We start from the raw sequence: 115,547 nt of genomic DNA, 5'->3' as shown, positions 1-115,547 counted from the left end.
TACCTGGCAAACCTATTAAAATGTATCACTGTAGTTTCAAACCCCTTTCCGTAGTTTAGTACAGTATACATATATTTAAATTACATTTTAAAAGCTGGATGTTGCAGGATGCAGCACAATTAAATTGCAGGCAATCAATGTGACAAGCCTCTTAAAATGTACCACTGTGTTTTTAGCTTCTACTCTGAATTAAACACATTTCAGTAATTTGGTACAACAACATATATATATATATATATATATATATATATATATATATATATATTACATTTTCAAAGCTGGATGCTGCAGAATGCAGCGCAATTAAACTTATTTCATTGAACCGTGATTTTACAACGTAATTAATGGCAGGCGATTACTCTTGTCTACATACAAATAAACCAATACAACGGAGTATCGAAATACCAAAAAAGACGTAAGGAAGTCTAATGTAAAAAGTAACTTCGTTACATTCAGTGGCGTAGCTATAAAACATTCGAGGGTGGATTAAACATCCAGGAGGATTAAAAAGAGCCCTACTTAGCATAGTAGTTAAAGAATTATCTTCAGGGTCTCCAAACACAAAATCAACAATTAAGTTGAGTTTTTTAATTGCATCTTTTGTATTAAAATGTAAACCAATAAAATTGTTTTCGTAACATTATATTTGGTTCATTGCATTTTCCAACTGCCTTAATCAAATAAATATAATTTGTAGGTTACATTACTATTAGTTAGAAATTATTCGATAATTGCCATGTACTATAGATCAGATCAGCATTATAATCGCGTACGCCAGACGACACATGACACTTATCACACTATTCACACAAATGTTAAACTACATTAGAGGCAATGGCCACTACTGCGCAGATACCAGTTAAGGTAAGTCCAATCACTTTATGACCAGTTTTAATTAAACCACTATTTATTGTTTAGTAGTAAAATTTAAATTGAATTAAATTTAAAACAAGTAATAGTAGCTCAAAACTATGCCACGGAAAATTCTGTCAAATTTATCGAATTTATGTTTTAGGAAGAAGAGTGTAACAGAAGGCAACCAGGTAATACCAATATTACTAAACAAAGGAGTTATGTTTCCACGAAAAAGAAAAAAAAATCCTCGCAGAGAAGCCTCACAGAGGAGAAAAAGTTGGAGATTTGCCTAGACTTAAGCCTTCTGAGTGACAATGGCAGACTTCAATAAATTATATAAATTTGTGTAATTGTATCATAAATCTGTACAGTAATATAATATAATTAGGACAATTTTGTATTTATTAATGATGCCACGTGCTATGTTAGGTATTTAAGTCAGGTAGTTGTCATTGATTTTGTCATATTTCTATAATTATGTTTTTGGTTGAGTAATTATTAATTTATTTACTACCAATTAAGGACTGCACATTATAATATGTTGCAATATGTTGCTTTTGTCCTATTAATTTGAATATATTCCAATATCACAAAAAGATAACTGGATATGGTTATAATTTATATTTATGGCATTTTATGTAGCCTACTGAATTAGCTTTAGACTTTGAAAATTATATAATGTGTTTTTTATTCAAATTTGTTTTATTAAAGCTTAGTTTAAATGGGAAGATTTATCGTATTTGAATTTATTTGTTAATTTCATTTGCTTGAGTGTTGTTTTCTTTTGTTTTTCTAAGAAAGTTGGAGCCTCTACACAGGCAGTTCCTTGCCTTTTGAGGTCCTATTTTGTTTTCTTGAATTTTGTTTATTGATGTACCCTAGCTGTATTAAAATAAAAAAAAGACATGTTCATATTTCTTTAACAAAAAGTAACATTGTTTTATTTTTATTCTCATGTCAATTGTGTCTACAACTAAGGAGCAATGTTTGTGTTTGTGCTTAAGGTATAAATGATGTTTATATAATTTTACTATTGTACATATTTTCAAGAAAATAAATAATTTTTCTATTCTATTCTAGATTATGACATTTTATTCGTTGTGCACCATCTCACATTTTGTAAAGTATCTTTGGAGTTATAAAGAAAGTTCAATATTAATATAATTAATTCGATATAATTTCTATGTTTTGCAGATATGTTCGGATATAAAACGACTCATTAATTAGTAAGATAATAGAAATCAGAACCGTTCCGAACTGAGGTCGCTATCAGCCGCATGTACAGGGTTTGTCAGGAATGTTCGGGATTTATCGGTACTGCTCGGCTCTGCCCCCACTCTTTCTCACCACCTGGCATGATCGCCCCATTGAACACACACGGGAGGAGCTCGTTATTTCCCTCTGCCTCTGAGTCAGTGAGTCTGAAGCAGCGACCAAAGAATACATAGACTGGCAATCCCTATTCGTAACACATTGTGAGAGTTGAAGCCGATCCCCGCCCCATTATAGGTCCCTTCAGCGGAACCTATGTCCGCTGGCAGCACAAAATTTAATTCGCCGCGTTTCATTAACATCGTTAGTATATATAGTTAGAGTTGAGAAATTCTGAAATTTTGTACTATTAAACATTACAATGTGACCAAGGCCATGGTACAAAACAAAAGTGGATAGTTTTTTTATTGGTTTGATAGAAAAATATAAAAACAAGTAGGCCTAAAATAAGTTGACATTAAAATTTTGTACATGAAAAAGTTAGTCGCCTACTACGTTTTTTATTTATTGGTCAGGTGAGTTTTGTCAGCGGGAAAGTTTGAGATATAAACCAAATTGTATGAAAATAATTTTTATAATTTTTTGAGATGATCCGTTTGTTCAGAATCGAGGTGGGAATTAACCGTAATTTATAGCGCAGCGCCCGCTGCACAATACGGAGTTACATTAAGAGTTACATCCAATGAACTAGAACCTCGGTATTAAATTTGTATTAAAACGTCCCGTAGATAAATTTTAAGATTTATCCACTCTCCAAAATAGGTAGTACCTAATATTAATAATACGGATTTATAATTAAATAATAATAACCATGGTAAGTTAATAATAATAACGATGTAGTCAAATAATTTAAAAACACTTTATTGAGAACTATTTACTACTGTAGGGAAACAGTTGTAAATAGTACTTTACTTTACACTACTGATTCATGATAACAAAATTCTTTATTTAAACAGCTACAATGCCACATAATAACGTTATATCTTTGCCAATTTAACGTGTATACTAGTTTGATATAGCAAACGCATAATTCTTTTACATTATATAATATTTACATAGAAGTCTGCTTTAAATGAATGGTGAAAATTAAAACCTTTTTTAAAATATTACTATAAAACTAATATTATTACATAAAATCCTTAACTCTGTAGATAAATCTATTCGACACTTGTGTAAGGTCTCTATACACACAAGGCAATCATATCACAGACCACATGATCGACATCACACACCTGTACGATGGTCTGAGCGGTCACAGCGGATTTCTCGCTTAAGCAATAATTCTCCAAACAATAGTTCAGTTCTGTTTTAAATTTTGCGGAGTGCAGTGTTTCATTGAGTGTGCTACTGTAGTTGTCAAGTGTAACATTGGTTGGTGCTGTTTAGGTATTATGAGGCAAATAAACCTAAAAGAGTTAGGTTTGGTTGAAAAAGCAGGAAGTTTATAAGAAGCCACTATTTTTAAAAATTGTTTTAATTATTTTTTCTGCATTAGGTTTTTAGGTTATACACTAAAGTTAATCTTTTTTACAACAAGCCGTTCTCAAATTAAAAATTTATAAGTAAACAAATGGAGGCTATTTTGTTTACTAAGTTTGTTCACTAAGTTGTTTACTAAAGTTTGAATAGACTGTTTTGGTTTGTCTCTGGTTGAGGAATCTGAAATAGTTGGTAAAAAATTTAGAAATAACTGTATATTTCGTCATTACCATTTCGTTTGCAACTAAATAGTATGCAACCTGAACATTTCATGTGGTAACAGGTTTTAGCTTTTTATGGCTTAGGTGCTCACACGTTTAGGATTACCAAATGTAGTAGACATGGAGAAGCGATATGGTTGTCATTAGTTGTAGGAGAGCGGCACTATGGCGATAGCCCATGGACGGTGTAATTTCAAGTCTGTCTTTGTTCCAATCAAGTAATAAGACAGCATGGAATAAAATAACTGCTTAAAAAGTAAGGAATGAAACAAATTGAAAATAGTTTATGACGTGCTTGGTCGTAGCCCATCTTTACCACCTTCACCTCTGACCAAAGTATTTGACTTATATGCCAGACCTCTTTTCACGCGATTTATCCTCTTCTTGAGTACGGATTCCTGATTATTTCTATTCTGGAGTTACCTCCTGTACCTCAAACCTACAGCTCTTTTCCTTTCCTTCATCCTGGATCTGTTCCAAATTCCTCTTGAATCCATCACCAGATCTTCCTCATCATCAGATCTCAGAGATTCCTTCAACCTTTATCAAACTCTTGGCATTCCATCAGCAATTAGATAACTGTCTCTAATTCTCCACATTCACATCTATCTTCCACGACCAAATTAAATCGTCTCAGGTTCTCTTTGTAATTTCCATATTCTGTCATGTACTACGCGAGGTAATGGTCAAATACCCATTTCTATTCCAGCCTCTTACTTATGTTCGGCATGTTGCAGAATGTCCACTTCCTTTATACCGGTTTATTTAACTTTCTTTGCAAAGTATCCAGTACTTTTTCTCTGCTTTTTTCTCTGAATGAGGGTAGATCCCTTTCTGCCTTCTTGTCTTCCTAGATCTTCATTTTCTCCTCAATAAGCAAGTTGATTAGTACCTCTCCAGTGACAACTTTAACAATGTCATGAGATATGGTGTAATATTCTTTCGTTACTTTCAGTAGACTCTTTCTTTGAACGATCACCTGTTTTCTCCTTGCTTCCTGGCTTCTCCAAATCTCATATTCGTACAGTACCTTTGGTTCAACACATAGTCTACACAACGTTATTAGGTGTTTTTCACTCATACCTCATTTCGCATTTGATTCTCCAGCCAGTCTTAGACAAATTATTTGATCTTCTCAGCCATTTTCTCTTTGTTCCTAAAATCACTTTGAGGTACTTCATCTTTTTTTAATCGAATCATTGTACCGTCGACATTAAGAGTCGGAGGTCTAAGAGCCTTTCCTTTCGACATTGTGGTTACGGCCTTCGTCTCCGAAAATGTCAGTTATAATCTTTTTCCGCATTCAATTACCCTCAAAACTGCTAACTTTCTTCACTCCGCTATTCTGTTGATTCCCCTTTAATTAACAGCTGTCTATCATAGGCGTACGCTATCATCGCTTATTTCTGTTCTCAACAAGCTTTCCATTTTTTTTAGAAGTGAGCCTAGCACTAATCCTTGCGGCTCATATTCATTCGGCTTTCCTATTCCCTTTCCAATTCAAGTTCTCTTACTCTGAAGTAATATTTGACCAGTTGTTACACATTTGGAAAGTTTTCAATTCTTCAGCATCTCAAACTTCCTGGCCATCAGGCGCTGTGTGAAATACTCCCGAGATATCCACTGACACTGGTATCACATACTTCATATGAATCCCTTCCCCTTCTCTCCTACTATTCATGCGTGCAACCGCTTTTCCTCTTTCCTCACTGAACAAAAACGGTATATCGCACAGCAACTCTTCTCCTCCGATCTATCTTTTCAGCCTGACTATCATATGCTTATCTCATATATTTCCTAGCACCGGGAACAACGTCACTGGCCTGTACGTTTTCACCTAACTTGGGCCTTTTTCTTTCTTCTCAATGAAAATTTTTGCTAGATACTCTTTTCTTCTACACTCTAGGATAACTTTCTTCCATCAACACCTTGTTGCACAATTGCAAGAGATATTCTCTTAATCTTCCAAACATCATCCTTATGATTCCTATATGCACTTCGTTGAACCACTTTAGGTCTTTGGCACCCATCCGTATTTTTATGAGCATGGAATTTTGCACCTGTTTTTTTTTCAATAAATAGAAATGTTTTACATTAAGTTATTATATAATAAAATATCGGGATCCTAAAATGTATTTTTATGAAAAAAAAATTATGGTTGCCTGTAAAGTCGGTTTTACGGGCGAAGATTTTACGTGACAACGTCTTTTTCTCGGTAGAATATTTATTGATATGAATATTATTAAATTGCACAATAGGAACAAGGAATTGAATGAAAATAAGAATTGCAGAAATTTTAACTATAGAAATATATTTTGTTTACTAAAACATTGTACATAATTTGAAAGTAATTAAAATTTGTTATTGTAAATGGTAAAGTTGAATAAAACATTTACTAAAATTGGAATTTGAAATTCTTGGTAAACACAGTTAAATTCTAACTCCGCGCGTGGTGATTGGTCGGTTTAGTTCGTTTGTTTGGTCGCACTGTTATGACAGGTTAGAGGTTATAATTTGTTATTTTAAATGTTTGACTAGCAATACGCGCTGTTTCTTCTCAATCGACTGAATTACGATTGATTGCAGAGTGATTTAAACTAATAATTTACTTAACACTATCAACATTTGTCAATAGTATGACATAACCTATAAACTCAGTTTCTCAACTTTTGTGTCAATCTAACAATTAATCAATCAATCATAGTTTACGATAATGAAATATCAGTGTACAATTATTTACCTTTATTGTTGTAGTTGTTGTAAATGACGAATCTAAGCACTCCACATTTTCACGAATAAACATATTATCTGCTTTATCCCGTGCGGAGGACCCACAGTTATCTGCTTTATCCCGTGCGTGCGGCGGACCCACTGGACGGGCATCGTAACGTTGCCGGGCGTTACACTTTTTCATGAGTGACTCCGAGCCGCAACCTAATTTAAGACGTTGTCACGTCAAAATGTACCTTATAAAAATATCGAAAACCTATATTCACAATAATCTTTTGATACTGTGATAATATGTTGTAATATCGGAAATTAAAAATATTTTATATTATAAAATTTCGATTTTACTGATATCGATAACATCGCAACTTCCTATCATCCTTGGCAGGCAGCACAAACCAGTTCCAGAACGTTCACAAAACGTTCCGGTTGGCTTTGACATTGACAGTTGGAGTTGGTTAATTTGTTTAAACAGCACAAGTGATAGGATGTTGGAGACAAATAATCTTATTGTATAAATCTTTTCTATTGGCGAAGTTATTTCTCCTTCTTTATTGTTGAGTTCGTAGGAATTGTGATTTGATTTAAATAAAGTCGTTTTTAGGGCCTAAACAGTTTTGCTAAAGAAGACAGAAATACATTAAGTAGTTCTAACCTATTATAAGAGTATTGGCAAAATTCTAGGCTTATGTATTATCGCTGATAATATTAGTGTTGAAGTCAGTTTTATTGAACAAATTAGAAATATTTGTTGGTATACTTTTCAATTGTGTGCTTTTAATGGTAAGTATTGTTGATATGATAGATTAAATTTAGGCTATTCTTTCATTTTTAGGTCTCTTAGTACGTCTACTTTGGGAACAATATGTTCAAATATCCAGAGGGTTAATATTTAATTTAGCCACTTCACAATATTTAATGTTTTTCAAGTGGCAAATGCTTAAAACTAAATTTAAAAAAGGTAGAAAACAATTAAATTTTGTAATGGCAGAACATTTCACGGTAATTATCATATTAACGGCGGGAGCGGTAAAATACGAGTTTCGCGTTATTAACTTATTGGAATCGTCCTATAGAAAAAAATATAAGGTTTTGATGGGGTAGAAATGAGAAATAACGAAGTTCTAGAACATAAAAAATGGAACAACTGTTCACACACGCGGAGCAATATTTCTATGTTGTACATCCACGTTTCTATGTTGTTGGGCATCACGTGACCTTTTGTGACCATGATTCAACCTCATGATGACGACATCAGATTCGTCGGCATCTTTGTAAACGTAAATGAAAAATGATACTGAAATGAGCAGAATTTTGATCCAAATAAACAATGTTTTTCTTAATTTCGAGCCACAAATTAATTAGTTGTTATTGAAATGAGACGAGTGCCTCCGGCCATCAGCGCGGGCTTCGGCATCACCAACAAAAGAAAAACAGGTACTTTGGGATTATACCGACCACACCCAGACATGAATCGTTATTTCACATTTCGTTTCTACTGATTACTAGATTAGCGTAGAACAATATTTCGTCAATATAAAACAGGAATTGTCTTATCGCAAACACCTCCCCATCCTCAGACAGAGGTCAAAGTCGAGCGTCTAGTAGATAACGTGATTGCAGAGTCTCGCCGCCCGTTTCCGTTCAGCTGGTGCATCGCTTTGTTGTACTTCCGTGTTTTTACCTCTACATTTCTCCAAACACAAAAATTCAACAAAAACAAACATTTACCAAACTAAACTTTTTATTAAAAAAACACTCAAAACTTGTTTTTATTCTTGATCACATTCCGCCACCCAAAATGCGAGTGCCTCCGGCCATCAGCGCGGGCTTCGACAGCACCTTCGGTGCTGCCCCGCGCTGATGTCGACGAAAGAAAAACATCCCTCGAGATAGTACCTATCAGTAAAATATCAAATTCTAGAGGGGCTAATCAGAAATATAAATTGAATTGTAATGGAAAGGCAATGATGTACCGTGCAAATCACGTGATGCCGCGCGGCCTGCCGTAATCAGGATTCTCGAGAAAGATAAGATAACAGCGACAACAATACCGATCACAATACCTGGAAATGCTTGTAAGTTTGTAATTTTGTAATTGAAGAGTTGTTTTTTCGTTCTATCATGTTTGTTTCTATAAATTTCTATTTTTGTGTTCTTCATACTGGTGTGGTCGGTATAATCCCAAAGTACCGAAAAACATCCCTCGAGATAGTACCTATCAGTAAAATATCAAATTCTAGAGGGGTTGATCAGAAATATAAATTGAAATGTAATGCAAAGGCAATTATGTAAAGTGAAAAAAAACTTAATAAATCATGAAATACTCTAATATAAATATATAAATGGATATTAACAGAGAACACTTACCATTAGTGTGTTGGGGGATATAGCTGAGCAGCAGCAACGAAAAAGTGGTGGAGCCTGGTATGTGGGTGAGGATATTTTGCATTGAAAAGGAATTCTGCCTGGTATCCGACAAAATGGTCACTCCGGATACCATATTGTGGGATGTTGGCCCTGACTTCTCTCCAGTGTCTCTCAATGGTGTTCGTATGTGCACCGGTGTCAGGGTCAACAAAATTAATTGAATGGTTCATGGATAGGTGCCTAAATTCCTTGTCACTGAGACAGTTTGTTGTAGGCCCTCCAACAGTCACTAACAATTGTCATACCTGGCAGAACCCATTGTTTAATTAAGAGCGTCCCTATCGCGTTGTTCAACAGGAACAAGGAAGGAATTTCTGCTTTGCCTTTCGATTCCCCCAAAAACCCACTGTCCCTGAATTCTTCTGCAGTGATTGTACTTTCTCCTTCCAAATTTAGCCTAAGTTTAATCAATTTCAACGACTGTCAGAGGACCACCAATTTTCTTTAAGGTTGGTTGAAATGTGATGAAAATACACTTCACGGCAGAAAGAATACCAGTCCACCACACAATTTGCAGAAACGCCAAACTCCAAGGAAATATAGTGTTGTCTCAGTGGCTTTAGGTGCAGCACGTGGTCACCAAACCAAAATATATCTCTAAGTCTAAGCGTGTTCGGTATTTATTTACAATACCGTGACCATGGAAAATGGACTTTTTTTCATGGGTTGGGCATTTATAGCCTAGTTTTATTATCACAGGTGCATATAAACTGGGGGGAAAGAATATTATTGTATTATATTGATGCCTTTCGGGCATTATTGCGTTAAGGAGCAGGGGCATCACGTGATCTGGGATTCGACTTTTGCAAGCTCGAGTTAATGTTTTTTCTAAAAGAGCAAGCAGTGCGCAGCGGGCAGGCATCGTTGACAGGATTAACGTACTAGTCACTATCATTTCAGTAACTTATCACTTACCTTAATGTTCAGGTGGGTACAGTTTTGCAGCCGCAACCCAGAAATGGTGGATCCGCTCATTGAGGTTTGGGTATAGGAGGTTAAGAATATAGACACGGAGGAACAAAATAGTTCAAAATGGCGTCCCTTCTTTATTTAAGAGAGCCGTGGAGTAATACCAAACTGTCAAATAAGGAGGTTAAGAATAGATACGGAGGAACAAAATAGTTCAAAATGGCGTCCCTTCTTTATTTGAGAGAGCCGCGGAGTAATACCAAACTGTCAAATATGGATAGTGTTGCCAGAGGTACTGTCAAAAACGGAGTTTTCAGAGAATTTCAAAAAATCGTAACTCCTTTGATTTTTGTTGCCGACGATTTTTTTTTTCACTATTATTTTCAGGAAAAATTGTAGTTTTCAGGAAAAAAATGAACATACCTTTCCATGGTCACGATATTGTAAATTGATACCGTGTGTTCTTTCAAAAAATGAACCTGCCCGAGCCAATTAAAAAAAAATTGTAACATTTAAAACTTTTTTTTACTACTTACTCAAATTTTTTTATCGCAATAATACAACAAAGTCTCCCGGTTTAAAAACAATTATATTATTAAAAATTCCATGTTCTATTAAAAAGGAAATAATCTCGTTTCGGTTAAAACGTAAACTCTTCACATGCTCTACAAAACACTCCCGACACACACAATTCACTATGGTTGGTCGAACTAGTGGATGGTTGATTCATAATTGTAACGCACTCACTCAATCCAACCTACTGAACACGATATCTTGTGAAGCACTGACTCATGCCCCGGAGAACTCATATAGCAGATACGCAATCAGGCAGCTATCAGTCCCGGCCGCAGATAATATCAAGTAAACAGATAGTAAAAGATTATCCAGACACAGCACACAAATAGAACATTAAAACATTAGAAACTTAACTACTTATGAATATACCCCCTAAAATCATGTTATTTGTCATTTGCACCCCCTAATACTATATGTATTTTTTGTTCAAGAGGGTGAGCAGAATACGTTGATAACGTCAGATTCGTGATTTGCCAGCTCGGCCTTTAATCTTATAATTTCTCATTTCACAAAAACAATATCGTAACAGAAAGTAGTAGTTGAAAGACTGTCAGTAATGTATCTGGCCATTAGCATGAAGCAACACCTGCTGTTCTGTGCTGGTGATAAAGGAAAAACATCCTTCAAGATAGTACCCATCAGAAAAATTTAATGTTCCATAAGGCTGATGTCTAATGGTTGAGAACTAAAAATATTACAAACTCACCTAAACAAATTATGCTATGGCTACCTAGCAGTGCAATGGCCGCTAACCACTAATGTAGAAGTACACAAAGAATTAATATTCATATTTCAAAGTAAAGTAAAAAAATACATGTTTTCTGCCCATTGTGATACAATAATGTATTCTTTAAAGTCCACTCAGGACATAAGTGGCCTACACTTGTTATTTGGTTGTTATTATCGAATGTTCAGTTGTTTTGGTACTTATGCACTATACTGACCCCACCTATGTTTTTACAAATTGGGCACAGTTAGGAGGAAAAAAACATGTGTAGCATGAATATGAATGTATTTACAACAATTAACAGAGAGAAACAATGGTTACTGTGTATTGGCTTCTTCCAAAAAGGCCACGAGTCTACTAGCAATGCATCAAATCTATCGCCTCCAGTCTCCGCTACAGCCGACCGCCACATGTATTCCGCCAAGTAGGTATCCAGATGATGCAGAGCAGTTCCCATTTGGACCTTATTGCCTCACTTCGCACTACCCCACACTCTTTCTACACGCTGCGCATTGGCCCCAGTTTCAGGATCTACGAAGTTGTAGCTGTGGTTGACCGAAAAATGTTAAAATCCCGCACTTTCCTGTTCACTGGTTTTGTATCCTTTCCAGCAGTTGGATATAATCGTACTACCTCATTCAATATACACCAGAATAGCAGCCATAAGTGTAGCTGCACAACGGTTCGGTACCTTAACCAAAAATCTAGTATTAGTTTCCCTGCAGAGTCCGCCAAACATCCATTGTCCAGGCAGAAAACAACCAACATTATTCTTATGTCTGGTAAACAAGCTCTCGTCTATTTCAACTATTTTATTGGTACCACCAATTTTCCCAACATTATTTTTATAACAGATTTAACACCTACCTCTCTCATGTAGTTGTTCCGGTCCACTGTTGTGTGAATAGACATTCCAAACTGTAGACCACACCACTTAACTGAATTTAGTTCCTCGCACTAACAATACATAAAATGGGAATGTTGTTACAAAAGGTAACCTACTGTGTTCAAACCACGTACTGACATGAAACCCCACTTTCTTCTTGCACGGTCTGACATTGCATTTCCAAAAAGGGTAATGTCCAACTTCATAACATGTCCTACTTCGCATAATTTTGTCACGGGCAGCAGATTCGAAAATATCCACGGCTTCTTCTTTTGTAGACGGCACGTCCCAAATCAGCATAGTGACTGCAATGGAATGACTGTACTGTCACTGCGGGATATGTGCTGGTGGCTTATCAGGAGGCAAGGACAGGTGCGCCACGCACCGGACAGTGGCTCACGCGCCTGGTCTGCATGTACACTACCTAGTCTCCTGACCTAGGTTAGGTTAGGTTACGTTATGACAGTAATTTAACATAACATAACATAACCTTACTCTACCCGATTTGTAAAAAGATAGTTGGGGTCCTTATAGTGCATAAGTACCGTTATTTTTATCAAATGAAGAATTTTATATTACTTGAATAAACAGACTTTATTTGACTTAACTGAAAATTACATTATAATGAGAATCGGTTCGTGTTTTCTGCCTTCCAAAAGTAAGTGATGTCGGCAAGAAGGAGGCCACTCTGTACCTATCTACTATTTGAGAAGTAGGTAAATATATACATATTATAAGTATAAAAAGTTAACGGGTGCTCACGTGGTCTGAGCTTGAATTTAGACATAATGTTGAGGGATGTTTTTCTTTTTTCATTAGAAGTGTGGAGTCGTGCCATAGGCACCACCGAACCCCGCACAGATGGCCAAGGCCATTTCCAATCGGTACTTTCCCTACCTCAGATCAAGTACCAGGGCATCTAACTTTCCTGACCTAAGGTCACTTTCCCGATTGTTAATCTTTACTGACGTCAAATCACGTCATAGAACGTCTGACTTTTCTGATCTTAGATCACGTTCAACTTTATCGACGTTACATTATGTTGGTTGATTTGGCACATGATGTAAGGTCGAGAAAATACCAATCGGAAATGCTATCACCCCGCACTTCTAGTGAATAAAGAAAAACAACCCTGGAGACAATACCTATATTCAAGATTAGGTTAGATTTCCTGACTTAAGGTCACTTTCCCGATCATAACAATCAACTAATGACTCTACTTTAATTATTGAACGAGTTAATATACTATCCAACTTTAATATTATATAATAATCATATCAATAAGAATTATAATATATTAACAACAAAAGTAGTACAATTTTTAATCAACATAAACTTAGAAAATCATTAAACTAACTTTTGCTAGAAGTTTATTTTTGACAATGGAAGGATTGTGAAGGAAACAGGTTTTTTCCGGACATTTGCCATTGTTCAATGATACAAAAAACCAGTAACACTACGTTACGAGATCTGCAATCTGATCTCTTCTTCAGGTAAATAACTAACCCAACACATAATTACAAACTAGGTTAAAATAAACAAATCATACCAGAGCATTGTGACATGCCTAAGTCAGGAATCACAACCACCATGTTGTGTGCCAACTTCACTAACTCTAAAACATGCACTTAGTAAAAAAGATGAACTTCTTATAACCATACTGAGACTCCGCATTGGTTTATTACAAATATCATCTAATCTGTTTGATACTTTGGTTTTCTTTTCAGTTAATTTTTTAGAATTAGCAGCCAAAGCGGCCTAATCTCGACTGGTGATTGACTGATTGGTTGGTCTGCCAATTTAATATATGTTGCCTCTATTAATTTCCTTTAAAAAAAATGTAGTTCTCGATGTATTATGTTGGCTTCATCCCAATTCATATGATGGTCTTTGGACCAACAATGGTGTGCAATCATGTTTCCTTCACAACTTTTGCTAGTCCTAGATAAACATTACAGTATTTAAAGCTTGCAGGATAGCAGTGAGTAACTGTTTTTGTGAAATGGAGGAAAGGATTCTCCCAGACAGGTGCACTTTCCTGCAGTATAAGAAATCACAATGATGGTCTACTAGAAAATATGCCTCCATTCCTCAAAGTTTTCTTGACTGTTTGCCAATTTCTTTCAACTGTTTATCTCACACACTTTTGTCATATTCATTTTTATTTACAAATTCTTCAAAAAATAGATAGCAAAAATTACTATAATTAGTAGAAATTTAAATCAAATGTTGGGTACTTTATTTAGTATTATCTGGAGGCCCACTATTTTTCAAAAAGTTTCTCTTACATGAGACCTAAAAAACTACAGTATCAGATAAAACAGACATGTAATTATAATGATCAGTTCTTGTTTTCTGCTACCCAAAAGAAAGTGATATTGTCGACAAGGAGGCCACTCACTATCTACTACTTGTTTTTTATACTTATAATACGTACATATATTTACCTACTTGGAGAATAACAAACTAACGAGGGGTAGGTTTAATAGGAGGGATACTAAGGTTGTCAACATTAACATGATAATTTGAGCTGAAAGAATAGATCTACCATCAGCATTTTAAGTTACTTTGTTTTTCAGTACTTTTTTCTGTTTTTCATTGGACACAGTTTCTACTTCCATAATGAAGATTATCATAATTTTTCCTTTCTTATTTCACTTCTGATTGCTATTGTGCAAGTTCTTTGGGCATCTCGAGGCTGTTTTTTCTCATTGGTTAGATTTGATTTTGTAGTCTTTGTTGTTCTCCTTTGTGGGAGGACACTTTAATAAGCGACTCAGTCATAAGTTTTTCTCAGTTTGCATGTTAAAAAGTGCTTACTTTGGTACAATCTTAGTTAGATTGTGCTGCACTAGTTGGGTCTCCACACTATAATACAGGGTTAGCCAGTGAAATGGGAAGATTGGAGATGACCTTGACAGTTAGAATGTGAGTGGTGTGGGTAATAGTGGTCGGCTCCTTTCTACCTATGTGTCCCGCCATTTAGTTGAGATGGATTGTTGGACGGGTGAACATCGCGGCTACGCGGTTAAAGCGTATTATACGAATGGTGTGAGTTTGGTGAAAACGCGACGTGCTTTTTGACGCCATTTCAACATACCGCGCAACAGGCCTGTTCCTTCGGATAACGCAATCCGTTCGTGGATAAACAACCTTGAACAAACTGGATCAACATCTAAAAAATGAGGTGGGAGTTCAAACCCCTCAAAATATTGCTACTGTTCAGCAGGCAATGCTTAGAAGTCCATGCCGATCTGCCGAACAACATGCTCTACGCCTTGAAATAAGTAACGCTTCGGTGAGAAGGATTCTTCATCAAGATTTAAATTTTCACCCCTAAAAAATACAGATCGTGCAATATCTCAAACCAACTGACCATCAGAAACGATTACAATTTTGTGAAGAAATGGCCAGAAGACTTAAAGAAAATGTTGACCAAGTAAGCAACTTGTGGATGAGCGATGAGGCGCATTTCCACCTCTCTGGTTTTGTTAATAAACAAAACTTCAGATAATGGTCGGAGAAAAACCCTGGCACACTTCATAAAACGCCTCTTCATGCTGGAAAAGTGATGGTTTGGTGCACAATGTCAGCAAGAGGAATCATCTAGGCCCATTTTTCTTTGAGGATATCAATGGAAGTGCTGTAACTGTTAACTTTGTGCGTTACGTTGCAATGATCCAGATCTTTCTTACGCCACAACTTTCCCATTTTCCAGTGAATGAACACACAATGTTCCAACAAGATGGGGCAACAAGCCACACTGCAAGAGGTGCCATGAATGCTTTGTTTCCAGGTGGCGTCATTTCCCGAAACGGGGATATCCCTTGGCCCCCTCGCTCTCCAGATTTGCAGTCTGTGACTTTTTTCTATGGGATTACTTAAAAACAAGAGTTTTTCAGAACGATCCACCTAGAACTATCTCTGCCCTAAAAAAATGAATTCGGGACGAAATCAAAGGAATACCAGTCAATATGCTGTAAAATGTCATGAGAAACTTCCAGGCCCGGCTGCAGCAGTGCATAGATTCCAATGGAGGACATGGCAAGTGTTATATTCGAAAAATAATTTTTTCACTTATTGTACAGTAAATGGCTACCTTTTTTCTTTATATTTATAACCAGTAAATAATAAAATTAATTTTCTTAAACAATTATTTACTTATTTAAATCTTCCCGTTTCACTGGCTAACCCTGTATATATATATTCAACATAGAAAAAATTCAAAAAAGATTTTTACGATATTTATTTTTCAACCAAATGGGGTTTATTCAGATCTTATTTCTTATAAGCAGTTACTCAGCATGTTCAGTTTTTGTAGTCTTCAGTTGAGACGTAATTTGTTATTGCTAACTCATTTTTTTAAACTTGTTAGAAATGAAGTTAAGGATCCGTCTTCTCTACAGCAAATTTGTTTTCATGTACCTGGAATTAAAATTAGAATCCACCATCTGTTTGCTATACCTTTTTCTAGAACTAATAAATTAGCCAACTCTCCTATTGTCTCAATGATGCGGCTTTACAATTCAATGGCTCAACATTTAAATATTTTAAACAATAGTTTAAGTGAGTTCAGAAGGGTATGTTTAACTGTGCTTGATTTATAAATATTTATACGCATAATTATATAAACCATAGTTTGGCATTAATTATATACCGTAGTTTCTCATTCTATTTAATAAGTGATTGTAATATTGCTAGTTGATTTTTTATTAATCTTTATGTATACTATTTGTATATGTTGATTTGAGTTTAATAGTTTTTGTTATGAATGCTTTTTCTGCTTACAAGTGGTAGTTTTTGTTTAGTTTGTAGTACTGCTCTGTTGTAATTAGCAGGTTTTTTTACCTGTAACAGTGCATGTAAAATATATATATATATATATATATATATATATATACTTTTTTCTACCAACAACTACGCTATGTAATCATAACATGTTTATTCAACTCAATGCTTGTTGTCAATTACTCAGCAAAAAATAGTTCAAAGTCACATATCATAAGAGAGAAAAACAGGTTATAATGAAATTTCACAGCAAACAAAATAAAAACAGACAATGATGTTGAATCACTCGAGGTAGTACCCATCACTAAAAGATCAAATTCCAGAGGGTTTGACTATGAATGTCTTCAGCCATTACTGCGTGCTAGGCAATGCAACTTGAAAAAAGAAACAAATATTGTAAATTCACCTTAGAATCATAACTTCCTATTATCTTGCAAGAAATCTAGTCCCACTTTTAATGCTCTACAGCTTCATTATTTATCATTTTCATCCCTTTAAACCTTATATTGTTATGATGAGGAGGATGATTGCAATAGGTCCAAATTAATAATGTGAATCTTATTACCAGTGTAAATACGAACGAAGTTGACAATAATGCAAAGAAAATTAATCAAACCTTCTACAAACAAATAAATAATGTAATAAAGTAAACTTTAATGTAATGATTGAGCAAAATTTCTTAATTTTTTATGTTCGTCTCCTCTAATTTAAGATTTTCTACTGACTTCTTATGGGCCATCCCCCTGACATGACAAAAAATGGTAGTTACTTCAAAAAGTAATTTATAAGTGCAGTAATGGTGTACCAAGTTTTATTCATTCAGGAATTATCAAGCCTGTGCGGAACAAGGGCCGCATTATGAAAGTAATGCACATCTTCTAAAAAAATATATGTATTCATCCAATCACTACAAATGGTTAAATTCTTCAAAATAGTCTCCTCTTGCATCATTACACCTGTTGAGAGATGATTGTGCCATGCCTGGAAAGCACCCTGGAACTCCTCAAGTGGAATGCCTCTCAGGACCCTTGTAATATGAGCTTGGATGTTCTCTACCAACTCCCAATGCTTTCCCTTCGGCTCTCTTTTCACTCGGGGGAACAAAAAATATACATACGGAGTTAAGTCAGTGCTGTAAGGAGCACCACAGGGTCTTGTTCTGGGTCAAGTAGTGGTAATGACAAAGGCAGTGTGGCTGGGGCATTGTCGTGGTGGAGCTTGAAAAAGTTTTTAAATTCAGGCCTGATGTGCGCGTCCTGGTGTCTCTTGGAGCACGTCCAGGCAAAAAAAAAAAGCTTGAAGCATTTGGTAAGGTTCCATTGCATTCTTCCCAAGCTGCACACAAAACTTGATTGCGTACCACTGTTCCAGCGAGCACTCTATCACACGTTGACACAATCGAAAAAGATTGTGTAAAGACACGTCCTACCACTCCTATTGCTTGGAGCGAACTGAGAATGGGCCTATTTGGAAGAGCAGAACCCCCACTACTTGATCTGACCGTTCCGAGTGCTCTGCGATAAATAGTCGCATCACAATAAAGTCATGTGCATTACTGTCATAATGCACCCTCTGTGTGTGTGTGTGTGTGTACATAAAATATAAGCTTTGTACATATATACATTCCTGAAACATTGTGATTAATTTGTTATGATATTTACATTAACAACTGACCTTTTTGTTTTGTATATATATATATACTATGTTCTATTACAGATGACATCATGGGAGGAAAGGCAAAGAAACACCTTATTAGATGGACGTAGAGCATTGGAACAAACTTCTGAAAGTCTTGCACGCTCTGAGAGAACGGCTTTGGAGACAGAAGCTATAGGAGTGGAAGTGGTATCGAACCTTGGAACCCAGCGAGAAACACTGCAACGAGCCAGAAACAGACTTGAAGATATTGACCAGGGACTGAGCACAACCAACTCGATTTTGAACACCATGACACGACGCGTTTTCACAAACAAGCTTCTTCTAGTCCTCATAATCCTTTGTGAATGTGGTATCCTGGCATCTCTAATCTTCATCAGATTTATCAAACACTAAAGAGTACACATTTCCATAATATTTACTTGTTAATAATATTTAAAGCAATAATATTACTTAAAAAAAAAAACGAGTATTTTAGCAATTCCATACCAAAGATTTAAACAATATTGGAAGATGACTAAGACGTCATTACAATTTTGATTTGGTTCATTTACAACTGCTACTATTGAAAAACTTATTCTTGTTCCTTGTTCTAATAAAATATGTCAGACGAGTTCGGTTTTGATATTTTAGTAAAAGTAGTGGCACAAATTTGCCAGATGGTGGGTTTTGAAAGAGTGACCAACTCTTCTATTTTCATGTTAACAGATATCATTAGAGATTTTGTTCTTCGCATAGGATATCTTTGTAAAAGGTATGCAGAGCATTGTGGGCGTTCCCATGTAAATTTGGGTGACCTCTCTCTTGCTTTTTATGATTTGGGTATCTCTCCATTGGAACTCCTACAATTTCTGGAACTAGTCAATCTCCCACCTCAGTGTATTAGAGTGCCAAGATACCCAGTCATTCTTAGTAACCGGTATTTTCTTGAAAACAGCTTGAGAAACATAAAAGTAAATGATCAGGTAACTGGAAAACCAAAAGAAGGTTTGAAAATAAGAATATCACTAAGTAAAATAAAAGAAGCTACTAAAATATTGAAAAATAAGAAAAAGAAGAAAAAAAGAATGCGGAGAAAGAGAGGAGTATCTCTGTAAAACATTTTAACCTTTACAAGAATGTGAAGTCCTTTATTGGGTACCTGAACAAAGACAAATTTGGATGTTTAAGTATATTGATATAATGTTTTCAAAGTTACAATGAGAGTATATTCTGTATATTTTTATGTTAAAGTGATTTGTCCATTTTTGTTTAGGAATACTTATTTCAGCAAATTTAATTCAGTTTATCCAGCTTCAGTAACTACATTCCATTTTTTATTGTTTATTTTTGACTCTGAAGCTATATTTAATCATTAAGTATTCTAACATGTTAAATAGGATTTTTTTATTTAATAGCATTACTTTGAGTTAAATTGTTTAACAAATAAAAAACATGTATGTGATATTGTATAATTACTTTGTCGTTGATGTGTTAAAATTCATCTCGTATTGTAGTATTATTAATAATACATGTCTGTTGTGATATAATAAATTATATTTTGTGAAGACTTATTTTTATTCTCTCATGTTGTTCTTTTTTGTTATTAACACAGTAGAAATCAAAAGTGTAATAATTATGAATGAAAAATTGTATGGTAAATGTTTATACAATAAAAACAAATACAGTATTATAATATAAATTAATATAATATAAACTTAAAAATTGGGCTATTTTAAATTGTACACATGAAATAAATAATAAAATATAAGTGATGGAACATTAAAAAATTTAAAGGTTTGTATTACAAAATTAACTTTGCAGTAAAAACAGCAATATGACTAATACAACACTAATAAAAAATGTGGTATTGTGTTGAAAAACTAGTTGGGTAACACATATTATTGTACTAATACAATCAAAGGTAATACCCAATCCTTTTTAGTCTGGGTGTTGCTAAGTGACTAGGATTTGCAAGATAATTTTATAGTATATGAATATTCATCTATTATCGTTAGTAAACTTTCATTAGAAACATTATATAACTAAGTAAACTATATTTGTTTTTTTGATCATATAATAGTTTGGTTATTTTAACACATATGTGACAGAAATGGCCAAGTACAAAATAATTGAATCGGAAAAATTGAGGGTTCTGTGGGGTAGTGGAAGCGCACTCTCCTGGCAAGTGAGAGATCCAGGTTCGGGTCCCGGTAGAGCAAGTACTTTTTGTGATTCAATGTATATATAAGTAGGTATATATTTGGCGGTTATATGCCACTTTAATGGACATAGTGAATGAAAATACTATATAAAACTATTAAAAAACTCAGTCAAACATTTAAACACTGTTTTTAAAATACAAAATTCATTGAGAGCCATGGACAAATTTTAATAAAAAAAAGTAAAAGTAAAGATGCCTTATTTTACCTGGCGAAGTTAGGGCCAAACAAGCCCTCTCTAATACTTAACCTGGGGACCAACAGCTTAAAGGTGACTTCCGAACCACCACCTAATGGCCCAGCAGGTGGGCTGATTGCAAGGACAGGATCACTAAAAAATTCTGTATTCTATGAATTTAATCAATTATTATTAATATTTCGAAATAACCAATAACATTTCTGAATTCCTTGTAAAATTACAATGCAAATTCATATATCATAGTCTACTATAAGTGGAAATATAAGGAAGATCTTGAATGTTTTAATAATGTATAAAGTTTGAATGTTTAATTTACTTTTCATCTCATTATTTACTTATAACAAACCTATTTTTTGTTCCAGATCATCATTTCATTCAGAATATATAAACTTTTCTATACTTAAACTGTGACGTTCACAGCCTTGACCATGTAACAGAAATTTATTCAATACTCATATTTCAAAAACTACTTATCCGATTTCTTTCAATTTTGGTACCTAAATAGCAAATACTTAACTCTGTCGACTTAAGCTATGCATGTGGGTGAAATCATCCCCTATTTTTTAATATTCATAAAAAATTAAAAACATTTATCAGAAAAATCTTAAACTTAAAAAACAAGCGAGTTCTACTTAAAATTTCATGAAAATAACAAAATTTTTAAAATCTACCCCAATCATCCCTTATCTTAAAACTCTTATATCCCGATAACTATTAGAGATTTTTTTATTGAATTTGGTATATATGATCAGTAAATATTAAAGTATTATTTTTTAATTATCACTTCTGGTCCAACCATTAAGATGACCTTGAAATAGATATTTCCTAATATCACCAGTTTTCAAAATTGTTTTACAAAATTTAAAATGTATACTTGTATCACTGTCTTTAACAATTCTGTAAAGTTTTAAAACTAACCAATGAATAATATAGAAAATAACACGATTTTTTCAAACAATTTATTGAATTTCTCTAATATCATTCTTAATTACATTATATGATAAAAATTTCTCAGAAACAACAACATAACAAATTGCATTTATAACAGCATTTTGAAAATCCATATTAGTTATTATATCGTTCTTTGAACCAGAAATATTTGTCAAACTCTTTGTTGTATCAATGACATAAATTGGCCTATTTGCTATAAATTCTTTGGGACTGCAATACATTTCCATATTTTTATAGTAAACTTTCTTAAAATCTTGATACATCTGATACATAATTCTGAAAAGACAACCGGAAATGTTTAAATTTTGTAATTCATCTGGATTATAAGAACCATTCAATTTTACTCTAATATTTTTTACATTCAAAATATCAAACTTTGAAGGATTTTTTTTCTTTATTATTCTGTCTATCTGATTGAAACCCAACAATAACGAACTTAGGATTGAAAATATTTCTATACATATTTGTGATATCGAACAAATAAGTTGTTTTTACTTAAATTTTCAAAAACAAAATGGTATGTAACTATCAATTATTAATGTGAAGTTCCACAAATATAAAACTGGACATTATACGAGCAAAAATTATCTCCAAAATCAATATTAAACTCAGTCTTTTTATTTGGCTTTTTCAAATGTTGTTCCTTTGGATAGAAATGTTTAAAATCTGCTCTCTCAATATCACCAGAGTACTTTTGGTAATCCATAATTTATTTAGGAAAAATTTGTAAAGAATATAACAAGTTTTTATAAAATTTCTTAAGAGTATCAAAAGTTTTTATAATTATTGATCAACTTCATCATATTCAGGATTTTTTCTTTAAATTTTGCAATTTCAGCTACATGTTTCTAGGATAAGCTCCACGGTCTATAATATTATTGCAATCAACTAAATCTTTAAATTCTTCCAAAAATTCTGGACTCAAGTATTGATAACGACAAATAAAAAACATATGTTCTTTCAATTGATAATGAATTCTTAAGACAAATTTTGATATTTTTCAATGTTCGAATTTAATTTAATTTAATAATGTACAATCTCATCATGTCTTCAGATAGTTCATATATTTTTCAGAAATATCATCCCAATGTTCCTTTTTAAATCTCTTTCATGTTGTCATGTTGCATTATAAAATGATCGAACTCACTGTAATGTCCAGCCAACTCTGTTTATTAAGAAAAATTTTAAATCAAGCTTTTGTAAATTGACTCTTTAGAATTACATGCAGCACATTTCCCAGAAATTATTTTAACTTCATTATTGTTTGCATAATATTATATGTCATTTGTTCCAGTTTTCTCTTTACACCTCACACAATATATGAGTACCATTTATAAAAGAAAAATATAAATTGAGTCATAATGGTCTAATCCATTAAATATGTTGTCAATATTTTCAAAAGTATTTTCTAAATGTCCTTTAAATTTATTGAAGTTTTCTTTCAATTTATTTAATTTCTCAAGATGTAAAGAATGCTCAGCAGCTATTCTATTAACAACTCTACCATTACTATTTACAGAATCTATAAAGTTTGTTATTTTTTCATTAATTTCATCACAATTTTTTATAGATCTTTTATTTCTAGCTTCTAACTTTTCATAGACTTATGTTGTAACATCTTTAACATGTTCTTTATTATTCTCATAATTTTGGTTTAGTTCATCAAACATTTTAATATGATCATCTAATTGCTCTTTTACAATAACATCAAACGGATCAATTCCTTTACTAAAACTGCAAATTCTTCTTCCTTTAAAATCTAAGGCATTTTTTACATTTGGGTTATTTAAATCAACAATATCTATGTTTGAAAACATATTTGGAAAAGTATCTATAACATTTAATATATAATTAAAACCTTCATTTTGATCTGAATAAATAGACAGTACAACCAAATCTGCTGCCCTTAAATCATCAATTCCAAGAGTTATAATCTTTCTCTTTTAACATTTTTTTTTGTACTGATGCATAAACTTCTCTAGCTTCAATGTCTATCTTCTCTTTATTCTTCAATTACTTTTTAATAATCATCGGTTTTTCATTAGGATTTTTTTTAAAATTTACTTTAATTTGTTTTAAATTTTGCAGTAAATCGAAACAAACTTATTTTGAGTTTGAACAATTTTAGAATCTATATTTTTTTGTTTTCCTTTTACATTTGTGACAGTGAATTAAATCATTTTCCATTTAAAATCATTAATTTTCAAAGCTTCCAATTTTATTTAATTAGAATTAGAATATTTATTTTCTTTTACACACAAAAATAATTTTTAAAACAAACAGAAGGAAATATTATATAAAAGATTTTCTTTGCAAGATGTCACAACCTAGGCACAATATCTTTCACCTTGATCTATAAGCTGCTTCTAGTCCAAGTGGCACATAGATGCAACTGCAGTCGTCAGTCGTGCTGTAATAAGTTGATACATGTTTGTGACTCTCGTCACGGAAATGGAACCGCATAATATTGCGCAACGGTATGGCATTTCTTTTTACGTTAAATTGGGTGAAAACGCGTCGATAACTTATGGTAAGTTTCAGGAGGCTTTAGGAGAGGAGGTTATGAAGGGATCACCCAGACCCAAAAAGGTTCGCATGACAAAGTGTTATGCATGCTTGTGTGCTATTTTGATTCCAAGGGGATTCAATGGTTCATAAAAAGTGGGTGCCTCCTGGATAAACAGTTAACCAATATTAATACAAAGAAATTTTAGAAAGACTTCGTAAAACAGTTCTTCATGTCCTTGCCAACATTGCTGATAATAATTGGATTCTGCATCACGATAATGTGCCATCCCATATTGCTCAGTCTGTACAGCAATTTTTAACCTCAAAACAAATTTCAGTACTACCACAGCGATTTTATTCAACAGATTTTGCTCTGTGCGACTTTTTCCTATTTCCAAGAGTCAAAACGGCAGGCAAGGGAGACCATTTTCAAACAACCCAAGATGTCCAAAAAGTTGTGACAAGAGTCTTGGAGGATGTTACAGAAGGTGAGTTCCAGAAATGTTACAATAAATGGCAGAAGCATTGGAAAAAGTGTGGAAAGTTCAGAGAACTAATTTGAAGGAGAAAACACTAAACTTGACTAAAACGGTAAGCAACCTTTTTTTCACACCAGTCTCATTACTTTATTGTCGCACCTCATATACAAAATTGATGATTATAACTTCTAATTCGTCATTTCTCTAAATTCTTCTTTATCTTTGAACAAACATTTTTTTTCATATTTTCAATTGTTATTGATTTATTTACGCTTCTCTTAATACCACCTTTATATCTAACTGGATTTTTAGAAAATATGGATTGAAGAATTTGTATCAAATTTTGTGTGAAAAATGAAATAAAGCGTGGGAAATGTTAACAAAGGCCTATGGTGAGTCTGCTATAAGTAAAACATGTGTTTACTAATGGTATACAAATTTTGAAAATGGCCGTGAAGACATTGAAAATGATGAATGCTTTGGAAACTCCAGCACATCAAAAGGCTCATTCTATGAAATTTTTGGGTATGAAACATGTGTTCCAAAATTGTTTAATTTTGAACTAAAACAGTTGTGAATGGAAGTTGCTAAGGAGTCACAACAAGAGGAGGAGAGGAGTTGTTGTAGGGAGGGATTTATTTTATTTCCAAATATAAAGAACACCTTAACACATTGACTGCGGCGTAGTTTCACCCCGCTCTAGCAAGTGGCTACACCTCACTGAAACAGTAAACAAGCGGTAGAGCGCACGGTCCCCGGTGACCGCGCCGCACCCAATGTGTTAAAGAGCTGTCATTTTACAGACATAGTCAACATTAAAAGTGCATCACTGAAAGAGCTAAAGGCTATCCCAAGTGCATAATATCTAATGGAAACTATTTTGTAGATGACAACAGTAATGTAGACAAATAAATATTATTTTTGAACAATTAAAATTCCGGTTACTTTTTAAACATACCTTATACAAGGTTTTTGAATTATATCTGTAGTCCCAATGTTTTGATACCTTTCATATTTTGCACAGGAAAAAGGAAAATTAACCTGAACAATAAAGGTTTTTATTTATTTATTTTGTACAAATACATATGAGTATATAATATTCTTGTAAATGATTAACAAATGTTTATAAATGAACGGCTGCTAAACAGTTTATAATCAACAATGTTACAGAGTTAAATCTACCAAAAACCTAAAAAAGTTACAAAATCACAGATGAGAAACAACAATTTAAGCATGAGCAACAGTATAAAGATCAAACACAACACAACTAGTTTACACAGTTAATTCGAATACATATTGCATATCACATTAAAACTGCAGTTTATGTTGTCATTATTTTAATTTAATTACTTTTCAAAATTATTAACTTTATGATAAGTTACCAATATGTCTACAGCATTTTTATAACTCTAATAAGATAATTTCCACCTTCAGTCCCAGTATCACCAAGTTGTGTCAATTCATTTTTTAACCCATTGATTACCAATTAAAATTCAAATATTTTTACCATTGGATACTGAATTAATTTTTCATTTTGCAATAGAAATTTTAATAGGGGTCTTAGGTTCAATTAAAAATATTGAACTACCATAATATAACAATTAATTGTATTTTATTACCTTATATGTTAAGTATTTAGTTACCTAGCAATAACTAAATTTATACAAAAATTAAATTATGTGGATGATTTTCTCTATTAGGTATTGCTCTAAATGTAGTCACCAGATCACTAAGTTTATGGTTATAAAATGTATTCCTCATTTTAATAAGTGTGGTTATTTAGTGAACTAAATTATATTGTTTTCAATAAACAAGGACCTTCACCGTCATGAGAGTCTGTTCTTTCCTACAAGGAAATCACTTTCTGATAATACATTAATTAGTTTATTGAACCACAGGCTTAGTTCAGATAGTGCCAATTGATGAAAACATTGTAAGTGACGAATAAATTGCTAAATGAGTAGTGAGTACGAACCGGTTGGTAGATCTGACTTGCACGGTTATCATCGCCACCAACCACATCTGCTCCTTCCATGAGTACTGTAACTGTAGCCTTTATTTACGGGTTATTAAGTGTAACTTGATGATAAAGACCAATGGTCTGCTACGTAACCACTTAATTTGAAACCACAAAAGGTGGGCATGTAAGTCTACCATGTGCAAATTTACCACTGTTATTCCATGAAAGATGATAGTTAGCCATGTTGGTGTCATAATAATTTTAATAATAAAAACATGATTAATTATTCATAAAATTGATTATATTCAGTAATTGTAATGTTAAACTAATACAATTAGCTAAAAACGAAGTTTGCTATTTAATGTTTTATAACCATACTAGCACTTACTTCCGTCACATTCCTCAGCATTACATTTATTTGATTGAATATTTTTAACGATTTTAGACCAATGTGAAGAATCCCCAAAATTAAAGTTCTTAGCTATTTTACTAAAAGCATTTGTGATGTAATACAATGCAGTGAAAAAATGGACACAACATCCTTTGATTATTTTATGCAATTCAAAAGTTACTTTTAGTGTTTTCATGTTTATGAGCACTTCTGATTCGAATGAATTGAATTTCAGACGCAAATGCTTCGTTTGCTCTGTTTCAATCAACTAAATCTGTCAAAAAAATGAATATTTATGACCATTGTAATTTACTCTGTTCCTACAAGTTTTTAGTTTCGCAATAAAGTATATATATATATATATATATATATATATATACATTGGTCTACTTATGTCAAGTAAATTAAGATGGGTTTTATAACAGTCTTTAATTTCATAGTAAAGGTTAGATAGTAACTTTGTCTTTTATACCTGCATTAAAACACTGACCAAGCACTGCATTCTTAATATTTGCTAAAATATATAGTTATATATATTTTTACTAAAAGTTTAATTTTTTATAAAAGTATATTTTTACTAAAATTTTAATTTTTTATATAGATATTTTCTTACTCTGTGTTCAACAGGGGTTGCAGAAAGGGTTGAAATAAGAAGTGTTGTTACTATTCAACTTACTCTATGCTTTCAAGACTACAAATTTAAACAAATTGAAAATAGTGGTTAAATTAATTAAACATACAGTTGTTCTGTGATAAAACAATGTTTATCCAGAACAGTTGATTACATTTAACAGGCTCTTTCTATGAATATTCAGAACTTTAGAAAAGCAAGATGTGATTTTTCACTTTACAGACCAGTGAGGTATATAGCCCACAGGGATTTCCAAAATAAGAATAGGCCTATATTCATACTGGAGATGCTAAGAATGTCCATGTAAAAGTTTAATATAATCGGTTGAATAGTTTACACAAGAAATCGGAAAAATGTCACTTTAGTATTTATAATATTATTTGTATTTGGGCTGGTATTGAACGTGTTAAACACACAGTTTATTATAGTCATTTACTTCTTTTTATAATGTTCTCAAGTTGAAATTTATCTTAATTTTAATCCAGTCAAGTATGTTTATATTTGTTGCTTCAGTTCATGTTAATTCATTCATAACACATCCTTAACACTTTTAATGGATTTAATCCTAATTATCAAAATTGTATTAATTTTCAACTAAAGAACTACTTGGTTTAAAATAAGATTTAAATTAAACCTTTTCTATTGTCATGCATTGGTTTGAAGCAAAAGTAAACAGCATGCTATTTTCAATAGTAAAAAAATATATAATAGACTGAAATTAAGCTTCTAATTCCACAGAATTTTATTAATTATAAAAAAACATGTATTTTCAAAGAAGTTAGTGCCACGCTCATAATTGTATTATGGCTATGATGTATAGCTAACTCAATGTGGCCAGTTTCTACATATTTTAACATGGTATAGAGCTGGTCAGGAGAGGTTTGTTAATCCAGTTTAACTACAGGGGGAACTAATAGAAAACTAGTTACATTTGGTTTTCTGGTTTCTCCCAAAGTATTAATGTAAACACATCAATTTCATTGAATTGTTAATTACTGAATTACACACACTTCTGTACTGCATAATGTAAGGATAAACTGACCAAATTTATTATAACACTGAGTTAGCTATCCAGTACTGTGATAAAGAAACCTGTTCTGAATCTTCTGGAACTCGCATCACAGAAGTTACCTTAGGGTACAGATTTATTTTAATTATTTATAACTGCACGTGGTCAGCAGTGCTGATCCTGTAGCTCTTCGCCCCTGTCCTGCTCATAGCAGTGTTACCTGCGACACTGTAGAGGCTGCCTCCATGTGTTAAGTTAAGCAAATTTTAACATTTGTTTGTACTATTCTCTTTTGACATGTCCTAAATTTTGTCATACACATATTTGATATCAAATACCTTTTCTTACTGGTGTAGCTCAAATACAGTTTTTATAGAAAAATTTAAATAACTCAAAAATTATTACATGTTAATTCACAAGAAAATCCTGTTTTTAATTAACCCATTGGCATGCTTCGAGACTTAATTGGTGGTAATAACAATAATACAATCAAACCATGAAATTTTGACTACATAGTATTAAACAATTTAATCTTAACCATTGTATATTTAATGTTTCTAGTTGGCATAACTGTATAAAATATAAAAACATTTTCTTTCTTTTGTTGCTAGATGATGTTTGTTGTTTGACCTGCTGCTGTAGTCAGTGAAGTAAAATGGAGTTTTGGATAGCTATAAAAGCTATATATTGTTCTTATATGTCATTGTAAATAATGAAAATAAATAATACTGTTCCTCAAAAGTGAACGATTGCGCTTCGACTCGGCAGTGCACGAACATAAGACATGGGAAATAAGAATTGGTAGCTAAATATTATTAACAAAACTACAAGTATTTGTTAATTTTGTTATCTATCTACAGTTTTTCATACACAAAGTACGACAAGAACTGTTTTAACAATCAATGATTTGCATGCTTTCTGATCAGCAGTTGTCCGTTAAAAGGCACAGCAGATTTACAGTTTACGTATGCATGAATGTATATAGAAAATACATACTGCCAGCAAAATATTACTTTATAAAAGTACAGTAATAATTTTATCTACCTAGACTTTTCATACAATAAAAGTACTACAAAAACATTTTAGCAATCAGTAATTTGTGTACTGCTGATAGCTGTCCTCGTAAACTAGACATGTTTTGATGCTTTTATTTGAGAACTTGATCTGTTCAAGATTTAGCTTCGATACATAAAAACATTAAATAATACATTTCAAAAAAACATTTATAATCGAATTTGCCACACTTTCAAAATTGTACTTAGTTACAACTTACACTATGATTGTTTGATTGATATAATAACAGAATAGCTTTTACAAATATTAATACTTTACTTATAAAACGCTTTATTTAAAAATATGAGTGATGAAATACATTTTGCTTTTGTTTTGTAATAAGAGAAGTATTGATTCTACAAATAGAACTGAAACTGTAAACAACTATTTCATTAACACATTGACTGCGAAATTTTCGCCTATATGGGTCACTGCATACTGAAAAAACTGAGCAGTCTTGCATTCCTAGGCAACATGTCGCGCTGGCGATCCCGCCGAACGGCACGCCAAGGTCTTTTGGCTCGCCAGCGATCCACTCGCACTGAATGTGTTAACAATGATTAATAACATGGTGCTCGACTGCAATGAGGGCACAATTTAACGATTGTTCTTTGTATAGGGTGTTACAAATATTTAATTTAGTACATAATAGAAACAAATAGATGAAACATAATGATTTTCCAATTCTATTTTAAACATTTATTTTGTTTTTGTTGTTATTTAGTCATAAAATTATTTGAAAATATTGGTGCCGGAATGATAATTTTTGTTTATTACATAAAAAAAGAGAATACTCGATACCACTATGTATCAAGGTATTCAGGTATCGAGTAGCAGAATTAACCTAATAGAATGTACACTTTTGCGTTTTCATATGAATGTAAAGCACTAATACTGTAATTTGGTGATTTCATAACAATATTTCCTGTAGAACTCAACCTATTGCAATTTGTTTGTAAAACCTGATAAACCATAAACAAAGGAATTCCACTAAAAAGTAGCTTTCCAATGGGTTAATACTGTTCAAATTTAGGCAACTATTAGTTTTTTAACTTTTTAAAATGCCCTAGCTTTTAATTTTAAAATGTGATTTTGCTTTCAAAGCTGGAAGTAACTTCCTTCTGCGAGTTCTCAAAGGTTACTTCTACTTAATGGATTTGACTCAGTGTCGGTTTTGAAGACTTAACAGTGAAATACAAGCACCAACCACCAACTTAACATAATGATGTACTTATCAAGGGATTACTTTAACTAACAATTCCCCTATTTGACATTATAATACTTGCTAGGTTCATTACAATCTTCGGGTTCTTTACCTTTTTGAACCCATGAGAAGTCTAATTTGCAGTAACACTACATAAAATACAGACAAGCAAAAATAATTATGTGTTAATAAAGTAAAAGATTACTGTATTTTACTGATGCACTGTATGGAGGGAGTTAAAAGTGTCAACAAATGTTAATGTTTGAAAAATGTAACAATGATAAAAATTTCTCACACAACCTAGAGATTCTCTTATAAGGTTCCATTACCTCCTTGATTTGTAAAGTCATTTTATTTAATATGAGTATTGAGATCAAGACGTCAAATTTGCTTACACATACTAGACATTTTGATGGGTTGTGAGTTCAATATTGAAGGTTTTTGGGATGATTATGATTTTAAACCATTAGATAAGAGGCAATCAGAACACTAATTATGTATATTGTAACGATAGGAGGCTATTAAATTATTATCCAAAGAAAATACAATTGAACTCCCTCGTTTGATATAAAAATTTGTACAAGAAACTCGCTAATTATAAATCATGCTCAACAAATAACTAACACAATAAATGATTACAAAAGTGCATTTTGATACAATTCATATCCAGATCAAAAATTAAACGTACATGTAAAATATACATGAAAAGGTCTATACTAGAATTATTAATTACACATTATAAAACTATTCATTTCACCCATTTAACTTGATTAACAAAATAATATTTTGTTATTAAAGTAGTAAACAAAGTATATACATTCTTTTATAAAACTACCTTAGATTAGCTGTCTATTGTGTAAATATTATTTATTTATAATTAACTATAAATACACATAAAATGCCTGATTTTAGAACTGTATTTAAATTAATATTGAAATCTTTTTACAGTCCTTGAAATTAAAAACAGTAATTTTAAATATATTTACAAAATAATCTTTAATTAAAATATTTTTAGTAAAATTACTAATAAAATATATAATTTGATATTCTCTATTGGATTTTATACACAAAAATACTCAGCTAGAAGGCAAATAAGCATATATACAATGAGAAAAATTAATTAACACTATTTATGCCCAATAATTAGTGAATTCTTAAGCTTAAAGTTGATATCTGAAATTAAAAATGAATATAAAAAAGTTGGTTGTACTTTACAGTTGAAGGGAACCAACTTTGGTGTTACAACACACAGTGTATCTCAGACTTGACGTGTTGAGAACATATGGGCTCAGGACTTGGCAAGTCGCAACACGTGTAAAATAACCTCATCCACTGTCTGGTTATTGAGAAGAGTTTTAACAGCAGAGTCATCAATCACCACAGTAAATAGCAGCTTGGCATTCTCGCGCAGACGGTCTGCATACGCCATGTCGGGGAAGCCAGCTGGCTGATGGCCACATCGTCTGATCACAGCTTCCAGTAATTTATCCACTGACGAATCAGGCCAACCTAAATTTGATAAATCATCAATTTATATTGAACTAAATACATATTATACTATTATTACTAAGCTAATCGTAAACAAAGATTATATAAAAATATACTACGCATATGTATGTGTATACTCCAGAAGGTGTGTATGTGTACTGAGAGATATTTTTCTACATGTCTAATTCCTCCCCTCCGCAATGAGACCGCTTCTAGTTGAGTACAGTCGATATGATAATACGTTTTGTCAAAAACATCAATCCAATCTCCTGTCAAGTATGAAATACACGGTGTCATCTATTATCTCGTTTGGAAGGAAAATTTCCGGTCAAAGTTTATAATGAGTTAAAAACGGCATAATTCAAAATGATGCAGTTGAGTAATTCATCTCCAGGGAGTCTGTAGCATCTCTAAAACTCTTGCTCGGCCTCCACTCAATTCAACTTGTGTTGGTCTGTCAGCTGTTTTGGGACCCACATCAAGGACAGTTTCCAATATTCGAGGGTTTCTGTAACAGACTTGGAAATTTGCCGAAATATCGCAAAAAGTTCATCCACAGTCAATCTGCGATCTTTACAGACTGCATTTTCAATTGAAGGTCTTTTGCTCCTCTGATCATTTATGCTTAGACGTCAGACTGTATTTTAACTCGCGACACCACCTGAACACACTCGTGCGATTTATAGCTTTTTCACCATATGCAGTTTTTACCTCATTATTAACCTCAACTGGAGATTTGGCCATTTCACATCAACTCCCATGAACAGGAATGGAAAAAATTGCTTAACATGTATTTTAATGGGGTCATACTATATAATAATGTCTCCATACTGACATACATGCACACCAAATTTGTTAAGTTAACCTACCATTGCTGTTTTGTTTTAAAGCTTGTTATATTTAGTAAAATATTCAACAGTACCCTGCTTTACCTTTGGCACTTCAGGACGTGGGCATACAAGTAATTTAAGTGAAAAAAATCTATGAATAGGACAATTTTTGCATTCCACCATAAGGATTATTACTGGTGCCAACATAAAAAAGCAACAATTTTATGTAGATAAAGAAACAAAATTTGTTGAAGTAATACAATATTTAAATCCTAAAATCAATGAAATATTTACCAACAAAACTGACCAAATTATTCATTCAACATCTATTAGGTTTGTAAGACTAATCCATAGAAAAAACAAAAGAACGTATTAGCAAATGTACAACTGAATGAATAGTTATTATGCAATGAATCCACACAACCGAGCAATACTGACCGAAAGCCTTGAGAGTTGTCTCGTCAACAAGCAGAGTCAGCAGCTCTCGCACACTTTCGGCCAGGTTGGACTCTGTCAAGACATGGGGCTCCTCAGCAGACAACTCCAGAGCTGCCTGGTTGGCTGCGGCCAGCAACTGCTGCTGTAACTTCTTCTTCTCCGCCTCGGCCATTATCTCTTCTAGCATGTCTCGGTGCTTAGTGCGCATATGGCGAAGAAGGCAATCCTGCCGGATAAATGCTCGTCCACACTCATCGCACGATCTCGGTGGCTCCTAGAATAGGCGATTTAAATTTTACACCACTAGAACATAACCGCAGCTTCGTACACAATATCCTGCTGAAAACTGGATCACCATAGGCATTTCTTATTTAAGTGTTGTTCCTGAGATAACTGTTGATAATTAGAAGATATTCCAGTCTCCAGATTTATTTAAGAATATTTGGAATTTAAATTTAAAGAGAAAAGTGTTTTGGAGCCCTAAAGTTGGCCAATGAAAGGATTTTTACACACATGTGCATGATTGCATGTGCGCGCAAGTGCACACGCACAGACATTTTTAGGCTGCCACAATTTACTAATATTTGCTATTAGATTAATTTTTATAAGGAAATGTATGTCTACTTTGCTATCCATCCTTGATGCAATAGGGTACAAATATAACCTTACAACATAAAGTTAGATAATATTATTGTCATTACTATTTGCATCACACTACAACAGCTGGTATTGAATCAAATAAATACAAAATTTATTAATACTGCATGATACCATATATGTCCAATACATCGGCAATCTGGCATGTTCAGACCAGCAGATGCTGACTGCAGTAAACAAACAAAACCTGTTCAATTAAATCAGTGTTAAAAGTTTAAAGTGGTTTATGTCTAAACTTAAAGAGCCCCATTACGTCTAATGCCGAAATTTATTGAATTGCCTGGTCAAGAATAAAACTTAAGATGCTAATAACTTTTCAAAATATAATTCTAAAATTACAATACTGTACTGTACTTCTACCTATCTTATATACAATTTGTTTAAATCAGATCAAAAGTTTTCAAGTTATGAACTTTCAAAGTTGCATATTGGTTGAACAGCACAAACAGGTACCCTTTTTTTGTTATCGACACATCAAAAATCTGGAAGTTATTATTTGTAAATTATTTGCTTTATATGTCTAAGTGCAGAAATAAAGAAGCAAAATTTTAAAGTAACTCCAATACTTTAGCTCTACTAGTTATTTAGTTGTTAACTTTGAAACTTGGTATCTATACTTCTGGATCTGTATATAAGTGGTGTTTTAAGCCCCCTCAGGTTAAAAGGAACACAACAATATTTGTCAAGATACATGTGGAAGATTTGAACTATCTCAACATTGAATCACAGATTTTCCATTTGATTATGTGTATTCCAGTGTTAGCCTGTTAATATGAGCATTTCAATAAAACCAATTCTAATTTATATTATGACCTCATTTATAAACAGTCATATAAATTAAATGGTTTGATTTTTTTTTAGTATAGAAGAGTGCAAATTTGTACATTCTGCAAAGTAAACTAAGAAGATTATTTTTATCATATTCATTCAGAATTTACAATATCCACTAACGTAGACAAAACATACATGTGTTTTTGTTGAACATTCATTACAAACTACTGTGACAAATTATTGAAATAGTTTTATTATAATTAACTTAACTAAACCCACATAAAAATAAAAGAGGGTTAATTGACGATGTTCCATTTTTATTGATTTTACATTGAAGAGGGATAGTTGGGATTAACAATTGATTTCTCGCATTGCACTCTCATACACAGATGTGCATCAATGTGGCAATGTGGAAATTAACTTGTACAAGAACATTGATCTTTGAAGTTAACTCTCTCTTCCAACTCATGTCAGACCTAAAAATGTTTAAAGAAAGCATTCTGTAAGAAAGAATACACACTTTTCTTACTACATTAAAGTTTTATAAAGGAATTTCTGTTTAAGAGATTTAACCTAAAGTCGCATGGGCAAACAGGATTACGAACAATCATTATTATAGGGATCAATGTCCTTTCCATGATTCCTTCAAATATCTATTCTTCGTTTGTATTTCTTCATATTATATCTGTTATTTGCAATGTAAATGCAATTCACAAATGCCCATTTAATTACTTTTAGATTGTCCCTTACCTTTGTGTGTGTGAGGAGATGAATCTTCAGTGAGGACTTCATTGCAAAGCACTTCTCACAAATAGGGCACTTGTGTTCTGAAAAAAAAAACCATAAATCTTATACAAATTTAATCATGGGTTCTTTATAACATTAGAGATAAATTCATAGTATAATTTGAATTTCAATACAACTCTTGAGAAAGAAAAAATTATAGAAACAATTTTATAATAACTTAAATTTCTATATCGAAAATAAGCCATTATTGCAGATGCTAGGTCTAAATTCCATAAGCAATAATATTTGAAATCTTGATAAAAAGACTCATATTCAGACCGGTTTTATCAGACAATTTTACCGGGGCCCAGGCCAGCCCTGCCACACTTGTAGGGGGGCGAGTTGCGGTACATGAAGGGGCAAGTGTGATGGTGGTGGTACCCAGTGGACAAATTAGCCTGTCACAGCCACAAGCTAAAATCTCACAAGCTGTGCCACATAGTGGCGCATGTAGTGAAGTTCTGCATGCTTAACCCTGGAGCTGTCAAAGGGCTAGTCAAAAGTCAGATTTAAAGTAGGACTAATTGTATATTAGATTAATAGGAATGTCTCACAGTTTAATTTGATGTATTAGTTATTGAATAATAATGCGTAATAAGTATGCATCAAAATTATTAAGTTGCAGTACAAAACGTTGTTGGTTTGCCGCTTCTGCTTGCCCACTTCGACAGAATACAAAATAATGGGATTTTGTCTTCTACTTTCAAGCGGGAAATTAAGTTTAGTAAACAAGTTAGCTACATCACTGCGTTCAGAATTTCTTCCCAAACAAGAGCATCTGCTTCAAACATTGATTTATTACTCTTAGGGCCAAAGAAAGACATCAGTTGCAAACACAGTTAGTATTTCTATAATGTCAAACTATTAGTTTGACTAGTTATTGGTGTTATGTAATTTTTTAATTTTGTTATAGAATTGTGATTGTGAAGTGAAAACTTTTCACAGTGAAATTTGCCATCAAATGGTATATAATACAAATAGTATATAATAGTAAGTTTTAAAATATAATAACCATTTAAAAAAATGTCTAAACATTTTTAAAAGACTTTACTTTTATTTTGTTTTGTTTAGTGTTTTAAAATTGTAAAGCCAAAAGAAATCCTACATTGAAATAGCGCTGCTTCTGACAGGATATTCAGGATGGGTAAGGTTAGAGGGTAGGGGTTGCCTTCTATTGAGATCCATGAGGAAGAATTAGGGCACTTATCTCTGAAAGTGATCCATTATACAGGGTGATTGAAAACTAAACGGCAATCTCTCGAGAGCTTATTCTATAGCTAAAAACAAGTAAAAAAGTTCATATAACCATATGCCCGGAAACGCTTCGTTAGCGAGTTACGCCTAGCGAAAGATTTCGCCCGGATTTCAGAACCCTTGGTGAAGTCAGGTCGTATAAAAATGGTAAAGGTAGTTACAAAGATACAAATACGATTGTTTTTTGTGTTTTTATATCTGACAAATTTATTAAAATTCGTCCCAGAGCTGTAAATGCAATACTTTGAGAGATATCTTACGTAAAACACAAGAATTGGTGCAAAGAAATAACACATTTTTGTGTTTAACGTAAGACTACTTCCATAAATGTTAAATAAAGGTCATTGTTTTCTTAAACAGATTTGTAGAACATTTAATTCTGAAAAGATTCATGTGAATTACTTAGGAAAAAAAAATTAATAATAGGTATTGAAATTTAGCTTTATTTAAAAATAAAATAGACGCACAAAAATGCATATTCTTATCTGCATAAAATATTAACTAATGTTTAGGTTGTGAGTAACAGCTGATCATTTATTCAACACTTTTTATCGTCATATTTTCTTTGCAAAGGTTGGCAATATCAGCTGATCAACAATTAAGTTCATGAAGTAATATTTGAATAACCTTTATGGAGGTTTTTGTATTGTGGCGTGTGAAGATTGTATTTTGTGAGATCCTGTGATTATTTGGAAATATTTTATACAAGTGTATAAAATATTTTATTAATTATTTATTTTTAAAATATTTTATTAAATATTTTTATAAAAGTGTATGTAATTATCTTAGTAAATAATGGCAGATAATGTAAATGGTATGTATTCGTTTGAAGAGTATACGGACATGATACTGATTTACGGCAAAGTTAACAAGAATGGTTTAGCTGCAGTTCAGGAATATCGTGATACTTTTCCACATCGAAGAACACCTGATCGCAAAACATTTGAAGCTGTGGAGAGACGACTTAGAGAAACTGGTAGCTTTAAACCGAAGCGAATAGATACTGGTCGTCAACGTAGCGCAAGGAACTATAATAATGAACAAGCAATAATAAATGCTGTAGAATTATCACCAACCACAAGCACCAGACGATTATCACGCCAGTTAAATATTTGCCAGTCAAGCGTATGGCGGACACTTCATGAAGCACAGTTGTACCCATTCCATATAACACGTGTTCAAGACTTATTACAGCAAGATCTTAATAAACGGAAGATGTTCTGCCGCTGGTTAAGAAGAAATTGTTTACGACATCAGTATTTTCTTCGGCGTATTCTCGTTACTGATGAATCCTGTTTTACTAGAAATGGAATTGTAAATTTTCGTAATACCCATACTTGGGCGTACGACAACCCACATGAAACTGCGACGAGGCATTTTCAACATACATTTTCAGTCAATGTATGGCTTGGTGTTCTGGGTGATAATTTGATTGGTCCATTTTTCCTCCCTAATCGACTTAATGGAGTAGCGTACTTAAATTTTTTAAGAACAAACCTGCCTACCCTCTTGGAAGATATTCCTGTTCAAAACAGAATAAATGCATGGTTTATGCACGACGGAGCACCTCCACATTTTTCTAATGATGTGAAAAACTATTTAAATGATACATACGGTAGACAATGGATTGGTCGAAATGGACCAGTAAAATGGCCACCACGTTCTCCTGACCTCACGCCAGCAGACTTTTTCTTATGGGGTTGGATGAAGTCAATTGTTTATTCAAAATTAACACCATAGAGGAGTTACGTGATCGCATTACAGAGGCGGCAAAAACTATCAAGAATGCTCCAAACGTTATGAAACGCGCTAGAAAAGAGTTGATTCGTCGTGCGAAAACGTGCATTGCTAACAACGGAGGACACTTTGAGCAACTATTATAGGTGATTATTACAGTTTTATAAAGGTAAATACATTTTATGTTAATGTCCAGTCTAGAATAAATGATCAGCTGTTACTCACAACCTAAACATTAGTTAATATTTTATGCAGATAATTTTTTTCCTAAGTAATTCACATGAATCTTTTCAGAATTAAATGTTCTACAAATCTGTTTAAGAAAAAAATGACCTTTATTTAACATTTATGGAAGTAATCTTACGTTAAACACAAAAATGTGTTATTTCTTTGCACCAATTCTTGTGTTTTACGTAAGATATCTCTGAAAGTATTGCATTTACAGCTCTGGGACGAATTTTAATAAATTTGTCAGATATAAAAACATAAAAAACAATCGTATTTGTATCTTTGTAACTACCTTTACCATTTTTATACGGCCTGACTTCACCAAGGGTTCTGAAATCCGGGCGAAATCTTTCGCTAGGCGTAACTCGCTAACGAAGCGTTTCCGGGCATATGGTTATATGAACTTTTTTACTTGTTTTTAGCTATAGAATAAGCTCTCGAGAGATTGCCGTTTAGTTTTGAATCACCCTGTATAACTGACTGGCAGACGTAATGAATCACAATTTTTGTACTGTACGATTTCTCTGTTAATTGTTTCATCTGTTGTTATAACTTCATAGCTTTTGTCTATGTTATATCCCTATAGTATATTTCTTGTTATTCATTATATAGTCATCTGTTGTAATCACTTTATAGTTTATGTCTTGTTATATTATATTTCCTAGTCATTTATTATATATTCTAACTGATGTTATTACTTTAGTTTGTGTCCTTGTTATCACATTATAGAATATATCTTTGTTATTTAATATATAGTCTACAGATTGTTTTAAATAAATTATTTTAAGAGAGTATGGAGCATACTCCTAGTGCATGGTCTGGAACAGGATGTACGGGATGTTGGTTCAATTACAAAATATAAAATATATAACTTATAAATAATTGTATAATTTATTATGTTATCACTTTATAGTTTGTCTTTTATTATTGTATTATATTTTATTTCCTTGTTATTTATTATAACTGTACAAATTATTATTTAACTTTATAAGCAAAATTGTTCTATAGCTCGTTGTTAGTGTCTGTTTGAGGTTGTGTGTTGAAATTTGTATGATTGTGTGTTTAATTATAATTGTTATATAAGATGATATTTGTAATTTCATCGTGTTTATGGACATTTAGCATATTTGTTAGCAAGTAAAATTTCTAGTTAATAAACAAGAATAAGAATAAGAAAGTGTGACTGCCACGAAGCTTAAATTAGTATATAATATTTGTGTTATCCTAACCCTCGCATGCCCTTCTGGGTGCTTGGGTATAGCAAAATTGTAAGCTTTGTAAAATTTGTTGAATAAAACATTTTTGACTTTTACACACACACACGCGCGCGCGCGAGCACACCTGAACAAAATTAATGCAGCACCTAAAATTGTGCACATAATTCAAACAACAGAACTAAAATAACTCTTCATATCTATGTCAAACAGTCTCAAACATCCATTTGACAAAAAATAAGTTTGGGTCAATTTAACTACTATCTAATGCACTATCGTATCTTATCGTATCAGGAAAAACGGCCATTTGGGAGTATAGAAACATGCTCATACGTGATGTTTTGCTGAACATTGCTTACATCTGTCAGAATAATGCTATTGTTCTACAGTCTACAATTACATTTGTTTCCTGTGTTCAGAAATCAGCCAAAGCTATGCCTCGAAATTTGACTCCCGGAGAAGCCACTAGAGTAAGATTGTTAGTGCAGCAGGAGTGTTCATACAGAGAAGTCGCTGCGTTGTATGGAGTTCTCAACACAGCTGTCATGAGAGTTGGTCAGTGGTTTTAGGAGACCAGAAGCGACAACTGAAGGCGAGATCAGGGTCAACCTTGTGTTAGAAGTAAAGCGGACAACCAATTTTTAAGACTGAACACGTTAAGGACTTATACAAGTACAGAGCTGCAGGTATTGTTAAGAAGGGTTTGATGCAGAACCATTTGGAGACGACTTCGTTTTTTCCAGATAAACAGCAGAAGGCCTCTCAGAGGTCCTGTTCTCACCAGTAATGAGATTGAGGTTTGCTCAAATGCACATCAATTGGACAATTGAGCAATGGAAAGCAGTACTCTTCACTGATGAGATAAGAGTGAGCCTAAGGTCTCCAGATGGACGTCAACGAATGTGGAGAAGGTGTGGACAAGGCTTTGCTTAGGCCTGTATCTTGCCTCAGGTCCCCATTGGTGGAGGGTCAATAATGTTTTGGGTTGGAATAAATTATTAGGCCTGCACCGAGTTGGTGAGTGTTGATAGACCAGCTCTAAATACTTGTTGGTACATAGAAACAATTCTACAAGAGTATGTTGTTCCTTTTGCTCTTTTTGTTGGCCCTTGGTTTGTGCTCATGCACGATAACGCATAGTGCAGTAGCAGTATCTGGTTACTTAAGAGAGGTTAGTATTAGACTTCTGGAGCCACCACTAAGAAGTCCAGACCTTAAACCAATATAACATGTGTGGGACACTATAAAGAGTCATGTCAGAGCCAGAAATCCACCACCAGACAACCTTGTTCAGCTGGAACAATGGAACAAGCTTTGAAAGAGGAGTGGGAGAGAATGCCTATTGAAGTCATACAATACCTCATAGAAGGAATTTCTAGAAGACTCCAGGCAGTCAAACAGGCAAGAGGGGAAACATCCGTTATTAACCAGAAGCTAAGTCATATTTGAACTAATGATATGTTACTTAGAACAAATATTCCAGTCCATATTACAACTGTTTTTTCCTCTGTTCAATTTTTAACTAATAAAGTAGTTTGTGATCCAAACTTTAAAAGACTATTTTTAATTTTTATCGTTTTTTACCTTATATATTTGTTATTCAGTTTGATAAAAATGAATATTACATCATAAAAATTATGTTATCGAAAATATTAGCTGCTGCGTTAATTTTGTCCAGCAGTGTAGTTATTACAAAAATAATTTTCAGAATATTATTTTGTTTGTATACTTCTGTAAACAACATTTAATAAGAAGTAAAACAAAAAAGAATTAGCTTGATAACTTAAAATAGCCTATTTATGAGTTGTTTACAAAACTCATACATTTTACCTAAAAATGGCTTAGGTTTTTTGGCACATCACTTGATATAATAATCGGGGGTTAAAAGGTTTAATAAATAGGCTATAAATACAAAAGTGATTAATTGATGACTATTACACCAGGAAATGTCCATGGAATTATTTTTTGGTAAGCTATCACAATGTTGTTTGTTTAGTCTGTTAAACTAATCTCAATTATTTACTTTGCTGGAGTTAAGATATATATATATATATATATATATATATATATATATATATATATATATATATATATATATATATATATATATACAGAGCTAGGATGAACAGGTTAAACAAATTAATGAATTATACATGACCTTTTAAATAAACATTTTTCTTTTACATAAACTATGAGTATTTTACCTTTAATGCCGGAATGCAGTAGCTGATGACGTGCAAGATCCTCTTTACGCAAGAACGTGCGCGTGCAGTGATCACATTCATATGGTTCTGCTCCATCGTGAACGTACTTGACATGAAGTTGTAGGCGTTGCCGACGATTGAACGACTTGCCGCACTCCTCACAAGTGAAACCTCCCTCACCTGCAGACACAGACGCCCCTACGGCTCATGTAATGACAATGGTTGTTACTCCACCCAGATCTAAATCTCGCAAAATTATCACAGTTTGTATAGATCAACCAATAAAAAATCTTAATTTACTTTAGAACAAAAGAGAAATTAGTGTCATATTTAAAATTATAAGACATATGTGTAAGTTAAATTGTGAGATTTCATTTAATTATGTATTAACTTGGAAAAGACATATTAATTAGCCCAATTATGGTTTGTTATTGGTAATCTATTTAATTATTTTGTTTAATATTTTTTCTTTTGCATTATGTGTGATAATAAATATTCCTCTCTCAAATATTACTCAACTAAACACGTTCAAACCCAGTGGGTCATCCTGCACAAGCCACAGCACTGTGACATGTGTTATAGAATAAATTGTGAGGAGAAGACATGGAGGCTGAGTATCTCAGGAGAGCCAGTAGAAGAAGATCCTGTAAAAATAGCTGATAGTTTAATGATTTCTTTACAACAGTGACAAAAAGATTCTAAAGGCCAAAAATCCTCTAAGAACTCACAGCATGAAACTAAGCAGGATCTCAGCACAACTCAAGGAGCAAACTTGTTGCTATTAAGCTTACAACTCATAAAGAGGTCAAATGCATTCTCCATGGACTAAAGACGTCAATGTCAGCTGGAGTTGATATCTCTTCCAGACTGCTGAAGCTTTGCAACGAGGAGGTGTGCTTCCCTCTGTCGGACTTAATCAACAATTCCCTATCTCAAGGTGTCTCGCCAGAAATATTGAGAACTTTTAAGTCTATCCTATATATAAGCAGTGACCAAAATATAAAATACCAAATTATAGACCTAAAAAAATTACCTATCTCCTCAGTCTGAAAAGTTATGCTGAAAAGATTGATACAAGATCTAGGATCTAACAAGCTCCTCTCAAAAATACGGTATGAGTTTCTCAAGGGAAGATCTACAACACCCAGGCTTGTCGAATTAACTGAATTTATAATATATAACCTAGAAGAAGCAAACTATTGTTAGCACTTCCCTTGATCTTAACAAGGTTAACAGCCTTGACCATGAACTATATTGAGAATTTCTATATATACATATATAACATACATATATACATACTACATATATAATATTATTATTAGTTTAAAAGTTGTAAATACAAATTGATGTTAAAATGTGTCAATTCATTTTTGATCACCTTGTACATTATGACTAATATTTCCAAAATTCAGAAAATATAACTGATACTAAATTTAAAATTGTAATATGATAAAAATGAAATAAAAATTAGAATGCTTAGAACTGTTAAAATTTACATATGTTATATACAGTATATATTAAAATGTACTCTAATATTAAAATTAGTACATACTTAAATACTAAAAATATAATAGTAATCTTACTAGTGCTAACGAATACTAACACAAATGGAAGACAATTATTTTATTCTCTTTAAGGACCCCATTCACTAAGTGAATAAAAGAGGTATATTTACTTCCTTAGCAGCACAATAAATCTTAAAAAAGACTGCATTCTAGATTTTATTTTCAATAATTTGCTATGACAATTATATGGCTTAGGTAAATACATTTTTGGAAAAGGGGAAATTATAATTGATGTGATTTACAGTATTAGCCAAAATAAACAGTACTGAAATGGTAATTTTTATTATGGTAAACACAGTAACATAGATTTTACCAATAAATACTAGTCAAAGGAAGCAAAATTGGTTAAACTTGGGTATTAACATGTTCAATATGACCCCACTAAGTTTGAGGCAACACTCGTACCATTCTTGTAGGTTTTGCATCATTTTTATGAATAAGGGTTGTTCCATTCTCGTAACACATGGTTATTTTTTCTTTTAGTTGAACAATGGTAGTTGGTGGGGCCTCGCAGAAAATATTTTCTTTCAACATTCCCCAGACGTTGCCGTCCGGTGTTGTTAAGATCGGGGGAGTGGGCTGGGTAATGAAAGTTTGATCTAAGGGAGATAAGACAGTTGCCAAAGGTGAATTGGAGGGAAGCAATGTTGTTAACAGCAGTGTGACTTGTTGCGCCATCTTGCTGGAACCACTGTGCACTTAACGGCAGGTTTCGTGCACGACAAAATCTCCAGATGTCTCTCACAAAACGATCAGAATGGCCCTAAATCGATACTGATTTACAGTAAGAGTCTCTCCATTGTTGCCTTCAAAAAAGTATGGTCCCACTATAACCTAATCAGAAACAGCGCACCAAATGGTTACACGCTTACTATGCTGTGGCCTCTGTAAAACAATGTCAGGACGTTCAAATCCAAGGAAATGTGTTGTCTGCTTGTTTATGAAACCATTAAAGTGCACATGACATTCACCTGTAAACCATACATCACTCAGCAACTCAGGTTCTTCATAGCACATTGCTAACATTGAAGCACAGTACTGAACTCTGGCTGAACTGTTCTACAGTTCAAAGGTTGTCTAGTTTGTATCCTGTAAAACCACCAATGTGTTTGATCAATTTACATTGACGTATTGCTAATATTCAGTTTAAGAGAAGCTCGTATTAGGCTTCATTTCGGTGACTGTGACACATGCTGCAACACTTTCCTGTGGTTTTCATTTGTACAGACAGTAGTTGGGTGACCTGAAAAGCCCTTTCACTGTGTCAAAACACTACCTGTTCTTCGAAATTGTTCAACAACACTAAGAATCACAGCATTACTAGGTGGGTTGTGGAAATGTTCCTGAAAACTTAATGCAGTGTATGACAAGCTTGGCCCACCCGCACGTCCAATTCCGTATAAGTGAAAATAATGCTCTACGATCAAAACTTTCTCTACCGTTATTAGCACCATGTTAGCAAAAACTAACCTCAAATAAGAAAGAAGTAATGAACACGAAGCCGTGGCAACAATCGACAATTGAATCAGCTGATTGAGAATGCAACTATAGCTCATTCAGTTTCAGTACTGTTTATTATGGCTAATACTATATTTCTAAAGAGATCAAAGAATTATATTTAAGATATTTTAGTTTCAAAAACATTAAAACCAAAAATACTGCAAAAAACTCTTAATTCCCTAAAATAATGTCTACTAGAATCTCATGAACTCTCATAGCTAGTATTAGATGTGGTGTTTCTTTTGTAATATCGGTATGTTATATAAGTTTTTTTCCCTTACAATTGTATCATATGTTGAGCTAAAATATGTTTAGTGCAATTGATTGAAAGTTAGCTAAATTAGTGTTTAAAAAAAACACAAATTTATTAAAATGATCTTAACCTGTGAAAAACAATATAAGTGAAAATGTACTTTCTTAGTTAAACTTTTATACAATTAAATAAATAAAATACCATATGTTTTATCATTTTAAGGTCTTTTTTATCCATTTTGTAAGTTTATTTTAATTATTTATATGATACTTATTGTTAAGTTAAGTTTAATCCATTCATTTACTACATTATCTTTATCTTCTACATTTAATATAAATCTGGCCTATTTTTAAACTTCTTAAATGAAGAAGGATTTACAGATTTAATTCAATAAGATAATGCTGACTAACTCTTAGGTGCATATATATTTTAAATTAAATAGTTCAATACCATAATTAAATAGCTAACCTGTTCTGTTCAGAAATGTTCTACCAAAACTAAAAAAGATTTGATTTAGTCCACTATAACAAAATTACAACATGAAAACTACTTTTAAATTTGCTTGTTTATTCAAACTTGTTCACACACATACAGTTATACAAACACATTTTATAGAATACTATACATATTACACAATGTGCATGTCTTTCATATAACAAAAATTATTATTCTGATATTAATTATATTACCCCCCGATGTACCACTTAAATAAAGGTAATTTTGAATAAAATATAAATAGGTCATAATCAATGAATATATTTACAAAATTACAAATATAATAGACTTATAGTATTTACCAGTCAAATGTTATTATAGTCTATAAGGACTATAATGACACTATAGACTACTTAGTCTAAATCACATTATCGTTATAGTTACAAACAAAACCCTAATGTAATTTATTTATCACGCAAAATGTTGCAAAACTACTTCTACTCACACTTGACTCTCCTGATTATTGGCACAGCTTTAAAAAAACAACATTGTTTTAGACACTTGTTATCTGATTAAAAGATTCCTATTACCTAGCAAATATAATTCTGCTACTGTGCACCTTAATATAAAATTCTTTAATAATGAATCTATGAATTTCTTTTACAATGATTAATTCTAACAAGATAATTGAACCAAAGACAATTGGCCAATTTAATCTCCTTCCTAAATCTTTGTACTTCCTTCTCAGCATCACAGTACGTGAAAAATGATTGCAACAGCAGTTTTGAATTCTACTTTAAAGTGACTACTTCTACTAACAGGTCAATAAACTTAAATGCTTATTCTTTTGATCAATTTTAGTATATTGGTTGTTTTTAGTGCAATTGTAGATGCTATAAAAGCTAAAACAAATTTATGAAAAGCAAACAAAAGTAATTTTATATAATTCTGACTCTTACCTCAAATGTCACAATCATCTTAGTCCCAGCGATGACAACTAATCAATATTTTACTAATAACTTTACTGAAATTCAGGGATTTCCAATATCTGATCCATCAGATCCAGTCTAACATCATACCGTTAGGTGGGTATTACATTATGGATAACAACCATACCTTTTAAACTTGTTACTTGTTACGTTGTTGTTACCTTTTAAACTTTCAAAACAAGATTTAATAAATTTTCAAAGATGTGGATACTATCAAAACTGAGCTGTACTCTTGGATACAATAATCTCAACTAACACTACAGTATTTTAAGAGTGTTAGAATCTCCTGGATAGAAATGAAGACACATCTGAGGGTACCTGAGTGGTGGAAGACATGTGCTCTCAGCTGAGATGCTTGGATGAAGCCCTTGCCACAGTACTGGCATACATGAGGTTTAATGCCAGTATGGGTGCGCAAGTGTCTGTTCAATGTTTCCTTGGCAGCAAATCTCGCATAACACTGCAAATCACCAAATAACACAGTTCTAACAATGAATTTTTTCACACACACACACACACACACACACACACACACACACACACACACACACACACACACACAGGGTGTTCATTTGAAAACTTCAAACTCGTATTAAAAGACTTATAGTCCAAGTATCGAAATTCTGTAAACAGGAGTGGTATAGTACTATTTGGGGAACAAAAAAATTATTTTCAAAATGGGGTGCTCACCTTCATACCCTTGTGAAACCTCAAATTGAAGCTCATAAAAAATGCTGTATTTTGGTAAAAACTAATTGAATTCAGCCAAGTCATTTGGTATCAGCAGCCAATAATGTAATTTCTTACATAACAATTATTATGTCTACAAACTACTGCACTACTGCTAATAACAACAAAATTACCCACTGAATACTGTTGTAAATCCTTTGTACACTTCAAATCAAATGTTCAAATTGCTGTTCAAGCAAACAAAATAACCTATCTTAAAATTCTTGCCTAACCTTTCTAAAAGTTTCTCTGGTTAAGCGTCTGCACTCTGCAGTGATCCTGTTTTTCAAGTATTGGACACCAGTGGGATGTGTTTTAAAAACTACTGATTTCAAGTGACCCCACAAAAAAAAGTCTAAGAGTGTTAAGTCTGGAGACCCTAAACATTTGCTTTAGTGATGAATGTACATTTTATGTTAACGGTTTTGTTAATAAACACAATTGCCGATTTTGGTCAGACCAAAACCCACATGTATTCGTTGAAGGATCAACGCAATGGCCTGAAAAAATTCATGTTTGGGCAGAAATACTTGGCGACACTATTGTTGGACCTGTATTTATTGAAGGAAACTTAAATGGAGAATCGTACTTATAGAAATCACTATTGACAAGGAATAAGGAAGATTTCTGTAGTGTATTTAGTGTGAGAAGTACTAAGTTGGTAGGTATCCATAGTGATATTTAATGTCTGCACCAGTGATGTTGGCAGTATGTATTGTCAGGCGATGTAACATACGATGTGTGGTCTAAAAGAATAAAGAATGCTCATAGGCTGCTCTCCTGTGACGTCACATCACGCCACTACCCTACAACCAACGGTCCAAGCTGGCCAGCCAGCAGTCCACCCGGAGTCCACCACCAGACACCGTCATGTAACCTCCGCGTCCCGTCCGTTCCCTTTACGAGCGGTCCTAGAGCAATGTTACTCTAAATGTGTAGTTTAATTATTCTTCCCGACCCATAGAGAGTACCAGTGTCGACCCGCATACATTACAGTGGCGACGAGGAAAAACAACTGCAACAGTGGAACGTCGCTTACAGTGGCGACGAGGAAAACAACTGCAACAGTGGAACGTCGCTTACAGTGGCGACGAGGAAAACAACTGCAACAGTGAATTACAGTGATTTAGTGCGGAAAGGGCAACAAGCGTAATGAACACGTGCAAATAACAACGAATGTGCAGGGACATTCGGGACATTGAAACAGTGAATTACAGTGATATAGTGCGGAAGGGCAACTATCGTAATGAACACGTGCAAATAACCGCGAATGTGCAAGGACATTCCGGACATTCCAACGGTCGGGAGTAGTAAGGTACGCCGATCGATATAAACTATTCTTGGTGTAAGCAGCGCACAAGCTGATTTTTAATCGTTGCAATTAATGCCGTTAGACGATTATTTTTACCGGGGACATTTTAAACAGTTATTACGGAGTGTACAAGAAAACAAAATGGCAACTATCGGGTCTATGGGTTATTTTGATAGTGCGGAAGAATCGTGGCAGTCTTATATAGAGATTTGAGTTTTTTATTGATTGTAATGATATCGATAATTCAAAGAAACTAAGCACTTTGTTGACAGTTATGGGTGTAAGGACCTATACGTTACTGAAAGACTTAATTACACCAGACAAACCGTCTGACAAGTCGTACAGGAAATTGTGGACACTATAGCGAATCATCTGCATCCCAAGCCTTCTTTTATCACGGAAAGATTTAAATTTAGTAGGCGGAATCAATTGGATCATGAAACGGTTAGCGATTATATTGTGCATTTAAAACAGTTATCTAAGTATTGTGAATTTGGTGATAATAAATTGCCAGACTACTTAAGGACAGATTAGTCGCGGGTCTGCGAGAACCAACAGATACAGAAAAGACTTCTCGGGGAGGAGAACCTCACTTATGAAAAAGCCGTGCAACTAGCTACTGCAATGGAATTTGCTGAGAAGGGGGCGGCCCAGATGACAACTGCAGGAGACGTATTCACCGGATGCAGAGCAGCGGGTCGATACCGAAAAGGACACAGGCGGCGCGAGCATCGCAGCGAGACAGGTCCATCGGACGGCGGGAAGGCGCTGGGAGACATCACCTGCTATTGTTGCGGCAAGCGAGGATCACACACAGCATCGCAATGTCGGTTTCGTGAGTACACGTGTAATCATTGTAAAAAGAAGGGACACCTTGAAAGAGTTTGTAGATCGAAAAATTATGTTAACAAACCCTAATGAGAACAAAACCAAATGTTTTTACAAATAGGTCTAAGGAGCCTTCAGCTAAAGGGAAACAGTTTTACAGCAATAAAAAGCAATATGTTTATAAAGGTAGGCAGCACTATGTAGAGGAAAGTAAAGAATCAGCAGAGTCCGGTTTCAGATAATCACTGGAAACATAAAGACAATGACGATGTGTATGACATTTCCAATCTATTTACGGTTAAAGAAATAGAAACTAAGATTAATAAAATTGAGCCAATAACGGTACAGTTATTAGTGGAAAGTAAGGAAATTGTATTTGAAGTCGATAGTGGAGCTTGTGTTTCAGTTATGTCAGAAAAAGATTGTAAGACTAAGTTAGGAAATATAAACATGTATCCAACTAGCTTAGTATTAAGTTCATATACACATGAAAAGATCAGGCCTTTAGGTAAGGTTATGGTCAATGTACAACATAAAGGTAAAGAGAAACAATTAGCTTTATACATCGTAGCTAATGGGGCTAATCCCTTGTTTAGGGCGTGATTTGGATGCAAGCATTAGATTTAACAGTTAGAGTGCCTAGTAATGTAAACAATGTACAGTCAGCTGATCGCAACGAGCATGGTGGGGGTTGTGCCAACTGCAGGCGGCAGCGCGGCAGACGCATGCACGCCTGTCAGTGGAAGCCACAACACACCTGTAGAGGTAAACAAACAAACATCTGTCAATCCGTCTGTTGTCAACAACAACAAACAAGTAGAATTACTGTACAATGAGTTTCCAAATGTATTTACGGATAAGTTGGGATGTTTCAAGGGTGCACCAGTTAAAATTAAAGTTAAAAGAAAATGTAGTACCAAAATACTTTTAAAACCTAGGACGTTACCTTTTACACTTAAAGAAAAAGTAGAAGCCGAGCTGACTAGACTAGAACAAGAGAACGTTATTTCACCAGTAGATACCAGTGAATGGGGGACTCCCATTGTACCAATTATTAAGGCTAATGGGAAAATAAGAATTTGTGGGGATTATAAAATAACTGTGTAAATCCTTTCTTGGAGGTAGGACGACACCCGTTACCGAAAATTGAAGAAATATTTGCCAGCCTACAAAACGGAGAAAAATTCTCTAAAATAGATTTATCTTCAGCTTATCAGCAGCTTAAACTAGATGTAGATAGTTCAAACGTATTGTACAATTAGCACACACAAAGGATTGTATGCTTACAATCGCCTATGTTTTGGTATCAGTTCAGCACCCGGGAATATTCCAGAGAATAATAGAACAAACATTACAAGGTATCCCTGGGGGTAACTGTATTTTTAGATGACATTCTAGTAACAGGTAAAAACAATGAGGAACACATGCATAGACTTAGACTAGTGTGTCAAAGACTTGAAGACAATGGGTTTCACAGTGAGCAAGAACAAATGTAAATTTTTCTGTGACAGTTTAGAATATTTAGGTTTTGTTATCAGTAAACAAGGGTTGCATACCGCACCTAGTAAGGTTGAAGCAATTGTCAAGGCACCTGAACCTCAAAATGTGACACAGCTTAAAGCCTTCCTTGGTCTTGTTAATTACTATTCACGTTTCATTCCTAGGATATCCACTATTTTAACCCCAATGTATCAGTTGTTAAGAAAGGATACCGATTTTGTATTTAATTTAGCATGTAAGAAGGCACTACAAGAGATTAAGCAAAAAGTTAATCTCTGCTGAAGTTTTAGCGCATTATGATCCTGCATTACCACTAGTGGTAGCCAGTGATGCTAGTCCATATGGCATTGCATCAGTTTTTGAGTCAGATTCAATACGACGGTACAGAAAGACCTATATCATTCGCAAAGTAGAGTGTTAAATAGCGCTGAGAAAAACTATTCACAAATAGATAAGGAAGCATTAAGCATTGTATTTGGTGTTAAGAAATTTAGTCAATAATTTATATGGTACACAGTTTTTGTTAAAGACTGATCATAAGCCTTTAGTGGCTATTTTTGGACCAAAGAAAGGGTTACCTGCTTTCGCAGCAGCCAGTAGGTTACAACGATACGCTTTGTTTTTAAGTGGTTTCCAATATGAGATTGTGTATGTTAAGTCCCAAAACCATGGCAATGCCGATGGTTTATCTAGATTACCTGTAAATAGTGAGATTAAAGATGAAATCTCGGATGATGACCTTAATATTAATGTAATAGGTACCTATTTGCAGTGTTTTAGCTGAAAATGACATACCATTAAGCTATGTAGACATAAAAAGAGAATCAATGGTAGATAGTGAAATCAAAAAGGTAATATCCTATGTAGAATTAGGTTGGCCTATTGTAACTGAACCAGATCTAAAGCCATTTGAAATTAGACAGTCGGAATTAACCTTGGAGCAAGGAATCCTAATGTGGGGGTACAGGGTGGTAATACCTAAAAGGTTCAGAATAAACATTCTGAACGAATTGCATACTTCACACATAGGTATTGTTCGCATGAAGGCATTAGCCCGTGCATATGTATGGTGGCCTAATATCGACCGGGACATAGAACAACTAGCTAACAGCTGTGCAGCCTGTTTGGAGGAACGAGCAAAACCGCCCAAGGCTTTCCTGCATCATTGGAATGTTCCGGAACGAGTTTGGTCTCGAATTCATATTGATTTTTTTTGGACCTTTTCAGTCCAAGTTATTTTTGGTGGTAAAAGATGCGTACTCTAAGTGGCCAGAGGTGTTGCCCGTTGCTTCAACGGCAGCTGTTCACACGATTGTGAAATTAAGGGAATTATTTAGTAGGTATGGTATTGTAGACCACATAGTGTCCGACAACGGACCACCTTTTACCAGTCAAGAGTTTTAAAGAATTTTTGATGTCAAATGGTATCAAACACACGTTTTCACCACCATACCACCCAGAAACCAATGGTTTGGCAGAACGGTCAGTCAGAACTATAAAAATAAATTGAAAAACAGCTCTTCATAATTCCAAGGATTTAGAATTAGCTTTGAGTAACTTCCTGTTCACTTATAGAAATACAGTGCATTCTACTACCAATCTATCGCCAGCTCAATTAATGTTGGGCAGATATCGCTAAAGTCTAGGTTAGATTTAATTCGCCCAAATGTTAAAGCAATAATGTCAGATAATCAAGAAAAACAACGATTGTACTATAGGGGTAGTAAAACTAAGACAGTTAGCTATTGGACAACCAATCATAGCCAGAGATTACAGAGGTAGAAATAAGTGGATACCAGGTGTGGTAGTTTTCACGATTAGGACCAGTCACGTATTTAGTTGAACTGAATACGGGGCATGAGGTGGAAACGACATATCGACCAGTTGGTAGGGTTTACAGTGTAGTCCGGAAATGTCTGAGTTGACAACAATGCCTAGACTCCCAGACGCAAGCGTGGCAACAGAGCACACGCAGGAAACGATCGATATACAGTCGCGGGACAGAGCGAGCGCAAGGTCGCCAGTACTTTTAGCAACGACCTTGCCCCCCTCTCCGCAAAACCATAACAATAACAGAAACGCTCAGGGGCAAAGCCCCAGCCCACGTACAAATGTAAACAATAACAGTTCCAGCGTTTCACCCAAACAAATGACACCTGTTAGACGATACCCACTAAGGGATCGTAAACCTTTAGTCAAAATGGACTTGTAAATACAACCCAATTGTGACTTGTATATAATTAATATTGTTTAAGCATTATTATTATCGATTTGTTAATTGTGTTCATTCAATGTGTTATTAATTGCTATCTTCTGATTTATTGGTTTTGATTGAAGTGTTTGTGATTTGTGTTAAATGATTATATTGAGTTTGTATTTTGTTCTCTATAATCTATACTTACAAAAATAAAAGAGTATAATGTCAATTTTCTTATTCATTGTAATTGATTTAAATTGGAGAATTGTAAAACAAATTGTAATTGATAAATTTCTAAAATTGTAGGGGACTTATGTATTTAAGGGGGAGGATTGTAGTGTATTTAGTGTGAGAAGTACTAAGTTGGTAGGTATCCATAGTGATATTTAATGTCTGCACCAGTGATGTTGGCAGTATGTATTGTCAGGCGATGTAACATACGATGTGGTCTAAAAGAATAAAAAGAATGCTCATAGGCTGCTCTCCTGTGACGTCACATCACGCCACTACCCTACAACCAACGGTCCAAGCTGGCCAGCCAGCAGTCCACCCGGAGTCCACCACCAGACACCGTCATGTAACCTCCGCGTCCCGTCCGTTCCTTTACGAGCGGTCCTAGAGCAATGTTACTCTAAATGTGTAGTTTAATTATTCTTCCCGACCCATAGAGAGTACAGTGTCGACCCGCATACATTACAATTTCATTTGTCACTATATTGAAGAACTAAAAGTGTGAAATATGATCATGACTTTAGTCCAATAATTAGTGACATCGTAAATCTAAGCAGATTCAAGCAAGATTTTTCGACTCTCGTCAATCAATTCTATAATCTGGATCTTTTTTGAAAATTCAGTGAATTCTGAGATTCGGTTTATACAAATCACTACTAAACTATAGATGAACATACATCAGGATCAACCTCATGATATTTGGCAACTTACATTTAACAGACAACAATGAGATCAGCTGATGTCAAATATAGACTATACTAAAGAATCTATTGCAACCACTGGCCAACAAATATGAATTGGAAGTAGCCACAGTTTAAGATGAGATACTATTTACTACATTACATGGCAAAGCTTACAAAAGTGCACTCGAAGGGGCGTTCTCCAGTATGTTTCCTCCTGTGTTTCTTAAAGGCACTGTTGGATGGGAACTTCTTTGAGCAGAAATCACAAGAGAAAGGCCTGTCACCTAAAAAAAATTAAGATTCTTTTCAAGTTTTAATTAGTTACAGTATTGTTTCATTATACAGGGTGTTTGAAAAGTATGGGTACGGCTTAATATTTTAAAACCCATAGGAGATAACATCTATAAACTTTGCACAGTGTCATATGGCTATCTAAACTATTTTTCCTTGCTATTACCATGACATCTCAACCATGGGGGGATGGCCTACAGAGGAAAACATGGAAATCGTAAATTGAAGCATGGGTCGAGTGATGCCTCATTTGAAAGAGCTCACTTAGTAGAGTTGAATGCCGTAAACCGCATCTCAAAAGGTTTATCCAATCAGAAATGGCGGGTTGTTTTAGGTACACATTGTGAAGTACATTATGCGCTGCCATTTCTGACTGGATCGTCATATTCTGATGCGGTTGGCGGCGTTTCACTCTACTAACCAATGTGTTTTCACTGACTTTTTAATTAGCAAATTATGTCATAAATTTATAACACAATAAATAAAACACAATAATTACCGAAGTTGTTTAGATTTATTTATTGTTTTATAAATTTATGACATAATTTGCTAATTAAAAAAAGTCAGTGAAAACACATTGGTTAGTAGAGTGAAACGCCGCCAACCGCATCAGAATATGACGATCCAGTCAGAAATGGCAGCGCATAATGTACTTCACAATGTGTACCTAAAACAACCCGCCATTTCTGATTGGATAAACCTTTTGAGATGCGGTTTACGGCATTCAACTCTACTAAGTGAGCTCTTTCAAATGAGGTATCACTCGACCCATGCTTCAATTTAAGATTTCCATGTTTTCCTCTGTGGGCCGTCCCCCCATGGTTGGCATGTCATGGTAATAGCAAGGAAAAATAGTTTAGATAGCCATATGACACTGTGCAAAGTTTATAGATGTTATCTCCTATAGTTTTTAAAATAATAAGCCGTACCCATACTTTTCAAACACCCTGTATATTTATACTAACATAATACATGAGAAAGACTGTCTAAATATAAAAATTCCTTTCATTTATTCTTTAAGGTTCCTTTTTCTCTCTCCAAATTCTATCATTCATATTTTGAAATATTTCAGGAAAATAATTTTTAACACCAAAATGGACATTTTGGGGGTTAAAAAATGACCTATTCCGAAGGTGAATCCCCTTACATTATATCTTTTGATTGTAAATATTCAAATTACTTATTTTACAATTTTATTCATAGTTTTATTAAAACTTTCTAATACAATAGTAATATCTTGTCTTCCCCAAGAGGCCCTTGTTGGCATTTATTTTGGGACACTTCTCTAGCCAGCTTCGATTAATATACCTAATTAAACATTTGTAGTAAAACTTAGGCCCTTACTTAATAAACTAATATATTGTAAGATGCTGTGATGTTCAACACACGATTTCCATTGTCCAATTACCAATTGTGTAGTCAACTAAAAAATACAATTAATTATATTAATTTGTTAATACTGTATAGTAATATTTTAACCCAAGACAATAATTTATAATAACTAAGACTTACGGAATACCTGTCCAAACACCAGATTCGGAGAGCATAAACGTTCAGCTACTAACAACTTATTTCTGGCTTGTGCTCATAAACATCAGTCCACCGGCAAACAAACTGATAACAAACGGTCTTGTTCCTCTGCCAAAGCACGGACAACTATACCCTTTATGCTGAACGATTCGATCACAGTGGTGTTCACTCACCACAGTCCACAGAGTAGTGATATACTGAATATATGAGGCTGGAAGGATTATTATTTCCTTCCACACTCTTACGAATTTGTTTAAATTCCGCAATAACAGATCATATAGCAGTATGATTTCCAACCTCGTCAAAGACATGTCAAACAGAGTTATTGTACACTATGGTCTGGTTGTGTCAGCATCTTTGTTTTCAAGAAACTTAATGAAGGTAAACTTAGAAATCAATCTAAAACTATCCCAACCTTCACCTCAATTACTAATTTGAAACAATTTTGTTAAAATACCCCATATCAGCAATAATAAATTCATGAATCACGTTAGTAATATGGTATATCTTTGGAACGTATATGCTGGCAATTAACTCTTTGAAGCCGGCGCTATTTCACATGCGCTGTGTCTGAGTGGCGGAGCACGCGAGACCTGCCAGCCCTCGCTGGGCGGCGGGATTTCATTCAAATCTTATGTCCAGCGCATCGTTCTAGTTATTTGACTCTAACTTTCTTATTTCTTATTCAATTGGTTCAAAGTAAAGTTTTTATTTTGTAAAACTAAAATCACCTTTATTTTGAGTTAATCTTATGAATTTTCCGACAGTTAATATATGTGTTTTACATTAATTTAGTTTGAAAAACTTGTGTTTAATTACATTTTAAACGTGTTTTGTGGTAAAAAATCCTAGAATGAAGCTGTTTTCAAATACTTATCATTGAAATTAGTTTTAATATCAGTATAAAGCTTATGGTACATTTTAATTAGAAAAGAAACATTGTCTTCGGGATAAGAATGTTTTTATAGTTACAAATTGTATTGTAAATAGAGTTCAGTACATTGAAGTTATTTACACAGATTGAAATAGTTTCGAGCATGATTTTCAAGTCCTTTTAATAATGTAGATGGTGTGATACCTTTGAAAGCAAGGTTTCAAACACGATCCTACGTCACAACCACTGCAGTAGATAGTGGATATTTGATCTCTTCCGGCTTTGCGGCACACTACACAGCGTCGTCGAGTGTTGGATTATTTTGGCCAGTGATTACTATTTCTAGCAGAAAGCCTGGTGGTTTCTCGTATGGTAGGACTCTGAACAATTCGCTCAGTGGGACCAAAATGAAGCATAAGTCCTTGGACAAGCTTTAGTCGAAAATCCCTAAGAGGCTTCTTTTTTCCATTTTCAGATTTGTAGAGAATATATCTGTTCAATACAGTGGTATCCAAAAAATGAAAGAATAGTTTCTTTGCAAGTAAACGTTTCAAAACAAAGTCAACAATTTCGATTTTTTTTTTTTTGTGAAAAATACAAACTTTTAAGAAACAAACAAAAATCTTTGGCATAAAAGGTTAGTTTGTTTAGGAAATACAAAATAAAGAACAAAGCACTACAGTGCGGGACACCAGGTGTCCCGCTCGCTACTCAGCCACCCAAGTATGCCGGGACAGACGCTGTCCCGTGCGCTACTCGGCCACTCATCACGAGTGGGACAGACGCTGTCCCGGCCGACCTCAGAGGGTTAATGTGTTAATCAATATTGGATTAAACAATTTTATACACAAAATTCGGATTAATTATTGACCACATAATTTAGTTTCAATTTACCCAATTTATTTAATTGTTACAATTAAACTTAATTTTTTTAAGTTGGAGAGACTGATTTCCTTTCAAGCTTTATTCTGCCCATCCTCATGTGCCAATGACCTGTGCGAGGATCTTATCAAACAAATTAAGATGGAGACGATACAGTATGAAAGTCAATGATAAAAAGTGCTACACAATCACATACAGGACTTGAACCTGCACTACTTCTACCTTAGATCCAAAGTTCAACGTCTTAAGACCACTCAGCCATAGGCATTTCCAAGTAATCTCCATAGAACTTACCATCAACAACACCAGTCATATGAGTGCGCTTGTGCATGTTCAGTAGTGAGATTCCTACAAACTCCTTGTTACAGGTCTCACATGTATACCTCTTCTTCCGCTTGGTCTGGCCTGCATGAGCACGCAAGTGCTCCCTCAGGTTGTCTTTCCGGTTGAACACTCTGCCACAAACCTAGCAGAATAAACTGATTGCTAAGCCTCCCCTTGACAATTTTTTTTTAGATTCTTCATCTCAAGTAATACATGTGTACTAATTTTCAAAGATTCTAATAAGTAAATATGTGGAAATAATTGTAAGACTTGGCCACATTAAAACTAAACTTCAACTGGCAGTATTAGCTCTATATTGTCACCTTTATCTTCAGCTGTTTTTTAAGCTTTATAAAATAGTTATAAATAAATTAAAACTTAACTAATATATGACTTATTACACATTATTGTTTTTTCCTTACCAATTGTTCTTTGTTAGAATATTGCTTGTTGTTTTGGGGCCAATAAAAACAAATAAATGTCACTTTTGTAAATAAATCACTATTGTAGATATACAGGCATTAATACGAGTACTGAGCAAGCCTCAGGATAATATTCTAATGAGAGATGATAAAAATCTTGGTTGGACAGCGGATGAATACTTAAATCTATGTTTTATAAGTCTACCTATGATATATTTTTAATACTATGTGAAATGTTTGGACCATTGTTTTAATTCACAATAGCAAGTATCCCATTCTTTACGTTACAAAATGACACCATGTACCAGATAAGGATTTAAAAATTGTTATGTGTTAATTTTATAATGTTTTATCAGTGTAAGTTTTTTAACTAATTAACCCTAGATGTGGTTCCGTATATGTAAAAGGTTAAAATGTTTAACAGGTTTTCAGCACTTTTTTTGCCGAAGTTAGTACTAAATTTATAACTTCAATCTCGTTGTAAGTGAAATATATATTTTTGAAAAATCAAGATATATTTTATAAATAAAAATGAATCTCTGAAGTGTTTCTAAGCGGTAATCTAAAGAACAGCTGGCCAATTCCTTTAGTTTTTTTTATAATATTCATTGAAATCCGAAAAAGATTGTTATGAAGAGAAAAATTGGAAATGTTTCTCAGAATATTTTAGAATTTGTGAAAGTAATGATAATATTTATGAAACATAATCAAAATGTAACCGACAGCAAACAGCTGTTGACAATTTCAGACAAAAAACATTATTGTGATCGTTAATAACAGTCAATCAACCAATATTTAATAACGTGGCGAGTCTCTGTAGATTCAATTTTTTGAACCTGAATCATTGTTGAAATTTCTTTAGTTTGGAGATTTGGCTTCGACACTTATTAGTTATTATAATAACACCATAAAACTGATATTTCAAAAGGAAAATTTTGATGACAAAGTCTTAATCAGTGATTTTTTGGCCATTTACATGAACTTGCTTAAAACTTCATGACTTTTCTGGGACTTTCGTGACCGGTAGACACCCTGCAAGAATAACCGGAAATTCTAAAGAAAGAATTCAATAATAAAGACATTCCCTGACTTTTCCATGACTAGCTCCTTATTGTTAAAATCCCTGGCTATGCCCAGTTGCTATACACCTCATGAGTACTACGTTACTGTTTTGAAAACCAAATATAATGTTATAATATAATGTTGTTTTAGCATTCAAAGCTCAGCAAAACATTTTTGTTATATTTTATTTACTCTTTTTACCCAAGCATTGATTGGAGCGAAAAATCTGCTGACTTTTACCATTAGAAACAAAACATTAAGCCATTCGCTCATAAAACGAACGTGTGGCCACATCAGATCTAGGGTTAAGTGGGTCAGCAATGTTACCTGGCATGGAAAGGAAGGTCTCTTAGTTCCGTCACAACCAGTCTGATAGTTGTGTCTGATGAGGTGGTACTTGCGACTGAATTCTGTCTTGCACACTGGACATGACACCGGCTTCAGACCTGATCAACAATTATCCGAGCTTATTACTAAATTATTCACTACAGTACATAAAATTGTGAATGTTCACAGTGTCAGTGACTAGTTCCAGCTTCCAACATGATACAAGTTATTCTTTGAAATACAATACAATAGTCTTGCTAATTATAAGCAATAAATATATTTTTATTAATTTACCTTAGTATGAAGTTTAAAGAGATAAATTTCAGATTATATTTCTTTATTTACATACACATTTAGAGAGACAAATAGAGAAAAATTAATGAGTAGTTCTAAAGTCAACTCAATATAACTACAAATTAAATGTTGTTTAACCCACCTGTTAAAACCCATAGAAGTAAAGCAAAAACGTGAAAAGAATAATGCTGTGCTGGAAGTGCACCGAATAAAGTGTGCCACCAAAAATACAATGCTTTACAAATGAATCTACTATTTTAATATTCCATATTATTAAATTGCTATAAAAAACACTTAACACTTGTACTATAATAATATTGGAATGTTTGCTTTTTGGATTAGCTGTAATTGAGGGTTAGCTGACTGGCATTCACAACTAACACTACTTGTGTGTGGTCTCCCGGAATTTCTTTAGTGTGTTGGCACAGTTTCTTCAGTAGTTGCTTGCATCTTTTCACAACTAGGTCTACTTGTAAAATAATATTTAAAAATTTATAACAAGTAGAATTATTGTATTTTCACTTTTTTCTGAGTTTTATAAAAAATATTAAGAATAAACTCGTTTTCAAAGTGTTTTGTGGTTTTTCTTACTCCTTTTAGCGTTTTTTTTTTAGTTATTTCTCATTTTGGTATATACGTTACTGCCATTCATGAATGGTAGTACTACTTATAGGGTTAGTTATAAATTTGTTTTGTGGAAATAAGCCTACAACCTGTGCTGAGGTCCGAATTACAAGGACTATCCAAAAAGTAGATTACGTTTCGCTTTGTAGCCGCTAGGAGCCAGACTATCATGGCCATTTTGATGTCAGGGCGTTTCTCTGTTCAGTGGCTATCCAGCCTTGCTAGTGAGAGGTTACTATCACTCTTTGTTGTTTTAAAATAGCAGTTTAAAATGTGTGATGCAACGGAAAATCCCATGAGTTGTGAAGTGCAGTTGGTAATATGGATTTTGTTGGCTAAGCACAATCGAGATTTATCGCTAACTCTGTGAAGTTTAAGGAAACAATGTGATTACTGAAGGTAGAGTGCGTCAGTAGGGCATTAGGTTTAAAAATGGCTGGACTAATGTGCATGATGACAAATGAAGTGACGATCAAGTGTAGTGACAGATGAAATTGTCTCAAAAGTTGATGAGAAGATTAAAGACCGTCGATTAACAATAACAGAGCTCTCACTTAGTTTTATTCAAATATCAAGGAGTTTGTTGCAAAAACTTACGCAGTAGTTAGATTACCATACATTTTGTGCAAAATGACCGAAATTCTTAACAGAAACCCATAAAAATCAGCGTATGGCTGCTTCATTGACATTTTTTAACTCTTACGAAAAAGATGGTGACTCACTGCCCGATCGAGTCATTACAGGAGACAAGACTTGGGTAAAACACATGAATTGCAAAATCAAATTACAGTCTGGAGTGGGGACACCTACACTTCCCAAAAACCAAGGAATGCATGAAAATCATTGTCGGCACTGAAGATTATGACAACTGTTTTTTGGCACAGGAAAGGAATTCTTCTTCTTAATTTCTTAGAACGTAGCACAACTATAAATTCTGAGAGGTATTGTGAAATCTTGCTAAAGTTAGGAAGAGCTGATACAAAACAAGCGCAGTGGAAAGTTAAGTTCGAAAATGTTGTTTTTTTTTTTTAACGGCAATGCCCAACCAAACACGGAAATTCAGACTCGACAAGGATGCTTTTAAGTGGGAGATGTTCACACCCAGATTACAGTCCGGACTTTCCATCCAGCAACTACCACTAGTTTCCAGCAATTAAGATCTGACTTGCGACCACAGTGCTTTGATGATAACGTAGAACTGCGGGAGGGTGCGACTACTTGGTTGAAGTCTCAGGGTGCAGAATTTCAAAACTAGATCTCTGCTATGATGTGCCTAGATTTTTATATTAAAAAAACCGTATTTTAGTGTAATTTTCAAATGTATATAATACTTTTTTCTTGTACTTAGTTTTTGTTTATATCAAAATGTAATCTACTTTCTGGATAGCCCTTGTAAAATATATGTTTAGTATTTAACTACTGCATTCTGAAGAGAGACGTACCTGTATGAGTGTACATATGCCGAGCTAAGGTACCCTTATCAGGACAGCGAGCGTCACACTCTGGACACTTGAATGTCTCACCCTCATCGTGTACAACACGCCTATGTCGTTCCAGTGAAGACTTCAACCTAAACAGTTTCTTGCAGTCTGTACACTCAAACTCCCCTCCCTACAACAAACCATCAGAAATATGACAAAGACGGTCTTGACATTTTAGAAATAATACTATTAAATTAAACTCTCTTGGTACAAAATATAAATTGATAAGTTTAGAAGATATATGAATTGCTTTTATGTATTTTTATTTGATAAGATATATTTTGCACCAACGAAATTGATAGTTTGGAATTTATAAATTGTTTAGTTTCCAAAATAAAATTTTAAATAAATTAATTGTACCTAGAAAATTACACACACCAAATTATTCAAGTGAATATTGTAAAGAAAACTATGTTTATACATGGGAGAGATGGAGGCTCCTATTTAATGAAGCCAAAGCACCAACTTGGTTATCCATAGCCATGGGAGTGAGTAAAACATTGTAATTAATTCATACAGAACATATCATTTTTATCTGGCATATCTCTCAATATACTATACCTTGTTGATAACCGAGAGAGGTGAAGGTACCTAGTTGATGAAGCCAAACACCAACTTCGGTATTCATAGCCATGGGAGTACGTAAAACATTGTAATTCAAATTGAACAAATCACTTTTATCTGCCACATCTTTCAATATAACATGGACAATAAGAGATATATAATTTTAGTATTTTTGTTCTTTATAAAAATTCGTACTAAAGAACTATAAAGAAAAATCAATAAAATAACCTGTTTAGTTTTTGAACAATCTTCCACTTTGAATAAGATCTATATTTCTTGTCATCTTTATTTGAGTCACCTACTATTCATTAACAACATTCCAGGCCACTTTAGATTTATGTTTTAGCTTCTGATATTATATTGTTTACTGTTCAGGTTTGATCTTGATGCTAACCTAAATTCTTGCAAATGTCTGAAGGTATTTTTCTTTATTCATTTTGAGTTTTTTCCCATTTTTTTACACGTTAAATATGGATTATATTATTTAAAGTTTAAGATGTACTTATTTTAATATAGTCTTTTATTTTTACGTCTTTTCTGGGAAGTCTATACAAAAATGAGGTTGAAAGGTGTCAATGAAGATATTGTACATATTCATTTCTGACTAATCTTCCTTACTCAATCTGTAATTTAATTAATTGGTCTTTTGATGTAGATGTATTAAGGCGGAGCAATTGATTTTGTGTTGAGTAAAATTTATTAAATATAATAGTCACAATTCTTGAAGATACCCGTCATGAAGACAGTAAAACAAATAATTTTTTGTGTCACTTCACGAGAAATTATACACATTTGAAGTAGTTATTTTCGGTCTTTTAATAATCAGACCCAATGGAAAACGTCTGATTACAAGGATTTCAAATTTTTACAGTAAGTATGTAAAATATGATTGGAGAGATTGACATATTTTTTATTTTGAAAAACATGAGTTAATTTTTCTACTACGTTTAAATGTTACAGAATAAATATTAATTTTATATATTTTGGAATTAAAAATATGTTACTCCCTCTGGAAGACTAATATATATATATATATATATATATATATATATATATATAATTTTGAGTTCTTAACCCTTTGGAGACCAGTCTATATTATCAGTCATATAAACAGAAATACCACGCTATTTTTATGGGATTTGCAGGGAAATGGGTATATTTTAGGAACCACAAATTATATCCTTTACCTGTGTTTTTTATATTGTATAATATAAAATGGGCTACCAGAATATACATCATTTACCTGTAAAAATATACTAGTACGAATTTTCAATACTTATAATAAGTATTGGAAATTTGAAATTTTAGAAAAAAATTGTTTCAAACTTCTCTTGGCCAGTGATACAAAAATGATGAGGTATATAGGTATATGTATTCTAACAGTGAATATGTCTATATACAACTACAAAAAGTATGACTCCCAAGAAAATTCTCAATTAGGAATATTATTTTATATATATTTTTTACAAAATCCTAAATACCGCGCTTTCCAACAATGGGCGAGTAAAATTTGACTTGTGAACTAAACCAAATGTTTTCCAGATAGGCCTATTCTAGTTCAGTACACTGACTCATTGTTCTTCATGTTAATCAAGCAAAACACAGAGTACATAACTCAATTTACAATGTAAACACATCTTAGCATTTGTCTAAGTATTTTGGTATTATCCAGAGGCCATTATTTTTCTATGAATCACCAGTCACTTTCAAAGAATTAATTGTTGTTCTCTTAGTTTTTGTTTCCAGTGATTGTCATGCATTTGATTAATTTATAATGCCATCATGAATAATTATCTTCACCTCTGTGATTTACCTTGAACTGAATAGTAATTTTTTGTATTGGTGGAGACTGGTGGCCATGCATTCAACAATATGCTGACATTGCTTCCTTTTGGGAGGCAGAATACGATAACCGTTCATCGTAATGACTTGTAAATTTCTGTTATTTTAATACTTTAATTTATTTTGGTCCCATAAGAAAAACTCTTTCAACAATACTGGCTTTCACTGTGTGTTTGTTTACTTCCTAGAAGCACCGACTGGTGTGTAGTCTAATAATTAAGGAAGCAGATGGATAACATTGCATGTATACAGACGTAGAATAAACTATTGAAAAGTCAAATAATATTTACAAAACCATTATATTTTGTTACTTTGGCCATCTAATTTGACTTTTTTAATGAAAATTCAATCAAAATGTGTCATTGAATAAAGAAAAAACATTTATTACAAAACTTCTGATATATCAGAAGTTCACTGTATTCGCTACTATTACCGACTTCTGATATATCGGTAGTTGGTGTTCAAAAGGTTAAATTGTAAAAAACACATTCATATGGAATATGTTTTTATTCTTAAAAAGACCTGTGCATCTTCGGATTTTCAATCTGCTTCCTGCCATGCTGCCCGTGGATGCACTCACACTTTTTCAATGATGTAAAAGAATAATGAAAATTATCTTGTTCTCTAATAAAAGAAAAATAAAACACACTACCCTAATTAGAATCAGTTAGGTTAGATTAAATAGTCTTACCATACACATTATCTATCTATAAATGTAAAGACAGGAAAATTATAAACAATTATATAAATTGCTCAATTTAGGCTATGCATTTGACACAAAATGTAGGATTATCTTATAATTTTGCTCAAAGTAAAACGGTTGAAAATAAGATTTTGTACGAGGTGTAAGAGGAAGATACATTCAAACGAGGAATTTATGTGCTTTATTTTAAAATAACTAATTTTTTAAACAATAACTTTATTTACAAATATGTTGTTTTCTAAAATTATTATTATAAAACATATTATTTTCTCCAGTCAAAAATAATTTTAAAAGTTTCACTTCCTGAAGGTATAATAATTTATTGTATTAGTTTTGTTTTGTCTACAACATTCTCTTACTCAGAATAATTAGAACTGGACACAAGATAGAACCATGTGACGAGTTGTCACAACATGCATTATGGATGTGAAAAAAATTTGAGCAGTTAAGAATAATTTTTTAAAAGATTAATAATATCAAAGTCAGCCTCTTGCCAACTGCTGCCTTCAAATTAACTATATCTCAATATCTTATTGTAAATATAAGAGCTTCTGCTGAAAATACAGCTGTAAAATTGTAGTCTATTGCTAACAGTTAACCCATTGCGGATCGTATTGTTTTGGCGCGCGGGCACCAGCGGGCGCGAATTAATTCACAGTCAGCGGCCACACGAACAGCAATAGTGCGCCACATCGTATCTCTCGCTATTGCATACTAGAAAATTCAGCTGCAAAGGTATTCGTTCAGATGGAACATGGGCATGCTGGGTTATCCGTGATGTAGGAACGATAACATGCGAGCAAGGTTACGGCGTGGCAGGGATGATGTCTGAATCATAGTCTAAATAAAGCGGCTCGGGCGAATCGATTGCAACATCCGGGTCATTGTCTAGACTAAACCCACCAACATGTACGTCTGCGTCGTTTAGTTGTGTCATTAACCTCAAAAGTATTATAATATCAACTGAGGAAACACCCAATCAGAAGCACTAAAAAGCAGAGAGTAAACTCATATGAATGATTTTTCAACTTCGACATACAACTGCGATCTGTAGGATATTTATACAACTTTTGAAAATTTTAAACGTAGACCGTTGTTAAACACTCTTAGTAGACAAGTGAAGACGATCGCCCGATCTATCAGACATTAACAGAACTATTTGGAGGGAAATTTAAAAGCAGACGGCTTATGCGACCTGAGCTCGTCACCGTGCCCGTTAGGCCCGGTCGCTGCGTGACGAGCCCAGCTCGTCAGTGATCCGCAATGGGTTAAGCTGCTGGAACCAAGAACTGAAATCAGAGAACCAGAATCGGAACCAAAAAATATAACCAACCCATAAATAGCTCAAACTTTTGAAAAGACATTACTCTTTACAGCAATAGGAACTATATTTCTGATTCTGTTGAAATGTTATCTTGGAACTGGCAAATGTCCAACATCAGATCTTTATGTCACATTTTTAATGGCAGCACCTGATGGAAAGTCTTTGTCCTTATATATATCGTATTACCACATCTTTAAATTATAGTCAATTAGTGTAATAAACAGATTTGAATTTAGTACAGCTGTGTGTGCACTCACCAAATGAGCTGTCTCTATATCCTCCCCGCAGCAATGACATCTACCCTCCTCGAAGATGTACGGATCCTTCACATCTGCACTCTCCTCTGCCTGCTCATCTGAATAGATCATCAAACTTCAATGTACAAACGATTCACTTAATCTAAGTTAAACTGAAATAGCTACACTACAAGACAACAGCATTATAACATAAACAGCTAAAGCCATAAACTGTAACGAATTGTGAGCTATTGTTAATTAATAGATGTCAACATTTTTTTCTTTGACTACAAAGAGAGTCTGACACTTCAATATTTCTCAACTGACCTTCATTTAGTGGAGATCTAAGAAAAATTTTAGAATAACATAATATATACAAATTTATGGATCATAAATAAATATTAATGCCTCGATTTTCTAAGTTTAAATGCCATAAAATGAACTAGAATTAGAGTTAGTTTACACTGATTTGCACTAATTCTCATCTTAAAACGAATTAATTTTAATCACAGAACAAAATATCCACTGGCCCTTCCACAATTCCCCATTAACACTGGATGTTCAGCATTTATTACTCCAGAAGGCTAATTAACTTTCCCTTTCAAATACCGTACTAATTACATAAACTAATCTATAACAACACTAAAATATAATAACAAACCTCATACTAATTATATACAGTACTATAAACAATACTACAATATAATAATAACAGTGAGTACCAGAGGGGTCTGGTTGGTTGATGTTGAGCTGTTTGTTGTAGATGGGGACATTGGGCTGGTACCCATCAGGATCATTTTCTGCTTTAGAACTGCGTTTGCAGGTAGCCTCGTGCCGCCGGCAACCCTACACAAGTATCTTATTAGTTTCTTAAAAACATCTTAACCATTTAATGTATACAAATATTACATACCCTGTGTTCTTAAAATCCGTAATATAATGACAACATGATACTAAATTTTAATTTTTAATATTAAGATGTTAGTAAATAACACCTGTAAATATAATTTTTGTTGTATTACACTAGTAACATTGGTTCACAACTTAATGTTGTAATGAAAATACATTTTCATATTTTACCATTATCTGATCTCTACTGAAAATGAACTTAAGAAAAGTTTGCTTCGGTTCAATTAGCGTACTTAAAAAAAAAATGTTTTTATCAAAGTTAAATTTATTTTCTATTATTCAAACTGTAGATAAAAGAATAGCCTTGGTTTTTAATTTATTTTTCACTCAAAACATAATTTAATTTGCTTCCTGGCGGTCATAAATCAATACATTTACGCATTTCTACACAAAAGTCGTGAATTTAATGGACACAGTAAACTAAAATGAAGCAAAACAGATATTCTTGTATGCCGTGTATACCACAATTCCAATGGTACGGACATATCCGTATGCCATGCTTTAAGGATTAAATCGTAATTTTTTAATGTGATTACCAGCATAATAACTGAAAACAATGATAAAGGATGTTGGATAGAAAGGCTGCTGGAATGGGTTTACCTGACTCTATTCACATACTCAATTCTGTACAATAATAAATTGTTGTACTTACAGGCAGTGTATTGAAGGTCTTGGCACAAAGTTCACACTTGTATTGTGGTTCAATGTTTAGGTCAGGTAGTGGGGGGTTCTTGGGTGGCCGCCCTCGCTTTCGTTTAACTGACACTGTAAATAACCCATACATGCTGTTTAACCTCTTCAAAAGTTGATTGGATTGATGCAATTAAAACATTTAACATGAATAACTTATAATTATATAGATACCCATTCATACAGAAACTAGCTTGTAATAGATAAGCAAAAATTCACTTATAGATACTTGTTACTTGTGGTTTAGACATTTTATTTAATCAAGGTTCAATTGTTATATTAATGCAAAGGCTGACAATTCTTGAGCAAAAGGAGGTTAATTATTTGAAATAATACTTTGTTATATTTTTTACCAACATACTTTACATATATAATTATATTTTTTTTTATAATTCGCATATTATTATATACCTTGATCAAAATTATATGAAAAATATACATTAGAAATCTTTTTTGTGTAAATTTAAACTGCATTATGAATAATTATGGTTTACAAAAATAATGTCTCTTTATTGAGTAAAATATTTTAGCTAACAGCCTAAACTCAATATTATTTTTCCTTTAAGTAGTAATGTAATTGAGAAATTTAGTACCACACATACAATTATAGAACAAGACGTATTACAATCCTGGGCATTTGGCTTCATTATTTATAAATAATCCCAAGTAACGATTTGAATACTATGTTATGAAAGAAATTAATCTTCTATATTCATGTGAAGTTTAAACATTATATTTCAGGCCCAAGTACATAAATCCTGGGCATTTGGCTTCATTATTTATAATCAATTAACGATTTGAGTACTATGTTATGGAAGAAATTAATCTTCTATATTCATGTGAAGTTTAAACATTATATTTCAGGCCCAAGTGCATAAATCCTGGACATTTGGCTTCATTATTTATAAATAATCTCAATTAACGATTTGAATACTATGTTATGAAAGAAATTAATCTTCTTTATTCATGTGAAGTTTAAACATTATATTTCAGGCCGAAGTGCATAAACCCTGCGCATTTGGCTTCATTATTTATAAATAATCTCAATTAACGATTTGAATACTATGTTATGAAAGAAATTAATCTTCTATATTCATGTGAAGTTTAAACATTATATTTCAGGCCAAAGTGCATAAAAGAACAATTTATTTGCCACAACTCGTGCAGGCAATGATAAGTCTTGTACTATGGTATTTATTACTGTACCTAAAAATTAAAATGTTGTTTTGTTTGATGTTTTTTAATAATTCTTTGGTGAAATTCCAAATTATTATTGTTAATTCAGCAAGTCCAGACTTAAAACTTAAAATAGTTCTAATTTGCTTATTAAACTTGATTGTTAGCTCCATATTAAAGAGAAGAGCTGTTTACAATGATCTAAATAATGTAAAACCAAATGTATAATGTTATATACTTGTTCTGAATTTAAATTATATATGTACATTTCAAAAACAACAAAATCGGTAAGTTTATAATTTTAACTTGAGTAGAACACATTCATTATTTATTTATGTATATATTTAAGGCTACTAACAAACATTTATTATAATACATGCAGGAGAATAAAAACTATAGTAAAAATTTAAATTTAGATTACAACAATTTAGCTGATTATAAAAATCATGTTTCCTTTTTATTCTTTGTTTGTATACACTTAAAATTGTTTATCCTTTTTAAAAACCACAATTCGTTAAAATATTAAAGGATTGTGAAAAAGGCTTTTGTTCTTTCTTTATTATAAAATTCATTGTGCATTTATTTTTGCATACTATATCTATGCTATTGAATGGTTAACTCTTTTAGTGCCAGAGCATAATAAAAAAGTAGGAACGCATGAGATTCCTAAACACAATTTATAAAATACACACGCTGTAACTGAGTTCTGAATAAGTGAACACTTCAATAAAAAAAATGTATTTAGAAATAAAACGGTTAAGTATAATTAGGGTCGTTATCAGTGTCATCCACAACTTAACTACAATACTGTCATAAGACTCAATACTCAAAACACTATCACGCAAGTTGTCTTCATCTAGTATAACACGAAGTGTGTTTTCACTCAGTGAAGAATGTAAACAATTCATTTTAAGCAGATTACATTATTTTAAGTAATCTATAATCTATTTAGGTTATCCTACACAAAACAAGCTATATAGCAACCGTGAACTACATAAAAAATATCACTAAAGCTATCAGTAAGCTGAACAAAACTTTGGCAGATGAGAAAGTCTCAGACTTCTGATTTATCATTATAAAATGTACTATTACAACCATAATACTATATAGAGTATTTTTCCTGAATCTACAGTTCATTTAGATTATGTTGATAAAATTTACGATTTTCTATCTCAACAAATTAAAATGTCAGGAAATTTTTACTTGATGTCCATATACACGGACATTGGAAATTTTTCAGCAGGGTTTCAAACATCCGTATTTAAGGGCAATGGCATTAAAAGGGTTAATGCAAACCTTTTAGTAGTGAATGATAGTAAAAGAGAAAATGTAATTTGTACTATTGATGAAAATTGTATTCTTGATAGTAGTTATACAGAAACTTGTTTAGCTATTAGGAATATACACAAATGGCTGACTAAATTGGAATGCTCATGTAAGTTTCCAATTTAAAAATTAACTAGAATACATTCCTCATCAGGAAATTAAAATAGACTATCACCAATTGGATATTATCATATGTTATCAGCATATTATGCCTTTTTCCATTTCCATCTAAGATATGGCATGACACTTTGGGATAACAATAGTAGTGCCAAAACTGGATTCAGTTTGCAAATTAAAGTAAATTTAATTTACCAACTTTAATCAAGTAAGTTAAACAAGTACTTCAATCATTGTAAATGTTACAAAAAGGGTTTCTTGTGTCCAAATAAAAAAATTTAAAAATGTATTGATATTTTAGGAAAAAGGTATTTTTAATAGAATACATGAAATAAAAAGGTATTGAACTAGAAAACAATATATGCTTGAACAAATATATAGTTTTTGAGTTCTGTGAACCCTTCTTCAGAACATCACTGATAAACAAACAGAACTCAAACCAATTACTAATAATAACCCTAAAAAAATTATAAACAATTAAATACCATAAACAACACGTTTCTAATCAGCTGTCATGTAAAATACTTGTAAATTTTGACACAGAAATAAAATTAAATTTAAAAGAAGAAAAAGAGAATCTATTATGACGTTTGAAACATCTGGTTACCTTGATTTTAAATTAACTGATGTAGAATTTAAACTTTTCTTAATTTAATCCATTCAGCACTTATCATGGTACCATCTCGTGGTGGCCGACACAGTACCAAAAGGCTGATCACGAGACAATATCGTGATAACGACATATTATTAAATATTTGTTTAAACAATAGTATGGATTCAAATAATAAAGTTATATATTAAAATTAAACTAAAGAATATGTACTGTATATACCAATAGTTACAATAATATATTGCTTTATAAAAAAAGGGAAAATTTAACCAACAATTATTATATTATGTAATAAGCTTAGTTTAATAAATAGAAAATGTAATATTGATACAATGTTAAAACAAGTAGGCTAATCCCTGAAGTAGCTTGAATTGGACAAGTTGGATTTTTTAAATTTAAAACAATGGTATTCCATTGTTAATAACTAATTTTTTAATTGGTCCAGGGATCTGAAACTTGGTGACCAATAGGAAACCTAGTTGGTTACATGTGATGTATTGCTACAACAAAACTACTGGAGAGCTCTACTTACTTTCTAGTGTGGTTTAGCCTTGTAGGCAGAGTTAGATCCGGATTTGAAGAAGACCCCAGTTTACGGGTACGTACATTTTATTAGAACTTTGAACCAATCAAGGAATTAACTTAAATAAAAATTCATATTTATCTTTACTGTGTTAAATTTTAAATATAAAATAAAACTTACTAAACATTTCTTATAGTAACTGAAAAGTACATTTTTTGTAGCAAAGTATTAATGTTTTAATAAACCATATTAGAAATCTAACAAGATTAGTAATTTGTTTCTTAATAGGATTTTCAGGGAACCAGACAAAAACCCCAATAACAAGGTGTAAGTTATTTTAGTTAATTTTAAAAAGTTTTTTGTTTTTTTTATATACAAATTCAAGGTAAGTTTAATCATTAACTATGATATTATTCTGAAATGTGGTCTAATTAATAATTCAGTTCAGTTTGTACAGAAATCAAATTGTAAAGAGAAGATTACTACAATATAATTAAAAGTAATAAAAACACAATTGCTAACATGACAAGACTATCAATTCTTTTTTTGAAGTTTATTTTTGATGATGGAAGGATTGTGAAGGAAACAGGATTTTTCGGACATTTGCCATCGTTAAGTGAAACAAAAAATCAATAACACAACGTTTCGATATCTGCAATCTGATCCTTCTTCAGGTAAATAACTAATCTAATACATAATTAGAAACTACATTAAATTTTTTTTAAATCATACCAAAGCGTTGTGGCACGCCTAAGTCAGGAATCACAACCATGTTGTATCAACGTCACTAACTCTAAAACATGCACTTAATAAAAAACTATATACACAATACTAATGATTAAAACTGAACTACTGAATACAGGTCACAATACGTCTGTATTGGTCTACCAATCACCTGCGACTGACCAGAGGCTAATAGCAAATGGCAATCGTCACGGCAGAAAGAAACAAGATGGCGGAAATAAAAAGGAAGGGGGACAGGGATGGGCCTTTATTATTATTATTATTGGTTAATGCTAGATGAACTTCTTAAAACCATATTGTGACTCCACATTGGTTTATTACAAATATCTGATCCGTTTGATACTTTTGGTTTTCTTTTTAATTCATTTTTTAGAATTGGCAACCAAAGCGGCCTAATCTCAGCTGATGGTTGACTGATTGGTTGGTGTGCCAATTTAATGTATGTTGCTTCTATTAATTTCCTTTTGAAGAAATATGGTTCCCGATGAATTATGTTGGCTTCATCCCATTCATATGATGGTCTTCGGACCAACAACGGTGTGCAATTTTTAACTTTTCTGTGAGACCCTTTCTCGTGTTTTCTTTGTACTCTTTTATCCTTACGTTTAATGGTCTTTTTGTCTTGCCTATGTATTCCCTATTGCAACTACATTTTATACTATAAACACAGTTTTTTGAATCCTGGTTGCCATATTTTGGTTTTGTTTTTACGAGACTTTGTCTAAAAGTATTGTGTGTTTTAAACGCAGTTCTAATGTTGTACTTTCTACCTACTCTTCTAATTTTCTCCAATAATCCAGGCACATAAGGGATTGGCATAAACGCAAATTTATCACTATTTTGTTTTTTTGACTCAGGAATGATTCTTCTGGTTCGTTTGCACTTATTTATTACTAATTGAGGGTATCCATTGTTTCTAAGATCCGATTCAACTTTCTTAACCCTCCGGGTGATACGTGTTTTTACCCATGGTGATGGGTATATTTTAATTAAATGTGCGCATGTTAAAAAAACATTTTTTTAAAAGCAAAAACTGTATTGTAATATATTGTGTTACATATAATTTTATTCTGTACATTCTAAGGAATCGGAAAATAATACTATAAGTGAACTTCGCTAATAGGATGACTCATTGTACTCTGCTGAATGTTCAAATTTACTTTTGCAAAAAAGTTTTTTCAAATTCTCACAACCTTTATTATACATATAAAAATTAAAAATGTGGAATAGCCATTTTGTTCACCTTTTTATGTACATTCAGAAAAACTACAAATGTATGGCTCAATTCATAAAAAAACTCAATCTATATATACAATAATGACTATGTACATCTCTTTTTCTGAGCAAACTTCACTGTGATTCAATATCAATGACATCTTCTGGTGTATAAGTTCTCAACCACATGGGATTGGAACATTCTTGAATAGGCCTATTTGGATTAGGTGTATCATCTTCATCACTATCACTATTATTTACAGTATGATGAGAACTATCTATTTCAGAAGATTCTGTCTTCAAAGTTTGGAACGTTTTCCTTACCGCTGCCAGAAGAATAATCCTCTAATGACACATCTGAATCAAGTTCCGGCACATCTATATCACTAGAATCTTCCAAATCACTTATTTCATCATCTAAAAACATCTCTGATTTGATCTGAGCCTAAATTGTTATCCATTACCACTAAATACAGCACAATTCAAAACCACAACACAGTAGACACCATTACTGTATGGGTGTAACAACAGCAGAAAACAGCTGGTTGAAAAACATCGATATATCGACAGCCAAAACAATCTATTAGATTCCATAGAGAATATAAAAGAAACTCCAGAATTTCATGATTACGGCACTATATGAAACATTAGATTTCTTATTGAAGGAATTAGCGTTGCAAAAAGCGCTTACATAATAGTAGCGCTCGTGACGATATCACCCGGGCAGACGATATAATCATCGCGGCCAATACTATTATCACCGCGAGGGTAAAATTCCTGTTTTAATCCATCTTTATCTGAGCATAAGCTCTTTGCTCTATCAAATAACGAGTAGGCTACTCCTTCTTTGACAGATTTTTGATGGTTGGATTGATAATTTAAATATTTTCCTGTGTGTATTTTCTTTTGAAAAACAGTTGTCTTAAGGACATCCCTATCCCTTAATACACACACATCCAAAAAAGAAAGTTTGTTTTGGACTTCCACTTCCATTGTGAGGCGGATGGAAGGAGAAATACTATTAATGTGATTCAAAAACTTATTTAATTCAATGTCTCCATGAGAAAAAATAACAAAGGTATCATCCACATACCTTCACCAAATCTTCGGTTTGAACTGAGGGGTCATTCCATGTCAAGTCAACCAGGTCATGACACCCACCTCTTTAGATTTTGATGAAACTTGGCACAATTGTTGTATTTGCTATCCTATTGATAAATACCAAATTTTATTTCTTTATCTCTTATAGTTTTTTTTCTACAAATTGTTTAATTTTCTTAATTTAACGTGATTTCAGGCCTCGGATTTCGCGTCTTGCAATGTAACTTGTAGCTTACAAAATTAATATCATGAAAACTATTTGAGATATCACCATGAAACTTTGCATAATATTTAATTAATATATTTAAAATAAAGATAAAATACATTCACTAACCTATCTCAACTCCAAAAAATAATAAAAATATTATAATCAGAATTTTTTTTTATTTATATATATATTTATATATAAGTGATGATTTACAACATGACACTTGTTTGTGAATTACGTACAAAAAGAAATTTCAAAATGGCTGAAAGAAAATCATCCCGAAATAAACCAAGTTCAGTATTTCACTGACGGCTGTCCTGGTCAATATAAAAATAGAAATAGTTTCAAAAACCTAACAAACCATCATGAAGACTTTGGAATGAAAGCCGAACATTCATTCTTTGCAACAAGCCACAGGAAATCAATATGTGATGGCTTGGGAGGAACTGTTAAGAGAATTTTGAGAAAAGCAAGCCTTCAACTTTCAGATGAAAATCAAATCAAGGCAGCAACTGCAGTTTATAACTTCTGTAAAGTCAACATTGAAAAAATAAACTTTCACTTTATTGACACAAAAAATGCTGAAGCTTTCAGATTGGAGTTAGTGTCACGATTTTTAACCACCAAGACTATTCCCGGTACTAGAAGTTTCCATTATTTCAAACCATTAAACACAAATGAAATTGAAATAAGGAGGACTACTGATAGTCCTAATTCTACTCTAATGTTTTCTTTTGATTCTGCTACGGATTGGGTCTACATTCAACCATCTTTAAACGATTATGTGGCTGCAAACTACGATGGAAAGTGGTACTTTGGACTCGTTAAAGCTGTGTTTCATGAAGAAAAAGATTCTGAAATTCTTTTTCTTCACCCTCCAGGACCTGCTGCCAGCTTTTACTGGCCTCAAAGAGAAGACGTGTGCAAAATACCATTGGATCACATTATCAGTACAGTTGATGCACCGCAATCAAATAGCACTGGCAGAATGTACTACTTAAAAAAAGAGTGTATCAGAAAAACAGAAGAGTGTTGGATGAAGTGGAAAAAATATACCAAGCAGAACTAATAATTGCTATAAAACATATTGATTCTTAGACTTCAGTTTTTATTTTATTTCACATTTATTAAATGTAAGTAAACCGCAAATTTATAATTTCTTAATAATATTCTACTTTTTGGAATATTAACTAAACATGTGAAAAAGCCATACATCTTTTTTGTTTATCTGTTAGCCTATGTATCTAGGAGTATGTAAAAAAAAATATGAACACTCTACCAGGTCTGAGACCTGAGATATTGTAATTTTAGTAAATCCCGACAACGGTTTTCAAATAAAAAAAAATTCTGATTATAATATTTTTATTATTTTTTGGAGTTGAGATAGGTTAGTGAATGTATTTGATCTTTATTTTAAATATATTAATTAAATATTATGCAAAGTTTCATGGTGATATCTCAAATAGTTTTCATGATATTAATTTTTTAAGCTACAAGTTACATTGCAAGACGCGAAATCCGAGGCCTAAACTCACGTTAAATTAAGAAAATTAAACAATTTGTAGGAAAAAAACTATAAAAGATAGAGAAATAAAATTTGGTATTTATCAATAGGATAGCAAATACAACAATTGTGCCAAGTTTCATCAAAATCTAAAGAGGTGGGTGTCAAATTAATTATTTACTGGGTGATTTGACATGGAATGACCCTGAGCTGAAGCCAAAGCTTTTCGCTCAAATTCCTCCATAAAGATATTGGTGAAAATAGGAGACAGTGGAGAACCCATTGCCATCCCCTTATCTTGACTGTAAATTTTATCCTCTAACTCAAAATAATTGCATTGAGTGCATTGCAACTGTTCTAGCAGTTCCATAATTACTGGCACGGGAAGTTTAGTTCTATCCTTTATGTTTGGTCTTCTTCGGTATGATTTGTTTATTTTAACCTAGTTTGTAATTATGTATTAGGTTAGTTATTTACCTGAAGAAGAGATCAGATTGCAGATCTCGAAACGTTATGTTACTGATTTTTTGTTTCACTGAACGATGGCAAATGTCCGGAAAAATCCTGTTTCCTTCAAGACTATAAACTTATTTGACAGAACACCAACTTCATTTAAATATCATTATTTATTAATGAATGAATAATCTGGTTATAAATATTTGTCATGGAGTATCTCCACCAGAGGATACAGTACATAACTAATAAATATATTTTATTAGTCCAACCATGTTACAAACATATACTATACAAATAAATATGTTTTAACCCCAGAAAAATATCAGCGTTTTATACTGCCTCCGACGTCACGGGACAGTACCGTAATGACGAAAAACAACTGTGTTTTGTACTGAAAACAATTTCTTGTTTTCAAAGTGTACAAAAAAATTTACATTTTTTAAAAAATTATTCTCGATATGAAAAATATCTAGAATAATTAAGTATAAGTATAATTAATATAAGTATAATATAATTATGAATAAATATATGTATACTTCAATGATTATAAATTACAGTATATTATAACTTGTTTCATTATCTAAAAAACGATAGCTGTCAACCAAATAGTAATAAAATTGAATGTTTTGTGAGAGTTTAGCTAAACCCTTGCATTTTTTGCATTAATTGGATTTGTACAAGGAGGTTAGGAGGAAGAATATTGAGTGGCTAATGGGTTAATCAGATTAGTACTAAGGTTTGGATTTGGCTCTAAATGATACATTTATTTTAGGTTGAAGAAATTTTAAAGGTTATTTTGATTATGTTGAATCGCATGTGCAGACTACAACTTAACTACAACTTACTTGCTGTCTTTCAGAATTTCAAGGAACAACATAAAACTGATGATTGATCATTGTTACTCTTAATGGAGTATTTGTTTTGCCAATATAATATACTCCAAATTTTGTTCAAATCTTCCTAACAATAATTTGTTGTAATCTTTATTTTCATAAATTTGAAACCTACACGTGTGCGCGCGTGCACACACACACACAAAATATTTGTCCAAGCTTTCTTTGATTTTGATATACGAAGAGGTAACGGTACATCACCATGTCCCACTATTTAAGAGATTAATAGTCCAACCAGTTTATCTATTAGAACTACAATCCATACTAACATACTATTTGTAAATAAGAATGTTTAAGTCAAACCATAATAAATCAAGTATTTCACTCACCCTCCTCTGGGATCACTTTGTCAGGGATGATTATCTCTGGACTGACAGGACTTTCCTCAATTTTTCGGCGTTTGCAGGCATTTTCATGTATTCTCAAACCCTGCCACCAAATAAAACAGATTTTTACTACCTAAATATTTTCAAAATTGTTAAAAGTATATTAAATTTAAAGACCTAATACAAAGGCAATCGTATTTGTGGAGTTGAATAATATTCCATGAATAGGCAACTGATTAAACTTTCTTATCACAAATTCACTCACAAAAAATCACTGGGTAATAGAAGTATCAGTTTACTCAGTTCACATAGAAGAGGAAAGTAATGAAAGAACAACTTAGAGGAAGACAATGATTGAGGTGGTGAGATCAGGAGGATGGGGTTAGAGCTACAGAAGATGACTTGGAAGACTAGTCAAATTCAAAGTCAAAGTCAAAATCATCTTTATTTACATTAACTTTAAGTTTAGTAATTGCATCAACAAATAAAGGTTTAGGTCTAGTTGTCTTGTTGGTCTTAGGTCCTCCTTCCGTAGAATTAGTTTAGTGAGTGAAATGGTCAATCCAGTAGCCAGTTCTTGAGGGTTTTGTCTGAAGTATTTCCGGTCCGTCATTTTCAAGTCCTCGGGAAGTGCGCTCCACATCTTGGCGCCAGCATAGCTTGGACTCTTTTCAATTGCTGTGAGCCTATGGCGAGGCAGGCAGTAATCAGATGCATGTCTTGTGTTATACTGATGCATTTGTGCATAGGTCCTTGCTGCCTCTGGTGCTTTGTTGTAAACATTCATCACAGCTTCTAGGATGTATAAATTTACAACAGTTAATATTATGAATTGTTTCAAGGAATCCTTGCATGTTTCCCTGTATTCCCAGAATTCTTATAGCTCGTTTTTGCAGCACCAGTAACCTTTGTATGTTTCCTGCTGTGGTACCTCCCCATACGATGATTCCATATCAGAGGTGTGTCCCAAGCAGCGCGTAGTAGGCAACTTTTGCTGTAACTAAGTCACCTATGCTTTTCACTCATCGCATTACATACAGTGCTGTGCTGATTTTTTTGCACACAGTATCAATGTGTGGAGTTCATGAGAGGTCACTGTCTATGGTAGTATCAATGTGTGGAGTTCATGAGAGGTCACTGTCTATGGTTATACCTAAGTATTTAGTGGAAGTGACTTCTCCTAATTCAGTCAGCCTCCCTGTATCCTCTTTGTATTTTCCTAGTACTAACTGTTTTGTTTTTCTTTCATTGATAACCAACTCGTTTCTATGGCAATATTGAATGGCCATGTTGAGTGCTATAAATGTGTTTACTTTGAGATCTTTTGGTAATTTTTCCCCTAGTAATAAAACTGCTTCATCAGCATATATAAGTCCTTTACTGTAGTCTTGTATATAGTTAGGAAAGTCATTTGTGAAGATGATGAATAAAACTGGACCCAATACTGATCCCTATGGGACTCCTCGTGAGACAAATTTAGGTGGATGACAAAATGGAGAGGATGTGTTGAGTATGTTGAGAAAATACCAACTAAGCTAGACAGTAAATCTTGATCAGTACAATCTAGTGGAAGCCATTGAATGAGGTTGTGAAATTAGGGGATGGGGTTGGAACTACAGAAAATTATACAACATACTAGTCAGATGGAGAGGATATGTGATAGCAAAATTATACAAATTAGCTTAAAGATGTATTAATCCTACATTTTAGTTACTTTACTAGACATTAAATGATTAAAGGATTTGCATGTCTGTCAAAAGGGAATTTGCAATTCATAAAATTTATGAATTGCAAAACCATCACAATTCCCAAATTCTATTATCAGGCCTTGACCATCGTTCGGACTTTTATATATACAGCATGATATTTGGAATATATGGATAAAAACTTATATAAATTCTTAACCATTTTCAATTCAATTATCATTGAGGCAAACCTGCATTTCACTTATGTAATCCAAGAAATTTATTTATATATTTCTGGAAAGTCGATGAAACTTTTTCTTTTTTATACAAATAAAAAAGTAAGTGATTGTACTAAACATAAAATATATTTCCCAACATCTATATAATATAACTTTTTACATGTTTACAACTTGAAATAAAACCTTATGTTCTATTGCCCATGTTTTTACCATAAATCAAAGAAATAGACTGAGCATTCACATACACACATCACTCTCAACATTATGAGATATATGAGTTTTTGTGCTAGAATTACCCAACATTAGGTGTGTTCAGAGGAAGCCCCTCCAGCGCCAATCTATTTTTTAAGTTAGATTTTCCACTTGTTAAAAACACGCAGCCACTCAATTGTTGAAATGGAGCCAAAATATTTACAAACCTCATTATAAAATTTGGCTTCCAAAGAAATCCAACGACTGCACAAATATTTCCTCAGACTGAAGAATAACCAGAAGTCAAACAAGATTGCACGAATAAGTGTAGTATTTCATTGTTTTTATGTATTTGGCCAAAACTCTTTTAAGTTTTTGCAGCAGTGTGAGAAGACGCATTGTCGTGGTGCAAAATGAAACTCTTTATGTTGAAATACTGAAGAACTTCTAACAAGCATATACTAACTTGCTTTGACAGTCCTTTGTTCTTATAGCTTTAGCCTTCAGTCCCATATTCCTGAAGAAAATAGTACATTACTTTTTTACATTCTTCACCAATTGTTGTTTCTTTACCATTGTGGGAGGTTGGTTCATCTTCTAACAACCACATGCGACTCTCTCCTCGAGTTGGACCGTAATCAAATGTTACATGTATCTCAACATTAGGGACATCTTTGAATAATCAAAAGACCACTAACAATCCAGACCCAATTAAAGGGTCCGCTTGCTGATTCTCACACACTCAGCTTTTTGATCTTCTGTCAAAAACACACCTATTAAAAAACAATTTTCCTGACTAATAAAAGGTCAAGAAAGATAATTTGCACTGCTGCACATCCAATCCCTAGGGCAGCTTCAATCATTAAATAAGTGCAGTGTCTGTCCTCTTGGATCAAAGGGCGCACCTGATCAACATTTTCTGGAGTGACAGCAGAATGTGGCCTTTCCAAATGTTCGTCACCTTGAAGTGAGTTACAGCCCCTTTGAAATCACAACATAGAAGCACGGTATGGTGCTTCAAAAGTCAAAGGAAATTTTGGGACGTTTAACACAATCCTCTTGAGACAAATTAAATTTAAAATTGGAAGTCATGATCATGATCTCCTAATAACTCCACGATTGAAATTGATCTCCCCGAACAGAAGACACAAGTACACTGATGAACATAAGTTACTGTCAAGTACTGAATGGCACTTGGATAATCAAATAAAAATGATAAGATTATTGCAATATGCCTCTTGTTATTTATAAACTTTCAGAGTGACCCTCGAATAAGAGCCATTGCAAAAGCCAAACCACATTCCTTTATTGGTGTAATATTGAACCATGTCCAAAACTGGTACTCTGTATGAATTCACCATATTTCATTAACACTGCTGTAAAAGTATAATAAAATTCTAAAATTTTGTAGATATATACAGAACAATAGTATGATAATAGACATTAAAAAAATCTAGTTTGCTTTTCAGATTCATTAGAATAAATTATAAACATTACTGACAAAATTTTTCTTGACTACAAAATACTAAAAAGTAATAAAGTGAGAAAGTTTTTGATTATTTCATTAGGTGATTATTGTTGCGGGCAAAGTATTAAAAAAGATCTCAATACAAAATAATTTTATCTTTTTATTTTTTCATGAATTTGGCTACAACTGAATTTATAAGTAGGCTGTCACCATGCCGCGACATGATCTACCCAACCCAATATTGTATGTCTATTAAATTGTATGAAACTAGCCCATGAAGTCTTCTGCAGTGAATTATTTCCTTAATTATTACATTTAATTATTAAATTTTAATCCTTTAACTACCACGTTTCTGGATTCAAGGTGACACCTGAAAGCCGGGTTTTGTCACATACTAACACCCTCCAGTGCAGAGTATTTTCCCTCATTTTTAGGAGTTTTTGACTTAACACGTTAAACACATTTAAAGTTTAGTAAATAGAGTAAACTATTAACAATGTTTACAAACTTCTCAATTAATGTCTATTTTCAACATATTACCACTATACACAACTATCTACCAATAAACACCGGAAAACACCTTGTAAAATATCAAAATAAAAATTCCCAAACTCATGTACAATACAAAGCACTTTGCGTCCAAGTAGTTTGAGTAATGTCCACAAAATTGTATTACTAACTGGACAGCTATCTTCTGGATATTTCTAACATAATAGAACACCAAGTAACACAAAATAACAGCTGATAAATAAAGAACAGCTGATTATATGAAAACGCGTATACTCTGGTGTTTGTTCACTAAACTACAGTTGCACGATATATCCCGGGCATGCTAGTTAAAAGGGTAAAGTTAAAATCTGTAAATGCTTATTTGATAGTTTTAATAGATTTAAAACATGAAATACAAGTACTACAACAATGGACAGGAGAAATCTATATGTGTGTGTGTGTGTGTGTGTGTGTGTGTGTGTGTGTGTGTGTGTGTGTGTTAAAAATTAATAAATTGTTAATAGTTGGTTGAATTAAATATGTTATTATTCATTTACAAATTAAGTACCTTTGTTGAAGTATACATAATATTAATAACAATAATAATTTACAGTGCTGTTTTTTTATGACCTTTAAACAGTATATAATTAACTGAAATTTTGTAACCATTGCTAATGTATTCATCTAATGTATTCCTCAAGATTCACTAGTGTAATTGAAATTGAAAAAATTGTAACTACACTGAAAATTAACACAATATTAGAACATGTAAGTAATGTATATAGTTGGCTATAAGAACAATTTTCTTTAGTAATCACATATCTGTTATTTAAAGATGGCTCTTCACAATGAAGCAAAAATAAGTCACGAATTTACTTGGGTAACAATATTTCAACACAAAATGAACCGGAAAACTTGTATGATACTCATGACATTAGCTTAAGAACTAAGAATGTTACATTATACATAAGAACATTTATGTAGTATTGTTTCATCCACTTTACTATACAAGACAAGGTAAAGAGTTTAATGCTAGCTGGTGACATACTGACTAAATTATTAATTATATCAATAAGTCAGTTAGAAAATTAGACCTTAAATAAAAATAGAAATGGAAACAAATCATCAAAAGACTCACTCCAGAGAGATATCAGGAATATTGTGCACCCAAATCAACAATAAATGGAGGGATATTGAAAAAACAATAACATTGTTTTAGAGGCAACTTAAATTTATTTAATAAAACAAACCTTTACCACTGACATTTTGAAACAGCATTAAAATTTCAAAAATAAATTATTAATATGTCCAAAATATAAAAATTATTATTTATGCTGGAAAATTTGGTGAAGTCTGTATTAAAGGCTCTACAGACAAAGATAACATTGTGACAAAATAAAACCCCCAAAGCAGGAATAAATTAACTTTACCAAAACTCAAAATAATTAGACATTAAGTTAAATACTGAGGCAATGAATTGTTTACTTACAGTTGCTGAGTTGAAGACACGTGAACAAGAACCACATTCATGCTTCTCAGGCTCAATAATTGGTGAAGATTTCTTAGTAATTTCTTGAATTAGATCTTTGGGAGGACGACCTCTTCTAGGCTTTACTATCTCTGCAATATTGCACAAAATATTAACATTTGTAAGCCCTTTTATATTGGAAAATATGACACTAAACAAGAAACAATGATTCTTTATTTACTGTAATAAAGCTATGCTACATTATCACTTACTGAAACACTGATATAAAAGAACGCCTACTTCCTGTTCACCTACAGACTTGAAATTTAGCACACTGGTGCAGTCCAAATGTGTACTCGTATATCGCAAGCAACTATATGTACCTTTCTTTGATTTAAACTTTTAAAATGTTGGGAATTGTCTGCAGGAAAAAAAAATAGTGCTATATTACTGAACAACAAATGTGACTACAACTAATACAAATAAGTTGAAGTTAGTAAATAATATACAATTTGAAAATTGTATAACAAAATGTTTATTTGATTATTTATGAGTAACAGAATAAAGTCAAAATTTCAGAATGCCAACAGAATTCAGAATCATATTTACATTTATTTTCCTAGCTTATACATTTCTATATAAAATACAATATTATTACCAATTCCATGTAATTTACATTATTATGTATCTAATGAATTCTACCACCACAAAACACAGCTTGTTTTCCTTGTTGATTACATAGTTCATTGATAGTTTTGTCAGTAAATTAATACGCTAAGCCAATACTAAAATTAAGCAACCTGTAGTTTTTTCAGGAAGAGGATCAGGAATGATTATCTCTTCTTCGGATTGTGTTTCTTTCATAGAGTCTGGGTTGTGTCGGCGACAGGCACTCTCGTGTATTTTCAGCCCCTGACAAAAAAAAACCAAACCGTACAAGATTATCAGTACTATATAATTGATATAACTTGTTTTAGTAGAACCTCAACAACACAAATCTTAATGACACTTATGGAAATTAATATTATTGACAGAGGATATTTTCTATTTTCTGTACACATTAGACCATCATTCTGAAACGAATAGAGAATTAATTAATTTAATTTTTTTCTTCACCAAAATATTTAGGATACAAAGAACTTTAAAATGATGTACAACATTATGTGTGTTTCTTTTTGAGATTTGAACATGGCACACTCTGTTTTTGTGACATTCTATATTTTTACAGAGTTTAAATTATTTTAAACGGATTATTTGAGGTTTATTTTGTTAGAAACCTGTTTAAATTAAACATCTGCAGTGAGCTGTTTGACTGCTAAACATTTGATACAGGTGGTATTATTAATCCACTATAAAACAATGGTATTTATGAAATTTGGTTACATTTTTATTTTATTATCAAAATAAATCTAAAAATAATATTTGATAGAACAAAGTTGGTTCAAACTCTACTTTTTTAATCCATTACAGATCACTGATGAAATATCTCGTCATGTAGTAGCTAGGCATAATGACAAGCTTAGGTTGCAAAGCGATGGGCTTTTTAATTGTATCTCCTAATAGTTCTAATAATGTATTGTTAATAGCGTGAAAGTCAGTACTAGTCTCCTGAATGTTATCAAAGGTCTTTAAGTTTTCTCAAACACGTTTGTAAATATTCAATGGATTACAGTTTTATTTAGTGCTACTGATCTATTGTTTTCCTCAGCTGTTTTTACAACAGCAACTATTTAATTATATATGTGTGTATTTGTATGGGCTGTTAATAATAATATAAACACCAGAAGGTTCGACTGGGTGTGGCATTACTGTTCTGCTGCTGAAGTGTTAATTATTTCGCACCCACCGTCAAACAAATTGATCCAAAGTGGGTTGGTAACCAGTAAAAAACTTTTTAAAATCTAAAACACATTTTAATGATATTTTAATTTTTGTTTTAACAATAATAGAAAGTGTCATATTCTTTACTTGAATGTAAAACAAATAAGAATTAACTAAGAAAATCTGTTGCAGTACAATAGTTTTTCCCAAATGCTTACTAAATACAGCTCTACACTTAATTAATGACTTTTGGATATGATCACAGCACTCAAGTATTTAAAAAACGTTAATAAATTTTGTTATTATTAAACTATTCAAAATAAACCTACAAAGGCAGAATGAAAGGTACGTGGGCACAAAGAACATCTAAACAGAATTTCTGATGTAGTGGGGCTGGTGGGGGCCGGTGTTATCTCCAAAACAGAAGTTGTATTTTTCCGGGGCCTTCCCCTTCCTCGCTTGGCTGGTGATGGAGTAGAAGGTACTTCTTTCACCACTGTGATATCCGGTGGTAATTTTACAGGTAACATTATTACCTCCCTTTCTCCCTCTTCATCTGCATCTGAAAATTAAATAAAAATTTTATGGTCTACGGAATATTAGTTTTTTTTTTTTCTATTTGCTTCATATACCAAATTTAACTGATTAACTGTAGAATATTAAACAGCACCTTCCTTACTTGGAATAATGTCTCCATATTATTGTTTATTACAAAAAATAAAAATAAACACACTTTAAACCACAAGATACTTTACTGTTGTTTCACAGTAAAAATATGTAACATTCTGCTTCTTAGAGTATCTTATTGTTGATAATTTTGGGAAGTAATGGAATCGATTGAAATGATGCAAAAACAACTGAAGAACTGCCTGCTTGGTAATGATAATTCCTCTTGTTCTCCATATCAACCTCTGAATTGATAATAGTATAACAATACATGGGCAGCTCAACTCTTCAGCTGTTTCGTGCAGTTCCAAATAACTAAGGTTAGGCTCCAAGAAAACATTTATCTTCTATTAAAGAAATTTATCTTCAAATAATGGATTTATTACTTTTAATGCTGAATTGGAGTTTTGAATCTGGTATTTTCCATCTGATCTGAAGAAGGCTATAGTCATACCAATTCATAAAAGCTCCTCAAGAACTTAATGTACTAATTTTTCTCCTATTTCGTTACTCTCTACTTTCTCAGACATGTACAGAAAAATAATGGACTAAATTGCTGCAAAATCTTAATGAAAGTAAACATGTAACTGACCTCTTTCTCGATGTACCAAAGGCATTTGATACGGTGAACCATTCACTTTTACTTGAAAAACTTTTTAAATAGGACTCACTGTTAAAAAATTCAAAATTTGCTCAAGTTACATGGGATCTATCTAACAGGGAGTCCTCCCAGGGATCAGTTCTGGGTGCAATTTTATATCAGGGATGTTTGTAATGGAAAATTTAAAGGAAAACTTACCTCTTTTGCTGATGACACTGCCTTAAGTTATAAAAGATTTCAATTACAAGACATTAAAATTATATAAATTATGATCTAATAGAGATTCAGTGGTGGTTTACAGAAAATAAAATGTGTTTAAATGTTGAAAAAACCAAATATATAAATTTTGGCTTAAGAAGGAAGTTTTATTTTAGAGAATCCATTATTTACAAATGTAAAGATTGTCTGGTCAAAGAAACACGTGTAGACTCTGGTAAAAAAATTTGAGAAGCTACTAGTATAAAATATTTGGGATTGACACTAGACCATGAGTTAAATTGGAAGATTCATGTTTCAGATATGAAATCTAAACTAAATAATTCTATGAGGTATTTTTTATTTTTAAGATACATGTGCACTGAGAATGTTTTAAGATTGCTGTATTTTTTAATTGTTCAAAGTAGAATAGAATTTGGAATAGTCTTCTGGAGTGGAACATATACATCCAATATAAACGTAATAAACACTCAACAAAAGTCATTATTGAGACTAATTTCAAAATCTTCAAAACGAGAACATTCACGACCGTTTTTTTTTTTTTTCAAGATATTACCATTAAAAATTTGATTGTTTACAAGGTTTCAAAAACTCTTCTATAACAAAAGTGGTGACTTACCCTGCAAAATAGTCCTTATAAGAATAAGTTAAGAAAAGTTGAACAAACTGTTGTCCTAAACCTAATAGACAATAGACAATAGACAAATCTCTTTATTTCATGAACTTTGAGTACAGAAATGTCGTCAAAAGTTTGCAAGAGTTGGAAATTGATGAATCCATGTACGAAAATTAGTTTTGATTTTGAAAAGTCGGGTCTTCCCTCCACCGAATGTACTCGTCGATTGAGTAAAGGGGTCGAACTAGGAGCCAGTTGATAAGCCGCTGTCTCATATTCTTGATTGGCCCTGGAGTTTTCAGCTCATCAGGCAGGTAGTTGGCAAGTTTGGCACCGATGTATGAGGGCTTCTTCTCATAGAGTGCCAGTCTGTGATTGGGAAGAACATAGTCGCTACCGTTTCTTGTGAAGTGGTTATGTAAGTTGTTTCTTCTGGGGAGATCTTGACGTGCAGCATGGAGGATTACCTCAAGAATGTAGAGAGCTACCACTGTGAGGATTTTTAAATTTATAAAAGCTCCTCGGCAGGACTCCTGAGGACCTAGACCCAGCATGGCTCTGATGATTTTCTTCTGGTGTATCAGTACTCTTTGGAGGTTTGTTTTGGAAGAGTTTCCCCATAGTACAAGGCCATATCGAAGATGTGACTCAGCAAGAGCAAAGTATGCTGTTCGGAGTATGCTCTGATCTTCTGTGATCGATTTGAGTCTTTTTATAACGAATACACCAGAACTGAGTTTAGAGCATACCGTATCCACATGGAGACTCCATGACAGGTCTGAGTCAATGGTGAGGCCTAGGTGTTTAGCATATTCGGTTTGGTTTAGTCCAGGTATTTCAGTTACTTGGTGTTTTTTTGATCCAAAGAAGAGCTGTGTGCTTTTACTCTCATTAACAGCCAAATCATTGCTATGGCAGTACTCAAGTGCCATGTTAAATGCTATGTATGCTTTAATTTCAAGTTCTTCAGGGGTTTTTGTACTATTTATAAGAACTGTGTCGTCTGCATACATAAGCAATGAGCAGTGCCGCTCAAGGAAATTTGGCATGTCGCTGGTGAAAATGATGTACAGGACAGGGCCCAGGACTGATCCTTGCGGGACACCTCTATCTAGCTTTTGGCTTTCCGACCGAATTGTTTGCATTGTCCCTTTGTGATCTGTATGACTTATTTCAACCACTTGGGTTCTGCCTTCCAAGTAACTCTTAAACCAACTTGCAGCAACACCGGTCACTCCGATTCCCTCTAATTTCTTTAAAAGCATTTCATGGTTAAGGCAATCAAATGCCTTGCTGTAATCTAGGAGTATGGTTGTCACAGTGTTTCCTGCCTCTATATTGTCTATAAGTCCTTCTATTAGGCTGATTAATGCTGTTACTGTTGACCTACCCGCAGTGAAGCCATGTTGATGAACTGTAAGCATATTAAAGGTTTTGATATGTTGTAGGAGTCTGTTCAGTACTATTTTTTCTATAATTTTAGAGAAAGCTGACAGAAGTGAAATCGGCCGATAGTTTGATGGTTGCTTTTTATCACCTTTCTTATGTTTTGGTAGCACTTTAGCGATTTTTAGCTGAGAAGGAAATGTGCCCTGTAAGAGAGACTTGTTGACAATATTTACTAGTGGTTGTGCAAGTTCGTCTTTACATCGCTTCAATGTTTTTGGTGACAGTTCATCTATTCCTGAGGAGGTTTTTGATTTCATTGACTGGATGACTTGTTTTACCTCTATTGAAGTGGTTGGGTGAAGTACCAAGCAGGGACAGTTAGTAATCCTGCTCGTCATTGTGTTCTGTCTGGGCTTAGGTTGTTGTGCTAAGGTTGTTTTAGCAACACTAGTTAGGTAGATATTCAGTTGGTTTGCTATATCCATAGGGTTATAGATTATTTTTCCGTTCACTTCCAGCTCGGACAGTGTGTTATGGTCTTGCTTACTTTTCCTTTCACTATTAATAATTTTCCAGATAGCCTGACTTTTGTTTTCAGCTTCATCGATGATCTTTGCAGTTGCTTCTTTCCTTCTCCTTTTAAGTAGTTGATCATATTCTTTCTTTTTTCTCGCCGCTTGTTGTTTGTCCTCTAGCTTTCCATACAGAATGTATTGCTCTTGTGCTAGGAGGAATTCATTTCTTAATTTTTTAGTGTCAGAGTCCTGAGGTGTGGGTTTCTTCATTTTCTTAGTTCGAGTAATTTTGACAGGACAAGTTTTGTTGATTGTGCTTATAATTATCTTGTGCAGGGTCATGTATGCTTCTTCAGCATTTTCCTTTGAGTATACTTCTTCCCAGGATTGTTGGCTCAAGAGTTCTTTTAGTTCCTGTATGTTTCTCCTGGTAAAGCTCCTTTTTTGTATTGTCATGTTGTCCTTTCCAGGTTTTTGGACATTTATTGTGCACATTTGTCCGGTATGATCAGAGATGAAGGTATTTATTACTTCGGATTCAATTTCAGATGAGGCTAAATTAGTACATATAAAATCTATGGAGGTCTGGCTATGTGGTGTGATCCTGGTTGGAGGGAGATACAGTCTTATGATGTTGTAGGTGTTCAGGAAAGCTTCAAGTATTTTGTTACTCGTTGAACTCTCGTCCAAGCAGTTTACATTTATGTCCCCCATTAGGATTACTGTACTCTTCCATGTTGGAATTGTGTCCAGGAAGGTTCCTAGGATTTCTAAGGCATTTTCAAGATTATGACTTGGCCTGTACACTCCAATAATATAAGTGTCTCTGGGTTTGGTTTGTAGCTTTACTGCCGCTATCTCACAGAGCAGTTCTTCGCTGTATTGGGACGCATTCAAGCTTGTTGAATGATTCCTGAAGTTCTCTCTAACATATACTGCAACCCCCCCTTTAATATGTTGTGTTCTGCTAAAAGAATCTATTAGATTGTATCCATTGAGTCTAACATGACTGATAGAATTTTCTTGGTAGCCATGTTCCGTGATGATAATGATGTCAGGGGTCTCCTGGGCTAGCTGGTCGTTTAGGATATCTATTTTATTGGAGAGGCGGTCTACATTTTGATGGAAAAGCTTTATTTTTTCTTTTGTTTGTGTACTTTGCTGGGGATACTGTTTTAAGGTGTACCCTCTCTTTTGCTGGAGTGATTTTTGGCCACAGTTGTATGGAGTTGAGCCAATTTCAAGTATTTTGTGTTGAGTATATGTTTGTTCGCAGGGTGGAGAGAATTCACAAATGTTCTGGTATTGTAATTTTGTTTGAATTTGATTTTTATGAATGGACTTTCGGCTAAAAAATGTCTTTGATTAGGTATTTTGATATTGGTTGTAGGTTTTGGCTGTGGGCAATTATCCTGTCTATGTACTTGTGCTTCCACAACCATTGTGTGTCCGGCCTGGATTGGCGAATCCAGGACCTTGTTTGTCGTCAGCCCTGTTAGCCTTGATCCTGGTGTATCCATAGGGTATTGTGTCTGAAATTCCCTGCATTTTGCCATTTGTAATGAGACACTGAAACAGTTCTTCTTTTTTCCCTTAGATGGTGTATTACTCAGTTTAGCTGGTGTATGTTTTCTTACTGTTTTTTGTTTTGGTACTTTGGTTATGCTTTGAATTTCTGAGTTAGGAGGTTCCTTAGATTGGTTATTTTGGATCTGTACCGCCAAGTCTCTAACTGTACATTCCAAACTATCTTGCCTTACTTTCAGCTGTACAAGTTCCATCTGCATGTTTGAGGAGCAATTTATAGGTTGAGAGATGCAGTGAGAGCCTGTTTCAGTTTGAGTTTCATTATTTGTAAACGTAGGCAACTCTAATATTTTAATATCTTGAGAACCAGATATAACAGTATAATAATAATAATAATAATACTGTCTTTAAAAAACATTCAAATTCTTAGCGCCTTAAATTTACAATAAACTGCCTGATTACCTCAAATGCACAAAATATATCCCATCAAACCTTTTTTGAATGTTTAAAAATTGGCTTTTACAAGTTGAAGATTTGGAACAATATGTTGCCATTGAGTCCTAAGGCTGAGATTTACTATTTTTGGTTCAAGCAGAGTACTTCATATAATATTTAGTTTTTTTTTTTTTTTTAGATGTGCACTTCACATTTTAAGTTAATTTGTATTTTTGAACTAACATTACTGCATTATCATATCCTTTTGTTTAGCTAGGGCTGTTAAAGTAGTGTATTAATTCTCAACTTTGTATAATAACTTCCATTTTGAGCACTGCTATTTTTAAATCTAATGTTCAATACTGAAACCTCAAATACTGAAAAATTATTATTTACTTAGAAACAGCAGTTAAAATCACTTGTTGAGTCTGAACGGTACAAAATAAACATCTACCAGTACTCTGTTAGATAATTTCAATAGCTAATAGGCTCTTTAGTCTTTTTTGAGACAGCGCTCTTCTTGTATAACAGCTATTACGTTTTAGCATTTGTCACATCCGCACATTAATCTATAGTTAAGCAACCATAAATAAAAATATCTCTCAAAAAAGCAGAGCAGGAAAATTGTCTGCCATGTCTAAAACATTAATTATTTACATTCAAATCAACTACCCATATGCCCTTACCTTTGCTTCTATTAAACATTTTTGACTGAAGAAACCCTTTGAGACCTTACTTCTAACTCTGCTATTAAAAGACATATCTGACCAAAAATTAAAAAAATGTTTCAACACTAACTTTATCTTTGTCAAACTGTGATTCCATGGCATAATTTGGTTTTTTTCATAGCAATGTAATGTATAATAGAAATGTTCCAAACAGTTTTCATTTAATCTATACATATAGATGTCTTCATCCTCTATGTTTAAAGAAAATTTCATAATTTATGAATATTCCAAAAAGGTAAAAATTGGAGACAGTTTGTTCTAAGAAGGTGGAGACAAAGTCTTAAAATTAAACTTGTCCATGGAGGGCCGTTATTTCTTGGATCTTTACATGATGAACATGGTGAATTTAGCTTCACCAGCTCTAATGCTAAAGAAAGCCCTTTGTTGTATAGTTACTTCTTTGCTCCTTGGTCTAAACTCAAATTTATTTTCATTCAAGATTTTATTTGACAAGGTCTAAAATTGTATCATAAATCAGTGAATTTATTATGAAATGATATTAACCTTTTCCAATGTGACTATCTGTTTGTTCCTCTTCCTGTATTTTTTCTTCCTCCTGCATTGTTTCTTCCTCCTGCATTAACAACTCCTCTGCATTATTGAAATCTTCCTCGGTAATTTCATCAAAGTCTTGTAATATTTCTAGTTTTGCACTCAAGCCACCTGTAAAAGAATAGTTAATTAGAACTGTTATTTTTTAAACAGCATACTGAGCAGGTTCATAAAATTTTAACCCTACAACTGGTGTTAACTTTGAATTTGTGTTTTATAAGCAGGAAGATCTATTCTGGACGATTTGTAAAGATTTTCAGCCTAATATGAAGAATTTGGTTAATTGTTTTTTTAATCAAACTGCTTGACACAGAGAAAAATGTTGCAAAGCTAGTTATTCTAACAAATGTTTTGTCATAAAACTGCAGTTTGAGTTTTTTGGTACTTTAACCTTTTTTCATGAATCATGATAGTAAAAAAATCATAAACATATCTATTAATTGGCTGAGCATTGGTGAAGACTGGAAGTGATTATTCATTCCTATCACTCTAGAAGTTGGAAAAATTTCATTTTTGTATGAGCAACACTAAGTTTGATGTCAGTGCATGTAACTATATTAGATTTGATTGAGTGTTAGTAAATATGTTTACATTAGTCGTATAGGTAACCATAATAACGAGGAAATAGCAGAACAAATAAATTGGTAAACTAGTTAGGAACAATCATATGAGGTTTTATCATTGAAGTATTAACATAAATAGCTTATTCTTACAGTAAAAAGAGAAATAACAGAGAGGAAAGTGTTTAAAGTAGGTGACAAGATCTGATTTCAGTGCACTCTTGCATTGTATTACCCTCCCTATCTTACCGGAAATTTATATTATTCAAACCAGGGTTTAAGCTAAGATGAATTTTCGTAGCAAAAATGCTACAAGCTCTTCAGACCTTTTAGCAAAATTATTTGTCCTGAGGCATTTATTTAGCATTGGTGTTCAGTGGACATTTCAATACTACTTATCGAAAAGCAGTCTGAAGTTCTCTAATGCTTCAGCCTCTAGAACCCATAATTACATTAATAAACTGACTGTTCTTAAAAAATCTAAAACCCCAAAATGAAAAGATTTTTGTGAAGAGGCTTGAATAAAAACAGTTTTAGTTAGAAAATAAAATTTTAATTTATTGTAAAAATATAAAAAAACAAACAGACTTCTTAATATAAAACAACAAATAAAAACAGTATGGTTTTTATAATTTTTTTATAACAATTAACTTTTAACATAGTTTATTTAAAAAAACTTATTATGCTCCATATCAACATCAATAAATTTGTAGCCGTCTTTGTTTTGTAAACACCAATTTTTAAATGTCATTGAAATGGATTTCTTTCTATTGCCTTTAATAGAGATAATTAACAAATTGGTTATACTTAAAAGTTTAGGAATGTCTGTCTTTCAAAATAAAACCTGATTATAACATTACCTCAAAAAATCTCTAGTACTAGTTATAGACGCCAAGACGATGTTTAGAAGCGTGCAACTTTCATTTTTGCTTGTATGAAAAAAAAGCATCAGCACCGCTGTCATCGCAACAAGCATGGCCGTTCATTGGATACTACTCTTGCATCAAAAAGTACAGATAACCTAGTGTGAACGTTAATTACAAACTAACTAGTTGAGTGAACTAGAACGCACTAGAACTAACTAACTTGACCGAACTATAAATTTAGCTTGTTTAATTCTGTATATTATTCTAGACGTATAAAGAAAATTATTTAGAAAGATTAAATTTAAGTTTTTTTATATCAGTAAGAACGAAAAATGGTGCTGTTTTATAGTGCTTTCAACCAAACTGCAATTTTGAACATTCATAACCAGGCAAACTTGTAATCCTTAAGACCAAAGTTTTATACAATACTAGCAGTTGCCCGCGCCCTCCGCACACAATTTCCCATTAAAAAACAATAGCGTACACTATATTCACGTATTCGTAGGCACGGGTGTGCCTTCAAGAAAATGTCCCAAAACTGTTTACAAATAATTTTTGTTGTAGAATAATAAGTTTCGTTATTTCTGAGAGGGATCGGAGTTTTGGGTTAGTAAAGTTAAAATCAAAAAGCTCATCAGTTTATTTTTTACATTAACCTGTTGCAAACTCAAGCCATCTTTGAACGGCTGTCATTTTTGACTCAGTTATTCGTTTGAGGCCGAGTTTGCGGCTATCTACTCTACTAATAAAGACCTTTTATTTGATATGCATATCAACCTATGCTTACATTTAAGATTTTCTTCTGACTCCTAGCGGGCCGCCCCCCTGAGGAAGTAGCGGATCACTGAATATGTGATAAAATAGATTTTTATGTCCAGTAACCTTGTGTAAGGTTTTGTAGCTCTATTTTAAATATTTTGAAAAATATTTAACTGACCCGGAACTTTTTGGACAACCTGTATATGAAAGTTGTATGCATATGCACTTCACAAATTAACCGGTAATTCTAAGCAATATATGGGTCAACCTCGATTTTTCTCATATTACAATATAATGTTCCAATAGTCAATTAGAAAAGGAAATGACTAGAATTTCTTGCCGGAAAGCAGTTATAGGGAGCAGGCAACTCATATTACATTATAATGTTCCAATAGTCAATTAGAAAAGGAAATGACTAGAATTTCTTGCTGGAAAGCAGTTATAGGGAGCAGGCAACCGCGAGAATTACCTATTAGTGATCAGGGGCACTGACGTGATCTGGGCTTCAAATTTGGAACTACTCGAGTTAATTTTTTTTCTAAAAGAGCAAGCAGCGCGAAGCGCTGCGCAGCGGGCAAGCATCGTGCGTGATCTTCGTCTATACTGAATTGATTCAGGCCAAAGGAATGACACAGATTACTTTACCAGATTTTTACGGAGATTTTGTATTGGGCGGATTATATTGGTTTACTTTGCTTTCCAGCATGTAATTATGTGTTTAAAATTGTTTTACATACATTACCTACATTATATTGTAATATGTAATAACAATTTATCAAAAATTTTTAATAAAAAAAAAGGATCACGCACGATGCCTGCCCGCTGCGCAGCGCTTCGCGCTGCTTGCTCTTTTAGAAAAAAAATTAACTCGAGTAGTTCCAAATTTGAAGCCCAGATCACGTCAGTGCCCCTGATCACTAATAGGTAACTCTAAGCAATATATGACCGTCTGGCAGTTGCCTGCTCCCTATAACTGCTTTCCGGCAAGAAATTCTAGTCATTTCCTTCTCTAATTGACTATTGGAACAATATATTGTAATATGAGAAAAATCGAGGTTGACCCATATATTGCTTAGAATTACCAATTAACCAATGCAAGTAATATCAGAAGATGAAGAAGTCCTTAAACTTATAGAAGTCCTTAAACTTATCTACATATTCTGACAGGTTGTCCAGTGGCACTATGTGATGGGATGTTACACTTGGCGCCATGACAAACTTCTGGGCATTATTTGAGAAGTAGTCAGTTTAGCTATTGCAAGAACCAAATACTAAAGAAACTGATACCAAGATTTAGTTCATCATGAAAATAAGCTTGTAAATCTGAGAAGATGATACCACCCAAAGTCAAAGGACTGTACTGACTGGAAGATTCTTACTTGGAAGCCTTCACAACAAATGTCTACTATTAATAAGCAATCATTGTACCCTGATTTTACATATAGATCAAGACTGTAAAGAAGCAATGTGCAATCTGTCCATGCTTTGAGGAATTTCACAAGAAATAGTTTTAATTACTCATAAATCATAGTAAATATTCATCTTATTTATTTAAAATCAACAATCCAACAAAGTAGGCCTAGATTTTATTTTTGTTTAAGACATTTCACTTTCAAAGAACACATCACCTGATCCACATAACTGAATAAAAAAGTAAATACATCTAAATTTAAAATTTTCACCATTTGTGTAATAAAAAGTCATATCAGATAAAATTACACATTTTTAAATATTATATAAACAACATTTAATTATTTTTTTAAAGATAACAATAGATTTAGACGCATGTCAATGATTAATATATTTCAAAGGAGACTTACTATGTATTGTAGTAAGTTTGGTGTATGTCTTTACTTCAGGCTTCACAGTCGCTGAAGTACTTCCAATTGTTTCTTCTTCCTCCACTTCCATTTTATCTAAGAAAAACAAAAGATAGAATTATTCTTATCTTGTTAGATTAAGTTATACTGCAGAAAATTATTATATATGGTTCACAAAAATAAATTTAGAAATTTGTACTTAACAGTATTTGCTAGGTATACCATCCTTGTATTGTCATATTTTGATTAGTTTGACCAAATCTACAACTTGTGAAATTATTTATATTGTTCTTTTGTACTGTTCTAATAAATACCAGCAGTAAAACACATACACACAAACCATTGTAAAATACAGTAGAAACTTGAATACATACATATTTAAACAACTAACTTATGTATTTTGGAATTGGATAATATTTCCTTTAACCACATTAGTTAAAACAACCTAAAATAACTTTTTATGAGTTTCTTAAAATAGTAAGTACTTTTCATGTTGAGAAAGAATTTTTAAACAGTCACACCATATATTACACAATAATTATCAAAGTGTTTTAATTTTAGGTTGTATCTCAATTAATCCCTCAATCTTTGAGACTGGGAGGAATTAGGGTTTCTGAGTGGGGAAGAACAACAAACTAAGGAGGGGATAACAGGATTGTCAACATTTACGTGATAATTTTGAGCTGAAAAAGGTGTACCAACTGCATTTGAACATACTTTAAGTTGTTCGATAGTCTTTCCTGTTTTTCGTCATTTTGGCCATAGTTTCTACCTCCATGAAAAAGTTTATTCATTGTTTCTATCTCCATGGAGAAGATTATTGATTGTTTTACTCCATTATTTGCTGGCCCATTTAGTTATTGTTCAACTTCTTAGTGCATCTCGACATAGCTTTTCCTGATTGTTTAGATTTGAGCAATTTACAGATATGGTCATTGTTTATATCTTTGGTAATGGTAATGAATGGTGTTTTTTCTGCACATTCAATGTAAAAGTTATATGTGTAATTACAGTGCACTTTACCGTATATTCTTTGTTATTGTGTCAGAATAGACATAAAAGACGCATTGTTTTTTTTTTACTTCGTAATGCAAATTTAAACTGTTTTCACAGTTTTACTGTAGCGGCCATTTTCAGCCATTGCCCTGATATATAGAATAATATGGTTAGGTGAGTTGTAATATTTTTAGCTCTCAAGTATTAGAGATCAGCATTTTAGAATTTTATATTTTACTGATTGGTACTATCTAGAAGGATGTTTTTCGTTCATTACCAGCCAGGGTGTTACTGTAGTGCTCACTGATGGTCAGAAGCATTACTGTTAGTCCAATCAACTACTACTGCCTATTACGAGAGTAAAAAAGTTTCAATCTTTCCAAAAGTTGATTTTTGTGTATTTTAATTCAATTTTTAGGCATTTTCCTTTTTTTAAAAAAAAAAATAACAAACATTGTGAAGTGGCTAAAGTAAACATTTACTGTAAAATTTAGTAAACATGTATTAAAATTAATTCCTAACATCGTAATTGAATTTAAGATACATTTTAAAACTTGTAATCACTCAATTTCAAAACATTCTTATTATCAATACTGACCACCATGCAGATTAAAATATTATTTAATATCTGTTTCTACTATCAGCAATGTGTCCGAATATCATATCAAACACTTTAATGTTATTACAAAAACAATTATATTAAAAAAAAAACAAATTAAATCAATAATAAAGTTATACTAATAATTGGTATTTATTGTTAAAGTAAATAAATTCTTGTAATCATTACAGAAATAAATATTATTAATACAGTATATAGGCTATATAAGGGTTACTGTAGCTGTTAAGAGATTACAAGTTATTTAAACAATTTTTATCAAATAATTTATTGAGATATGAGGACAAATAACATTTGATTGTAAAATATGAAACTGAGTCCATTTACAAATGTTTTGTTAAGTCAGTTTAAGATATTGACTGGTTGACTTTTTACTTTTGTTCAAATGTCTTGTAATAATTTAGAAACATTATAATTAAATACAAACACATTAAAAATAACGTAAACAACTTGACAATGTTAGGTTTATATTGGATCTGGGTGTTATTTGTGAAAACAAATGTAGGCTACAGTGTAAGAAGTGGCCACTATGAAAATTGAATAGTCGATATTTCTAATTATCTAAACTACCACACAATATGAAATCAGAGTGTCAAACCGAATTATGTTACTGGTATTTCAAATTATGATATAGATCAGCTAAGCTATGTATTTATTAAATATATTAAACAAAGCAGTATAATTACTTACTTTTTGCTATTATGAAGAATTTTAAAACTTAACTTGTCCGACAGCTTATGAGTCAAATAACACATGTTCATCGCCATTGTACTACTTGTGGTGGGAAGAGTACAATAATAAGCAGACGCGGTTTTTATATCGCAAAGAATAATTATACATATTTTGTATATTGAATAACTAAATAAAATATAACTACAATTCTAAAACATATTTAAAATAAAGTCATAAGTTTGAAATTTTAAGAGAACTAATCTCTATATCTATATATATATAGCCGCATTTGTAACTCACTGATAGGGTATACAAAATTCTAACCCACTTCTAGAGGTGCTAGAAACACGAAATTTTGCACGCTCGTAGCTTTTACCTTCAAACCTCCGGGAAAAGTCTGAAAACTGAATTTTTTTTACTTTTAAACCCCTCAGAAAAATTTGCCCTTTTTTGTCCTTGCAGGGCTTCTCTTTGAAACCCGATAGCGGGCAAACTGTTAAAGCTAGCTTCAATCTGACGAAAAAACGCTCGTGTGGAATGAAGTAGCTTACAAAAAAGGTCTAGTAACTTTTGCTCTATCTACATTGATATGACCGCAAAACGCGATTAAGTGGAAAATTTTCACTTACATTTCCCTCCGGGCTCGATAGCGGACGAACTGTTGGTCGTAGCTCAAACAAATTTTCAGTGGGATTTAGGAAATTGCGTGATCTACAAAAAAGGTTCAATAATATTTTGCCCTATCCTCAACGGTTTGGCCGCAAAATGCGTATAAATGCATTACTTTTTTTAATTTTACATGAAAATTGTGAGTCTGTGCTCTACTGCAGACAAAACCTTAGTTGTAGAGCAGAATAAAAATTTGGTTTTAATGCAAAATAATGCGATCTACAAAAAATGTTTAATGACTTTGTGCTCTAACTTCTTTGGTTCGGCTAATAAATGTAAATATTCCGTAAATTTTATTTCAGAACTTTGTTTCTAGAGTCGATAGCGGCCAAACCGTAGCTTCTAACATAAATATAAATATTTTTATGATTAGCAATTGATGAGATTTACAAAAAAAGGTCATGTATATATATGTTGTATATCCTTTGGTAAGCCCGAAAAACACTCTAAATAGCAAAATATTTGTCGTGAATTGGCAGTTTTTGGAGTTAAATTTATATAAGACTAATATTTGCATAATTCATTCCAGATTCAGATTGCACTTGCTTTGTTAGGTTAACGAGTGAATACAACCCCACATTGGAAACTGGCTGAGCATTAGCTAAGCATCAATAGTAGATGAGGACAGAATACTTATTAATTGATTTAAAGAAAAAGTGATTCCTTGACAACTCTCTAGTCTTGTTTCTGGAGTCGATATCAGCCGAACCGTTAATCAAAGCTTAAATCTATATCTTTTAGTAACTAGAAAAATATGAGATCTATAAAAAGGTTTAGTAGCTTTTTGTCTTAAATCGTTTAGTAAGCCTGTAAATCGCTTTCAATGGTAAAATATCGTGTTTATTAAACACCTAAAAACAACTGCACACTTTGGGTGTTTTAAATTTGTTGCTAGTATTATTTGTTTAATTCATTCTGGTTCTGGATTGAACATATATTACTATGTTACCGAGTGACTACAACCCCCCTAGAGAATTGGCTAAGCGTTAGCGAAACGTCAATAGTAGATAGTGACAGAGAGAATGTATTTATGTTCACACACAACAACCTCTACAAGAGAACCACATGTGTGTTAACACCCAGTAACATTAAACCCCCCTGGAATTTCCCGCTCTGACCAGATAATCCCCTGAGTAAATTAGTAAATTAAACCCCCGGAAAATTCATAAGAACTGCCCAGTGCAGTCTTTTCTCCCAAGCTCTGTACTGCCTAAACCAGAGGTTGTAGCTCAAATCTGAGGGCAAACAATTTTAAATGTCCTAAAAGAAAGGTCCAGTCACTTTTTGCCGTATCTCTAACGGTTTAGCTACAAAACGCCCTCAAAGTCAAAAGTTTGGGTAAATCCGGAAAATTAAACTGTGGTCTACTTTTTTATTTCTGGCAAATCTAATCTCGGACTTTAGTTATTACCAAATTCTTCTTGCCTCCTAATTTTGCTAACACATCACTTACTTTTCTACGAAATCCATTGATTATATTATACATCACACATCATTTTGACTGAGCGTTAGCAAAGCACCCGCACATTCTCCAGAACGGATGCAACTGTGAACATGAAATTTGGAAACCCCACGTCGGAATCTAACCAAACACTTAGGGGTCTAGGGGGCGTAGCCCCCAGTGAGCTGAAGATGAGTTAATTATATACAATGACATAATCCCATGAATAATAAAGGAACCATACAAAACAAACAATTGACAGATAATAAGAAAAAATATTTTTGAAATAATAGAAAATCCATAACAATAAAATGGACCCCCTGAAACCATTAAAATATAGTTAACTATGGTTCAAGGTTCAATGCTAATTGTCTTAGTTTTCTTAAGTTAAATAGGTCATGATTTTAATTTAGATAAAGTCACTTATTGATAAAATATTGTTTACAATATTGGAAAATGTTTTTACAGTTGGTATGGATAATTTGAGTTAATTAGTTGTCCAAATTTATTAATCAGTGTTGGTTGATTGCATGGATGAGTGTAATCAATCAATATCGTTTGTTAATAACGATTTAAGAAACCGGATTGGCTTATCCTACTCTACCCTATGGGGCCAAGATTTTACTGTCGTACTTAAATGATATAACTTTGTTTGGATAATTTAAAATTATTTTATTATTTAATACATTAAAAACTGGTAATACTGTATTGTGATAACCAGTCTATAATTTAAATGTTTTTTTTTTTATTCAATATTTAAGTATTCAATTAATTAATTATTTAAATTAATAATTTGGTTTGCTGATTTGATTGTTGTGTTACAGCTTATTATAATTGCAGCCCAAGTGTTGACTGCTGACTGCCAATCATGGCAAAAAAGTGCCGCAAACTGCATAATTTCTTTTATTTCACCTCTTCTTAAACCATATTTCACTGCAAAACACTAAACTACAATGTAAACTCAAAATAACGTTAAGCAACTGGTTATCAGATGTCAATTATTCTTAATAAAGAGACGCGTTTAATTGAGGTTCAATACTGCTGTTATTTGTCTTAAAGAGGTTTCTCCTCGCTCTGAGATAACCTCTATTAAACAAAGATTTTTGTGACCAACCTCCATAATATGAATCATTATTAATGTAACTGAAGATATTTTTCAATTTTGGCCTAGCTCAAAAACAAACTGCAACAAATTTAATAATACAGTATGCATGTATGTATTAACCCTTTGAGTGCCGGAGCATCGCTGTCAGCGATCCCACATTATATGCAAGAAATGCCAGAATCGCTGTTAGCGACTTCTGCATTAACGCTTATATTTTATATAATATTTATCTAAATTGGCTCAATTACTATACATACGCATTCCAAAGGCTTCAACATAACTTTTGATGTAGGTTTTGTTGCATTCTGATTAAATTTTTATTTTTACGGCGGTTGTAAAGTTAGCGCGTCAGTCGAGTTTAGAATCGACCGCTCTACGTGGACGAGCCGTCACGTGTTTTGTTTGCGCTACTGTTTATTTCACAAATGATATTGAAAGTGTTTAAGTGTAAATGGGTTTGTAGTGTTAGTATCTTCAAATTATTTCGTTTGTGTATGTTTTTCTACTCTGTGTGTAAGTAGAACAATGCTGTGAGTTACGGTGACCGTAAGCAGCTAGTACTTTACTAAATACGTTTGTATAGTTTTTATGTTTGTTCAGTGATATTTATAAACAATGAGTCGCAAAAACACTGCTGACAATAAAGACCTAGTATTGCAGGCATTAGATTTAAGCATTATCAGTGTAGACAATACACAGAGAGTTAGGTTAGGTTAGAAGATTTCTAGTTTTGTAGTGGTTCATATTTTCATATTTATTTTCCAAACTTTATTTATAAGTATAAAAAAAAATGTTTATATGTCTTTTTGTATTTAAGAATTAAATGGAGTATAAGATAAAATAACTAAAGGTGAAAAAATAAAATATTTCGGTAACACTAAGTTGTGTCAAAATAAAAAACTAAATGTTTTTGCTCATAGTTTTTTTTAATGATTTTTTCTATTTGTATAAAAACGTTAAATAAGTTATCAATGTATTATATGTATAAAGAAAATATATTTATCTAAAAAAAAAAACCCAAAACATTATTTTAATAAAAAACTTGTTATGAATTTTTAACCAGACCCTTGCAGAATCAGGCATTTTTGCTCGGCATTTTATGCATACCATATAGCAAAACGCTGCGGCACTCAAAGGGTTGTCACTTGTACATATGGTTTAAAAAATTGTATATTTAACACAAATATTTCACAAAATATAAAAAATTGCAATTACGCTATTTAAAAAGTCATCAATTTTTTATTGTTTGTCTACATGAATGGTTACCATATTCAAAGTGGAATCTAATTCGGAAGGTACTTCGTGGAATATAATAAAACGAAATTGTTCACTTCACTTTCATCTAAACAACTTTTTTCCATGGAAAAACATTTCAGTACATCAATAGCTATTCTTGCATCTTTCGGTGACAGGTCGATCACTCCCCGGGTAGGGTCCAATAAGCGGACCCGGATTTTTATATCGAAGAATATAATCATCGATACCTAATATTGGCATATCGAATCATAGACTATCAATCGATATAAAAGTAATAACAATCATATGTTTAAATTAAAATGTGAATTTAATGATAACAAATAATAAATGAACATAACCAAAATCAGGGAAACTCATAACTTTAACTAAATGAAACAGAACGAAAACGTTTTTACTAAAGTTGTGTCCACAATTACCTTCTTTTTTTGCATCTGAAGACGACCATGTTAGCTCCTCTGACAGTTACATTTGTTACCTTTCCACAAATATCACATAATGGATTCTTAGGTACTAACCCAACATCCTAAAACCATAAAAAACATATTTTATCGTCTTTTAAAGCAATTTCGTGAAGCTTCCTAAGATTGACGGCCATTTTAATACACAATGTTACGTGAAATTTAAAATATTACCTTGTATTATTTGAAAGTGTTTTACAGCTGTTCATATAGATTATTTAAGTTGTTAAAAATAATTCATCAGTATCGATTGATTATATCGATGGTTATGATTAAGTAATATCGTTTGCCAATTTCGATATAAAAAACCGGGTCCGCTTATTGGACCGTACCCCACTCCCCACCCGTGCATTCTCTTTATCATCTTCAGCTGCTTCATCTTCTAGAGGATTTGAGGGTTGACCAGAAGCCAGGATATCTTCATTCGTTACATCTCCACATACTGCTACATTAAAGTCAACAAATTCTTCAAACTCCATTTCTTGGCCCCCAGTACTTGGCTATCTTTGCTCCAGTCCTGAAGAGGGATGGGTAAGGTGCACCAGATGCGATTTCATGTAGAAACACCCGTTTGAGTCACTGTTTTTTTAACTACATACTTTTGAGGTCGAAAGCATAAAGTATTCATCCTATAGAGGTTGCGTTTGTCTTGTAGAGGATCTGTACTAAAATTACGTATAGAGGTTGTCTTAGCCCAAATGACAAAAAATTCATCTTATGGAGGTTTTGCACATAATCAACCTACCCTCCCGAATATCAACCATCTAACCGAGAGCAAACGCCTAATCAAAGTGTCATTCATGTTACCTTATAGGATATCGCCTTACAGACAGCGGACTGGCCTAAATTGTAACCCAAGTGCAGACCAGTCTACCCAAAGACTAACTGTACAATAAAACAACACAGTGAAAATGCTGCAAAGCCACCAAGAGGAGACCCACTACCTTAACAGATAAAATAAGATAAAAACTGATATATACTACACCAAGGACTTGATGTGTCCTCTATTGAACATACCAAATTTCTACTATAAAAATTAGAAATGTAAGTGTATTCGGAATAACGCACGAGTACCATCTTCCTATATATATATATATACCTTCACACCATCTTATATTCTTAAAAACAGGTTTTTATAGATACTTAATTGTTCTCACTTACCAAAAATATTGACATATAGATAGTATTATACATCAGAGTAATTGTTTATTTTGTCACTGTGAACAAAACTATACTTAACACAGGAAAATGTAAAGTAAGCAAATAGTTTGTTACAAATGTAAAAAAATCTGATAATTGCTCAAAAATACCCAAGTAACCTGCCAGTTAGAAAGAGATCAACAACTAGGTAGTGTGTTTGTTATATTGGGACATCTTTAAAACTAAAATGTTAATATTACCTAATCCAAGCAATACTTGAATTGAGAAATCAAGGCCTATTCACTTATTTGGTTCCATTATTTTCCTTGAAAATGGTCAGTAATTCATCTACGGGAAACTAGCCTAAATTGCTAGGTACTTTCATTGATGTGTGTTATTTTGACATCCAAAGCAATAATAGTATGCATTTTATCTGGTGGAAATCAACATCAAATATTACGTAGGGTACAGCATAGTATTCAACCATAGTAGTAAAACATTTATACTTACTTTGAAATTTTTATAAATAAATAGCTCCTGAAAAGTCCAATAGACAACCTACGCGTCACCGAATACAGTATGGCGGACTACTTTCGTTTTTAAAGGGGCAAGAACATAAGAAAAGAGTGGGGATAAAACGATTACGAAATATTTCACTTCAAACTATTTAAGGACGATTCAACTATAGAACTATTGCTCTTAAAAAGTGCAAAAAGTACTCTTAACCTTAACAAAATTATAATCTAGGGTAAAAGAAATATTAAATTATTGCGCCTTCAAACAAATTAGCACGCTATTTTTAACTTCATTTGGATTTGGATTTACCATTGGCCCATCTAGCATCTAGTGGTTAGTTGTTGGTACTGTGAGTCAGTGATACTCCATGGTCAGCGATTCAGTAGATTAACCACTACCAACACCGTCTAATACGTTTTCTTTTGATCTTCTTTGTGCGAGTACTTTGATATTGAGTATAAAATAAAATTCATCTAGACTAAGTTAGTATAAAGCACATTTACCGTGAGAAAGAACATTTTCCTTGAAATGAAAAGATTATTTTATTTATACAGGGCCGAATGGCCCTTTCTTATACTTAACCTGCGACAACGTAAAATTGAAAAATAAATTAAACATTACCTTAAGAATAAAAATTAAAGAAATAATTACATTTTAACAACGTGGAAAAAATATAATTATATTTTAACACGTAAAAATTAAAATTTTACAAATTAAAAATTAATTACTTCTGTAATTCTTAAAAACATATTAAATAAAATTATACTTTTAAAATGCACATCAAACTAAAGTAGTTATTGCGAATAAGTCCTAACTTTTATTACATACAATCTCACATTCATCCATCTGCCAGTGTCATGCTCACAGAATCTCAAGCCGAACCTGCCTCGGCTAACCGCTTAAGATACATATCTTTCAGTTTCAACACAAACCGGGAACGGCTATCGATGAAAGAAATAATTGTTTGGCGAAGGGCATTCCACAACCTGCAAGCCAATACATGGAATGACTTATGAAACACTGCAGTCCTGTGCTGAGGCATTCTAAAAGTGTACGAGCCAAAGCGAGTGCTTCTTACACCTAAATAAGATACAAATTATAAATATTCAGAAAAATATAGTGGAAAACCACATGTTAATATTGAATGAACTAGTTTTAGAATCTTTATGGATCTTTGATCTTTTAATTTTAGAATATTTGACTGAATATAGTACGACATGATGTGCTACTACCGTCTCACATCATAAGCGTAATATATACAATACTCGCCTTCGGCTCGCTGGGGGCTACGCCCCCCAGGCCCCCATTTGGGTGTTGGCTAATTTCGGGGATTAAGCGTAATTCGGTGATTGGTTAAATTCAGACGTGTGATGTTTCCAAACTTTATGTATCCGTTCTCGAGAATCTTACGGGTCGTAAAGCTTACGCTAACGCTCAGCCCAAAAAGATGTGTGGTGTACAATATTAGTCAATTGATGTGGTAGAAGAGTTAAGTTATGTGTTCGCGAAAATTTGGAGACAAGAAGAATTTGGTTTTAACCAAAGTCAGAGGACGTATGTATACCATAGGTTTCATTTTCCGGATTTACCCAAACTTTTGACTTTGAGGGGGTTTTGCGGCTTAACCGTTAGAGATACGACAAAAAGTGACTGGACCTTTCTTGTCGGAAATTTAATTTTGTCTTTCGATTATGCCATTCAGATTTAAGCTACGATCTCTGGTTTAGTCGGTACAACGCTTGGGATAAAAAGTCTGCACTGGTTCAACTGTTGTGTAAACAGATATAGTGTAAATAAATTTAAAACTACCTTTATCAGAAAATTCTTAAGTTGATCAGGGGGTTTAATTTAATCAGGAGTTCATCAACCAAGAAATTTCCGGGAGAGGGTGGTTTATGTTCTCGGCGGTTAAAGAACGCGTGGTAGGTACTTTTCTAGTAAATTTGTGTCTGGGCACGAGGAGTTTTTATCAAAATAAAACGTTGATCAGGGGGGTTTAAATTACTTCGGAAATTATCATTCCACGCCAGAGTTTTGACAATGAACTAATAGTTCATAAAATTAAACAAAACACAAGCTCTGTCCCTATCTACTATTGAAGCTTCACTCAACGCTCAGCCAACTCCCGATGTGGGAGGGGGGTTTTAAGTCACTCGTTAACGTAGTAATACAAGGTTCAATCTGGAACCAGCATGAATCGCACTAATTATAGGTTGCAAAAATTTAAAAACACCTAAAAGTGACGGGACAAAGAATTTAGCCATTTAGAGCATTTATCAGGCTTACGGAAAGATAAACGATAGAAAGCTGCTGGGCCGTTTTAGTAGATCCCTATCAATTAGCTACTTACAAAAAGTTTTACATTTAAGCTAGGGCCAAACGGTTGGGCCACTATCGAGCACGAAAAGTAAGTTTTTAAGTAAAATTTTCAATATAATCACGTTTTACGCTTAATCATGGAAGATAGAGTAAAAAGGTCACTAGACCTTGTTTGTGTAGATCGCATTACTTTTGTATTAAAAAAAAAAAAAAATCAAATTTTTAATCTGGGCTAGAACTAAGATTTTGTCTGAAATAGAGCCAGAAAACAAAATCTCACGTAAAACTCAAAAAATCAAAACTTTTAAAACGCGTTATGCGGCCAAAACCATTGAGGATAGGGCAAAATGTTACTGAACCTTTTTTTGTAGATCACGTCATTTCCTAATTCCTGTTGAAGATTTGTTTTTGAGCTACGACCAACCGTTTAGCCATTATCAAGCCCGGAATGTAATTTTGAAGGCGAAAATATCCAAATAATTTCACTTAATAGCGTTTTGCGGACAAAACAAATGGAGATAGAGTAAAATGTCACTAGACCTTTTTGGTAGATCACATTATTTCCTAAATCTAAACTTTTGATTGATTTTGACCTCCGACCAATGGTTTCGCCGCTATCGATTTTTTTTTTTAGACCTCAAAAACAAACTTTTCACGTAAATATTATAAAAAATTGCACATAATCACGTTTTTCGGCCAAACAAACATGGAAATAGGGCAAAAGGTCACTGGACCTTTTCTGTAAGATCGCGCAATTTGCTAATTTGATGGGTCAATCAGATTTGAGCTACGACCTACCGTTCGGACACTATATCAGGCTCGAAACTTTATTTTAAGCAAAAAAATCTCTGGAATGTCAAACATTCCCCGCGTTTTGTCGCTTAACCACACGAGATAGGACAAAAAGTCACTAGACCTTTTTTGTAGTTCACTTCATTCCTGACTAACGATTTTCGTCCAGATCGAAGGTAGCTCCAACGGTTCACCCGCTATCAGGCTTACAAGAAAATGCCTGCAGGGGTAAAGAATGCGCGATTTTTGAGCAATTTTTTTGAGGGGTTTAAAAGTAAAAAAGTCCGGTTTTTTCAGACTTTTTACTCGGGGTCATATTGTGAAAGGAACCTCTGCGTGCCAAATTTCAAGTTTCCAGCACCTTTCTAGAACTATGTTAGAATTTGTATCTATATATCAGTCAGTGAGTCAGTTACACATGCGGCTGTATATAATATAAGACTCGCCTTCGGCTCCCGCTGGGGGCTACGCCCCCAGGCCCCCAAAGTAAACGCTTGCAAATTCGGGGATAAGCGGAATTCTGGTGACTGGTTAAGTCCGGACATTAAGTAAATGACAAGGGATTTAAAATTGACCTTTTTCATAGATTTTTTTTCCCAGGATTCGTAAAAACTTTTGACTTGAGGGCATTTTGGCCGGTTAAACCGTTAGAGATACGACAAAAAGTGACTGGACCTTTCTTGTTGGAAATTTTAAATTTTGTCTTTCGATTGTGCCCTCAGATCTGATCTACGACCTATGGTTTAGCCAGAAATGAGCTCGGGAGAAAAGTCTGCACGGGTCAGCTATCTTGAATTTGTTTAGTATAAACATAATAAAAACCGACCTCAAGGGCAGTATTTTAAGTCGAACAGGGGGTTTAATATCACCAGGAGACTATCTAGTCAAGGAGGCGAGAAATTCCCCCTGGGTGGGTGATTAATGTTAAGGAGGTTAAGACAAGAGGGGGTTTAATTTTCGTCAGGATATTGTCTGGTCATATGAACAAATTCCCAGGGGGGGTTAACGTTACCGGGGGGATAAGTCTCCAGGGGGTTATCTGGTCATACCAGGATCTTCCCAGGGGGGGGGTTAAGAGATTTGGTGACTGGTAAAATTCGGACATATGAGGTCATGGCAGGAAATTCCCTGGGGGGGTTTAATGATACCAGGGGGGGTTAACACATCAGGGGGTTGAATGTACAGGAGGTTATCAGGTCATACCAGGAAAATCCCCGGGGGGGGGGGTTAATATTACCGGGGGTTAATGACACACTTGGGCCTTTTTTTAGAGGGTATTGTGTCTGTGAACATAATAAATATTCCTCTGTCCCTATTCTACTAATGACGCTTAGCTAACGCTCAGCCAACTCCCGAAGTCACTGAACCTTTTCTGTAGATCACGTGATTTCCTAAATCCCCCGTTTAAAATTTGTTTTGAGTTACGACCAACCGTTTAGGGAGCCGCTATCAAGCCCGGAATGTAAATTTTTAGGCGAAAAATGTCCAATATTTTCACTTAATCGCGTTTTGCGGTCAAACTAAGGGTAATATAGTAAAAAAGTTCCCACTGGACCTTTTTTGTAGGTCATCTTATTTCCTAAATAAAACGTTTAGTCTTATTTTGACCTCCGACCAATGGTTTCGCCGCTATCGACCCCAAAAACAAAAGTTTCGCGTAAAAGTTACAACAAAATTGTACATAATCACGGTTTTTTCGGCCAAAACCAATCGAGATAGGGCAAAAGATTACTGGACCTTTTCTGTAGATCGCGCAATGTGCTAATTTGATGGGTCATCAGATTTGAGCTACGACCAACATCGGTTCGGCGCTATCGGGCTTGAAACATTATTTTTTATCGAAAAAATCTCTGGAATTCTCAAATGTTCGAGCGTTTTGTCGCTTAACCCATGGAAGATATAGAGCAAAAAAGTCATTAGATTAAGACCTTTTTTGTAGTTCACTTCATTCCTGACTATGAATTTTCCGTCAGATCCGAGCTAGCTCCAACGGTTCGCCCGCTATCGGGAGGCTTACAAAAAATGCCTGCAGGGGTGAAGAATGCGCGATTTTTTGGGAATTTTTTTGAGGGGTTGAAAATGAAAAATTCTCACTTTTCGGGATTTTCCTGGTGGTTACACGTGGAAAAGCTATCTGTGTACCAAATTTCAAGTCTCTAACTCATCTGGAAGTAGGTTTAGAATTAGTATACGTGAGGTCAGTCAGTCAGTCAAGTTACACATGCGGTTGTATATATATTAGATTTATGAGTTCATTGCTTCTTCTCACTAATTACTATGGTCATATCATTGTACACATAGTTACAGTAATTAAAATGTGGAAGTTCAAGTGATTTAATCAAGACCAGCTTGATATTTGTTCCGGTAAAAATCGTTGTAAACGTTTGAGTGAGTGAATAGATGCGAAAACCCATTTACAAATCTTCGCAACAGCATCAGAACAAGTCAAAGCCGAGTTTAAAGTCAAACCAAGATCTTTCACCTTGTCGTATTACGCTAAATAAGTCCTACATATCTTTTACGTCCTACAATGTACAGTTAACGTTTCAATAGTATTGACGTTTATTCAGTTTCGTAAACGAGAGTGACAATGATTGGTTTCGTTTTTGTATAGTTTAGCCTCAGGCCATGATTTTCGGACCACAAAACGATATTTCTAATGTCACTATTGATTATGGTTATGGAGCCCATTTTAAACTGTGAATAGATTTGGAGATCAACAGCACACACGTGATATGAGCTATGTATAAGTACAGAATGAATGTCATTCACGTACAGCACGAATAATAAAGGACCCAGAATCTATCCCTGTGGCACCTAACAGGTAACAATTTCCTAGTCCGAAGTCATGTCATAAACTTTTACAGACTGCCGTCTGTCTGATAATTAAGATCTCAGCCAAGTTAATATGACTAAAAACCCCTAATAGCCCTAATTTAGCTAACAATACTTTATGGTTTACGCTGTCGAAAGCTTTAGGAAAATCTAAAAGATGAGAATTGTTCTCTGTTTTTGATCCATAGCAAATCAAATGTCATCCATCACCTTTAAAACTGCAGTTTCCGTACTGTGGTTAGTACGAAAACGAGATTGATAGTCACTAAATATGTCGTCGTAAGATAGATATTCAGTGAGTTGGCAGTGTCCAATTCTCTCCAGGCCTTTATTTAAAGCAGGAAGACTTTATCGGCCTATAATCTGAACATGATGCTGGTGCTGAAATCTTATTAAGAGGACGGACAAAATCTCATTTCCATTGTGATGTAAAAAAGCCACTCTTAAGAGGCGTGTGGAAAATAAAGTGACTATTGGAAGAACAGAAAATAGAATATTCTTTATCAGGCTATTGTGATGACATCGTACGAAACAGTATTGCTGTAAATATGGCGTATAGCTTTCAAAAAGTCACCTTGTATAATAGGTTTAAAAGTAACCTCAGGATAACCATAATTACGATGAGGTAAATTTTTAAGATGTGTTAAGTAGTCCTCCACTATGTCTTGACTGACACTTTGACTACAAGATGTAAACGATTGGTTCAACTTATTCAGAGGTATAAGAACTGGCTATACCATACGTTGTTTTTCTATTTCAAGTCTTTTATCCTTCCGATATAAGTCGCTTAACGACTGTTTCCTATACTCAAAAAGTCCTCTGGAATTACGCAGAAGTTGTTTAACCCTGTTTCGAAGTAACCATCATTGATCCATAGGTATCTGGTTTTTAGAGTGCCTCACTCTTGGAAATGAGCTATCACGATGAACCATCAGGCTAATAATATCCTTATTCCTTCATAGCACTGGGTGCCTCTTTTATTCGTTTTGTAACATGAAAGAGCATGATTGCCATAAACAGATAAAAGTTTATAATTAAAACCATCCACCATGTCATCAACAGAGTCAAGATTCTTTAGATTATGCCATGGGATCGATAAAATATTGGATATAAATGCAGTTTCATACATATTTTTAAAGTCTCTTTACTTGATAAACCTAGCTTAAATCTAAAGTATATTTACTTAATAAAGACAATAGACGAGGCCATGCTTTTATATGACAGGTACTGGAAGCTGTCCATAAAGGGCGATATATTGTGGTTCCGAAACCACCGTGAGGTCAAGAAATGTGTCAGACTCGGCAGTGTGATGAGTTGGCTTCAGTGGCAGTATTGTCAGATTACAGGAGTCAAACATGGAAGGCAGCTGTCTGTAGATATAGTCGTGATTATTTTTCATCAAATCAGTGTTAAACTATATCAGCTATATTGACTATTCCTTGACCCGAAAGTCCTCACTTTCACTCTAAGGCCTACACCTGAAAAAGACTTACAGCTTTAATGTTACATAATCAAAGCTAGAGCTTTGCCTTTAATACAACTTTCTTTCATCCACATATGTTTTATGAGATACGTAAATTAAAATAAATAAGAAATCTAAAAAATTTTGGTATAAAATGAGTTAGTATTGGATGAGCGTTCAGCGAAGCCTTTCATGCCAGTTGCCAATGGAAAAATCCGATTTTGCACTGTTTACTCAATACGGATTTGAGAGGTCTCATGAGTTCTTAAACGTTATATAAATAGATTTTATTGGGATTGGTACATTTGAGTTTATAGTATTATTTCGTTGTAGCGTAATAAAAATGAAAATAAAGTGTATAATAGGAATATACAGGAAGATCGTCAAATATTCCACAACATATTAAGATGCGAGATGTATTTCCCAGAATTTGAGGAATTAGACTTCCGTCACGTAACCCTCGCCACACCATTCCTTGCGCTATCTCTCGGATTTCCTTTTGAGGCCGTGGGGAAACCTAACAATTCTCAATACGAAAAACCAGGCCTCACCAAAACATCTCTTCCTTTCTAAAGAAATTTGTAGATATGGCGTCTGACGATTAAAATCGTAAGATCGAATCTGCGAGTGCCGGAGAAGACGCCTCACAAAACTTTAGTATACAATTTTAGTTATTTTGAATAAAAAATATGTAACTTCCAAATGTATTTTTTTAGGTGATGTTTGATGAATACAATGAACACTGCATTAAGATATTTTAAACCGATCGTATGACTTCCTTCGTCCGTTTAGTACTTCAAGTAAAATTACAATTGCTTGTTTCAGCATTCCAATTAAATCCGTGCTATAAAAATTTTAAATGATAAATACTAACAAGTATTACCAATAAATTTAAGATAAATAGCGATGATATTTTAAGTCAACCTAATTATATTATTACTTATTCGAATCTATAACATATATATATATATTATGTCCAATACAACGTTCGCATCTGCAATAAGTAAGAAGAGAGTAGATTTAGATATCAGCACATTAAATTCATACAATCACATACTCATAATTTTATATAAATATATTTAATTAATAACAAAAAAACCAAATAAAAAATGCTACCATGAAGGTATGGTTAATTTAA

At 33.2% G+C, this 115,547-nt stretch overlaps 2 protein-coding genes across 2 annotated transcripts; one reads left to right on the top strand and one right to left on the bottom strand.

Moving 5' to 3' along the window:
* The first annotated feature begins 6,988 nt into the window (after nucleotides 1–6,988).
* Nucleotides 6,989–20,073, top strand: LOC124371217 (vesicle transport through interaction with t-SNAREs homolog 1B). The gene is made up of 2 exons (XM_046829551.1): nucleotides 6,989–7,337; nucleotides 18,587–20,073. Exons 1-2 carry the CDS (start codon nucleotides 7,335–7,337, stop codon nucleotides 18,920–18,922), a joined length of 339 nt encoding a protein of 112 aa, XP_046685507.1. The 5' UTR covers nucleotides 6,989–7,334; the 3' UTR covers nucleotides 18,923–20,073.
* A 5,842-nt stretch (nucleotides 20,074–25,915) lies between these two features.
* Nucleotides 25,916–105,347, bottom strand: LOC124371208 (zinc finger protein 271). Its single transcript, XM_046829543.1, has 19 exons — nucleotides 105,304–105,347; nucleotides 98,132–98,227; nucleotides 94,079–94,237; nucleotides 87,211–87,443; nucleotides 85,861–85,972; nucleotides 85,082–85,212; nucleotides 79,523–79,622; nucleotides 69,283–69,395; nucleotides 68,444–68,567; nucleotides 67,743–67,840; nucleotides 63,014–63,182; nucleotides 60,654–60,772; nucleotides 58,813–58,984; nucleotides 55,116–55,225; nucleotides 47,780–47,921; nucleotides 42,720–42,917; nucleotides 36,047–36,123; nucleotides 33,869–34,142; nucleotides 25,916–32,621 (listed from the first exon to the last, which is right to left on the bottom strand). The coding sequence occupies exons 2-19, from the start codon at nucleotides 98,220–98,222 to the stop codon at nucleotides 32,401–32,403; spliced, it is 2,643 nt and encodes an 880-aa protein (XP_046685499.1). The 5' UTR covers nucleotides 98,223–98,227; nucleotides 105,304–105,347; the 3' UTR covers nucleotides 25,916–32,400.
* Nucleotides 105,348–115,547: the final 10,200 nt, after the last annotated feature.

This window comes from Homalodisca vitripennis, chromosome 1, assembly GCF_021130785.1.
Source record: "Homalodisca vitripennis isolate AUS2020 chromosome 1, UT_GWSS_2.1, whole genome shotgun sequence".
Classification (NCBI taxonomy): domain Eukaryota; kingdom Metazoa; phylum Arthropoda; class Insecta; order Hemiptera; family Cicadellidae; genus Homalodisca; species Homalodisca vitripennis.
Note: the sequence above shows the minus strand (reverse complement) of the source record. Positions and strands in the feature narration are given on the sequence as shown.

Excerpts from the sequence above, each read along its gene's own strand:
- LOC124371208 (XM_046829543.1), bottom strand. The coding sequence starts at position 98,222 with ATGGAAGTGGAGGAAGAAGAAACAATTGGAAGTACTTCAGCGACTGTG. Across the intron at positions 68,568-69,282 it reads AGACCTTCAATACACTGCCT|GGTTGCCGGCGGCACGAGGC; the intron begins GTAAGTACAACA and ends ATACTTGTGTAG. Across the intron at positions 34,143-36,046 it reads ATCTCCTCACACACACAAAG|GAGCCACCGAGATCGTGCGA; the intron begins GTAAGGGACAAT and ends CGCCTATTCTAG.